This window comes from Aythya marila, assembly GCF_965140915.1.
Source record: "Aythya marila genome assembly, chromosome: 5".
NCBI lineage: Eukaryota > Metazoa > Chordata > Aves > Anseriformes > Anatidae > Aythya > Aythya marila.
This window is the reverse complement of record NC_139046.1, coordinates 295,578-439,756: the sequence shown is the minus strand read 5'-3', so window position 1 is coordinate 439,756 and position 144,179 is coordinate 295,578. Positions and strand designations below refer to the sequence as shown.

The following is a 144,179-nucleotide window of genomic DNA, read 5'->3' as shown; positions in this document are numbered from 1 at the left end:
TGGTATGTCTATGTCCCTTTTTGTGAGGTGACCATCCTCACCAAGTATTGGACCAGTGTTTGCTCTGCTCCCTTTCTCATTAGCATACTTAAAAAACCCTTTCTTATTGTCCCCCACACTTCTGGCCAGCCTCAACTCTAATTGAGCTTTGCTACCTGGATTCTCTCTCCACAAAGGTGAGCAGCATCCCTACAGTCCTCCCATGTCACGCAACCTTGCTTCCAGTGGCCATATGCTTTCTTTTCCACCTAAGCTCCTGAAGGAGTTCCACGCTCAGCCAGCCTGGCCTTCTGCACCTCCTGCTTGACTTTCGACACTTCAGAATCGCCTGTAATTTAGGAAGGTGTATTGTAATTAGCCATGTTAGAGTTCATGACAATCTGTGAAAGATGCCCATAATGCTGAAAAATGTCAGGAATCAATCACAGTCCCACGCTACCCATCCCACCCACAATTTGGAGTCTATAGCTGCAGCGTATTTCTCATGCTATGCTGACAACAGCCCATTTGAGAAGAAGAAGTAAAGAAGCCATCCCAGGAATCACTTTTACATCTGCCTTAAAGGCTTTTTCTACCTGGTGGTCTCCTATACAGTTACTAGCTCTCTGTGGTTGCACTTAATTTGTGTGACACTGAACTTGTACAAAGTCTGAGATAATTGCCTGACACTACATTATCAGGAAAGCTGTTGCGAGGTACAAATGTTCATGTTTCTGCCCTGGATCGGGTCTTCAGACTCTTTATATGGTAGTAGTGGCTTTCTCCCTCATCTTTTATTATTAGGATTCATGTTTAATACAGTAGTTGCAATAATTCACCAATAGCCTATTATTCTTACATACAGAAGTCTACAAATAAAATATAAATGTGCAGTTTTGGTATTATTATTTCCAGCTGAAAATATTTGTCATACCTTTTTAATGGATTATTCCACATTTTCTCCTGTTCTTCATAGTTATGTCATGTAATAACATATGCAGGTTTGCTTGTTTGCTTATAAATTTTGCCGCTATGTTTTAAATCAATGTTTCTCAGAAATGCTTTTTCATGCTTTATAACCTTATCGGTATAGTCTTATCTTTAAAGAAACTATGTCAGAGGGAAAACATGCAGTGATCATCACCTTTACAAGGAGATTAAAACCCCGCAGCTATTTTTTAACCTTTTCATTTTATATAGTACTCTTTTTCCCTGTAAATACTTAAGTATCTTAGTAATGGACCTTGCAATTTCTCATCTCTGGAGAAGAATTACTGAGCTACTTGGAGTCCTTGCAAAAGAAGATGGGATTTTACGCCTCTGGGATTGCGGGTATTTTTCCTTCATGTTACAAAGGGCAAGATGTGATGCTGCGCCACAGCAGCTGACATTCAAAGTTATGTGGGGGACACAGCACAGCTACATGTAAATGCATTTTATCAGCCAGTTTTTGTAGTCAATTATTCTAAACATCAAACCTAAGAAACCCACGGCTAAACTTATAAAAAACTCTTCCCATCAAAGGCAAAAGGAGAGGGAAAGCATAAGAATCACATCGGGAGTCGCTGTAACAGGCAGCATGACGTGCTCCCCAGGAAGCACTGTGACTCAGATGTCCCTGCAGCGTGCTCCTTGGTGGGACCAGGGCTGTGTCGGGGTGGTCATTTAACACCACCAGTGGTGGCCCAGCCCCATGCAGGGTCTGTGGAGGACCGAGAGGTGAGTGGCCTTCTGGCCAGCACCCAGCACTGCCGTACGGCAGGGACAGCTGCCTTCCTTACTATTTTGCCCTGACACGGGAGGCTGGGAATAGGTGCTATCTCCAGACCTGAATGGGGGATTCTTAACAGAAGGAAACTGACTGCATTTCCAAAGAGGTTTTTGTACATTTGACTTGCTAATGAATCATTATCTCGAGCAGTAACAGGCATAGTTGTTCGTTTCTGGTCATCATAACCTGTACGATGTGCTCTGTCAGTTAAGCTGACAGCTCTTTGCAGTGGTCTGCTTTCAGTCTGGACAATGCCTCCTGCCTTCCTGGAGCACCAAACAGATAAACTCTGCCAGCCCTGAATCTTCTGTCTTCAGAGTGGAAGGGGAAAATGTGCTTTTGGTCTCCGTCTCCACTTGCACAGCCCCTGGTCGGTAGTGATCATGCTGCCAGCAAGTGTGGTCAGCGTGTTATCTGTGCCCTCCTAAGCAAGGCTTTGTGTACTGTAGCCTTGGACCTGTGCTGATTTCCAGGTAGGAAGAAAGACAGCAGTTTAAAATTAAGCTGTCAATACTACTGAATGTTGGGTGATAACACCTACTATCAAATTCTAAGTATCCTGGACAAAAATCTTCAGGGATAGATAAAATTAGGGTGCATATTATGTGGATACATGCATTTCATGATTAATTACTTGTTTGGTATTACCTGTGGCCTTAGAGTGTTGAATCATAGAATATCCCAAGTTGGAAGGGACCCGTAAGAATCATCGAGTCCAACTCCTGGCACCACACAGGTCTACCCGAAAGAGTTGCCCAACTAAACATAGAATGTTCATACATGATTTTGAAAGAAATAATCTATTAGAATTTAACCTAAAGCCTAAAAGGGATATGACATGTTTAGTAACGGTATGATAATAAACCTCTGTTCTCTTTGGAGTAGATTTAATTCTGCAAGAAGTTGTACTGTAGGTATCTTCTGTTGTGGAGCTGGTGGTGTGTTTGGGGACACTTGGAGTCCTCAGACCACATCAGCTCAAGGCTCACCCAGTCAGACTTTAAAAGTCAAGACTGAAGCCTACAGTGAGAGAGCACAAAAATGTTAATTTGCGTGTTATAACCAAATCTCCAGGAAGATTTATTTTACTTTGGCACTCTCAACAGGCAGAGGCACATACACAATCAAACACCACACCTGTGAAGGAGCAGTCATGGTACCTAGAAGGCATGTTAGGGCAGTTGTCCCAGTGCTATGACACCTGCAAAATTTGCAGTCAATTTATACCACCTCATGCATTTAAAATGACACATCTCAAGCTCACTATTTTTACCCTTTTTTTTACTATTTTTACTCTTGAGGGGGTGCCACTTTTGCACACTCTTTACAAATCTGTTCATAACTATGCAAAATACAAGGTAATAGGTGAATATGACTACAGACTGTAGAAATTACATGTGCTGGTATAACTGCCAGCCATCTCCTTCTCTAATCCTTGTTGAGGTCTTTATTCAAAACGCTGCAGGACCTACTGAAGTCTGTCAGTTTTTTATAGCATCTCACTGCCTGCTTAGCAGTGGTAGGGATGGAGTTTTAACAGTGTCCCACAGTAAATTTGCTCCAGTCTGCAACTGCTGTGCAAGTCCCTGCATTATTGTTGGGTACTGAGAAAAGTCAAACACATCTTTCATTAGGACTGCTACAGAGTGCTCAGCAGGCTTGTGCAACAGCCTGAGTCATCACAGAGGATGATTTTAGAAATGCTAGTAACGCAATAGTGGGTTTTGCTGATTTTCTAACAGCATGCATACCTCATGCAGACATGCTCTTGGTGTGCTTGACTTCTCCAATCTGACAAGTCTACTTTATAAAATAAAAGCCATTAAAAAAATCCTATTGTAATGTTCAAATGATCACATACACTGGTGTCGTGGTTTAACCCGGCTGGCAGCTAAACACCACGCAGCCGTTCGCTCACCCTCCCCCCTCCCTCTCTGGGACGGGGGAGAGAAATGGAAAGTGAAGCCCGTGAGTTGAGATAAAGACAGTTTAATAAGACAGGAAAATAATAATAATAATAATAATAATGATGATACAATGGTGATAATACGAAAGTAATAATAGTATGTACAAACAAGTGATGCACAATGCAATTGCTCACCACCCGCTGACCGATGCCCAGCCTAACCCCGAGCAGTCCGGCCCCCTCCCCCCGGCTAGCCACCCCTATATATTGTTTAGCATGACGTCAGATGGTATGGAATACCCCTTTGGCTAGTTTGGGTCACCTGTCCTGGGTCTGTCCCCTCCCAGCTCTTACTGCACCCCCCAGCCTGCCCGTTGGCAGGACAGAGCAAAGGCTGAGATGTCCTTGGCTTAGTATAAGCACTGCTCTGCAACAATTAAAGCATCGGGGTGTTATCAGCACTCTTCTCATTCTAAGCCAAAACACAGCATTCCACCAGCTACTAGGAAGAAAATTAATTCTGTGCTAACTGAAACCAGGACATCTATCCACCCCTTATTCCATACCATTTATGTCATGCTCAGGTTACACTCTTTTCCATACATTCTAATTAGTCGCCTATAGTAATCATGGTAGTGATAATATACAGTATAATATACTATTTAACATGGTGCAATTCAGTTCATGGGCTATTCTCACCCAGTATTAAATCTCCTTGAGGTACACACCGGACCTCTCCGTTCTTTTGCATTACCCACCAAGTATATCCAGGTCCCTGAGCGAAAACAATTCCACGAATAGGTTTGCCTTTTCCTGAGGCAGGAGTAGCCCAGACTGTTTTACCCAGCATATTTTTTACATGCACTACAGGAACTTTATCCCCATCTACAGTACGTAACAGGTTTGATTGGGCAGGTCCAGCTCGGTTGGTAGATCCCCTAGTATTGACTAACCAGGTGGCCTTTGCCAAATGCGTATCCCAGTTTTTGAACGTCCCAGCGCCCATTGCTTTCAAGGTAGTCTTTAACAGGCCATTGTATCGTTCAACTTTCCCGGAGGCTGGTGCATGATAGGGGATGTGATACACCCATTCAATACCATGTTCTTTGGCCCAAGTGTCTATAAGGTTGTTTTGATGTTCTTCAGTAGCCCGATTCTTGGGCACATGAGCATCTACGTGGCGTACTTTCACAGCCAGGTTCTCTACCCGAGCAGCAATATCTTGCCACAATGCAGCAGCCCAGATAGGTTTGCCCCTACGCTGCCAGTTGTTTTGCTTCCATTGCTGTAACCATCCCCACAGGGCATTTGCTACCATCCATGAATCGGTGTAGAGATAGAGAACTGGCCATTTTTCTCGTTCAGCAATGTCTAAAGCCAGCTGAATGGCTTTCACTTCTGCAAACTGACTCGATTCACCTTCTCCCTCAGCAGCTTCTGCAACTCGTCGCGTAGGACTCCATACAGCAGCCTTCCATCTCCGATGCTTCCCCACAATACGACAGGACCCATCAGTGAACAGGGCATATTTCTTTTCATTCTCTGGCAACTGGTTGTACAGTGGGGCTTCTTCAGCACGACCCACCTCCTCCTCTGATGATATCCCAAAGTATTTGCCTTCTGGCCAGTCCATGATCACTTCCAATATTCCTGGGCGACTGGGGTTTCCTATTCGAGCCCGCTGAGTAATCAGTGCAACCCACTTGCTCCATGTAGCATCAGTTGCATGATGCGTAGAGGGGACCCTTCCCTTGAACATCCAGCCTAGTACCGGTAATCGGGGTGCTAGGAGGAGCTGCGCTTCAGTACCGACCACCTCCGAAGCAGATCGAACTCCTTCATATGCTGCCAATATCTCCTTTTCAGTTGGAGTATAGCGGGCCTCAGATCCTCTGTATCCCCGACTCCAAAACCCCAGAGGCCGACCTCGAGTTTCCCCAGGTTCTTTGACTTTATTTTGTTTTATGGCAAAACCGGCTTTCAGAAGGATTTGGACTATTTTCTTCCCTTTCTCGAAAACTTCCTCTGCTGTGTCACCCCACACAATAATGTCATCGATGTACTGCAGGTGTTCAGGAGCTTCCCCCTGCTCTAGTGCAGACTGGATCAGCCCATGGCAAATGGTAGGGCTGTGTTTCCACCCCTGGGGCAGCCTATTCCAGGTATATTGGACTCCCCTCCAAGTGAAGGCAAATTGTGGCCTGCACTCTGCTGCTAGAGGGATGGAGAAAAATGCATTAGCGATATCAATTGTGGCGTACCACTTGGCTGCCTTCGATTCAAGTTCATACTGAAGTTCCAGCATGTCCGGCACTGCAGCACTCAGTGGTGGCGTGACTTCGTTCAGGCCGCGATAGTCCACTGTTAGTCTCCACTCGCCATTAGACTTTCGCACTGGCCATATGGGACTATTGAAAGGTGAATGAGTCTTGCTGATCACTCCTTGGCTCTCCAATTGACGAATTAGCTTATGGATGGGAATCAGGGAGTCTCGGTTGGTGCGATATTGCCGCCGGTGCACAGTTGTGGTAGCAATTGGCACTTGCTGTTCTTCGACCCTCAGCAACCCCACAACAGAAGGGTCCTCTGAGAGACCAGGCAAGGTAGATAATTGTTTAATGCCCTCTGTCTCTAAGGCAGCAATACCAAAAGCCCACCGGAACCCTTTTGGGTCCTTGCAGTATCCTCTTCTAAGATAGTCTATGCCAAGGATACATGGAGCATCCGGACCAGTCACAATGCGGTGCTTTTCCCACTCATTCCCAGTCAGACTCACTTCAGCCTCCAACACAGTCAACTGCTGAGATCCCCCTGTCACTCCACAAATATAGATGGGCTCTGGTCCTTTATAGCTCGATGGCATTATAGTACATTGTGCACCGGTGTCTACTAAAGCCTTATACTTCTGTGCGCGTGATGTGCCAGGCCATCGAATCCACACAGTCCAATAAACTCGATTGTCCCTTTCCTCCCCCTGGCTGGAGGCAGGGCCCCCCTAATCCTGGTCAGAATCTTCCTCGTTTCTGTGTTTGAAGGACTGTCTGCTGGAAGTTGGAGCAGCAAACTTTTCGGAGAATCCCTTTTTCCTGATTGTTTTCTTTTGCAACTCACGTACCCGTGCCTCTAGGGTCGCGGTAGATTTTCCATCCCACTTTCTCATGTCCTCTCCATGGTCTCGTAAGTAAAACCACAGGGTGGCACGGGGTGAGTACCCACCATATCGTCTTCCTTGTGTGGGTGAACGCCTACCCCTGACAGCTGAGACACTGCTCCCTCTCTGGGACGGGGGAGAGAAATGGAAAGTGAAGCCCGTGAGTTGAGATAAAGACAGTTTAATAAGACAGGAAAATAATAATAATAATAATAATAATGATGATACAATGGTGATAATACGAAAGTAATAATAGTATGTACAAACAAGTGATGCACAATGCAATTGCTCACCACCCGCTGACCGATGCCCAGCCTAACCCCGAGCAGTCCGGCCCCCTCCCCCCGGCTAGCCACCCCTATATATTGTTTAGCATGACGTCAGATGGTATGGAATACCCCTTTGGCTAGTTTGGGTCACCTGTCCTGGGTCTGTCCCCTCCCAGCTCTTACTGCACCCCCCAGCCTGCCCGTTGGCAGGACAGAGCAAAGGCTGAGATGTCCTTGGCTTAGTATAAGCACTGCTCTGCAACAATTAAAGCATCGGGGTGTTATCAGCACTCTTCTCATTCTAAGCCAAAACACAGCATTCCACCAGCTACTAGGAAGAAAATTAATTCTGTGCTAACTGAAACCAGGACAACTGGAAGATTCAAAATCCTGTGTTGTGGGATCATACAATATTTTACCATTCATTCTGGGTTAAAACTGTTGTGAAAGCAGGTCTGATCCTACTACCAGTCAGCCAGCCTCTTCAGAGAATTAGAAAACCTCAAGAAGTCATGACAAGTGTCCAGAAGCCCAGGTAGGTGAAACCTTATTGTGATTTTCTTGGGCACAAAACATGCTATCGGCTTTCCAAGGAACAACTTTCACTTAGAAAGATTGATTATTTCTGGCCTGGATGTAGAGAAGAAAAAGGTAGTCTTTACAGCATTGCCTCTTGCAGGGATGAGTAGAACAGCAGAGGAGTTTGTTCATTGTTCAGGAGGGTTTGTTTGTTTGCTTATTTTTTGTTTTTCTGCATCTTTGTTATTGACCTCAGGCTGATCCACCTGGGCAGTCAGGAAGATGTCAATGGTTCTGCCCACATTTCTCTTCTCTATGGAAAAGTAGCAGAGGGAAGATCCGAGGGAAACCCTTTCTTTCCCATCTCTGACAATGGGAAGGACACTGTCTCCCTCTCCCAGATGAAAGGAGAGCCATAATTACTATGTGCTATGCTTAGAAATGAGGTGGTCCAGGAAAATGTCTCATTAAATACTTCTCATGTTTCAGATCCCTTTTTCTGCTCCCCAGCCTGTCCTTGTTCTTTGCTAGAGGATAATCAATACAATTCAAAATACATTCATTTCTGTTTGGAGTGGATACTTCCATATCAACCATCCCCCAAGTGACTGCATAAAAAGGAAGAATAGAATAAATATTTGTTTAGGAGAGAAAAGGCATGAAACAGGGTGAGAAGTCAAAGAGATGAAGGGGTCCAGGAAGCCTTCACATCAAGGGGAAAGGGAACTGCTGTCCATGCATGGACTCATACTGGAGGTGGAAAGAACCCACTGGAAGATGCCTAGTGCCTTGAAAATACCTCTGGCAAATTCTACACTGAGTGCAGTGCCAGAGGTACCCTGCAGGCTTGCTCTAGAGCTTGTAGCAGTGTAGCCCTGCAACATGGCGTTACCACGGCTAGTCACGGGCCATGAGCTCTGCACTGAATTTGCAAGGGCTCAGCTCTGATGCTTGTCCCAGAAGACTTCAAAGAATTTAATGCTACAGAAACTTCACTTTTATGATCACACACACACACACAAACACACGCAAATGTAAAAAGAGGCTTAGTTAAGTAGTAAGTGAGATTATGGAAAAGTATTAAGCATCAGTTGTTACAAAGACAGCAAAAGGAATATATGTTGGCAGATGTAGGTGCTATGCAGAAGAAGCCAGCATGAGTGATCTGCAAATGTGATCAGACCTGTGAGGCAGGCAAGGCATTTCTCTCTTATTTACAGGTGAATAAAAATAGGAGGCTCCAGCTTCACAGCCCAACATGATAATCTTCACACATTACTGCAAACTTACTGAGCCAAAATGCATCTACAGCAGTGCAAAAATAATAAAAACAAACAAACAAGAACACTCAAAAGTTGTGCAAGTCACAAGATTGTGCCAGGTAGTCACAGGGGACAAAAAAAAAAAAAAAAAAAAAAAAAAAAAAAAAAAAAAAAGCCTTGTATAGATGCTAATATACTTTTCTTGGAGGCTTTTGCTGGTATCAGGAAAAGCCACCTCCAGAAGGATACTGAGGAGCAGGAGAGAGCTGCACAGTGGGACAGGCACAAGCACAGGAGAGTGGGGAGGGGGATGAGGCTTCCCCCTCAGCCAGGCAGTGCCCAGTGTACAGCCTGCTAGAGAAGGGTGACCCAGGAAGGGTAAAAGACAGCTTCTCTGCAATTTTCTGAGATGGATAAGATAAAAAATTGGATTTATATGAACTCTGTTATGTGTTCTCCCAGAAATATGTGTGCAGGAGAAAAGCAGAAAGCAGTTCTGAGCAGAATGCCCCAGAAAGGCAGAACTGTCCCCTACCTCTTTTGTGGAGAGCTTTCACACACCAGGAAAGAGAGTGAGAGAATGCATGGACACTCAAGGCACAAAACTGATAAAATCTACCCAATCTACCCACAAAAGCAGTTTATACTCATTTAAAAAAAAAAAAAAAAAGATGCTGAATGATAGAAATATATTTATCTGTCTATAGTACTGAAAAGTCCATATGCATAAAGTGTGATTTCCTCAGTGGTATTTTGATGTGTGTAACCTTCCATTTCTGCATACCTCTTTGGTATTCGTTTTATAAATTGCCATAATAATACTGTAAGCAAACTATCAATATAGCGATTATTTTAGTTTAAAAAATTAATGAGGGCCTATCTGAATTTATTTTTACTTTGTCATTAATTCATGTTAACCTGAACTAGCAGTGTGTAGGTCAGTCTTGAGTAAGAGGAATATAGTGGGGATTTTTTCCAATGTTTGCTCTTACTGCTCTTCTATTTTTAAAGTTCATAATAAATACAAACAACCCACTAATGATAAATAAAAATATCACCTGAAATGTTTTATACTTTGTTTTTCATTATGAAAACCTAAAATATCCATGTAGTCTCCTGTCCTTAGGGTGTTTTTTTCTTTGTTACTTGCCTCTGAAACACGGAGGAAAAAGGCATTTTAAGCATCAAATCATCACGCTTATCTTCGCAGCAGGAAATGTGTGTGCTTGGAGACAGCTGAGGATTGCTATCGGATCTCTCTCTTTCAAACATGAGAATTTACTGCCAGCAAAATTACGATAGAGGCCTCACCACTGCATTCAGGCGTCGCTGGTGGAGATGCAGGCAGCCAGCACACACTAGGGGGGCGCATCTCAGGGCTGCTGGCCAGTGGGACAGGGATGAGGAGGAAGACTGAGGCAAGGCAGGGGCAGGAACAGGGGCACGAGGCTATGCTGGGACTGCTCGGGGTGCATTTTTCTGTGCAGCCTCCCCCGTGCTCCCTGCACACCCTTCGGGCATGGACAGCACCCTCCGGCCCCGCGCTGCCGTCCTCTGCGTGGCCAGGGTGCACAGCAGGACCGCGGGGCACGGCACAGGGACAACGCGGCATCTCTCGGCACACAGAAAGGGCTGGCTGACAGCAAGAGGGTGAAATACTGCAGGGTTATTCAAATAAGAAAATGTATTGCTCCCAAAAATGTGCCAGCACTTAGCAGGGTATTCAAAGCCCATTATTCTTCTGGATTTCGCATTAATCTAGGATAACTGGTCCCTAGCTGTGAGTTTGCAGGGGGTGTCCTTAGTTTTCGTTCAGGGAGGTGGAGAGGGGAGTAAGAACTTGCACACTTCTTGCAAGAAAATAGAAATCTCTGGAAACTGCCTGGTTTTTTTGCAGTAGCATTCACAGCATGGTGTACGTCTCGGATGCAATTAAAGCAAAAATTGGCACACATCTCCTGGGCTTTCTGTTGCACACCTTCCAAACAGGCATGTCTTGAGTACTCTCATTCCTGTTTTAAATATTCTCTTTCTCGTGGTTAGATGGAAATCATTACTAGTTTCAATGACGTCTTTCATTCCATGTAAAATTTACCCTTTTCTATCACACTCTGAAATTAGCAGTGAAAGGAAAATCCAGACTAGGGGTGATGAATGCTAAGGTAACAGCACCACAGGACTTTGCCCTCGCACAGCAGCATGTATTTCCTCCAGATCCTTCCAAAGCAGGTAAGAGTTGTAAATGGTGTTGACTTTTTTTTTTTTTTTTCATTGAAAGGGGCAACCACTGTATTTGTACTATTTTACCTTATGAATAGTTCAGCACAAAGGCTATTTACAGATACTTTTTTGGTATTTAAATCTCCATCAAAAAGCATTTCTTTAAAACATGTTGGAGAACTTCATTTGGGTTCCACTTTTATCTTTTCTGTTCTCCACAGGTTTTTTTTAACTCCTCTGGGTTTCAATTAGCAGCCATGGGAAACTCTGTGAGTCTCCTGCCTCCCTGTGTTGCATTAAAAAGTGACACAGTGTTGTGCAACCTTCAATCTCCCTTTTGAATAATTCATACAGCTCTGTAGGGTAGGCCAAGACTTCAAACGAATGTTATGGCCTGGTTTTCCTTAACCTAATGCTTCAGGTGGAAATTGGGAACAGGCATCTACATGCATTTAGTCAGAAAGGCCTGCAGGGACATGTTTGGGAGCAATATTTACCTGCAGATACATACAGACACTGCAATAAATACCTATTTTTGTCTTTATTTAGGTAAGAGTGTGCAGAGACATTCTTGTTGAAACATTTCAGTTCTTAAAGATATTTTCTGCTAAATCTTAGTGAGATTTATATAAAGAGAATGAATGTACCTGAAGGGCTCCTGCTGTTTGATACATGTGTAGCTAAAGCCAGAGACTCCCCCCTTCAGCCACTGAACTCACTAAGAGCAGGACTTCTAAGTGTGAACATGACTCTGAGCATGAAATCGTCTTCAGAGTATTTCCAGAAGCAGAGTTGGATGTATATATGCAGCTGGACTGCTAAACTGCACGTCATCAAACATTAAAGGTCACTTATAAATCCATATTTTTTGTTTGGCAATCAGCAATGTTTGTTGCACTGCAGATATACAACAGCTGTGTAAAGCTGCGGATGCTGCTCTGAGGAAACACAGGCACCAGTCTGGTTTTCTGTTTGGTGAATACGTCCAAAAAGATAATCACATGCACACTTCATTAAATCATAGATCCTATAGGTGGAAAAGACCTTTTTAATCTCCCTGGAACAAGCCTAATTAAGTTCAGTTTTCTATTAGATCAAGGAGATAGCTACAAGCAAAAGTGTGAAAAACAATTAACTCCTTAAAAGTTCAAATACATTCGATCGACAAAGGTAACGTTAAACAAATGTTAAGGATGCACGGCTAGGAGCTCTGAAGTCAAAATCATCAAATATTCAGGCAGCACAAACAACCCTGTGCCTGCTCCCTGTGAATTCCCGGATAGATTTCAAATGTTCCGTAGTCTCTCAATTAATGCTATAGATCGGGGGTGACGCTGCTTGAAGCACCTGCTGGCTCTCAGACTGCCTCACGCCCCCGCAGGCTGCAGGAGGGCTCTGCCCGCACCCTGTCCTGGAGACCCCACTGGGACCAGGGGCGTCAGGGGGCCGGGGGGTCTCGGTGGCACCGCTCCCCCAGGGCCTCTGTGGGGGCAGTGGGGGCAGGGGGGGCCCCGTGCACCAGTGCTGGACTCGCAGCACTGCCGGGTGGCAGAGGTGTTGAATCAGCCACAGATGGAAACCAGATTCAGAGAAAGCAGAGGTCTCCTGGAGGAGGTGGTCCCTGTGGTCTGTTCCAGGGCATCCCACTGGGTGGGTCCAGCAGTGACACGGGCGGCGCCGGCGGTGTCAGGAGCAGTCTGCCACCTGGGGCACGCCGAGGCCACCCACACACCCCTGACACGTTCCAGGCCCAGCAGCCTGGGGCAGCAGGGGCACTGGGTTTAAAAAGGAGACCTTCAAAGGATGCAGCTAGCACAGTTTCACAAGTGTGAAACAACTTCAGTGGAAAACATCGAACACTGCACAGAACGAGCATGGTTAATTGCTCACGCACCAGTGTGAGCTTGGGTAATGCATGATGGAAGCCAGCCTGCAAATGCCTGAGCAGAAATCCTGCTTTTGGTGGCACTGCTCTCTGGCATACACTGCCCAAAAGTTGGAGGTTACAGATGTTCTGGGTGTGGTAAACACAGACCTGCTGAGTGAGGCAATAGGAGTCTGTGAGAGGTACCTGGAGACATGCCATGATGAACCATCACAGACAGAATGCTGGAAGGTGCGTGAACTGATTCCTGCTGCAGACCACCAGAACATCCTTGTGATTTATAATAGGACAGAAGATGTTTTGCAAAGAGGAGCCCTGGTAGGAATGGTATATGCTGGAAGGGTTATTCTGCCACTACTGAATTATCGTCAGGGTTTGTGATCACCATATATGAAAAATTTCTAAAATCAAGATATACTGCACCCAACATGGAAAAAGTTACGTATAATGTAACATTTAGAGTTTTTCTTAGAGCTGGCTCACAATTTCTCTACAAATATTTGGCTCAAAGTGAGAAGAAAGGAAGTATACCAGTATTATAAAACAGAATAAGCAAGATGGCCTAGATAATTATAGACATGTCAGCCCAACATCAATGCTGTAAAAAATAACAGAACAGCTGTTATGGAAGTTAATCAAGAGAGAGCTAAAAGAATAAAATATAGTCAGTGCTGGTTTGCAAAACTAATTACTCTCCTTTTGGACAAGATTCCTGTTTTAAAGTCTCACGGGGTGCTCCAGGAAACATCAGCATCTCTCAGGGCCAGCATTCCCATGCCCCACAGACAGGCGAGTGACCAGGGCATCCTCACCTTACCATGATATTTTGAAACCTTTTAACCAGTTGCTTTTTAACCCACTGGGTTTGTGATGTGTTGACTTTTTTTTTAACCAAAAACACCGTGTGCGATGGTGTTGCCTGTCCTGCAGCACGGGGACAGAGTGCCCATTTGTTACCAGCAAGTGAATTAATTGGGGTCGGTGCTGCCTGGCTGTGAGCGTGCTCCCTGCATGATGATTTTGGGCTGATACCATGATGACTGGGGAAGATGTGTGTTACCGACAGGCTGAGTGGGGCCGGGAAATCAGGGTGCCTTGTCCAAATAATCATTCCAACATGTCCACGTGCAGCATCGTGTCTGAGGAGAAGAAACCTGTCTGCAGGACTGAGGGACCTGTGTTTGCAATTAGCAGGGTCAAAGGGGGTCGTGGGGCCTTGCAGGTAGCTGGTGGGATGGAGCTGTCAGGGCCCCCTGGGTGAGAGGCTCCCTGCCCCGAGCAGGGTCCCTGGTGCTGAGCAGGGAGCTTTCCCTGCCAGTGGGCTCAGCTGCAGGCGGGTTCTCTGCCGGCTGCTGCCAGTGCAGAGCCACCACCACCCGGCCCAGATGGGGTGCGAAAAACTGGGGGCAGGGAAACCAGAATGCTGAAAGTGCTAAAAACCAGCATCCGAGGTCCATCCTGGTGGCGGCAGAGGGGAGGGGAGATGTGCTGCTCTGGGCACACCTGCTGCAGGGCATAGGGCAAAGGGGATTTTCTGCTCAGCAGGGGGTCAGGGAGGCCACAGCTTGGTGCTGATGCAAGAACTGGACTAATTTACCATGGATCTGGGCATTTTTTAATTATTTGTTTTTCCTCAGTACTCTAAATCAAGCAGGAGTTAACCAAAGGAAGTCTTGAGGCGTCTGTAAGGCAGAAAGTAACACTGGTCCCTTCTGGCTTTATAATCTGCAAATCCACTAAGCTGTGGATAAAGCTCAGGCAATGAATCTGAACAGTTAACAGGTTAATTAGAGACCAGATTATTGTGCTTTAATTGAGAAAGAGGAAAAGGACAGTTATTAAGAGAATTAGACTTGACTTTGCGAGAAGCAGTGGAGATTTTCAGGACGAGACAACTGCTCTCCCCCGAGGGGGCTGTCGGGAGGCAGCTGCACGCAGGTGAGTGGGAGCAGACACACAAAGACATCCACTGGCAGCTTTCCACGTGAAATCCAGCTCCTGTTCATGGGAAATAAGAGAGAAATAAAATGAGAACAGGCTCTAATGAACTGAGGTAGACTACATAAGGTGGTCTTTACAAGACAGAAAGAAGCAGAGGAAAAAATATGGGTTGAACTGCCACTCTTTTAGGCTCGGTGACTCTCAGCCTTCCTCCAGAGCTGCTGGGAACACCAGTCACCAAAATGAGCACAAGTCCTGTGGCTGGTGAGCCCTGAGCAGTGTGCGAGGCCGGAGGGGTGACTGGCAGGGCTGGCACTGCCGACAGGCACCCCCTGGGGCCCAAGGGGTAAAATGAAGCTTTAAAGGAGAGGAGGGACCACTTTTTGTTTGTTTGTTTGTTTGTTTTTCTTCTTCCTTTGGAATACAAGTGCAAGGTCTGCAGTTTGACCTACAAGAGGGGACAGCAAACCTCTTCTATCCCCTCACCCCAGGAAGTAAAATGAACCTGGTGCTGGAGTTTTCTTCCCAGCTGTGCCAAGCAGAAATGCACTCTAAGTTAGGAGGAATGCCAGTGCAGCATAGTAAGCTTCTAGGGCATAAAATCTCCTTTTCCTGGTCTCCCACCATCTCCACAGCAGAAAATATTTTCCTAAATCTTGCAGAGCGAAGTTATACCCTTCATCCTGACCGTGGTCCCTGGTGCATGCACAGGATGGCATGGTCTCCAATTGCACTGCATTATGTTTTTCTGTAGGACGCTGTTCTTCTTTCAGCTCCCTCCAGCACAGCAATCCTCTGGAATTACATTGCAAGATCAGAGGTTTCCTGCTTGGATCTCTTTACTTAACAACAACCAAAAAAAAAAAAAAAAACTTGCACTGAATGACCTTGCAGCCTCACATCCCAGAGTGGAGAAGGACAAGCACTGCTCTGCTGTAATCTCATTACCAGCAGTTCTCCCGGTGACTTTCCTGGAAGAGTTTTATGCCACCATTAAACACACCAGCCCTCTGGGCAAGGAACTCATCAGGAAAATCAGGGTCACAGGCAAAACTGGGGGCACAGAGGTGCTGCTGTGTGTCCGTGCTGCCTGTGTCCGTCCCTGTGGGCAGCAGCAGCCCAGGGTGGCTGCACAGCACAGCCCTGAATCCTCAACACCCTGCCTGTCTCCACTGTCCAGGAGACATAAGCTTCTTTGCCAGGCAGGATTTATTTCTGGCAGGGTAATCAAAACACCTGTTAATCATGTCTAAGTACCACAGGTAAGAGCTGACCTGATAAATAGAAGGTATGCCTGATCTGGGGGGCTTGATTTTGGGTTACCTGATTTTCAAATGTGTTTGCTTTGCTTTTGGTGTTGATAATTGTTTTGCTTTTTTGTTTATTGTAATCTATCCTGATAAAATATATAAACCAATTCACGTCTGCAATACAAAGATGGAATAAAAAGAAAAGTTGGGAGGGCTGCCAGTGCTCCTCACAAACCTGAGACCTCCGACATGAGAGCCATCGTGCACGTTCAGCAGGCTGAAAGCTGGGTTAGCTGAACAAAAGGGAGAGGGTGCCTGGCAGAGGGCAGGTGAGGAGCCCCCCGGAGCAGGGCTGTTGGCAGTCTGCAGCAGGCACTGCTCTGTCCCCAGCCCACCTTGGCATCTGCCTGGCTCTGGCACCATGGCTAGCAGCAACAGCAGCTGTCTGACACTGCCCTAGCTCGGATCCCAGACTTTATGTATTTTGCACATTCTCAAATATGTTTAAAACCTAGCTTTCATGTGTAGACTGCAGGTAGTACATTCTGCCAGACAGATTTTCATTGCTCTCACAATAGCCATGTACTCAATCAAACACGCTTGTAAGTAGTATTTTACCGCTGCCCCTCTGCAGCTACATCGTCTGGGAGGAAGTACAGCATCGCTCAGAAGACGGACAGGACAGCTCACTACAGCATGCTTCTGGCAGAAAGTTAATTAATCCTGTTTTACACAGCTGTGCCAGCGAATCCTCAGTACAATAGTTGTAGTATTGTCATCGCCAGAGTTTCCTTTTGTTATAGCCCCAGAGTAATGAAAACATAATTACTCCACGTGCAGCAAATGTGGATCCCCTCGTAGCCTACCTGGAATGCCTTTCGTTTCCAGCTGTTCTCCTCGGGCTGTGGGAGCAGCTCATCACACGGGCTTTTCTACAGTGTTGTAGGATATTAGGGACAGGCTGAGGGGCGGTCAGGCTGCTTGTCTTTGCCATAGCTCAGTTATTGTCACTTTCTAAATTTCAAACTACCTTTCCTTTGCACTTGTGCTTCACTAAGACCTCTGAACCTGCAGCAAGGCTTCAAATCAACATTAGAAAGAGCAGGTCAGATTGCCACCTGTCTTTTCACCCTTGCTGTTACAGAAGGTGCAGCTGGCACCTTTGTCCTCTCCCTAGAAGTTATGGGAAGGATCCAGCTATGCCTTCCATGAAAGACAAATGACACCAACAACACAACACAGCTGCTTCTGGCTCAGTGGCACACATTTATGAGTCAGTGGAGGAAATCACACGGCTAATGCAGTAGGTGCAGGCAGCTCATGTACTTAAGTGAGCACTGACCAGGAGCACACCTTATACCACGCTATTCCGAGCTGATAGGTTTTGAAACTAAGCACCGTGCTTTTATTTTCATTTTCTTGTAAACAACATATTAGGATATTTATAAGGTAAAGAAGGGAAAAAAGCCCTTGCATCCAGTATTTGTTTTCAAGTATCAGACCAGATAGAGCTTCAGTTGCCGCGCAGCAGCTCCTTTTAGCACACTTCTGCCTAACACACCACTCACCTTGGCACTGTAGCTTTGGGGACTTGTAAGCTACTTTCCATCTAGCTCTGCCTGTCTCTGTGCTGTGTGTTGTGGTATTACATTGCTTTACCTCTTGTGTAGGTGAGTTATCTTAATCACAGAATCACAGAATGTCCCGAGTTGGAAGGGACCCACAAGGATCATCAAGACCACCTCCTGGCACCACACAGGTCCACCCAAAAGTTCAGACCATATGACATGTCTCTTTGACACAAGACAAGCGCTGCGAGTCTCCAGGCAGCACTGGTGGATAACTGCACGCCTCGGCAGCAGTATTGGCGGGACGGTGCCTGCGGCACACACAGCCCCCAGGTGCAGAGCCGCTGGCTGTGCCAGGCGTGCAGGCAACGCGCTGCCATGGGCTGTGCCTGACCCTCGGCACTGCCACCTGGCACTGCCACCGCCTGCACTGCCACCGGCTGTGCCCGACCCACTGTGCTGCCACTGCCTGCGCTGCAGCGGGCTGGGGGCATGGCCAGCCTCCCCACCGGTGCACGCACCCTGAGACATGTTTGCGGAGCTGGGCTTCGGGCAGGTACCGGTGATGCCCCTGACGTGCCCCTTAAAGGTCTGTGAGTCAGAAGAGACAGAGCACATTAAAGGGCATGGACAAATCATTTATTGCCATTTTCAGATAGAGATGAGCCTTGCAAAGAAATCCAGATGACATACACTCTAATCCAAGTGATATATGTGATTTAAAGTGTTGAAGAGCCTCAGGGAAAAAGGAAAAAAAAAATCAGAGTGAGCGAAAAAACAAACAGGAAAAGCTAAAGTAAACAAAGAGAAAAGGAACATTACATTTTCAATCTTGTAAAGCTCAAAACATTAGTAAATAGTTACTTAAGGCTATAAAGCAATAAAGATACACAAAAGGCACAGAAACATTCCTTATTTTATAACAAAATAATTAATATTATTATTCTGCCAGCCTCAGCTGAACTTTCAGAGATTTGGGCATCCGAACTCCTCAAGCTACAACACTGTTACAGAACAAACAGTGCTGCATCATTTGATAATGTTGTCGCTTCCTTTGTAAGCAATACATCAGCTTCTTGAATTTTCTCCCCATGTAATGAGACAAACTGTTATGACAGTGAGACATATGTGTCTTGCGTGGAAAAACTTTGAAAACCACCTGTTTTGGCTCCTTCACCATTAAATGGATTACGAAAGAATATATAATGCTTTCTCAAGACAAAATATCTCAGAAGGTGTCAGCAGTTTGGAAAGTTTAAATAAGCAAGATGTTATAATTTCAGTTCTACACAAGACAAAATGAGTGCCTTCAACTACAACAGTGATGAACAGAGAGCTGTCAGTTTGGGGAACGGTCGAGCACTGCTAAAAGGGACCAATTAGTTAACGACTGCAGGACAGAGCCCGGGCTGTGCCTGAGGAGGGACCTGGCTCCGTGCTCCTGCCCTGGCTGGAGCTCGGCCCCATGGGCAGCGAGGAGGCTGCAGGCTGTTCCCTCCTGCCTCTCCTCAGATGTGCCCACATGCTGCCTTGCTCGCACCAGTGCAGTTTCGGTGAATTCTGTTCTTCTTGCACTTCATTCGAGCTCCCAGATCTTTTTCTGAAGAACTGCTGCCAAGCCAGGCATTGGCCAACCTTACTTTTCATATTATTCTAATATTCTATTATTTTCGTATTATTCTAATGTTTTCATATTTTTCTAATTCATCTGGTGTAGGTCAGGTCAGAAAATTTTCTCCAGAGCCTCGGGCACCAAATCCAGAGCACCTGGCTGAGACAGGACGCAGCGTTTCTCCAAACAGCATGCGGCCATATGTTATAAAAAATGAGTGTTAACAATTCATATGTATCTCTGGGTAAGCAGCAGGTTAGAGGTGTTTGTAGTTTGTCCAGCTCTCTCCCAGCTCTGTACTTCCCGTGTGCCAGCTGTGTGCTCCGCATGCCCTGTGGTCGCTGTCGGGCGGCTGCAGTCCTCGCTGCGGCAGGCAGGGAGCAAGCCTCTGCTCAGTGCACATCCCCACACCTCCCTGCATTCTGCAGCTCCTCCTGTGCCCTGTGCTTTTAATTCTTAATTTGTCATGCGAGACACGAGCCGTTTCTTTTTCTTAATAAGAAATTACCTCTTTGCAGTTTCCTCAATAATTCACTAGAGTGAATTAAGGGCAGATCTGCTGTCCTCAGCCTGCAGACAAACATCCTGTCATGTACTTCAAGTCAGCATCACTGAATAAGGTGCATGTTGAATATCCACTGCCTGAAAAGACTTTCTCAAGCCCTTCTGGCCTGCAAAGGTATGGTAATCCTTGAAAAGTTGTACGAAGTTCTCTAAAACATGAGTTTTCTTCAATGGCCCTGAGCCAACTTGTACCTACTCTTTCTCTGAGAACCCAAGGCTCAGCAGGCAGAACAGGACAATGCCACAGTTATGTTTTTCTAGAAAAAGAGAAGAAAAGATGGATGAGGACTGTACTTAATCTCCCACGATTCCAGCTTTCTGATTGTCAAAACAAAGATAGGGTAAAAAAGGAAACAGTTTAAGGGCAAATGCCAAGTGAGTTACAAACCCACCACAGAGAGGCTCTTCAAAAGCAGTGCTACTATATATCTGGCATTTCACATCAAGAAATCTAGGTCATTTTTTGTCAGCTAAGGGTGTAGCCCTTCAAAGAACAACCTTTTCTTCTTGTAAGGGTTGCACAGTAATAGAGTTTTCTTTCAATTCAGTGCACAAAGATTAAGATTTTAGCTGTGAGAAAGTGAGAAATTAGTCCAATTTGCACAGTGATTAGTAGTTACAGGTGCCACAGGTGTTGCTTCCTGTATTCACTATGCCCCATTACCTCTGAGCATTTTCTTCCATGCAGCATTAATCTAACCTTGTTCATAATCTTGGGCAGTTTCAATATATCTCTGCTAGAGCTCACTAAAGTTTCCTGAATTCTGCTAGCATCAGAGGCGCTCACACTGGTTGTGCATGGTGTATCGTGTCACTGATTAGCCTCTAACCCACTCAGCTTATTTCTGTTGTCCTTAAAAGTAATTTCAGTAATTCCACATTTGACAGAAGACATCCCTGACATTTGATTGGACCACATAAGTGAGACAATAGTAGAATTATCTTGGTGATTAATATTTGATATAGCTCCAGGACCATGATGTCTGGACTCTTGTCCTTGCTGATTTATCCCACAAGAATATGAAGATAGCATGGGGGTAGCTGATGGAGACACTGGATTGCAACATGCCCTAAGCTTCACCACTAAGAGACAAGCAGAGCTGACAGCCCACGCAGGGCACATGAACTCCCTCTGAAGCCAAGGACCCCAGAGCATCTTTCCATAAATCCTGCTGAAACCTCCCCATAATGGAGGCCTTGCTTTATGGTCTCTCGCTGCCCTTCCTTTGTAGTCCTGCTGGTATCAGGTGCCCTGCTGCCACGGCAGTGAGATTCTCTCATAGATTTTTAGTGCTCTATCTTCATGCTTCTGGTTGACATGATTTCTGCCACAGCTAGGTTGGTGCGGTACCAATGGTCTCTTTGTGCTGATATTTGAGGCAAAATTCTTTTCAGAATAATCAAAGCTATTAATAGTGGTCTGTAACGCTCTAATTTGTGCACAAGCAAGGAACAGTCCTTGCCAAACACCCCGTTGTGTAACAGCAACCTTTTAAGCTTTGGTTTAGCGGTGAATAGGAAGGCTGCAAAATCCACCCTTGATACGGCAAGAAAACGTAGTATCTTTGATTATAGTCTCTAAGTTCATCACCAGTTGCTGAATGGAAGATGATAAATGAAGAATATTGCAAGGAAAAGCTTGTCTCTGTGATATTTTTAATTATGAAACATTTTGGCATTACCAGGCTATTGTAAGAAGATACATTTTCACAAATATTTCTGGGTAGTCAAATCTGTGATGAGAAGTCTGAAGACTTGCTCAGCTGATGGTTCTGAAATGATGGTTAAATTTCACTCTCATCATGTCCCTTGAGCATGGCCATAAAAATCAAACAGTCACAGTAAGACTCTTCCAGCAGCTCGAAGAGGTAACAGCCTACAGAAACTGCACTGCCCATATTTGCCATACCTGGTTTTAAAACAGGACATTGGCTACAGTATTAAGTTCCTAAGAAACCATCTCCTCATATCAACCACGATAACCAATTCTCTGCTTTTGCCACAAAGCAGTAAAGTATGATAAAAAAAAAAAAAAAAAAAAAAAAAAAAAGGTAATACTGTTGTCTGTCATCTTATCCTGTGAATCTTATTCAACAATCCACTCCAAAACATTCTTGACATCTTCCAATTTTGTCTGTGCAATAGGCTACACACAAAACCCGCAAACCCCATGCAAACCAATTTTGCCAGCTGACAAGTTTCTGCAAGATGTGGCGGAGTGATAACCAGTGGATCACAGGACAGAAGAAACGCACAACTTTCTGGTCCAGAAAGAATTTGGATATTACATAATGCAAAGTTCAAACTGCTCTTCTCCTTAGTACTCTTCCAGGTATTCAGGACTGTCTGGACCTAAGCAAAGGGAACTATTTAAAAATATTTTAAAGTTACTCCAGTGAGAACAGGGCTTTCCTTGGGCCTGCAATGAAGGAGTGTCCAAACCCAGTTGCCTCCCCCGACCAGAGGCTTATAGGGCGCACTCCTGCATCACTCATCTGTGCATGGGACCTCAGCAGCAAGGTCTGCCCCTTTGCCAGAGCTGCTTCACTGCTGGAGCACTTGAGTTGTCAAGAGAGGATGTAGGGCACATAGGACCTCTGAAAAGCAGCACATTAGCTGACAAAATCAAGCTACGTCTCCATGATGCTGGATCTATTCTCCTGCCCGTGGCTGTCAATAATTGCTGGTACAATTGATTCCGTCAGGGCACTCATGACAGATATAGATTGTTCTGCAGCTGCAGCAGATGCATGTGATCTAGCAGTTTTGATAGCAGACTGCCTTTCCCAAACCTGAACATAGATTATTTTTAAAAAGAGCATGCTCTTAAGAGCTGAACAGTCAGCTACAAGTGTAATCTGTGTGCTCTACTATTAGTGCTTACCCTTGAGTGCTGCAAGCAAACTCCAGGCAGGTAGCAAGATGTCCACATCGGGCTTAAAGGTAGGTTATTTCTTTTCTCTTTTTAATAAAGAGAGACATTATAATATTTACATATTCAGAGGGACATCGTCCTAGTCTGTTTTTCTGGGTTTCATGTAACAGAAATTCTGTACAAAGACATCTCCAGTTAGATAGGACCCAGAATCCAGGTTCCACCTTCCTCGTTCAGGCAAGGTCCATACAGGTCCCCAGTTCGCTGCAGGGGAAGCAGTGGTGGAACCCATCTGTGTACGCAAAAGGATTTTCAGGAAAATGTCATCCCCTTCTTTTTCCAGATCTGTGATGCCCATGGCTCTACAGCTTCTCCCCCTGCCCTGCCACGTTCTCACACAGGCACCAGTGACTGCATGCATGTGCAGGCCTTGGTGCTCCTCCAGCCAGCCGTGTCCCAGGCTGCAGACAGGTTCTGCCCCTGCTTTGCCATGTTCTCTCCCTAGGCAATCCTCTGCGGAGAGCAATGACAGACAGAGTGGGAACAACCCTGTTTCCTGCTCTGTCAGCAGTCAGAGCAATAGATGCCCCACAGCCCCACGATTCATAGGCATGAAGCACTTTGGGGTAGTTGACATTTGGGTTGTCTTCAAATTCTACAGATGGGAGCCAAGAGAAATGTCTGATCGGCATTCTCACACAGCACTGGTGCACGCCACCAGGTTACCAAGGAACACCACATGATTTCTTTGGTCTGCTTTGGCTTTCAGATCTTCCAGCTTTGGTTTGTGTTTGTTTTTCTTTTCTTTTCTTTTCTTTTCTTTTCTTTTCTTTTCTTTTCTTTTCTTTTCTTTTCTTTTCTTTTCTTTTCTTTTCTTTTCTTTTCTTTTCTTTTCTTTTCTTTTCTTTTCTTTTCTTTTCTTTTCTTTTCAAACATTAAAGGGATCACTTGAATACTGAAAGGAAATCCGAAACTCCATTTAAATGACCTTCAAGGAAATGTGATCTGCTACATCACATCTGCCTCAGCTTTTTACTGTAAGCTTGTGAACAGGCAGATGAAGCACAGAATTGTCACGCACTGATATCTGCATGTTGAATTATTCATCCTAATTGGTATCTAAAGATTTGCAATATTTGTGAATTTTATAAGAATATATTCTTTTTATTTTTTGTTTTGTTTCATGGAAGCAAACAGCATTGAAGTATTAGAAAAGGAAATAAGAAAAAGGATACGTTTTGCTTCTTGTTGTAAGGATATCCACCGGAGGCACACAAAGTTTTAATGTTAATGTCTGTGCATCACTACTCCCTGCATGCTAAAATAGGTTTGGAAATGCTTGAAAGGTTAAAGCTTTTGCAAATTATGAAACCAAACCATTTTGGAGCTATAAATCCTGCTCATCTGGGATAGTTGTTCTTGTGTAAAACCTCATGTTTTCTTGAGAGACTGAGCTGAATATTTATGCTTGGCACATCAAACACAAGGAAGGCACAGAGGTTCGCTTGTCTGCAGTGGATATTTAAGAGTATACTGTTGATAATTAAATATAGGAATTATAATTGTAATTACAATCAGTTTTTCACCTCCCAGCAGAGGACTGGTCCAAGTTCCCTGGTTGCCCTGCAGCAGGGTCCTCCTGTGCCACCACGGTGCTGCTCTCCCCACGTGGCTACAGAGCCAGAGCTGGTTGTGGTCAGCCAGCAGGGCCAGCTTTGCCAGGAAGGTGCGGGTCCAGGCGGCCTTTCCCGTGTTCGGGCGTGCAGAGGCAGAAGCGCTGGTGCTGCCGGAGGGCTGGTGCTCGGGGCTGGCCCCCTCTTGCTGTGCTTCTCCATGTGGCTCCAGCTTCAGCCCCCGCCGTCTGCCTCGCCATGCCTCAGCCCCTCAGCTGCCCCCGCAGCCCTGGAGGTGGCTGTGCTCGCACTGCCCCGTGGCACGGCAGCACCCAGCGGCTGGCGGCCTGCAGCCCCACGCCTGCAGCCGTGGCACATCACAGACAGGCCTCCAGCTCTGCTCTGACACACAGCACCGCCTGCCAGCCGCCTCGCCTCTCCGGCTTGCCTTGCCCAGGTTGTGCCAACACCTTAATGCTCACAAAAGTAGCTCTGCAGGAACCCGCTTCTTTCTCCACATACAGTTGTGTGTAGTTTTCATTTCTTCTTAAATAAACACATTCCCCACATATTGAAATTAAATCTAGAAAGGGGAAAAAAAAAATAGCTTAAAAAAAAAAAAAAAAAAAAAAGTAAACAGCCTCTCCACAAACACCTTCAAGAACCCACAACTATTTGTGGTCTCTGTGATTCTGGTAAGTCAGGGGGAGGTGTACAGATTTATCGATTTGGTTGTTGCAGGATGATTTGTAAACATGTTCCTGGCTCAGTGCAGGCTTTCCATGGCTCTCTTGGTCTTACCTTTACTTTCCAAAACAGAAACAAAATAATTCAAGCCTTTGTTTGGGAAGTTTAACCTCTCATGTTCCATTCTAGCCCTTCTGCTGTTCCTGGACTTTCTGACCCGCAGTTTTATGACACAACAGCCCGTTTCTCCCTGCTTTGCCTCTCACTTCCTGCCTCATCCACCTTAACTGAACACGAACAGAAGGCAGATACGTAAAAACAAATCAACAGTGAAAAAGTCACACCTACAACACACCTAAAAACTCCTCCTTTCAAAATTACATTCACCCACCTGCAGAATAAATTCTTCTATTGTCTTCTCAAAGCCCACAGTTCTCTTTCACCCATGAGGCACAATTCAGCAGCTGTTGGCAGCACATATTCCCGGCATCCTGGGAGGTAACACTGAACAGCGAGGGGGATTCAGGAGCCTGACACCACCAGACACAAAAGAACACTTAATTCACAAAGGAATATGAACTACTGCCACCGGTGATCAGCTGATGTTTTACCACACAGCGCCAGAAAGGAGCATGTTTGTTGCTGCTGCTGGGATGGGAACTGTCTGTGGCATCATGCAGGGGACGCTCCTTCATAGCAGACAGGGACACACTGATTCTCCTAAATGTACTAGGGCTACTTTCAAGTCATGGAAGTCCAGTCTTGCTAAACCAAGATGGAAAATGAGGTCTCACCCAAGTCTGAATAAGTTAAGTTCCTCCTTTCCATGTAAGATGAGCAGAGAAAAATTCCATCCAGAGAGGTTTGTCTGTGTGGGAAATCTGAGCACCTGAGCTGCCAGGGGACCCTGCTCGGCAGGCACTGTCAGGCTGCCTCCACTGCCCCGCACGGGTGAGCATCCCCGTGTCGCTACATACCGCTAGAGACCTGTGGTCAGGTTTTATACAAGTGACAGCTGGAATGAGACGGGCTAAATACAGAATTTTAGATCTTCTGAGAAGAAAAAATGGATTGAAAGGAATGGGTTTCCCCACAGCATGGGTACTCTTGTAAAGCCCATCTTTTTCCCACCTTATTTCATTTCATACTGTTTATAGCAGGTACCTTCTGCTATCACCTTGTCAAAGCATCATTTCTGTTTCCTTCTCATTGACACACAATAAACATGAAGGGTTGCAATTTTTAGCTTTTGTGTGCATTTATATGAGTATGTGATTCACTGTTCACTTATAAAAATTTTAGACCAAACGGAGATGCTGCTTTATGTGAATGATTTGTGTATTACAAAATGGGAGAAGCAGTCTCAAGCCATTACACCAATGGTATCTGCAAATCTGGGTCCTGAAGAAGCCGATTCTGCCATCACACACGGTTTTCACCAAGCAAATCCCTCTGGCTTCAGTAGTGCCACTTACAGGTAGTGCATTGCAAGACAGTGGGGACACTGTGTCCTTGTTCTCCAAGTGCAGTGTCCAAGGGCTTCTCAGCCAGCCCGTCCGGCACTTTTGAGCTTATCTTACACAGTTCAAGCAGCCAGAGGTCTGTCACGGGGGACATCAGGCAGGCTGGTACAATCACAGACCTGACATGGCTGGAAATGCAAGGAACAGGGACATGAACCCATAGTGCAAACATTTACATCGGGAGGGGGCCAGACCAGGCCTAAGCGAGCACAGCCTCGTAGCCCACTGCTGCCACACGTGCACACAAGCAAGAGCACCGATGTGCTGCCAGGGGTCGAGTACTACAGCAGGGGAGGCAGCCGCAGCAGGACCAGGGATGAATCACTGCCAGCCACCAGGATATCTCAAATGACATAAACATCTACACGTAGTCTGAAGAATTACAAGTTGAGTACCAGGCAGTTTCCAAACTGATGCCAGCAAGCTATAGATATGAACCAATTCAGTTTTATCTATTCTAAGCCAAAAAAAAAAAAAAAAAAAAAAAAAAAAAAAAAAAAGGCGCTGATTGCTCTGTCTGGAGATGTCAGCACAAAGCCCTCCCCAGGCAGAGGCAAGGGCAGGACAAGGCAGGGCAGTCCCAGCCCCAGCCCCAGCCCCCCGAGCAGCCTGGCACAAGCAAGGAGGCGCCGGCAGCAAGCCTGGAGGAGCACACTCAGGGTGACGGGTCACACCGGTGTGCTGTTGGGGAGTTTGGTTTCAAATCTTTGATGTTTCAGGAGACGACTTTGTGAAGCCTCCTAGTGAAAGCATCCTATGCCATCAAAAGCAGTGCTGGCTGCTGTCCTGTCCAGCCTCAGCCCTTCCACGCCGCACCCTAACGCAGCGAGGGCCAGGGCGGACAAACGGAGGTGGCGGGAGCTGTCCTTACCCTGCCGAAACACAAACGTGCCACCTGCATTTGGCAGCCAGGGTCACTTGTCCATGTCACCCACACCGCATGGCTCCATACACCACCAGCCCAGGATAACCCCTTGGAGAAGGAATAGTGAACGGAGCACAGAGGGGTGTGCAACAGACGACATGGTTCAGACCTGCTGTAGGGAAGATGCTTTGTATCTGTTCTCCATGATGCTTTTAAATGACACCCACAGTACTTGTTTCCAGCTGGATAAACACTGGCAGAAAAACCCTGAAATTTATTAAAAAAAAAAAAAAAAAAAAAAAGACTATATAATTTGGAATAGGTAAATTAATAGAAAAATGTAAACTATGTCTCTCACTGCTTTATAAATAAACATATGTATTCATGTCAGGGCCATCTTGGTTTCACCACTACATTTGCACAGGGGTACTTATAAGGCAAATAAATCAGTACCTTTGGTGAAGGAAATGAGGAGTATCTATGTATTTAAAAAAAAAAAAAATTAGATTAGATTTTCCTGGCATCCATAAATGTTTACTGGGAACATTTGAGGAATGAATTTACAAAAACCTATTTGTAGAAACCACACAGAAGTATGCAAAACAGCAAATGGAGCTTGAATATTCTTGAGGTTGAAGGCATCCTCAGGGCATCCCTGCCAGCATCCTTGGGGCATTCCAATGGAAAAAGATCTATTCTAGTCCTTGCACTATAGATTAAAAATGGTGAAAGTCACTGAAAATAGTATCTGAGGAAAAAAATAAAAAATAAAGAACCTGCTTAATAAAATTGCACCTCTCTGCCAAGGAACAGAAACACAATAATTTAACTTATAAAATCAATTATACCATGGAAATAGCAAAGCTCATGAACACAAACTTGTCAAAAAAAAAAAAAAAAAAAGTGTTTTCACATAGTATGTGAAGTAGCTGTAAAAGCAGATTGTGAGTTTTTAGAAACAAGTGGTTAGCATATGAAATCTCAGCCAGTAGTAAGCAACAGCCAAGAAGCAGTAGCATCATCACTACCATTCCTAATTTAGGAAAACATTCTTGAAGAAATTGCTTCAGCCAAATGTGTGTAACATTTGTCTCCAATTTAAATCTCACCTAAGCCAATATGTTACAGGCACACTGGGATGGAATTTGAGATCTTTGCTCTTACAACTACTGAGTTATCTTTGTCTAATCTCAGGGACCACAGTTTACAGCTATTTAATAGGATGGTGAGAAGCAGAGGATTCCTGTACCTTTGGGGACTCAGCTTGCTTTCCAGACCTTTCAGGGGCAGGGTGAAGGCTTCTGCCCCTAGGGCATCCTGCCAGTCCAGCAGTGTTTCTCTCTCAAAAGCTTCTGTGCCCCTTGTGTCCTCAAGTCTAATCCCACACGTGTTGCACTGTAGGAAATGGCTGCCTTAGCTCAGGATCTCAGATTACTAGGTCTGGCTTTCAGCTCCCGCTCTGGCTTTCAGAACATTCAGCAGCTTTCATATCTTCAGGACAAATTTAGTTTTTTCATGCTTTATTACGGAGATTATCACATTGTGGAACAATTAAAAATTAAACATCAGCAACATGGCAAACATGAAAATCCACTTTCTGTCCTAGGGACAGACGGCAGTTTTCCACCAGTCCAAAAGGTTTTGGCAACATCTTGCTCCCTCTTGGAAACACAGGCCCATGTCTGTGTCTCGGACAGCAGGTCTGTGGACTCCTTTCTGTCTGGATAATCCCATCTGCACATCCAGGCTGCAAGATGCTCCCTTCACCTCACTGACAAGAATCACAAGTCAGAAGCAACAGGAGCCTGGCGCTGAAAGATGCGTGGTTCTTCCCTCTGACTGTGCTGGCCGTGTTGCCAGCTTTGCCCTGGATGGTCTGCTTGCCAGCAGTTCTGTTATTCATTCCCCTGGCTCCGCTCCAGCAGAAGGAAGAGCAACGCGACGCTCCTTGAGCTGGCGCTCAGCAGAGGGCAAGCAATGGGTGCCAAGGACCCACATGCTGAAGTTTCTGGAGAGAACCCCTGGCTTTTGGGATTGCCGGTGTTTCCCTTGTGCCATGTGCCCACAGCCCTGTGCAGAGGAGCAGGGGACAAGCAGGAGCCAGCGCGCAGAGCCGAGGCACCGTTCCCCAGGCAGCTCCGTGCTGCTGGGGGTGCTGACAACAGGCAGCCCAGCCCTGCCCCGCTGTGCTGCTGGCACGCAGTTGCTGGAACCACCTGGGCCTTTGCTCCCAGCGGCCTGGTGCAGAGGTGGTGAGCTGGAAAGCCCTAAACACCATGTCAGGGCTAAAGGCAACACCTGCGCCTTCCCCACAGGCATCTCAGTCGTTGTGAGTGCCCGCACCCCACCTCTCCTCACCTCCCACTGCCACTGGAGTTCCTTTGGTCTACCTTCAGAAGTGGTATTTCAGCAAGGATTGAGAGACAAGCATTAATATGCTCATGTAGTTAAGGCAAACATTGCAAAAGCAGTGAAATCTTTATATGGCACAAAACTGCTAGTGACAATTCACGTAATCAGGCAACTGTGCATGAGAATCATGCACACATATGGAGACCGGGGAACTTAAAACCAGGAGATGCTTCACTCCAGGAAAAACATGGTTTCCTTACGTCAGTCTTTCATGTTTAGTTGTGCCTACCACTTTCGAGAAAAGTTTATTTAAAAATACAGTGTATCCACATACCCCAAAAGAACTTAAGAATCAGGGCAGGAAACAGGTTCTCAAGTGTTAATACATATGAAGCTCTGTGCGACATAAAGTTATTAATTTGTGCAATGACTGCATAATTAATGTTTGGTCTCATCTCACTCTCTTTTAAATGTATTCCCACATTGCATAGAAGTTGTTGGCTAATGAATTAAACAGTTTGATGTTGATGAATCACAATTTTGCCTATCAATATTAAAATATTGCCAGAGGTATGCTTTTCAGTTTGGGTCATGAAAGTTTAAACTGTAATACTGTCAAAAATGCAGACATTGTGTTTTGCCAGGCTTCAGTTCAAAAGCAGATGAGTCCAAGTTTTTTTTGTTTTCAGATCTGGGCTTTGGGATTTACTTTTGTTTTCTTTCTTCCACTGAAGCAATGACATGAACACAAGGTATCACGCAAAACTCTAGATTTATCTATAATAGCATCTGAAATGGAGAAATCCAGTTACATTGGAAATCTCAAGTCAAAACTAGTCTGTTCCAGTCCTTGGACTATGATTAATGTGGTAAGTGGTACCAGATGGTAAATGCTTTGAGAAGCCTCTGCACTCCAAAGAAGTGCTAATTACTTTCAAGGCTGCAGCAAGAGGATAAGAGAGGAAGAGTCGGCACCAGCCCAGCACTCACCCCGCTCAGGGCAGCAGTGGGGCTCTGCTGCCCAGACCTGCAGCAGCTCCCAGCCATCCTCACAGCTCCTAGCCATCCTCACAGCTCCCAGCCATCCTCACAGCTCCTAGCCATCCTCACTGGCCGTCCCCACGGCTCCCAGCCATCCTCAATGCCCATCCCCACGCTCCTGCTGCAGCTCACACACCTCGGGAGCCAACTCCTGTATCCTGAGGAGGTAACTGCTGGTCTAGAAGAGTCAATAAACTCTCATTGCTCTCCTGCATAATAGACAGGAAATGCAGACTGGCATGGGAATAGCCACGTGTTAGTCCACATTTTGGCATCATGATGCCCCTGGTAACTGGCCATCATGTGGTGCCCGTAGCTGAGTTCAGTGGCAGACAGCACGTCTCTCTCCACATCCATGGTTAATTCCTGGGCCAGGCGGGTGCTGTAATATCCTCCATGTGGAGTCATAGGCTTTGTGCACATCAGTTTCCATCAAAGGGGCTGTAAGAGGAGAAGACTATGGCTGCATAAAATGATCTAATAAGCAAAACATCTTGTCATGAGCCAAACACTTCAGAAGGAGAGAGTAGAATATGTTATACCCCTTTCCATAATTTGGGAGACCATTAGGTCATTTTCTGCGCCAGAAACCACCTGAACCCCACCAGGGCAGCCACCTGCATGTATAGTCACATCTTTTAAGCTTTGGAAGACCTAAACCAGGGATCAGAAATAAAGCAAATCCAACAGTGCAAGTGTGTTTTCCTGCACTCTGTGAGTTTGGGACGACCACAGCCTGCAGCTCCTCATCTGACCTACAGCTGCATACCCTGCAAAAGCTATTGTGGAGCTCTCAATGAAAGTATGTGAGCTTGTGCTGTGAGGAGGAAAATATAAGCAAGGAAAGAAGTCAAGTCCCTTCATCGTGACCTGCTGGAATGAGGAGCAGCAGAAGAGGCACACAGCTCCGGTTTGGGGGCCGGAGCCCGAACTCGTCTGTGCAGCAGGGTGAGACCAGCCTCAGGCTCCACACAGCGCCGCCCTCCTGCCTGGTCACACTGACACCCCAGCCACCTCAGCACCAGCTGTTTCTGTTCTTTATTAGCCAATAAATATAATTGATGCATACCTGCAAGTTACACATAAGCCTGCTTCCAAGTCTGAGCAGTAGAAGTGCCCAGATAAAGCTGCGTGAGGAGCAGGACTGTGGGAGGGAGCCTTCAGGGGGCTGGGGAGCAGCCGGGGGCTCAGGCTGCAGGATCAGAGCAGGGCTGGGCTGCAGCGCTCAGGGATATGAAATGGGCTGCAGCCTGTGGGGCTCCGGCACAGAGCCGTGCCCGGGGAAGGGGAAATGGCTGGAAACCGCTGGCTGCTGGGGACGGGCGGCTCCTCAGGGAGCTCAGCCCTCCTGGCTGCCAGCAGGCCGAGGGGTGCAGCTAGCTGACAACAGCACTGCTAGGAGAGGTGTTGGTTTTGCTTCGATTCACTGCTGCATCAGCAGCCACTGGTGGCACAGACCTTGCTGAGGTGGTCAAAATGCTGCAAGATCAGCTGTCCTAATGCCAGACACAGCCTCTTGTGGACTAATGCCTGCTTTCAAGGATTAAAGATGGAAAATAAATTAATAAATAAATAATAATTAAAAAAAAAAAAAAAAGATTATGTACACTAACAGGGTATCATCACTGCCTTTCTGAAGCAAACTTAGTATGTTAGAAGTAGACCACAACCACAAGGTAAGGAGCAGGTCTGTCTCCCAAAGCAACAAGGGACTGCTATTTCATTATGAATTTCCTCGAGGGGTGGAAAATTGTAACTGCATCATGTACCACAATAAACTGCCAGAAATAAGCATAAACTCTCTCTAAGGCTCAGCAGTCATCAATGTCCATGATCTTTGGCTGTTAATATTGTCATGACACGCAGCAGCAACGGCTGCTTTGTGAAGGGCAAGCCAAGGAGAACTTCAGGTCAGGAACATGACAGAGTCTGAGATTGAAGAGAAATTCAGATCTGTCAGGTTGGCAGCACGTAATTCACAGAGAACATGGAGGGCTCCTTGCAACTATTTAATTTAATAAACAATAAGCAAAGGCTTATTTAGATTACTTTACAAGTAGAAAGAATATGTTTTAAAAGTCAGTCTGATGAAAGGTCTGCTGCTTCTGTAATTTCAGTACTCAGAAGGTCACATTACAGGAAAGCCAGTGCTTCTACAGGCACCGACAGAGGTGAGTGTGAAAGTGAAGTAGCTGTTACTGTACACCTAGTCTCTGTGCTACAGAGAGCAATTGCACCACCAGCACCCTTTAAAAATGTGCATCCCCCTCCATCACACATTAGATAAAATTCAAGCAGTCCCCATCGATACCTTGGGGATTGCAGGACCAGCCCCAAATTTCTAACAGCAAAAGCCACATATGACAAAAAGTGTTGGCCTTTAAATTTCACAGGCATTTTTATCTTTTTCTGCAATGTAGTGAAAGACATTTTCTGTCTTCCTTGTCCTACATCACAGACAATGTTCAGCAGAGGTGAAGCCTTCCAGCACTGGCAGGGATGGGGATATCTGACCTGCTGTGATTCCCAGCCACCAACCCAGTCTTGCCTGAGACCCAGCCATTTTTTTCAAACTTCTACCAAGAAAAGAGAAAGAAATTACCTCTTCAGAGTGCAACAACAGTTCCTAAATACTGATCCATACAATGAAATGCTGAAAATCCTAAGAATCAAAGCCTGAAGGACACTTCAATACTGTGTTTGCATTTGCTTTACAGCCAGCTCCTACTGCTTGGTGAGATACTTTGCAGTAGGCACTACAGCAATCCCAAGCACTACAGGTGAAAACTGCCTGGAGAGCTTCCCTAAGGGACTGTCAGACTGAAAAACTGAGGACGAAACATAGAGTAGTGGTACAAACAGTGATGGTTTGCCCAAACCTCCAGCAAGGCTTCTGCTTCGTGCTGCTATCAGCCAGGCACATTCTGGCTTCTTCCAAGGGAAGGTCCACTTTGGAAAGTTGCATCTCCTGGACAAGGTGCTACACAGTAGGCAGAAACTGTGGTGGCCTAATTATTGTAGAGACGGCTGGTGGTAAAGAGCACCTTTGCCAAAAAAGCACATGCTGTTTCCTCTAACAGGGCGGGAACTTTACTGAACCTCCTGGTTTTGAGATTTCTGGCCTCAGCAGAGCAAAGACGCTAGACAGTGGGAGAGACAATGTGAGGAAAGGACTCTCAGCAGCATCTGTGTGATAAATCTGATTTCTTTCACTACACTGTTGCCAGCCACACAGTTCACAGCTGTGGTGCAGGACCTGGTGCCACCTGCATCACACTCCTGCCACCATCTTCCTGATGGCCACTGGAAATGGGCCAAGTCCTTCCCAAAGCCTGCCTGCGGTACCCCTGCCACCCCACAACCCCCACACCACTGCCAGCAGTGGGGAGCACAGGCCCGGCCGGTGCAGCACCGGGGCACAGCAGGCAGCGAACTGCCCCGGCTCTGCTCTGCACCCTGGGGCCGGCAGCACTGCGCCCGCAGAGCAGCCAGGGGCGAGTCCTGCCCTCCAGATCCTCTGGCAGGTTTCCTTTGCTAACCACTGATGATCTTGCAATTTGTTATCAACAACCTGCTGCTTCACCAGCATCACAGGGGGCTGTGCTGGCAGGGTGCTGTTAGGAATATCGAGTACCTCATTCCCTCTGCAAATCCAGCGCTGCAGCAGAAACTTCTCAGCAATAGGAGTTGCTGAGAAGTACATCTGTAAGTGTTTAACCAGGCTAACATCAGCAAACAGCTTTTAGGAGGATTAAGGATCTTTGAACTTACTCTATGGAGAATTTCAAGCCTTGGAAATTTACTCCTAAGGTTGTACTAATTCATACAAAACTTCATATAAATCTCACAGATAGATTTAGGAACGACAATTCAATTTTTAGTTATTTCATGGATTACCTTTTATAGAAAACAATAAAAACATATATGGAGGTTGCTAGATTCTTCAGCTACATTAAGGAAACAGTTGTACTGAATACTGGCTGTGCTTAGGAAAAGACCATTCCTACTCCAAAATACTCACCATCTAAGAACATCAGATAGAAAACAATACACCGAACCAGCTTATATTTAGCATATTAACTCGAAACATTGTGTATTAACTAATCCTTTAAAGTATCTGACCTTGTTCAACAGTAATTTATGAAATAATTTTAATAAATTAAAAGTTAATGCAAACTGTGACCATGCATAAGCATAAATAGAAGCAGTTTTGTAACGTGCTGTTACCAGACATCTCAGTAGGCAGCCATGAAGACAGGGAAACAGCTACATTGAGCTCAGATATTAAAGAGAAGGCCAAAGAATTGTGCGAAGAGGAAAACAGAATCTTAATTATGGCAAGAGTTTTGAAATTACTGGTGTGTGAGACCTCCCAAGGAAGAGGGATTAACTGCCAAGTACCCCCACTCGCCAACCAAGACGCCCGTTCTCCAAATACTGGGGACTCAGCTCTGCCGTCTCTTATTTGCTATTAGATATATTGAAGCTACAATTAATCCACCAGCCTAATTTATCATACAATAATCTTTGCCAGTCATGAATGAGTAATGAATGAACAGATTGCCCTATTGCACATTTCAGCTATCTTTTAGAGATTATCAATAATAATGTTATTAATCGCTAAATTCAAGGACACGAAGAAAGAATAAAAAGGCAAGATCCAGATTCCCCTACTGGTTTTTGTTTAGCTACAGCTCTAGACCACACTAAAATAAAGCCATCTCCAGTCTATACACAGAGTGGTCCCAGCTCACCAGGATCCTATGGAAAATAATCCCTGCTGGGGGAATGGAGACAAGTCCCTTTAGCCTCAGAGCTGCTTCCTCCATGGACCAACTCACCAGCTCTCAGGTGACCAGAGACACCCAGTTTTGGTGTAAAGACCTCAAGAGATAGAGAGCCTGCTATGGCCCAGAGAGAACTGCAGTCCTGGTTAATCACAGTCAGTCATAAAGACCTGTGTCTTATTTCTAGTCTGAGTTTGTCAGGTTTTAGCTTCCACTGATTGGCTTTTGCTAGACTTTATTTCTGCTAGATTAAAAGAGCTGTTAAAAGATGTTTTTAATTCTAGGTGCCAGCTCTGCAAACCTCTCCAAGGCTCTGACAGTTGAACCAAGTTTCTCCTGGGGGTGGGGGTAAGCATGAGCTCCAAATAATAGACTTCATATGTTAAAGTTAATCTTCAGTGACACCTGTGCAAGCAAAATGCCTTCAAAGGAATTGCTAAAATATAATTGACTGGCCAAGCAATTGGAAACAACTGCACTGAAGATGCAGGCAGAGGTGACTCCAGCTCACTATTCCCACTGCACCACATCTACAGCAGCAGCCGAGTCAAAACGTTACAGACTGGTTTTGTATCACTCGGACATCAGGGAAAGGCCTCCTTGAAAAGATCATGTCTTCTGAAAAGCATTCCTCCAACATGCCAACGTATCCAGCCCCCCAGCGGAGAGCTGATCCACAGCCACTGAGGACGAGGACGTGGCCGGGCCCCGCTCAGCTGCACCCCGCTGGTCCCCGGGGCGGAGGCGCGGCAGCAGCCGAGGGGATGGCACAGGGCAGGCCCCAGAGACCCCACAGCCGGCTTGGCCCTCGGCTGCCAGCAGATAAACCATGCTGATCATAGCATCACAGAAGCATTTAGGTTGGAAAAGACCCATCGGATCATCACGCCCAGCCATCACTAACACCACCATTAAGCCCTGTCCCCAGCCCTTCCTGGTGTGCCCATGCCGGGGGAGCAGTCAGGCCCTGTGCCCCCCACTCACCGTGCTCCCACCCCACCTGCAGCCACGTAAGCACCAAACAGAGCAAACCTCTTCCCTCTGACTCTGTGATTTCCAGGTACTCATGCAGAAACGTGCAGCGTAGCCAATTATTTTCTGCTTGTGCCACTGTGAAATGCTCTGTTCAACTGACAATTTGACCAGAAAAAACAAGCAAGGCGCGTCCTGCCCTCCCTGTGCCTTTGAGAGCAGGCTCACGCTACGCACCGAGCTCTCCCGCAGCAGGGAGAAGAGAGCCTTTGAACAGAGCAAAGTGCTACCCACACCTAGAAGAAATCTTAATTGGATATAAGAAAAGATTTTGTGTATTCCGTGTAGAGGAGACTAAGCCACTTAGAAAAGGATCAAACAAATCCTCTGAAGTGGGCCAGTATCATTTGATCAGCACTTGGTGTCTTCAGATCGAGAAGAGATTTTCTTCCTCTTTTTTTTTTTTTTTTTTTTCAGTTTGAGGAGATGCTGTGCTCAAACCACAGACGGTTGGAGCCTGTTGTGTCTGCCCACACAAGAGGAGCGTGTTACCCACTCTACAGCAGTCACCTGCCTGCTCCCCAGCCCAGGATGCGGGTGCAGCCCTGAGCCTCAGCAGGAGAAGCACTGCGTGTCTGGCCAGGCCGAGTTTATCAGCAGCCCTCGCTGCCAGGCCTTTGTATTCCAGTGCTATTTGCCAAGACTTTTGGTATGAGATGGGCTCCCTTGTGCTAAATGCAGCAGGCATATGAATACCCGTGTAAAGCATGGTCTGCCTGCAAAGTGTCTTGATTAAAAATTAAAAAAGAATAAAATTAAAAAGTGACAGTGGAGGTCTTTTACTGCTTCTGCTCATAAGTGGAAATAGGAAAGCCAAGGAAATTGAGTCTGTCCAATGAGTCAGGTGCTCTTCCTCTGCCTCAGATCACAACACCAGGTTTCCCCTGTACCCTGTTCTGCAGTCCCACAATCTCGCAGCACTTGTGGCAGTACAGCGAGGCCAGGGGCTCTGAGAAGGCTATAGGCAGCACACAGCCCTGCAGAGAGAGGGTGAACACCAAAATATATAGAGCTCTGGGCAATGCTCAGGAAGATACTAAAGTTTCCCTGTGAGTTATCTGCACCAGTACTTCAACAAAAATGTACTTGTTTTCTTGTTAAGAAGACTGATGAGAATAAAAGAATAAAGTAATTGGAGAAAAATATTTCTCCTTTTCTCTCTCCCAGCTGCACTTCTGTATCCATTCTTTTGGAACTGATCTTGTCTTCCACTCACCAGTACAGAAATGGTTTGAGACAAAACACATCTGCGCAGCCCCGTGGTCGGCTCCGCAGCACGTGCACTGCTCTGCAGGAGAGTGGCGCTTAGCGAGCGATGCCAGTGCAGTGCTGCTGGGAGCGGGGTGCTGGGCTTCCTGAGCGAGCATCCCTGTAGAAGCGACCTGCCACAGTCATTCCCTGTCAGCAGCACCTTCTCAGTCTTTGAAGCTTTTAAGGATGTGCAGTCCCTTTGGCTCTGCTCTATTTCAGCTGGCAGAGATTGCCAAGCCACATGGGACATTTTCCCCATGCAGAGCAAAGGAAAGAGCTTTGTTCTGCTCCACAGACACACGTGAGCCCGGGCATCAGCAGATGCTGCGGAGCTCAGGGATGGAGAAGTGCTGATAAGGGCGTGGGGGCGGTCTCTGGGGAGACCGGGTGTCACCACCACTGCCTGCAAGGCAGAGGGATGTCCTGTGAAGCTTCCTGTGGTGGGGACACTGCTGATAGCTGTGAGGGGCTCAACATTCCCAGGACAAGCCTGCAGCCAGACCCTGATTCGCTCTACGAGCCTCTCTCACAGGATGCTTTACTTGTTGAAGAATGACTCTGAGAGGTTTGGCCCTTCTTCGATGGGGTGAGCAGCCAGGTGGGTGCAGAGATGCCCTGCAGTGGGGTGAGGCACATGGGTGCATTGCTGCAGCACATCTCATTCCTGCAGCGTGAGAAGAGGTGCACAGTTCTGAAAAGAGATGCTTGTGCGGCCAGTGCAGTGAGAGCAGTCCTGAGGCAAAGACAAAGTCAGAGGGAAGAGAGCTGGTGATATCACTGCGAGTTATTCATGGAAGGGGTGGAGAGGGTGCAGCCAATCTCGCTAGCACCATTAGGGTAACAGGGACGAGCCCAGAGCTGGGGTAAATGTACTTTTTCAATGGAAAAGGGAAGCCCTATTAATGTTAGCAAGGAATACCAAGGGCCTCCAGAACAGAAAGAACAAGGCCAGGAAGAGGTTTCATTCCCTCTCTGTGCAATGCGCCATGCCAAGGCCCCAGTAAATCAGTTATTTGTAAGAAACACTCTGGTGTGGGTGTCTGTGCAGCACAGCTGTTACGCTGTAGCATTATGCTAATAGTTGTGTCTGGATGCTTTTCCAAGAAAGAAAGGAAGACACGTTTCTGTATATACACTTGAAATGCAAGCCACAGCTTCAGAGCAGCACTCTGGGGTCTCCTCTGCTGAAACGTTTATATGAAAAGCAATCCAACACCGGGCTTTCTCTGAAAGTGCATTCACTGAGGAGAGTGCCTCATTTACGAGTCAGCTGGAGACCAGGTTCCTGTGTACAGATACACTGAGCTCAGAGGCTGCTTCTTTGTAATGGCACTGCACCAGGCACAGGTGATTTTCTTTTCTTTCCTTCTTTTTGTACTGGACAATCTGTCTCTTCTTACTAATCTTAAAAACAAAAATTGAACAGAAATTGATCCTTCACTCACAGGAGTATTAAAGTCACACTTTTCCAAGCATTATTCTGGTATGAACCTGCCAAATGGCCTTAGCAGCACTGAATCATAGTGCCAATCTTGCCAAAAGTGGGCAGAAATCTTTTAAATTGCTGATTTATTATTGTTTCACCTGTGCTTTAGCTAATACACATCTGAAAATTAAGAAAGTTTCTTTTACATTATATCTGAAAATAAATCATTTTTGCTAGCTCTTTTCTCCATATGCCCAAAGACGCCTGCAGGGCAATGTCTGTTTCATGTATTTTAATTTTGCTGTGAATGTTATAAATATTACAAACTCCCCTTTAAAGAAATAAGATACTTCAGCACTGAATTTTCTTTCACCAGGAAGGTCACAGCACAGCACAGCCAGGGAATCGGCAGAAGGGTGCTCCGAGCAGCTACGTGCCAGCAGCACCCCCAGACACTGCTTCTCCTGTGCCTCAGTCATTTCTCTGCCTCAGCCTTCCCCAGTTCTGGTCAAGCTATGCTCAGAGGTACAAAGCCAAAGAAGCAATGTCAATTTGCACCAGAAATACATGCAGAATGCAGTCTCAGCACTTTCCCTTTAGAGGAACATTCAGCTTTTGCCCCCGGGCATTAGCAGGTTCACAGCAATATCAAGCAACGGGCTGCTGCTGGATCCCCTGGACAGACTGGAACATGGATCGAGCTGAGCAGGGGCTGATGTGTACAAAGGACAACTGCCAGGATCTTTTTTTTTTTTTTAATCATGTCAGCTTGTACAGCATCATTTCCAGATAATCATAACAAGTCCCAGCCATTGCCTATCAGTTCTCAATGCAATTAATGAGTCTCTCCCATGGCATTAGCAAATTAATAAGAACACATCAGCTGTCGGCTGAGCTGCAGTCGGTGGCAGGAGCCATGCTTGGGTACCTGCAGCTCACACTGCACAGCCTGCTCCTGGCCTGGCCCCGCCACAGGTCTGCTCCTTTCAGCTGCTCAGCACAGGGGCACCTCAAAGAGCTCACACCAAGCACCCTCCTGAGCTGGGAAAAGACTTGTTTATTCAATGAAACAGATAAATAAAACTAGTAAGGCTATAAAATAGCAGATGTATATGGATGTGCAACATTTCTCTCAAGGAATTAAGTAAATGTAAAATCACTGTGAGACTTCCCACGAAGAGCTAACTAAACTCGCTAAAGTATTTCTGGTCCTGACATCATCATACAGCTCGTGGAGCCTCAGTCAGCAAGGAGCAAACCTTGGAGCCTGTGGTGCCAGCTGCTGCCCACCACACCAGCAGCAGTAGCAGCACCGGGGTCACCCTGGACACTTGAGCTCTCCAAAGTCTACTCCTGCACCCCGGTTCCCCACCACACGGCTCCAGCCTAGAAGCCCCACGCCCTGCCACCTTTTGGCCCTACAGGGCCCTTGCTCTCCTCCGCAGCTTGTCCCCCCCCATCACAACACTCTGCCTCCAGCGAGGAGCCCAGCACCCGCACAGTGACAGGCCTGCCCACACCGCTGCAGCTCCAGGCAGCTTCCCTGTGCCAACAGCAATGAGACACTGGCACAAAATGTACAGAAGCCATGTCAGCAGCTGAATGAGAAGCAGATAAGTTCTTTTTTAGCCTTTAAACCACACAAAAGGATTTTGAATAAATTTATACAAATGCAACTTCAGGTTCAATTTCTGCAAAGCATGTGTCCCGCTGTATGTCTGCGTAGCAACGTCTGAAGATGAACAAGGGTTTGCTATGAGCACAGAGACCAGGGAGTCCCTCTGCAGCTAAGAGCAGTTCTGGCAGCACAGGATAAATCTGGAGTAGCATGTAAGATTTGGGATCTACCATCTGAGAGCAGCTATTTGTGAGAAACCAGTGCTTTGCCAGAGCAGGAATGCAGATTTGGCTGGGTGACCACATGACTCCAGGTGCTGCAGCCAGAGCATGAGGGCACTGTGGGGGTGCTAGGGGCCAGGGTTCTGGCAAGCTGAGCAGGATGCAATGGGGAGTCACCTCCTGGCACGCTGCAGTGCCCAAGCAATGAGAAAGGGGAGCAATGGGACTCGCCACGTGCAGGCTGGCATCTTGCCACTTGTCTACCCACTTCCCTCACTCATGCTGGAGGCAGCACCAGCCTCCGTGTGCACAGCAGCAGACTGAGCAGGTGCATGAGGACAGCAGGACATTGTGCACCAAGCCCATGGGCTGAGCCCTTCTCTGCATGTGTGTGGGGGCAGGAAGGAGCCAGGACAGGCACAGAAGCTCTCGTCACCTCCACTGGCAGCTGGGGAACCCTCTGCAGCCTGGCCCTGCGCTTCTTCAGCAGGGGAGTCAGTAAGTGAAGTGCTGGGTCAGAAGCAATTATTCCCAGACTGATCCCATCCCATCTTCTTGGAGGTTTTATGCCCACTGCTATGGCTGCTGGGAAGTGTAACGTGGACGTGAGTTTTGCCCCCATTTAAATGTATTAGCTCTCCTTCTTGGAACCAGAACCCTGTTGTTCCTCAGATCCCACCGTGTTTGACTCACCGTGCTGTCTCTTCTGCTCTTGACAGATACAAACTGTGCAGATCCATATGTCAAGCAGTTTGATGCAGTCTGATCACAGGTTTTACATCAATATGAGTGGAAAGTTGTAAAGGATTTGCAAAACATCAGTTCTGAGACTGCGTCTGTTCCTTGTATGTACTTTACATCTGTTTTACTATCAAAAAGTCTTAAAAAAAAAACCCACAGAACAAAAGAAAACCTCAAATGAAAAGACAATTTTTCTAAACTTGTAGTTTTTACAGAAGTTAACATAAATCAAATTATGAGAATGATCCTTCATATCCTTAACATTTTCTATATTTAAAATTCTTTTTTTTCGCTGAAATGCCAACAAGGGGGAGAGGGGGTGGAAATTCAGTGAACAAGTATGCCCCCAGAAGAAAGTACAGCTGTCACACTGAGCTCTGTAAGTCTCATTTTCTATGTTTAGGTATTCCACGTGTGTATAATCATGTAAACATGATTGCTTTCATATGACTGCAAAATAAGCCTGGTGAATGGATTGCAAATATGAAGCAAACCTACTATGGATTGAACATAATTGCCAATGGAAATGATACATTCTTCTCCCTTATCAGAGTACTGTGGCAGCACAGCTCTGCAGCTGTCTCATTGTGCCTTGTCCCTGCATGACTGTCTCATCCTGCCACTGTTTAACTTCCTGAGCTCAAAACATTAATCCAGCAATTAGGAAATAAGGAGTTACTTTTCTACCAAGAGAAGTGCTGAAGACAAGCCCCACTCCAGGCAGATGACACAGTAATGATACCTATTGCCTTACATTAGAAGAAACAAAGGAGGAATGCCAAGATATTAAACACAGGACTTTGCAATAAGAAATTCTGGCAGATTATCTCCACTGAACAGTCATTTTCCATGTCTAAAAATCTCAGTCATTTCAAATGACAGCTGAGAGTTTTCTCTATGATGAATTCAAGGACAATTAGTTGGAATCATCCAATGAAACCTAAGATACCTCAGAGGAAGTGTTATGACTTGCCATAAAAATATATACACTTCATTTGTTATACTCAAAATCTTGTTACAGGCAAACAGGAGCGCACATCCAAGGTGCCAAGAATTTATTGCTGGTCTAATTAATGTTTTACCAGCCTAATCGAAATATGAGAACCAGTTATTATTAGTCCAGCTACAACAGCACTAACACCTACATTCCAAATTATCTCATTATTATTTTTTTAAATCATTAAAAATACAGCTACATTCTTGGTAGGTGAGCTCCCCAGCGCCTGGCTGTGCCCCTGCCCTAGCCCACAGGACCCAGGGCTGCTGGCACCCCTGGGCAGCCACTTCCCATTGCCACTCATTGCAGGGTCATAGATGCTGACCCTACCTGGCAGAGCTCCTTGATAGCACTGGCAAGTAATTAACAAAAAGCAAGTTAAGCTAAAGCCAAAGCAAATTCAGGCAGTGGCCACCTAACCATCAGACAGTCGCTGTCCCACTGAAAACAAGCTCATTGTCTTGCACCATGGAAAGCCCATGCAAGGCTGGGACCACACCGACTTGTCAGTATGGAGCCTGCAGCTCTAATTTTAGATTTGCTATTGCTAGAGTAATGAGAGATTGGTTACTTATTTTTATGAAGAAAAATGTCAGGAAAAGCCATTAAAAAATACTGAGAAAATATACCTGGGGCAGAAAGAGGCGACCAGAGAGGCAGGAGGGTACTCAGGACCCAGAGCATGCACCTCCTCTCCAACACGGTTTTGCTGGAATCAGATGCATGATCCACACAGGACCAGCTGTGTGCAGCCAGTGGTAGAGGACAGATGCTTTCCATCCCTCCGGTCAGTCTGTTCCATAGGAATAACCATGCCAGATATAATTGGCCCTGTGTCTCCGGGCATGAGCCCTGGTCCCAGGAGGGTGCACGCAGGAGCTGCCAGGCTGCTGCTCTCCCCAGCCTCAGCTCAGCACTGAGCACTTGTCCCTTGTCCTCCATCACTGCCCAGAAATGAGCAAACACCCAGTGCAAACAGGCACAGGGCTTGGGAAGGGACAGATAAAGGCTGGCATGGTAACTTGTGGGCATTAGCCAGCACACTGCCTGCTGGGATTTAGTCACCATTAGTGGCATGCGGTGTTTAAAATAACCAGCCAGGTTCTCATAAAGGCTCTCACATTGCCACTTCAGACTGCAATGTTTTATCTTGTGCATACAGCTAATTGCTGGACCAATTAAGATTTTTCTTTGATTTAATAATCTTCTCATCACAATATACTCAGAATCTTGGCCCAACTGTCTTGGCAGCAGCATTTCAAAGAACACACCGTGTGCACACCAGCTTGTCATACCCAAAGCAAAGCCTTGGAGCAGGGGCTCAGAGGAAAGCCCCCCTGCCAGCTGCACACCCAGCCTGGAGCTGCCCACAAGCTCAGACTGAGCGTATAAATGTAAGCTTTTATCCTTTAAGAAATTTGTGTGGTAGTGTTGGTAGAAAACCAACTGGATGTAAATTTTGTATTCAGTGTTTTTTCTTCTCCAAAATAACTCCAAAGGGATAACTAAGTTACTTCCCATTCCAGCTTGGAGTTGTGGCTCTCTCAGATGTCACACAGATACATTTGCCTACTTGTGTTTTTTTCACCCCCCCAAAGGTCAGGCAACATTTATGTTCAAAGGTTGCTCCTGGGCAGTAAAGGGACACAGCATTCTTAGTTTTTACACCAAAGTACCCGCTCGCTTGGCTGTAAGCAGGCTGGTCCCTGCCGCAGACAGGCCGGATGGGGGATGTGGTGGTGCCTGCAGCAGGTCGGGCACACGGCGGTCACAGAGTGAGCCCTGGCTGAGCACGGTGCAGGCCGGGTGTCTCACACAACCCGGCAGGCATAGCTGCCTCTCTTCCAGCCCCTGTTGTTCAGCTCCAACAATCTGAGCCCCACTGCCTCTTCCTGGCCCCAGCCCACCGTGGGCCCCTGCTCTCCTTGTCACACACCACAAACGCCCATGGCATGCTCATCTGCACCACCAGCTCCCAGCCAGAGGCCTGCAGGGGCTGCACAAAGTACAGAGGACAAATTTAACACCCACAGGGTTTTGTCTCTCCCATCCATTACCATTTTTGCCAAGCTCAAGTCTCCTACCAGAGGCTGTGCTGGGGGAAATCTCACTTTAGCTTAGTCAAAACACTGAAGTCAGAAGCCTGCACATGAAAAAGCACTGCAGTGGTGATTTATTTGCTTAACACATATTGATGGGAAACATGTATTTGCAATGACTTTGGTATCAGCGAGAGCAACAGGGTGAAACCTCAGAGAACTGAACTCAAGGCTCCAGCCAACAAAGGGAGTGGAAAGAAGCAGATTCTTTTAAAACAAAATACAAATGAGCCAGTTACCCTGCTTTTGAAATAACTTGTATCATTGTCAAGGGAAGGCTCCAAGGACCTTTGCTAAAATACATGAACTGCTTCTCATGTAAATCTCCATTTTTTCACTGCCTCATTGATTCTGAAAAGGGTTCAAAGATGGATAATGTGAAGACCCGTTTAAAGCAGAGGAAGATACACCAAATAAGAAAAACTAAATGATCTGGGGGGGGGGAAGGGAGGAGATGAGGAGGGGGATTGAAAGAGAGAGCTGCTAAAGATGGCCATTTATATTTTTTTTTCCACATCAAATAGTTATATTCACCGTACAGATAATCTGGAAGAGCAGAAACACCAGGTCCTCCCGCTTACTCTATTATTTCTTAAATACAGTTATTGCTTCAAACAGGTTCACAGTTGGGGAGAAGGAAGAAAGGCTTGATATGAATAGCAGCAGGATGAGCAGTAGCCTATTTAATGGCAATTATCAGTAAAAAAGGACCAAGCGAGAAACCCTGTCTTGGTCTGCAGGCTGTCCCCAAAGGCTCACTCTGAAGCCTGTAGGCGGTGGGCAGCAGGTTAGTCAGCAGGGGCTCCTGCTGTGGTGGTGATCCTGCACATTAACCCTCCTCCATCTGATGCATGGGAGCACTGTAAGTCTCAGAGGCACCTCACTGGGGCCAGGCTCAGCACGTGCTGCAAGGCAGTCACCTGGCACGGCTGGCCCTCACCATCACCCACTGAGGTGAGATGCTTTGTTTTTTTGGGTAGGGCTTCAGCAGGACGACAGGAGCAGCACTGAGGTTGCCCTCTCACCACATCAGGTGGCTCACTTGTCTTAACCAAAGCATTGAGCTACGCAGCAGTGTGCAAATATTCCCCAACCATCAGGGGAGGACAGAACCACACATTTCATGTAAAAGCTCTACTACCAGAGGGCTGCCAATTCTCCAACTCCACCACCCAGCCCCCTTGAAGCATTAGTCCCTGTCTGAAACCTGACATGCATTTGCCTGGACCAAGGATGGAAAGAACTTGGCTTTTCTACCATGCAGGGATGGAAGCTACCAGAAAGACAGAAAACCTTGTTCCAGCCCTAGCTCCACATTAAAAATCCCAACATACAATCCGCTACACATCTCCCATCAGCTCCGCTCGGTTCTCCCAGTGACATCGATTTTACTTTTCTGAAGGCACCACAGAGTGCTGGGCCCTGCTCTGCCCCAGGTGGGGGCTTTCACGAAGTCCCACCCAAGCTGCCCAGCTCCTGCTGCGAGCACCGCGCAGACACAGACCCACTGCGGGGCCAGGTGCCCAGGCAGATGGATGGCACCGAGCCCAGGCGCTGCCAGAGCTCAGGGTGCTTCCCAGGGGCTGCAGAGACAGGGAGCCTCCGGGGATCGCTCCTGGCCAGCAGGCAGAGAGCTCAATAAAACAGACACCCCAGTAACGCCGTGGAGAGGTGTGTGGAAGGAAGACACCCCGACAGAGCTCCTGCCCGGCACTCACTGCCCTGCACACACTGCGCAGCGCTCTGCATTGCTGTGAACTGCAACAAGCACTGTGACAGCCACCAGCATGGTTTCATGCTACAAACACACTTTATCTAAAGCAGAAGGAAAGTGAAGAATTGTAAATGGCTTTTGATAAGATCCCCACAAGAGCCTATTAAGGATGCTTAATTTTGCTCCTCAGTCATTATTGACATAAGAGCCAAATAGAAAGAATGATTAAGATGACAGCAAATATTTCCCAAGTGGAACAGACATCCTGAACAGCAGCTGAGGAACAAAGCACAGCAAATGAACACTGGTTCATAGGCTCCTGCACAAAGTGCAAGTGCGACACGAAGCTCCCGTGTGTGCACAGCTTGGTGCCACTCTGCCACGCCAAAACCAACTCCTCAGTGTGACTGGATGACCCCATAGACCCAACAACCTTTAAACTGGAACAACCACACAGATCAGAACCAGCCAGGTTACGATTTCTCTCCCAGGAAGTTTACCAGTGGAACATTAACGGCACTCATCATCAGCAATGGTTCAGTTATGTTTAAAAAGGGGGCCCCACACCTCACACCCTGTTTTTGTAAAACTGTTTCCTTATGTCACTGTCAGCATCTTCCGATCAATCCCAAAGTGACATACTGTGGTTGGAACTGAGAAACGTAACAGGAAAGTCTTTCACCAAAGGTAACATGTGCTCTGTACATGTTCAGTAACGGGATTATTTGGCAGTGGGGTTTCTTGTTTTACTAGTCTGTAAATGCCTACTTGTATAAATTTGCCTTCTAAAGAAAACCACCAATTGTCTCAGTGGCTGAGCTCCTCTTTTCCATACTTACCTCAGAAGGGATTGCTGGTGTGACTCAAGACACCTCTAGGGAACTTTGTAGGTGGCGCAGCGGGATGAGAGACTTCATCCACTGACTCACTTCTCGCTCTGCATGCTGTGCAGAAAAGCTGCTTAATAGCAGCAAAGACGAGAGCAACAGGTTCATGTAGAAAGAGCAGGAGAGTCCCTTGGTTCGTTCTGTTTCCTTCCAGAATTAGATTTCCATTTAGAAGTACTCTTCTCACCACGGAAGGACAGACTATCAGGAGACTGCCCCAGAGGCAGCCGCTGAATCCTCAGCCCCGCTGGACCAGCAGCCCCCCAGAGAAGCTGCCCGTGCCCTCCCAGCTCAGGCAGTTCCCAGCTCTGCTCCAGACACTGTACACTCTGCACACCCACTGTTTGTTTCCCTATCCATCTGTAGTGGGTTTACGTGGCAAGGTTTTGGTAGCAGGGAGCCATAGGGGTGGTTTCTGTGAGAAAGATCTAGAAGCTGCCCCATGTTTGGGAAGGGCCCCATTGTTTTCCAGATCCGAGCCAATAAGCGATGTTGTTTTGCGCCTCTGTGAGAGCATATTTAAGACAGGGAAAAAACGCTGCGCCACAGCAGCCGGGAGAGTCAAGGGAGTGGGAGAACAGCCTTGCACCAAGGTCAGTGTAGAAGGAGGGGGAGAGGTGCTCCAGGCGCCGGAGCAGAAGTCCCCTGCGGCCTGTGGTGAGGCCCATGGTGAAGCAGGATGTCCCCCTGCAGCCCATGGAGTACCACGGTGGAGCAGGGTTCCACGCTGCAGCCCGTGGAGGAGACCACGGTGGAGCAGGTGGCCCTGCACCGACGGAGGCTGCCGCCTGTGGAAGACCCCTGCCGGAGCAGATTCCAGGCCGGACCTGTAGCCCGTGGAGAGGAGCCCACGCAGGAGCAGGTGATCTGGCAGGAGCTGCTGCCCGTAGGGGAGCCAGGTTGGAGCAGTTTTCTCCTGAGGGATGGACCCCGTGGTACAGACCCATATCTGGAGCAGTTCTGGAAGAGCTGCTGCCTGTGGGAAGCCCACGCCGGATCAGTTCATCAAGGACTGCATCCCGTGGGTGGGACCCCACAGCACAGGGGACGAGAGTGACCGAGAAGGAGCGGCAGAGAAGAAGTGCTGTAGACTGACCATAACCCCCATTCCCCGTTCCCCTGCGCCGCTCGGGGGGAGGAGGTGGAAAAGGGTGGATGGGGGGGGAAGGTGCTTTTGGTTTTTTTTTCCTTTGTTTTCTCACTTCTCTCGCTTGTTAGTAATAGGCAATAAATCTTACTATCTCCTTATGCTGAGTCTGTTTTGCCCGTTACAATAATTATTGCGTGATTTTCTCGTCCTTATCTCAATCCTTGAGCCCTTTTCACATAGTTTCTCCCCATTCCTCTTTGAGGAGGGGGAGTGAGAGAGCGGCTGTGGTGGAGCTCGGCTGCCCACTCGAGCGGAACCACGACACCATCATAGACACAAGGCAGACATTTCCTGTCCTTTCTGATTCTCAGTGTTTTGTTTGTTGTTGTTTTTTTGTTTGTTTGTTTTTTAAAAGGGCATTACCATACGTCAAAGCCCTGTGTCCCAAGGTGTCACTTCTGGGTGATGTGTAACCCAAGCATCAAATCCCTCGCTCTGTCCTGAGACACCCCACCCTCTGCAGCCTGCTGACCACCCCACACCTGCCCCATGCCTCTCCCAGGGCAGGCACAGCAGCCAGAGCAGCAGCCCAAGAAGGCTCTTAAGCCCTCGGGGGGGGGCGGGGGGGGAAGAAACCCATGCACACGCTGTGAGCCTGAAGGGCCGGTGGGCTGTGCCCTCACCCTGCTGCATACAGGGACCCAGCAACAGACCTGCATCTCCTCATCATCCCCAGCAGCACACAGACCCCACTCTTTGCTCAGGTGTCGTTAGCTCTGCAGCCCTGTTTGTCCAGATCAGAGACACTCCATCTAGGAATCAGGCAAAGCTTTCACAAACAGCTCCTAGAAATCCATCATCCCTTCTTTTCTCTATCATAACCCCGGCACACACTCCAGGGCTTTTTGTACAGTTTAGCTGATGTCAGTTCTGTGTTGGGGAGGTCACCCTCTTTAGGAAGGGATGCAGAACTGTCTGATTACTGCCAGCCCTGTCCATGACCGCTCACCCCACCGCAGGGCATGAGACCTGGATATTGACCTCTGCACAACGCAGGGGCAGCAGCTGAGCATCCAGCAAGCAGCCGGATCCTGCCAGACAAGGGCAGGGCTTCCCTCCACGGAGCCTTGCCCCGGAGGCGAAGGGCTGTGTTGTGCCAGCCGCTGTCGGTGCTCCAGGAAAGCAGCAGCAAAGCCCCCACATTCCTCCAGCACAAAAATATCTCCGCGTGGGCTGAGCCGTGTGAACGCTCCCATCCTAACCAGCATCTGCGCCGTCACGAAAGGCAAATGAGATGTAAAAATAGCGCTCTGCTCTTGCTGCTGCTCCACGGCCGGGCAGGAGGGCTGTGTGCAGGTGCCGGGCTGTGGCACGGCCAGGGGAAGGTGGCCCCGCACCCGGCCCCATCCTGCTGCCGCCGTGCCTGAGCTGCACCAGGCACTGGTGTTCTCAGACAGGACTGTAGACAGAATACGGGGGCATGGGGAGCTGTGTTCCAAAAGGCTTCAGATCTGGCATGTCATTGCTGCTCATAGGCTGAGTGCTGAGCCTGCAGAGAACACCTTTGTGCTACTGCAGCGAGACCTATGGTCAGAGAGAGCAAGGAACAGATAAAGGCAAACCCTTTACCCAAGCACGCATGCAACCTCCTCTTCTGCAAGTCTGCCTCCCATACCACTCTATTTTGACCAGCCCAGCATAAGGACATCACCCAAATACATCAAGAGCCATTCCTTTCGCCAGTACACTGCTGGCATGGCCCAGGCCCCACAGGGCAGTACCAGTGCGGCCCCGAGGGCCTCCTGCAGCTCCCAGCCCTGAGGCTGCTTCTCCCCAGGGGGTCGGGAGCTGGGTGGGCAGCCAGAGGCCCTCCTGCGCCTCCAGGCTCCCCAACTCCTCACAACATTTGCTGTAGCATAGAGCCGGCACTGGGAACACTGAACAGGCAAGGGCCCCCAGAAAGCCCTTCATGACACTTGTAGGTGAGATGCTGCATGAGTCCCATCCTGGGAGAGGCACAGGAGCAAGCATCTGCCCCAGTACTGAGCTCACACTTCCACCCCGAAGCACCAAGAACTGCTGGCAATATTTGTCCTGCACCATGCAAACGTTAAACAGACAGCATTTCGTACACTCCATCTGCCACTATGCAACATCAGCTTCTGCTGCTGTTTACTTAGAGAGGTGAAGGTAGAACATTTAGCAGCTGGATGGGTTTTGTGACACAAAAATGTAGAAAGAGCAAAGCAGAACAAGGCGTGACTCACCCAACACAAGCGACAAGATGTGCCGGCTGTGCCAGGACCAGCAGCAGTCAGAAGGGACAATCCTGCCTCAGCCCTCCCCCACACTCAGAAGGTCAAGATTTTGCTTCTGTGTGGGCAGAAGAAAGGAAATCTGAGTCAGTATGTCTGCATAAAGCCCAGTCTGCTGCTGCAGCTCTGGAGAGGAGATGTCCATGTGTGTGCTCACTCTTGCCGTTTCTTTCAGCTTGATGCCTGGACCAAGGTAGCCTGGCCAAGCAGTGTGGTTTACAGTTTCCAGAGCACACAGCACAGAGGTACGTGCACCATCACATTTCCCAAACCACAGAGAACTAGAGTCAGAAGAGCCCAGGTTGGAAGAGACCCCCAAGGACCATGGAGTCCAGCTCCAGGTTCCACATGGGACCACTCAGGGACCCCTGCGAGCATTGCCCAGGCGCTTCCTGAGCTGCACCCAGCAGGCGTGGTGCCACAACCCATGTGGACCCAAAGAAGCTCAGCAGCTCTCAGGCTCCCCCCAGCTCAGCTCCTGCACACCCTGTACCCAGGCAGGATGAGGAACCCAGCGGCCCACGGGATGCACCCAGTCCCGTTCGACAGCTGGAGGGGAAAGGCCCAGCACGACAGAGCACCCACGTGTGACAGGGGGCAAAGGCTAAGGGAGGAAAACTGACAGAAGAATGGGGCTCAACCCTACCTAGCTCCCCCAGCTGCCAGCAGCCCAGGGCCTTGCCGCAGCGAGGAGCATGCCAACAGCCGCGTTCAGCGGCCGTGCTCTGGGTGGGGGGGCCGCCAGCCCGTGCCCAGCCAGCACACTGGTCCCACGGGAACACCGATGCGAGTTCAGAGCTAGATGAACCGCATTGCCAGTGCTCCCTGCTTCTGTGTCACGGCCCTCATACACCTGTGCTATTGACCAGTTTAAATGCCAGTAGCTTGCACCAATGTTTTTTCCAGTAATTAGTTCATAAGCTGAAAAAGATGTGCTTGTCTGGGAGGCCAAGCTAAAGACCTTTTTTTTTTTTTTTGTAATATACTTATTTGTATTCTAGACCTTAGCAAGATATAAGCATGTTTATTTTGATTTTAAAAGGTCTATGATTGATAGTCTAGATTAACCCAGATTCTAGATTTCTGATAATTTTAAATTGTAATGCCAGGCACCAGAGCCGTGACTTGTCCAGGGTGATTTGTATTGAACCTTCATAGCACCACAATAGGGAACTATTCTCTTCTATGTGATTGTTTCTGAATGTTTTCATCTACCAAGTTCTCCCTTCAGTATCAAAAATACAGAACTTGTGTTCTAACGCATTTGGGGATGAAGTTTGCAAGGTACAACTATGGAGCCAAACTGCACCAAAAAACAATAACCCATTACTGCAAGAGAAGACCTTCAGCTCCTCACCTGCACCACATTTTTAGATCTACATTTCAAATGCTTGACTGGTAAGCACTAGAATGGGACTGATGACCTGCCATTACCTGCAGCAGCAGGAGCACAGCCTCTGCCACCAGCAGCAAGCAGCAGAGAACCACGAGGTCTCTTCAGAGACACTGCCTGTCCCACTGCCCCCCTCCTCTGCATGTCTCCAGCCAGCCTTTGCCATAGAGATAGCATGCACAGTGCTGGTATCAGTTGTGCTGCGCTCCAGTCACAGGCACGTCCTCGGCCACAGCCCCACATAGCACTGTGCTGATGCTGCACATGCCCAGCAGATCCAGGCGCTTTGTGCAGCACTAGTGAACAGTAACAGCTTTCCCCTTGGAGCCTCTTCAGCACCCCATCACACAATCAATTCTTGGCACCATAAACAGAAGTCACAGCCTTTGCAGCAGGCAGCATCAGCTGAGAGGCCAGTGCTGTACCCACACACTTTGTTGGTGCAGCACTGTCCGCACCTCCTCTAACTGCTGCACTGAGCCTGTCATTGATTTGATGAATTCCTTTCTTACATCTAAAGCACTCGATGTGTTGTTCTTCCAGTGCCACCTGACAATGTTTGTTCCTAACTGCTGACACACTGCGGGAGGGGACCAGGAGAACTCACCCAATGCCACAGGCAGCTAGGACACACAGGCACGCATCCACTCTCCTCTGCAGAGCCAGAGCATCACAGACCCTTGTCCCTTGGGTGAGGCTCTGCACACTTAATAATGCTGCCTCTATCTCCAACAAAGAAACAGAATCAGTTTTAGCTCTTCTATATTGCAGGGATTTTTTTTAGGATCAGTTTATTGCAATGTGTCAGAAGTGCTGGGTGCAATTTGTACCCTGCTGTATCACTTTGAAGTATAACCTGCATCTTCACATACGAACTAGACTAGTTATTTGTTCATTTAATGTTATGAAGTAATAGGGAAAGAAAGGATACATGTGCACTCCATCTTTCTATTACATCAGCAAAATATACTAATATATTTCAACCCCATTTAAAATGCATCAAAATTCAACAGTTACACACCATATTATCCAGCACAAATAACAGGAACTACAACACTGCATATTCTAAAATAGCAGTCCTCACAGTTGTGCTTTATAGCACAGTTATTCACCAGAGGACTCTGTAATTGTGGTATGTCAAATATATTCACTATTTAATGACTGCAAAAGTTTCACAGCATGCAGCTGGCAAGATACTGTGGAGCATACTGTATTGAACTGCTGTGAGAGGGCTCTGTCAGGTCAGTCTGAACCCCAGATTAGATCTTATAAAAGTAAGAACTGTTCTGAGAAAGCTACCACCTTTTTTTTTTTTTTCATCCTTTAAGAATGTTTCTTTTTTTAAAGTAATCACAAAATCAACATTCTTTGGAGTGCTTGCATTCCACTAATACAGTTGGCTTCAGCCTGGATAATGCTAGCTGCTCACGTTCGATTATAAAGCGTCTCTGGTTTCAGTAAACTGCACAACAAATAATATTCCTGCAGGAAGAGAAGCCTTCCTTTCCCTTTCCCTCTGCCTGGGCTGCGAGTGGCGCAGGTTTCATCAGGACGCACATGGGCTGTGCGTGCAGAGCACTGCACACCTGGGCACGCCATGCAGCCACCCCACCCCGGGGAGCAGCACCCCTCCTGGAAGGAACCTAGAAGTGTGATTGCACTTCTGATTAGATGCAGCCAACATTCAGCAGACGTGAGAGGAATTCTGTCCCCCCTAGGCTAGAGCTAACAAATAGATCTGCCAGCCTGGAACCCTTTTCCCTGCTGCACCATCCCAGCGCACTGCCATTCCCCACCCACACAGAGGTGGAAAAGCAGGATGAGATCAGAGGGTGAAAACCAACAAGAACACAGGAAATAAATCCCTCACTCTCTCTCTGTTACAGCCAAGAACACTGCAAACAGAGGTTGACTGGCCAGGGAATGCAGAAGGCTTCAGGAGTCCCTTCTAGAACTGAATGCTAATTGGAAGCAAAAAAAAAAAAAAAAAAAAAAAAAAAAGCAGCCTTAGACCAACCCATCAAGCAGGGAAACTGAGCCCAACTAACCTGAGGATAAAATCCTGGAAGGCTGAGCTGTTCTTGTACAACAGCTTCCAGTTCTGTGAAACATCTGAAGCAGCCACATACGCGCACAAAGAAGCCTTGATGCCAGCACACAAAGCCACATTGCAATGGGTCTTTAGCTTCCCACAATCCATTAACCCCCCACAAACCCAGCAGTGCTGTACAACCGGGATTCAAGGGAGTCCTACCACCAACAGCCATACTTATGGGGAGCACAGAAGAGATAAAAAGCTTTGAGGGAACCACCCAGAGCACTGACCTGTGCTGGCTTTCCTGCCTGTCCTTGCAGCACAGCACCACTGGCAGCTACTCTCAGGCTGAGGCTTCTTCCCTGCCCCTAGCACCCCACCTCCCCCCCGCTTCCCATATCTCTCCAAACCTCCAGGCAGGGGCTGGGGGAGCACAGTCCCTCCCACAGTAAGGGAAGGGCAAGTCTGGGACCTCCGGAAGCAACTGAGCAGCTACAAGTCGGCAGGGCCCAATGCCATGCATCCCAGGGTCCCAAGGGAATTGGCTGATGGAGCTGCCAAGCCTCTCTCCATCCTATTTGAAAAGTCCTGGCAGTCAGGTGAAGTCCCCGGTGGCTGAAAAAAGGGAAACATCACTCCTATCTTTAGAAGGGGTAGAAAGGAGGACCCAGGAGCTACAGACCAGTGAGCCTCACCTCTGTGCCTGGGAGGGTCATGGAACAGATCCTCCTGGAAGCAATGTCAAGGCACATGCAGGACAAGGAGGTGATCCGAGACAGCCAGCACGGCTTCACCAAGGGCAAATCGTGCCTGAGCAACCTGGTGGCCTTCTGTGATGGGGTGACTGCATCAGTTGACAAGGGAAGACCAACAGATGTCATCTACCTGGACTTCCGTAAGGCCTTTGACGTGGTCCTTCACGACATCCTGATCTCCAAATTGGAGAGAGGTGAATTCAAAGGGTGAACCATTCAATGGATAAGGATCAGCTTGAAGCTTGCACCCAGAGAGTGGTGGTCAATGGCTCCATGTCCAGGTAGAGGCTGGTGACGAGTGGTGTCCCTCAGGAGCCTGTCTTAGGACCAGTGCTTTTCAGTATCTTCATCAAATATAGATGATGGGATCCCACCTCCACAAACACACTCCAGCACAACACCCTTGCCCACCTTCCCAACCCCAGCAGGGCTGGCATTATACCAGCTGACAGGCTGGTCCACAGGCTGGGAGATCAGACAGCTGGTTCCTTTTATCCTTATTTCTCCAGCTGCAACAGGTACTGCTCATTGGCTGGTGCTGGGCTTCATCCCCCTAAGCCCATCACACCTGAGCCTGCAGTGAAAATGTGTCTGTAATGTCTGCTCACTGGGGCTGTAGGCCTCTTCCCTCTGGGGTGACAGGGCAGGGCACGCTGCAGGCACTGTGTGCGCTGCGTGTGCTGTGTGCTGTGCTGCCATGCCAGGGCTTGGCTTCACCCGCTCGCAGTGCCCTTGCACCTGCTGCCCAAGGAACACGGGGGTTTGGCCATAGCCTGACTCCCATGACCAGCGACCTTCAGACAGCTCGCAGAGACAGAAGAATGCACTGGTGTTACCTGGCAGTCGCAATCACCTTGATTCACCTCCTCTCATGGTGAGCTGCGGGCGCAGGCTGCAGAATGGTCACACAAAAGCTGCAAAGCGGTGTCATGGCCACACACAATGACAAGCCAATGTGAGAAAACTCTTAGTGGTATGCTTGCCCACTCAAGAAAACTGCAAAACTGCCAGCTGAAAATTTGAAATACATTGTGTGGACAGAGGTGACTGAAAGGAGACCCGGGATAAGAATGGGCTGATACACTAACAAATACATTTTCCACGGGACAAAACAGGTCACATTTTGAAAATGCTTTTCCTTTGAAGAACATGATTCCCAGTGATCATTCAGACACAAGGCAGTGCCGCAGACTGACATAACAGCACTGCATATCTCTGCTTAGTGCCTCTACGAGTGCCCTGCTTTGTCCGTGTCCTTCTGGGGTTGCCCTCACATTGCACCTGCTGTGTCCCCACAGCGTTTGGAAAAAACAGGAAGGGGACCTTGCTGCGTCCCCCGAGGGGCAGAAACTGCTGTTCCCAAAGGGCAGCTCAGTCCCTTCGTTTGCAGGTATCTGTGTAACTTCCTGTGTACATCCTGGGAGGTAAATACTGATGTGAAGTGAACAGAGAACAAAAGGAACAGCAGAACTGCTACTTGTAGTCCAGGCCACCCCGTGGCCCTGCGCTGACTCCCAGACACAGCCACCAGGTGGGACAGGGCCCCGGGGTCCTTCCCCAGCCCCTGCTCTGCATGAGGCTGGCGCTGGGCTCAGGCCAGGCTGCTCAGGGTGTTACTCCATCAGCTCCCCAAAACCTCCAGGATGGAGATCCCCCAGCCCCTCCGGGCCCCACACCATGGCCTGGGACAGAGGGGAAGGTTTCTCCCCATGTCCAGCCCCTCACACTCCAGCTTCATTGTGTGCCCCCCTGTAAGCATCTGCCCAGACAGTGCGGGACCACGCGATGCCTGCCTCTCCCATGCCTTTCCCCCAGATCCCAGGGACAAGGTGCTAACAAACAAGAAGCTGTTTGTCTCACACACACTCAGGAAAGATACGGTGCCAGCAGTGAATTACCCACTGCAATCACATTTGTCCTCCAAGACAGTGGCAGGAGGAGATTGGTCCAGGCACAGACTAAATTCAATGTGTTTTAAAATTCAGTTGGATTTTAGGACTTTAAAGGTCAGACAATTTTTTAGGGATGAATACTCCTAAATAATGAAGACGAATATTAGACTACTTAGAAAAGAATGGCTGTTTAAGAGCTGTATAATTACTGTCATTTAGAAGCATGAGCATAGATACAGCAGTGGATATTATAATGTGAAATAATTCCAAAGGCCTATGTTATTTCTGATATAACTGGAAAAAGGGGTTGCGAGGTCATTAGTCTACAGTGAAATGTCTGCATCAAGGCGGGTGACAGCAGTGTGTTGACTTCCTCCTTGTCTCACACATTTTTGACTGTCTTACAGCCTCCTTGGAAGCCTATTTGACATTCATTATCCACTGGCTTGTGTTAAAGCTGAACCGGTCCACCTCAAACGTCGTATGTATAAGACGGTTTATAGAAAAAAAATCCCAGATAGCAATTGGTAACTTAAAAGGTGGCCCATGGCTCAAGGATTAAGGGTTTCTCTGCTGGCCCCAGAGCTGCCAGGGCAGGAGCTGGGGGGCACACCACCTTCCGACACACATACAGCCGAGAGCATGCACCCTGTGCCCCATAACGTGTGTGCAGCTGCATCCCCGGGGGCTACTTGCAGCTTCCTTGTGCTGGTGGAAGGCTGGTGCCACCTCTCTCAAAGTGGTGGCAGTGGTGGTGGCAGTGTGACTATACACATTTTTGGCCAGTGTGCAAAATCACTACATTCATTGTGCTTCAGAACAGCAAAACGAACACAGGTATGACTCCTGATACAGATATGCTGGTAGGAAAATACCTAGGGTAGAAAAAAGTTATCTGTGTTATGAAGCAATATTAGCAAAAAAGAACTGGTGCAAGTTGTCAGCAAATAAAAATGTCTGATAAATGTCTTGGAAAGATCCCTCAGGAGGATTTGCAGAGAGGAGAGGTCTAACTAGGCTTTGGGCAGGGCCTGATTCATTTATTGGCAAGATTATGTGAGGCTGTACTCTGCAATGGGAAAGGACTGGACTGCACGTGTGCAGACAGCATTCCCAGTCCTCCTGATCCCGAAAGCTGGACTGTTTCTATGTTTACTTTCCACTGCTTTAATTTCCAGTAGGCTTTTTTTTTATTATAGATAAATTTCTGATCTGTCACTGTCCATCTTGTGGAGCTGGTGTCCCCCCATGGGAAGATGACGTATCCTGCACAGGACCGCCTGCAGCAGTCTGGCACACGCAGACCCCATCCAACGAGGTGGGAGTGGGCTGGGGGCTGGCAGCAGATGCCTGGTGTCTGTCTGTGGCCCGTGGACAGCGCGTCCTCTCCTGGGGCCTTACGGTGAGACCCCGGGGTAAGGAGTGCCAGGAGCTCTGGCAACAGCAGCTGGAGCACATCACCACCACGTCTTCTCTCCCGCTGGCTTTTGTTCGTGGGTTTTCTACACCACCACTGGAGAGCAGCCCTGGGGTGACGGCAGTCAGCAGTGCTTGGCAGGAACAGGAACTCAGCCCAGGGCCCCTGGCAGGGGGCTGCAGGGCGGGGGACAGCACGGAAGGCAGCGGAGGAACAGAGCGGGGACACCTGCTTGTCCCCACACACCGGGAGGGACTGGGGCCGCAGACAGCTTGTGGAGGTGCACAAGGAGCAAACTGCAGAGGTCACAAAACAAACTCTCCAAATCAGTGAGGGAGGAAAATATTTACTAATATCAAAGTAACCAGTACTTAGCTGTTTCTTTGGCTGTTTTCCACACACCAGGCAAACGGCATACATCCACCATCCACCGGCACTGGACATGTGAACAAACTGGGCAGTTATTTCAGATTTCTGTGGAAGTGACCCTGAAATCCCAGAGCTGGAGTAGCAATCAGAAGGCTGGCTTGCAGCACACGTATCCTGCATGGTGCGTGTCCACCTCCCCCGATGGAAACATCCCAGAGGAGTGGAGTCCTTGCTGAGCTGGGGCCAGGCCATCCTGTGCTGGATGGACAACCTGGAAGGGCTGCCTGAAGTGCCTCCGTGGCCTAGTGAAGCTTTCAGGAGACTTAAAAGCAAACAAACAAACAAAGACCAAGCATGTTGTTTGAAGTGCCTGTTAAACTCAGTCTTGTTTAATACTGTGTCCTTGACACCCATGGCTAGTGTCTGGGTGCATGCCTCCTCAGACATGTATGCCTGGTACGGAGATTTGTGAAGATGACTCTCTCATTAAAGCAAGAGGACAAGCAGGCTTAGAGAGAACAGGCTTTTAGTGCTGGGGTCACTGCTCTGCTGGGATAGCCTGGGACCTTGCTTACTGACGGCTGAAAGATGCTACAGGAACAGGTCTCCTTGCGGTCCTCCTCGTGCAGTGAGGTCAGGGCGATGCTCCAAGAATACTTTGCAGCCAGGATACAGCCTCCCTCCCTCTCTAAAGCATGGGGAAAGGGCACTCCAGCAATTCCCACTCCTGCAACGGCAAGAGAAGGCATTCCCAGGTACAACAGCCACAGTTCCAGCTTCCCTGCTGGGCAGCAGTGCATTCATCAGTAACTCCGTAGTGCTTCATCACAGCTGAGCAGGACAAGAGCTGTCCCGGTGTCCCTTGGTTGCAGTAAGCACACGACAAGGCAATTCTCTCCTGCCAGCAGCAGAGAGAACAGAAAGGCCTGTGCTAATTTGGGATTACAGCTTGGGGCGTTAGTGAGTGATGTTTGCATCAGATATGGAAGATGGAAATGTAAATCCCCACTGCAGATCTAGTCAAATCTGGGCTTTCTGCTTCCCAGGAACCAATCCTCTATGGGCTGCTCGAGGGTTTCATTTTTCTCTGAAAACAAGTTTTTTCTTCATTTATTTTTCTCCCACTGGAAAAACCAAACAAAACAAAACAAAAAGGACACAACTGAAACAGAACAAGATCATGGTAAGTCTGCATACTTCTGTGGGAACAAAGTTTAATCAGAAATTTCCCAAGTAGCTGTCCTTGGTGCAGCACAGGACCGCAAGAGCAACAGCAGCCCACAGGCTGCACAGCCCGGCTGCCTCTTGCTGGGACACCCGGAGCACAGGGTGTGCATGGAGGTGCTGCTGGTCACAGTGTGCGCGGAGGTGCCGCTGGTCACACTGCCAGCACCTGGGCTGCCCGCAGCCTCCACCACTGGTGCGCCCTGGGGGTCTGTGTACTTGTCTGTCTTTCTCTCCACCGGTTCCCACTGCCTCCTTGTCACCTACAGACATGTTGTCCGGAGCTTTCTCAACCTGTTAAGAAAAGCACTTCCCAGTGTTAATCCATTCACCTACTGCGGTGAGCAGCAGCGGTAGCTGTGAGCTGCTGCCCACTGAGCGCTGCCCGGCCCCAGGCTGGTGGAGCCTGGCTGAGGGCTGCTGCCCGCTGAGGTGGCGACGCTGGCACATGCAGGTGTCAGGAAATGCTGCTAGTGGGCCAGCGTTATCTCTAGCTTCATCAGCAGAGATGATTGGCACGATTCTTCAGTAAGTATCCAAATTCTATTTTTCTTTAACAAGTCATTTTTGCTTGTTGATTTTCCTCTAATCTCTTAATGTATGGATGAAATGCTATTAAACTATCCAAGCTAAAGCAATCCCCTACTGCTAGCCCACCAACAGGGCTATTAAAGACAGCGTGCAGGTGGCAAGCTCTGCTCTTCAGATATTGCAGGGTTTTTTTTTTGCAAAATCTGATTCACATCTTCTGCAAATCTGACCACGGTGAAATCTGGATTTCTAACTAACATTGAGCTGACAGGTGGAACTTACCTTGACAATTAATTAAAAGGACATAAAAAGTAATCAGCAAGGGAAAAACAGCTCTGCTATGTGCGTGAAAGCTTGAAATTGGAGCCATTGACTGAAGGTAATAACATGGTATTAATGTGAAATGAAATCCTGAGAGCCGATACGGTCTTTGCAGGAAGAATTTGGAGCTTGTTGGTTTAATAAGGTTTCAGCAGCTGCACAGCCTAATGCAGAATGTCAAAAGGAAGAAACAACCTCTCATTTCTTCTTATAGCCCCATCTCTGAATCATGGTTTCACGCTACTTGGCTGTTTCACAGACTTCCTCCGAGAAAGGCCAGTCATCCTCCGTCTTCACCAGGGGTCAGCGGGGTCTGCAGTCAGAGCTGTGGTGATTTCATGGACTGATTCCACCAAACATATTTTTTTTTAAAGTAATTTATTTTGGGCTCATCCTTTTCCAGAATTCAAACCCCAATTACACTATGCAGTAAGGAAAGGGAAGAGCAATATGTGCTGTTATAATCCAAGTAGAATCCAGTCTATGTGCAGTGCCAGAAAGATCCCAGGTCATGCTTCATGAAAGAGCATCGAGTCCAATTCCTGATCAAAATTGATGGGTTTTCCTCTTTAAATGTCTATCCAGCATTCTAGTGCACCGGACAAAGCGCTGACCATTCATCCCTAGGGTCTGCGGGGCTGGACCAGCCCCATGCCTCCTGCACACACTCAGCCCAGGTGAGCCCATGCCCCTGCTGCTCGCCCCGTGCAGCTCCACAGCCCAGCTCTGTGCTTTCTGTGCTTTGGCCACCTCCAGGCAGCCTCAGTGGGTGCCCAGCAGCTGCTGATGCTCCTGGGTCAGCTCACACTTGAGATGACAACCATTGAGATGTGGTTGTCCCTGCTGGTGCCGCAGACCCCAGGTGAGCCCCTCAGACAGGCATCTGGGCTGGTGTCCCATCTGCACAGGACATCAGCAGCCGCCCCTGGGAGCGGTCCCTGCCACAGAGCCCTGGGAGCCGTGGGGATGGGACAGGGCCGTGGTGCTTGGGCAGCACCAGCACCTGCCCTCCACACAGCCAGCCCCACCGGCAATGCTTACACTGGCTGTTTTTTAGGAGGTGTGCTGGATTCACTGTGTTTCCTGCTAAAGATATTATCTCTGGAAGCCATATGGAATTCTTAATGACTAAGAAAAAAAATAAAACCCTTCATCTTGTTTGAAAAGCAAGCCATGATGGAAAGTCTCGGTGTCATGCTGGACCAGAGTGTGCCGAAGGCGCTGGCGCAGCCACAGGCAGCTGCAGCCCCCACAGCCCCCAGCTGCAGCCCCTGCAGCTCCCGGCTGCCCCAGGCCCCAGCCCCCCGAGGGCTGCCCTGACTCAGGACTGGCAGCGCGCCCGGGGCTGGTGCTGCAGGAGCACAGGGAGCCTGAACACAGCCGCACCCCCAGGGTCCTGTCTGGAGGAGAGAGACGCGGGTGCAAAGGCAGGGTTTTGGTGGTGCCCAGGGGCAGGAGGGGCTCCCCTCCCCGCTCCCAGCCATGGGGTGGGCGAGATCCAGGCGGCTCTTCCCGAGGGGACCAGGGGCAAGGCACAGTCAGTGTCCTGCCCGCACCACAGCACCAGCAGCACCGTGGCACCAGTCCCACACCGCGCTCGGGGCCGTGGTCACGGGGCAGCAGCGCCCACACACAGGAGGTGTCACAGCCCCGGGCACTGCCCTCCGAATCAACCCACATGCCAGCTCCATCGTAGTAAAACATTTATTCGTTAAGGTGATATAAGCTACCATGTTTACAGTTTGTGAACTCACCACTGGCAACGTTTAACATGACCGGTACTGCAGCTGTTGCCACCAAATTTTTCATCATTAGTTTTATAAAAACCTCAGACACCAGAAAAAAAGGAATTTAGACTTAATGTGGCAGATGGGAGATGGGGAATCTGTGAACTGGGGAAGGAAGTTTATCCGACACAGCCAACCTCCACAGCCTCTTGGCTTTGGCCGTGGCTTCAAGTAAGAGTTTTGATGGGAGTGAGCACGGTTCAACACATCAATCTTCACTGCGATGGAATCGTATTGTTTTCTGCCGAGTAAAAACGTCGGTGGCAACGTTCTCAGGGAGCGGAGGAGGGCAGGTGTCCTTCGAGTCAGCTTCTGTGCAAAGAGACAGAACAGAGACAGTGAGGGGACAAAGCGCAGGGTCGGGCCTTTCACTCAGCTGCAGCAGGATTGCTGGCTGGCCCCTTGCTGCAAAAGGCAAATGAACAAACAAACAATGCCCACATAAAGCAACGACCAGGTAAAGATCATTGTTCCAGAATCAGAGGATTTTCCATTTTCTAGATCGGCTTTTGCCTTCTCCAAGGTGAAGCCCTTTTCTACGGCAAGGATTTCAGCGCCTAGTATAGTTTCAGAAGTGTGCACAGAAGTGAAAACACCAAAAGAAAGCAGTGGATGGGCACGTGTCCAGCACTGGCCCTTGCAAGGTTTACATGCAAGTGAAAAAGTCACTCTGTGGAAAACGTGCAGGTTTGTAAGTGCTGTCCCTGAGCAACCGCACCATGCGCCGCAGGGAGCAGGGCGAGCAGGCGGCACAGGGCACCCCTGCTCCTCAGGGAGCCACTGCCGCGCGGGGCAGGGCTGCAGCCTCGCTGCCTGCCGGCCCGCAGCCTCACTTACCTTTGGGAACACCAGGCTGCAGTACCCTCCAGCCAGCCGGGTGCCCTGCTTTCAGCTCACCCTTGGCTTGCTGTGGGTCACAGCTCTCCCAGCTGCGTGAAGCCAAGCGCCGGGGCCTGGGGGGCTCCCTGCCCACCGACCCCGTAGGAAGGTTGTGCTGCCCACCACCACCCCACCCAAAGGAGAACAAGGGAGTAGAGCGAAGGTGCCAGAACCCTTCATCTTCCTTCTCATTGTCCTCTCCAAATGAAATTTGCTATGCAGAAGAGACGGCATGACTTGCACACAAAATCCCCATTGATGCTGGGAGACCAAAGCTGCTCCGCAGTGGCCCTGTGGCTCCTCCCAGCCACAGAAATGCTGCACCTTGCGGGCTCACCCGGTGTCTCACAGGGCTCCAGCACCAGCAGAAGTCACCCTTAAAAGGCAGCTTCAACATGACAGAGGAAATGGGCCCCCATGGCACAGCCCCGGCCAGCTAGGCAGCTGTGCTGAGCCAGCCTCGAAAGCAGCTGCAGGGCAAAGCCAGGAGTTTAATGAACGAGTGCCCATGAGGCTCCGCATCAGGCTGGGACATGCTGTGACTATTCCCACACTAAAAGCTGCCCCTGGTAGCCCCCACGGGCTCGGGCAGCCCCACCAGCATGCTGCACGTGCAGGAGGGCAGCAGCTCCCAGTGCACTTGCGGTGCTGGGGACCCGCTGCTCTAGCTACAGACGGGGGGAAAAAAGCAGGGAAATGCATCCCCTCCTCTGCTCTCCTGTTTCCAGCATGTGGCCGCCCTCCTGAGGGGCAAGGGGTAGCCCCTCCAGAGGTGCCCCCCAGCACTGATCAGGCTTCCCCTGGGGGACACGCATTGTGGCATCAAGGTAGGCACATGGATTTGCTCCCATTTTCCCAATTGATAACAATTGTTATCAATTGTTATTAATTTCTATCAATTGGGAGGTTGATATCAATTTAATAACAACTTCAAATGGCCTGAGGGGGACACGGCTTGTTCCAGCACAACAAGAGCAGCACAGCTCATCCTGCTTACTTCCACAGAGACAAAGTTTGAAACTCATGGTCTCTCTGCAGCCAAGCAATTTGCCATGTTTGCTTTTTTTTTTTTTTAGTTTCTTTCCTTGCAAGCTAAGCTTCCTTCTTGCTAAAGCAGCAGCCTTCACGCCTGGCTCTGTGAATAAATCAATTGTATTAAAAGCTTACTATCAGCAAGATCAGTAGGATTTGCCTTTTCTTGGTCTTGTATTACTGATGCCAGGCTGTACATGCTTTAACCCATTCAATTTTGGCCCCACTAACCTGCACACTTTTGCTTCACAGACACCTGCGTTTCTGTGAAAGCAAGGCCACAGCCTTCAAAGAGTGACTCAGAACACGGCACATTTGTTCTTTTTACTTTATGATGTTGACTCCATCTAACATCAAAGCACATGTGCCTAATGCAGCCACCTCCCCGCAGCCCTCGTGGGACAGTCGGTGCTGCCGTCCCCTCTCTGATCCGGTGCCCCAGGGACATGGCAGCGCTGGGGCAGGCACAGCGGTGAGCACCACGGCCTTGCAGGGGGTGCAGGCTCAGCGGGGTGCTGCAGGCAGGCTGCCTACCGGGGGCACCGGGAGCACCGCCCCAACGGGGGCCTGGGCACCCCAGGGTGGGAGAGGTAGCACAGCCACTGCCATGGGGCAGTGCTTTCCTTGCACAACACTGTTAGGCTGTAGCTGTTAACGTTAACTCTATAAAGGGAAAGTTTTCCCGTGTGCAGTAAGAGCATTTTCCTTTAACATGATGGTACGCAGCCGGCGCACCACACCTGTGACAAAAGCGCACACTTGCACGTCTGCACAGACGAGAGGAGACGCTGCCACAGCCCGCAGCTGCAGAGGCAATCAGCGTTTTGGTGTCATGGTCAGTGCTGAGCTAGAAGACGTGCAGAAGGACATTTGCAAAAGCAAAGTACTGGAGACATGTTTTCAGGAAGCAGGACCCTATTGATTTTGCTGTGTTTTTGTTTTTTGTTTTTTTTTTTAACCAGAACTTTGACCTACCTTAAAATTACTTACTAAGTTACCATGGGAAAGGCATTGTGCTGTTCTGTTACTGTTGTTATTGTTGCTTTAAGAGAGCAAGAGAACATCACTTGTTACAAGCAGCACCTTAAAAGAACAGGACAGTAAATTTTCTGGAGATATTGCGAGGTTGACAAATGTTGCCACTCTGCAAGCAGTACTTCTGAGGTTCCAGTTTCTCCCAATTAACAAGAAGAGAAGCAACGGTAAGTGATAACAACCGTGACCATTACTTTTGCTTGTTGGATCAATCACTGGGGACAGAACCCACTGCCTCTCCCTGCACAGTGCCTGCTGTGGCTCTGGGTGCTGGTTTTACAGACGACGCAGGAAGAGCTACGCTGTGCTTTTTGAAGGACACGTGGGCAGTGGGCATAGGGACAGCAGGCTGCAGCAGGACCCACGGACAGCCGGCCCTGCGGGACTGCCACCCACCACAGCTTGGCATCGAGCGGCTGGCTCGTGCTGCTCTGCAGGCGCGCAGCTGGCTCGCGTTACTCAGGACCGCAACATGCGAGCACGAGGCAGCAACCAGCAGACCTCCAGGAACATGCAACCAGCTCTGCTCCGCAGGGAGCACAGCTCCAGCCTCCAGCAGCTCTGCTGGGTGCAGCACCAGCCGCGGGAGTCCCGCTGGGACAGGTGCTGGCGCCACGCTGCACACCAGGCACGGCCGCGAGGACGCCGGCAGAGCAGCACTGCGGGAACGGGCCCTGCCACCGCCTCCCGCCGTCCCTGCCAGGATCTGCCCAGCCACAGGACGTGTCCCTGCAGCCACGTGGCGGCCGCCAGCACCGGTGGCACAGGGCAGGGTGGCAGCCTGCGGCACAGGGCAGCCGCAGCCCTCCGCAGGCATCGCCCACCGGGCCACACGCACCTCCACGCCCCCGGCCCCTGCCGGACCTCTGCCTGGCACCCGGCTGGCAGCCGCATCCTCCCCATTCACCTTGTTATCTACCGCAGGGCTGCACGGCTGCCTGGGAGGAGGCTTCAAGCAAACCAGGACACGTTGCCAGAAATAAAGCCACATTTGCACCCAGAGCTGAGCAGTACCATATATTCACTGTCAAGAACATGTCCAAAACATAAGCAGAAAGCAGCACAGAAAGAAAAGCTAACACAACAAACTTTTTATCCAACAAAACCCTGCTTCTCCATCCAAACATTATTTGTACCAGACCTCCTTAACAGAACAACCATGCTCTGGAAAAGGGATTACGAGTGCATTTCGAAAGATGTAAAAGGAAGCACGTGCCAGAAATTTTAGTAGGAGTAAAACCTATTTTCAAGAGGCATCATTAAAAGGCAGCCGACCTGCAGGCCGGGTGATACCTGGAGCAGCACGGTTCTGCCTGCTGGCTGCGGTGCCGCACACCCCTTGCACAGCCCCGGGCCAGAGGCGCTCAGCCAGGAGCAGGGCCCGGCACAGCAGACCCCTGCGAGTCTCAGCAGCACCCCGCCAGCACCCGAGCTCCCAGGGCCTGCCAGTGTGAGCACCAAGCACCCACAGCGGGGTACTCCTGGCTTGGATTCATTAAACGCACACTTTTGTTTCCGAAGAACTAGAAAATTTTCCAGCACGTCATTGAACAAACATACATAAATGTTATTCTTCTGATCAAGCAATATCTCAGCACTTTTTCTGCCTCTAACTGTTGGCAGCCTCTGGTTGTGCAGAACAGAAAGGACAGAATTTCCTCCTCCACACGGCTTTCTGTGGAATCAAGCCCAAATAAAGTGAAACGTCCTGCTGTACATTTACTGCAGTGGCAGTGGCTCAGTGCATACCAATGGATACTTGTCTGATGAAGAGAGAAAGCTGCATGAGAAGAAACCTCAGCTTTCCAGGTCTAACTGTTCCTGCAATATTAGCACAGAATTAAATCAAACATGGTGACATATGGTCCTTCTAAGCTGCTTATACAAATGCACTGTGGACAGAATACTCAGCTTCAGTGTTTAGAAAATCGATTCCTTAGAGTAAAAAATCAAAAATATAAAAATAAAGCCCCCTAAGCCCCCAGAAGCTATTAATATTTTAGCACCTTCACAAAACATTAGACACACGTCCAATTTTAGACAACATATAAAGCATTTTCATTTGATGTTTTTAAAACGCACAATTAAAACAAGTACCTCAGCAGAAAACCTTTAGAGCTGTCTCCTTACCCAAGCACAAAGGGAAGGTACTACCTGCAGAGATTCTGCTCCTCAATGGGGCACGTAAGTACTCATTTTTTCCATACTTGACAATGCCTTCATTTTCAAACTACCATCACTTTGACAAATATATCACTATCTCTGGTGGTGCACTATTTTACTAGCTAATTTATGTGCATACATCCCCTCTAGAAGAATGTGATCTTCCAGAGAAATTTGGAGGGATGTTTTTAGCTTTTCCAGCAGGAAACGGGTATTCTAATTTTGAGGCTTCGTTTCCTTTCTGGTCTCTGCACTTCCAAAGAAGAAAAAGGGCTTTCTAAAAAAGAAACAGCCTCTTCTTTTCCTGTGCTTTACACCACCCCCACCCAGGATCCACGCTTCCCAGACAGACAGCCAAGGCAGGGAGCGGCACACTGCAGACAAGACCCTCCAAAGGTTTTGCATGCCCCGGGGCAGAGCTGGAGCACCTCGGTGGCAGGGTCCCAGAGGACTGCGAGGAGAAGCCCCCTTCCACGACAGCCCTGGGGCCGACCTGCTGCATGGATGTGCTGGCTTAGAGCCAGGACATCTTCAAGCATCTGCTTGGGTTGTATTTCCTTCAAGCACAAGCACAGGGGGTATAAAATTTAACTATTGTATCGCTTTAATGGTCACAAAGCCTATATTAAAACCAGTGTTTAGCATCTGAGAATCCACTGGAATTGCTCAGTTAAGCTGTCTTTGATTTAAACACAATGACCTTACAAGTTTAATTAATAGTAATTGTAAATTTTTCTTTAGAATGAGCAGAGCAGCAGCACATTTGTCATCCTCACAACGTGGGTGTTTCAACTGTTACCACTTATTGCCATATGCTTGTCTTTACATCGTGGCCTGATGCAAACTGTAGCACTTAGAGGAAATAGCCCTCCAAAGGCCCAGACAGACCAGATTGTCATCACCACCCCTGCCCTCATCACCCCCTGCCATCCCGAGCTGCCAGTGCTCTCCTTGGAGCTCAACAAATTCAGGTCCCATGCAGCAAACCAAGCTTCGCACGAGCTGGGAGCAATCGGCCAGGTATTGGCCCCAGACACTGCGCTGAAAGGCGGCAGTTTTCCTGGCTTTGGCACCGATACCCCGGCTCTGGACAGAGGGGGACCCTTGCCCCAGTGCTCCCCTGTCCCACTCCTCCTCCTCCTCCTCCTCCTCCTCCTCCTCCTCCTCCTTCTCCTTGTCTGCGCCGGGCAGGGCTGAGGGCGGGCAGATACCGTGAGGCCGGCTGGGTGTACCGAGTGAGTATTTTATTTTACACAAGATAACAACACAATGTTGTTGTTTCTGTACAGCATCTGCCTAAAAACAAAGGCAACACCATTGTCACGGAAAAGAAATATACAGTCTGACCATTTTAAAAAATATTTTACTGATTGATCCAGAAGTGGTTATTTGTTAGCTTGGAGGAAATTTCATTTCCTTTATAAAAGGCTTTTTCTGTGAAAACTCTCTCTTTTGTTTTCTGCTACTGCAGAACCAGGAAGCCAGTCCTAGAGTAGGGAAGGCACTGGTGCTGTATCATGCTTTTTTCACCCCTTAATTTTTTTCTTTTTATTTTTTTTTTAATCTCTCAATGTTGCCTTCAGTTTTGATAATAAATGAAACAAAATGGAAACTAAATAAAACCCTGTGTGCACTGGGTGGCTTATAGAGAACCCCGCAAGAACAAGCCATTAATCAGCGAGACAACAGTGGACTTCCAAATCCCATTCCCTAGGAGATGGAGTTTCACACAACGTTTGGTGCTTTGTTTTTCACTGAAATAAAAATTAAATTAAAAAATAAAAATTAAAACAAAAGGCAGGTCACACAGTGCTTTCCAATATCCACTCAGAACTCGAGAAAGTTGCTTTTCCACTCTCCCCGTCAGAGCGGCCTGCCTGGGTCAGCATCCCGTTCACGGAGAGGCTGCGCCTGGAGCACAGTCCGCCCGCGCCCGGGGCGTCCAGGTGGCAGCGGCACTGCAGCAGCTCCCCGCCCAGCGACAGCCTGCGCTTGGCTCTGGACGTGGCGGCTGGCAAAGTGAGAAACTTACTTGGCTTTGATTGTGCTCTTTTGTACGTGGGGGCCCCTTTGTCAGAGTCGGGGGGACGGCTAGCTAGCTGCAGAGCAGTGGAGTTATTTCTGTTAGTGTTTTGGGACTCGATATTCGTGACAGCTTCACTCTGCGGCTCGCTGCCTGGCTTTGGCCCCGGCTTCCGCTTCTGCTTCTGGGGGGCAGAAGCGCTGGAAGTCCACGCGTGAGGCAAAGCGGAGGTAGTGGTGGCGGCGTCCTGGCCAGAGCCGGCCTCCGGTGAGGGAGCGGTGCCGTCACTGGCAGCCTTGCAGCACTGGACACCCTCCTCGTGCCCGACAGCCTGCTTGGACACGGACTGGGACAGCACCCCGCCGCAGCCCTGCATCTGAGCCCCGTTCGTCTGCGAGTACACGTTGCTGACCTTGGTGGCCTTCTGCTGCCCGTTGTTGTTGCACACCTTGTAGCGGATCATGAGGATGATGATGAACACGAGCACCGAGGCCACGATGATCCCACCAATGATGATAATCATGGTCCCACCCAGGAACTGGGACTGCATGAAATGGCAGCGCACATAATCCTGCTCGGTGGTGAACTGCGTGCACCCCACGACGCGGGTGGCAGTCAGCGAGGTGATCCCATCATCGTAGATGGCCAAGACGCACAGGTCGTACACAGTCCCCGCAGCCAAATTGTTGACCAGGAAGGTTTTGCTCGTGGGAGGTATCATTCTGGGGGACAAGGAGATTGGCGTCAACAGACCCAGAAGACCCAGAGCCACCTCCCACCCCAGCTACCGGAGCCCCCAGCCATGCCGACCCCACCAGGGCCTCAGTCCTCCCGTCCTGCCCATCCAGCCTCCCCAAGCTGCCTTGGCTCTGGTGCGGCAGCAGGCACTGCCACACTCCCCCTGCACAGCTCTGCTCGGCCAAGCCTGTCTTGAGAAAGACCATAGTGAAAACATAGATGAAATTAAGAAAAATACAGTTTTGAAAGGTGTGAGTGTTACAGCCGAGACTCAGAACAAATCCACCCAGGGTGCACAGCACATCCCTGCACTGCTCCTGCACAGGCACTGCCACAGCAGCCTGGGCGCGCTCACAGGGACACATTCACGGGCAGTGTTTTCCCTGTGTTTTCATAAAACTGAGAGAGTTAACATCCACTTAGCTCATCTAACTTCACAATCCTTTTGCTAATCAGATTACTTTAGAGGATTAGAGGTCCGTTTGGATTACCAAAAATAAGAGCACTCAGAGCAATTGCCCTATCTGCGAGCTGAGCACCACATTACTGCTCCAGCAGGCTCGCACCGCCGGCCGCTGGAGGAGCGGAGAGCACCCAGCCAGGAGGGGCCCTGGGCATGGGCTGGGCTGGCTCTGCCTTACCTGTAAACCAGGGAGTCATCGTAAGTACCATTGTACTGGATCTGGAACATGCGTATTCCAGGTATGTTTCTTTGAAAATTGAATTTCAGCAGAGCAGTAGATGATGTTGCTTCAGCGACGACCACCTTCTTGTCTTGGCTGACTTTAGTATCCCCATTGCTGCTGCTCGCATTAGAGCCTGACTTGGTGGACGTAGAGATATCCGAGGAGCCAGGGTCAGGCTCGTGGATGTGGTTAGTACTGTTCAGCAGGTGAGGGAGTTTAATTATGTGCAGGTCCACTGTCTGTGTGGCTTCCCCAGCTGGGTTGGAAGCAATGCAGGTGAAAGAGCCCGTGTCCTTCACCGTCGTTATGAGGATGTCGAGCGTCCCGTTGTCGTACACCACAGACCTCGTTGCATTAGAAATAAGTTTGCCCTCAGGTGAAATCCAATGAATTGCTGGTTCTGGATCCCCCCGGGCCTTGCACCTCAGCGCTGCCCTTTGGCCCTCCAGCACCCTCAGCTCGTGGGTGTGCCTGGTAATGAGAGGAGGCTCGCACAGGAACTCCTCCTCAGGGATTGACCAGAAGTACCGGCCAGACAAGAGCTGGGGCGAAGCACATGTCTCCAGGTCGTCTTCCCTGGAAAGGCGCCTCAGCCACAGAAGCTCACAGTTGCAATGCAAAGGGTTTCCACCAAAGCTTAACGCAAAAGTAGAGGGGCTGATAATTCCTGAGGTTGCCAATACCTGAGCTCGCTGGAAGAGAGGATCAGGCGGTAGCTTCTGCAGTTTGTTAGACGTGACATCTAACCTGGTCATCTTGTGGAGGTGGGAGAAGGTCCCTTTAGGAATATGGTCAATCATATTGTGGTCTAGACTGAGAGTATGCAAACTAACCATCTTCTCCACAGCATCCCAGGGGATGGTTTCCAGATTGTTGTACGACAAATCCAATTCCTCAAGAGCTAAAACATCATCAAAAGCTGTGGAAGAAATCAGAGTCAGCTGGTTGTTGTTAAGTATCAAGTGATGAAGATTGGAGAGTCCACTGAACATGTCATTGGTGATCTTAGTCAATCGGTTGCTGTTCAAATGCAAAGCCCGCAAATTGCGCAAGTCAGCAAATGCATGAGGTGTGATAAAACTTATTGTATTCCTGGACAACGTCAGGTCCACAAGGCTGGTCATATTGGCAAAGTCTTTCCTTTTAATATTTGTAACAAAGTTGTCTGCCAGCCTTAATTCCACGGTCCTCCTGTCAATGTTTGGTGGAACAAATAAGAGCCCTTTCTTGGCACAAAGGGTCGCAAGGTTCGGAGACAAAATCTGACAGACACAGCGCTTTGGGCAGATCTGAGCTCTCACTGCTACGCCAATGAACAGCAGAAACAAAAGCAGTTTTTCCATTGTAGATTAGGTTCACGAGCCTGTAAAGAAGAAAAAATGGCTGTTAATGCTGGCAAGATTAGCAAGTAAGATCATAAAAAAAAAAAAGACAAACCATTTATGGTTAAATCATGAAACTGAGGTTCATATAACAGTCTTTCTTTCTCATCTTAGTACCAGATGTCTTATAATTGTCCATATCCTGACATAGGAGCTTCTACAATACCTTCCAGAAGAACAACTGAGATTTTTATATGTATGGATACAGACATATATATACGGACATGTACACATTTATATGCAAATGACAAAGCGGTTCGGAAGCAGTTGGTGGCACCACATGTTGCAGCAGTGGTGCCTTTTGAGCCCCTCCTGCTAGAGCTCATCCACAGACTTGCAAAGCAGTCACTGAACTTTCAGAGATGCTCTTGACCTCATGATCTAGAGCCACTTTGTGATAATGCCATTTGCATATTGGAAAGAAGGGATGTTTCATGTGTGCTTTACATGCTAAGCTAAAATTCTCTGTGGCCTCTAAATCATTCAGTAGGTTTGTAACCATTTCTACTAAACATTTAAACTCTTAATGCTATTTTCAGAATAAACCCAGAAGGAGCTAATTTTGTGTCATTCAAAAAAAAAAAAAACAAACAAAAATGTGAATAAAGCAAGCAAACAAAGAAAAAAAAGGCAGGAAAAAAAAAAAAAAACACAATAGCAATCTTAATAAAAGTGGAACATGGACTAATTTTAGAGTATTGCTGCTTTCCCTGATGCCACAGCAGTGCTACACTCTTATCCCAGAAACCCTGACAGTTCAATTAGCCTTATCTTTTACATTGCTAGATCCAGTATCCTCACAGAGTATGAAAACAAGGAAGATAACAACCGTGCCCACACCAATTAAATGAAATCGTCTATCAGTGACTCTGCTAAAAACTTCACAAGTGCTATGCCACCAGTTTCTGAACACCCCTTTGTCACAGCACATTCACTGCAGTACCCACTGGTGGATGGAGACAGTGGTGTGCCAGGTATGCCTCCCTGCCAAAGGGGGGAGTGTGGGCAGAAACACAGCCCTGCTGAGCAATACGTATGAGTTTGAGGAGAAAAACTGCTCAGCTTTAAGCAACTGTCTTCAGGAGGAGGACTCCACAATGGAAATGAAGCAGTCAGCTTCCTCTGGGATTGCTAAAACACTTCACATACAGACTAGATTATTCAGACACATCATCATCCTAGAAGTGTACTAACAAAAATAATGTAAAATAAAGTTTCAAAGCTAACCATATGCAGGGCTCTTGAATCTTCACAGATATTTAAAGGTATTTAATATTACAACAATAATTAAATCTCCTGTTGTCTAGTCTATCTATATCCATGCTGCCATGCAAACCTAAGCTGCAGCAAGGGTAAGTCAAAATACAAGTCCCTAAAACCTGCCTTTCAACACTATTTTTTTTTCTCTTTTGCTAATATTTCTCATGACTACTGACTATAACCAGTAAGTCCTCATTAAGGAAAATAACATCAAATGAAAAAAGAAGTCTTTAACTGTCGTATTTATGTTCAAAAATGGATATGCCACTGAAGGCAGGGCCTATTGCTATGGCAGTGTTGGGAACCATCCCAGACCCCTGGTGAAATCCCCAAACATATGGCCTCCTGATGAGTGAAGCTGCTCGTGCTCAGCGTGCTGCCAGCTCCAGGCAGCCGGTACTCGCTCCCAGCGCTCCCCATGGCCCCACCGGCACCCCGGGCCTTCCTCCCACGGGGCCTGGCAGGGGGTGGCTCCGAGCAGGGGAGCCCAGCTCCTGGCACCTGCCAGCATGTCCGCTGTGCTGCCACGCACCAGCAAGGCTTGCTGAAGAGAACTGCTATTTATCTGACAACTGGAAAAGGATATAAAAACAAATTTACTTTTTACAGCCAGCTGAGAGTGCAATTTGCTCGCTATACAATCCAACGTGGCACCAATTTATATGGGACTCCTCCAGTGGAAACTGGCCGTTCTTGGGCTATAAATGCACCAATTAAATTTGTTTCCCCTTTCCGTTAACCTCACGGGAGGCAGCCTGCTCTTGTCAGAAACTGTAAAACTTTAGAACGAAACCTTTTGCACTCTGTTGGGGATAATTTTTTGCATTAATTGTAGCAGAAAGCAAACCTCCTGAGCAGTGTTTAAATATATTTTGTGGGTTAAATTTTGTACCTCTTGTGTCAGCATTGTACATCGGGGTTGTTCTGCAGATGCAAACAGAACTAAAGGACAGTTCTGACACCGGCCGTGGGCTAAGGAAGTTCTGCAGAAATAACCCACCTTGTACAACACCCCAAGCCCGCTGGGACCCCCCCCCCAGAGCCACCTCCCTGAGCAACCACTGCAGTTGCCCACCTGTTCCAGGCAGGATTTTCTCTTTTAGCCTGGATCTGGCGCACACAGATTCAAAATGAACTTTGCAGCTTACCATGGCCTGACTGCTGAGATCCCCAAACAATCCTGGCTTGGGAACACCATACTCATTTAGATTTGCTAATACAATAGAGCTAATTTAGATTTGTAGCTGTGATTAAAGTAAGGCGCTCAGCGTTTCTCAGATTCAGCCAAGTTCATTTTCAGAGCTATGCAGGATTAAAACAAAGTCAGCAAGGTGCATTTCAGTAAAGCAGAGGGTAAAGCTTCAGATGACAAGTTTGGAAAGACTGTTACAAACAAAACGGCGACATAAGCAAATGCAAACTTAAAGCCTACCCGCAGTGCCCCTGTTCCTGACGCTGCGCAGCCCCCAGCAGAGCTGCTGCCGCAGGCCAGCCCCGCAGGTACCCTGTTCGCCCTCCATAACTGCCGGGTCACTCGCCTCCTGTGCCAGACGGGACCTCACCCTTGGTCTAACCATTTCCACCTCCTGCAACTGCCTTCACGGGCAACTTATCTGAGAGCAAGCACAGCTTCAAGCAGCCTCCCAGTTCCCAGCCTTCTTCTGACCAGCTGAGCCAGTGAAACACACTGTGCCAGCAGCCCTACATCACTCTCAGTGCACATGGCAATGCAAATGAAGTGCTGCCTCAGTTTGACTGGAGTGGAAGCAAGCACAGATCCCTCCTACAGCCGGCTTTTCACCTGAGACCTGCACTGTGTCCAGGAGTCACCACACCGGCACTGCCCATGGCCAGGCCCCGGGGCTGCCGCTGCTGCCCCTTGTGCTGACGGAGCCACAAGGCTGGCGCTCTCCTGCCCCGTCAAGGGGTTATTGCCAACACACCAACACCAACCACGTCTTCACCAGGCACCCCATGCCATCCCGTCCTGCCAGGGCACCGACACATAGCCTGTCCCTGGGCTGGACCTCAGCTAAGCCTCACAAACTCTGTGTGCTGCCCAGGCCATTAATGCACACCAAAAATTGCCATGCCCTTACTTAACAACCTACTGTTGCAGCAAGGCCAAAGACCAGCCCCACTCCGCCAGGCTGTGGAGCTGGCGCAGGGACTGGGGGCAGCTGCTGGGGCAGGGGCGAGCGTTTGCCCGGCTGCTCGGTGCGCGATGGCATGGGAGGCTCAGCAGGGCCACAGCCATGGGCGGCTCGGGACGGGGGACGAGCTGCTGACAGCCCTGACAGGTGGGTGACTGAGGCTTCAGCTTCTGGCGATCTGCAAGGAGCGTCTGTGCTGAGTGTGGGACAAACACAAAGGGAGAACATGGAGCTGGCGCCCCACGGATGGGCGGTGGGTGACTGCTGCTGGAGAAGGGATGACAAGAAAATGTCAAGGGCCAGGAGCAAGCTTCAAGAGCTCCAAGACTCCTCCTTCAGAGCCCACTGCCAGGGCCGCCTGCCCTCTCCAGCACCCTCAGCCACCTCCAGCTGCCCGTCCTGCACAGCCAGCACAGCGACACAGCCATGGCTGACCCCAGGCGAGGCAGGTCCTGGGCAGCAATGCCCTGGGGAGTAGAAGCTGTGCACGTGCTTGCAAGTGTCCCACCACACTGAGCTGGGTGAGTAAGCCCTTTCTGCAGGCCCTCTGGACATCCACTGGCCAAAAGCAGGTCAGTGGCATAAGGATCTCAGCTCCTTTGGTCTAAACAACACTTTTGCTTTGAGTCTGCAGCTGCTCCCCTAAACAGTAACGGGGTGGGTGGGGGGCTCATGGAAGCCCCAGCTTGTGGGACATACACAGGGGAAGGGAGCCCCAGCCCATGGCAGGGCACCCTGAGGCCACCCCTTTGCTGAGCACAAAGACCCCCTGACCGCAGGAAGCACCGTGTGGGCACAGTCGTGCCATGAGGGCAACGCGTGGCACTGCCAGCCAAACGCTGCTCCCATAGCGTGGAGCGCTTGTCCGGGCAGAGGTGCTGTGTGAGCCATGTCCATCCCCTCCCAGCACACACAGCCTAGAGCCTTCCTCAGCAGCATCCTATGCAGCAGCCCCCTTGGGGAGTTCCTCACCTCGAAGCTGCAGCTAAGACCAGTTTCCTAGCAGATGAAGCTCAAGAGAGGCGAGCACAATGTTCTCAAACAAGGCGGAAAAGTGCAACCCATCTGTGACAAACTTCTCTTCACAGGGCTGCATGGTCAGACGCGTGCTGCTGCCGCGGAGCGAGGCATCCCCTCTGTGGAAAGGGCTCCTCACCCTGAGGGCGGCTGCGTCTGGCAGCAGGGCTGGCAGAGAGCAGGCTGGGATCAGGAATCCCACTCATCCCCATCCACCAGCACAGGCACAGCGTGCTGAACAACTTGCAGCAGGGCAAAGCAGGCGTCAGCAGCTCCCACGTGCAAAACCTCCCTGTGGAGTGGGACACGGGGTAGCGAGGCTGCAGGCAGCCCAGCACAGACTGCAAATGCTGCCCTTGGCTGCCACTTGGGGAGGGGAACACCTGACCACAGAAAAGCACTCGTGATTACTTCTTACTTCATGTGCCCCCAGGCAGGGGCATGGGGTGGGGACAAGGCCAGAGCCCCCAGGTAGCGTCTGTCCCATCCCATCCCATCCCATCCCATCCCATCCCATCCCATCCCATCCCATCCCATCCCATCCCATCCTATCGTGTCCCATCCCATCCCATCCCGTCCCGTCCCGTCCCGTCCCGTCCAGTCCCATCACGTCCCATCCCGTCCAGTCCCATCACGTCCCGTCCAGTCCTATCCTGTCCCATCCCATGCTGCAGGAGCTCAGCGGAGCACAGCCAGGCCTGGTGTGGAGCACTCCATGCCCCACACTGCCCTCAAAGCTTGGGTCTGCTCTCCTCCCACAGTCCTGGTAGAAAAGCTCACGCCCCAGAAACGGAGCCGAGCCAGCACCCGCATGGCGGTTCTGAAATCCGATCAGGTCTATTGGCTCTCTTGTGCTGCAGTGCGAGAAACTGCTGTCAGCAAGTGCTGGGGCAGAAAGGAGGAGAGCAGAGAAAAGTGGGTGCATGGCTCTTCTCTGATCGTGGGCAAGCCCCACAAGGGGGTCTGTCTCCACACTGAGATGTCCTAATGAAAACTGTAGGTGCTGTGGGGTCCTTGCTTCTGCCCAGTGCCGAGCTAGTCTTGTCAAATTGTTCCTTATCATTCGCAAGGGTTTTTTTTAGAAGTGTCATGTAAGTTGCAATATAAATGCGAGCAAAGCTTAAAATAAAGCTATGTGTTTGTACAAGTGCTCACAAGTGCTCTAAAATCTGTGTGTCATACAACGATGTACTGACATTTGCAGCTGAAGAATAGCACAGGATATTACAATTAATAGAAACTGCACTTGGCTTTGAATTGCCGGGCCCGTGCTGCAGCCTGCACAGCTCCTCAATACAGGGAGGGCACCTGGTCCTGCTCAGGCTCACAAAAGTCCAGACATGTTTCACCACCTTGCTGAAAGCCTCACGGAGATGCTCTGCATCGCACACTGTGCCATGCCAGTGACCAAGGATGAGATATTTGGGGAGACGGCCGAACCCACAGGATGTGGGGGCACAGGAGAGCCACCCGCAGAAGACACCTCTCCGGCAGGCCCAGCACGGCTCCCAGCTGGCCAGCACCCCGCCTGGCCCAGCTGGGGGGCTGCCCGTGCCCCCTGCCCCCCAGCATGCCTCGCCCCTCGCACCAACAGCAGCACGGCACAGCTCATGGCTCCTCATCAGCTCTGCAAAGCACTGCCTGATTCTCATGGCTTGCTTAAAAACATAAAAAAGAAGAAAAAAAAAAACTAATGGACCAGAAAGTATGCACCTTGAATGTATGCACTGCTTTAATTTGCTGCAAAAAGGCAGGGACACCCCAGCTCCTCGTGTGATGCTGGGGATTCAAGTAAAAAAAAGGCTCTCAAGGTTTAGATTAGTTTCATTTAGTAGATCCTTCACTTTGAGTTATTCAACATCTGCAAAAAGTAACCATGAATTGCATGGCTCCGTGGCTCACTGCCATGCCGGCTCTAGAACCGTGTCTCCCCAGAGCAACATCGCCGCCCTCCCGGTGCACAGCTCCTCTCGGGACTCGCCCCAGCTCAGGCAGGTGCCGGCTGAGACACCACCAGCCTCCCGGCTCCATGCAAACAGCTAATGAATTTGAAATTTCTGCCTGGAGTTGATCCAGGGGACACGGGAATGAAATGGCAGGCACATCAGACTGAAATCGCTTCCTGTTCCTGATGTACGGCTTGCTGACTTTTTTCCCCCGTCTTCACTGGAGTAATACACTTCAGCAGATTTCATGTAGCATCTGCTGGTGTGTCCAGTGCTACAAGTTTCATTTTCATATTGTGAGCTACGTAACAAAGGGAAGCAGCGGGATGCTGTAATTAATTAGCGAATGATTTCCACTGCATCTGAGTCTGTTGGATTGTAGGTGCTGCACACAGCGAGCACATGGGAAAACTGAACACGGCACACCGCTGGCTAGTCAGAGCCAGCTCTAACATGGTGCCTGACTCAGACATAATCTGTCATCGCTAAGGTCATGACAGAAGCTATTGACTGCACATCCTATCCCTCCAGGCCTCAGGAGAAGATTTTCAAGGTCTTTGCAAATGTAATTTTGTGGTGGGGAAAAGAAGTCCAGAAGCTGGTCATATTCACCTGCTAGAGATGAAGGATGAGGAAATAGCTGGCAACAGTCTTGAAAGGCATCTGGAAGCCATGCTAAAACGGGCGCATATAAATAGAGATGCTGTGAGATGTGGCTTATGATCTGCTAAAACTACTTAAGCGGAGAACGCGGAGCTTCAACTTCACAAAGGTCAATGGTTTGTAAACATGCCTGAGTGTCCTCCCGAATCAGAAACAAAGCGCACCTAAGAAAGCAGAAGCACTCGGTTCAAAACACAATTTCCCAGGGGCCGCACAGCACAGACAGGACCCGTGTACCCCAGCAGCGCCCAGCGCTCACAGCCCCACGGCCCTGGTGCAGCAACGGGCACCAGGGAGCAGCGGCCGGGGGTCCCCCTGCCCTCCCGAGTTTTGCAAGGAAGAAGGAGGGGCTGCTTTGGGGTTTGGACACCTGCAGTGCTTGCTGGAGGATTTAACAGGTTAATCACCACGGGGAGGCACATTGCCAGGGAAATGCTGTAGCCAGTGCTGTGTTAAATGGCTTCCAACACTGCAACAAACGCAGCTGCAACCCTCAGCTTTCTGAACATTAAATTCTGCCTGCTCCACAGCCTCCCTTTTGTGTGCCTGATGCTACTGCAGAGGTGGTCAGGGGCACCCCAGCAAACGGTCTCCCTGTAACTGGTGCAGTATAGCCCATCGCTGGAGGCAGACTGGCTAATGAGCTGTTTCAGCGTAGCTATTCTCGTTTTCCTCCAGCCTTCCGCCGCAAGCAATACACACTTGAGGTAATGCATTCTGGGAGACAATTTTTCTCCCCGTAATGAGGTCTAAACCAGCAAGATTAAAGTGAAAAATAACATTTATTTTAATTAAAAAGATTTCTAAAGAAAGCAGAACCAGTACTAGTAAGACCTAGACCGCACTGCTCACCGGGCTGATATCTGCAAGCAAAGCTGTTGCTGTTTCCATCCCCAGTGTGCAAGGCACAGCACTGAGCATGAAAGGTGAGCCCGTCCCTGCACCAAGCTGGCCGGGACCTGAGCGTGTCGCCAGCAGCCCTGAGCACAGCAAACTCCTGAGCACAGCGAACCCCTGGGCCGCAGGGCTGGGAGCAAGGCAGAGGCAGGCCCTGTGCCCATCTGGGCACAGGATCCCCGGATCTCCAGAAGACAAAAAGGTGACATAGGAAAGGCTCAGAGAAGGGCTTATGTCTGGCACAGAGAACGATCTCTGTATGAGAAAAGTTCAAACACATGGGAAGGTTTTGTGAAGAGTTGGCGGAAAAGGCAGCAGCACTGGAGAGTAACTGCTGCTTGCTCCGCAGGACCGGGTGGCACTGGTGCACAGAGGAGCAGCACTTCAAGTCCTTCCTCTGCTGCTGCTGTGCCTCACAGGATCCCGACCCGCACCCCACTCACCTGGGCTTTCTGTGAGCATCTGCCCACAGCCCGTGGCAGAGCTGGGACTATGGGACAGACCTCTGAGCTGAAACAAAGCGCCTCCCCAGTTCTGTCTGAGGCAGAAAATCCCATTTTTCACCAAAAAGTAGTAAGACCTCCATGCTGCAGTGTGGGCAGAAAAACTACATCCTAGAGCCTCAGGAGTCAGAGGCCATTTCAGCCAGCCAGCAGTAACAGCAGCGAGGGAAGGGCAGAAGAGGAAGCCGGGGCGAGGGGCAGCGCAGGGCAGGCAGGCTCAGGGCCCGGCGATGCTGCCAGGCTGGGGCCTCGCACAGATGCTGCGGCAGCTCTGGGCACTCGGCCTGGCTCCCCACCACCCAGGGCAGCGCAGGCACTCTTCAGGAGGGGCATTTCAGTTCCTCTGGCCCACTCTCACGTGGTCAGCAAGGCAGGAAGGAGAGGAGCACACATCCCCTGGGAGCTGGTACCACGCACCAGTAGCGCAGGGCACTGATGACACAGAGCAGCATGATACCACTACGTGCAGCATAGCCAAAAACAAAACCGTGAAACAGGGACCATTACCAAACAGGTAAAGCTTTGATTCACAAATATGGCACTTTTCATCCTCAGCGCACAGTAAGCCTTTCCCCAGAACAAGTGACTACACAGACTATCACAGTCCTTTACTGAAGCGCCTACCAGTTTCCTAGATGCTTTGTTACTAAAGCCCAGATCTTATGCATATTTGCTCATGGATGATGGAAGACAGGTAGAGCCAACTCTACTGGCCAGCTGTGGTGGGGTACAGCTGGTGACACAGCACTGCAGTGCCAAGGCAGGCACTGCTCTCCCTGGCCCCACCACCCCAGGGTCACGGCACGGTGCGGGGGCTCGTGTCCTGCTGCCACTGCCATCCCCACAGCAGGGGAGCGCCAGACGTGCCCAGTGCCTCCCCGTTCCCTCCCAGAACACCGTCCCAGTTGCTGCAGTCAAAGAGGGGCTGTCACCTGGACAGTACTAAAAAGTTGTTAAATCCATTATTAATGTTCATTCTACACATTTCTCAGTTGTCACTCGGCTACGGAGAGAGTCAAGCAGTAAGAAACAGTTACATTCCAACAGAGAACTGAGGTGTTGCAGCAGTTTGGCTTTTTATTCCCCACAGTTCATCTGTTTCATGAGCAACTCTATTTCCTTAAATTGTTTGTAATCTTCAAGACAATTTGCAAGTTGTTACTTGCACTTATTTTGTCTGTTTATTTTATTATAACCCGTAAGATTGGAGTGCTTTGATATAATACTTTGTTTCAAAATCTCATCAGTGTAAAATTGGCAGAGGATGCATCAAGGGCACCAATGCAACTGCAAATTCTCGCCGCCTCAGTGTAGGTGCCCCGGGCCGTGACTCCCTGTGCGTGCAGCTCCCCAGGGGCACCTCCTGATCCAGGCCTCTCTGCAGCACACCTGAGGCACAGCAGCCCCTTTCAGCAGAGCAGGGCAAGCTGGTACTGTGCCATCTTTTCTCCAGGACACAAGCTCCTGATGCCCTCTGCCCAGGCTGGAGCGAGGGCATGGGCACACAGCCCCGGCACAGCTCCCACAGAGCGCAGCCCCTGAGCGCTCCCCGGCCCGCAGACCCCCCGGCAGCACTGGGCGCCGTGCGCAGCTGGCAGCGTGTGTCCAGGGGGCAACTGCTGCTGGACGAGGCCAGGCTGCTCCTCTCCTGAGCAGCCCGGGGAGGCTCGGCCGGCCACGGCAGCAATGCTGCTCTCAAGCCTCCCACAGCATTTCCAGAGATGCTGCTCACAGCACGTGCCATGCAGGCCAACAGAGAGGAGACAGCAGATGAATTACTGCCGCTGCAACGAGGCGTTCCTCGTGCCGATGCATCAGCAGATTGCTCTGGCTCCTCCAGCTGCCTCAGCTGAAAAGCAGACCTGGCCTTGGAGCAGCAACAGGACTGGGCTGGGGGAGGGAAAGGTGGGGGGAGAGGGGCTTCCAGCCTTGGTCCGCACTGCTGGAGCGCAGCTGCTGCAGAGCCATCTGATGAGCACCCGGACTGCTAGCAGGGAATGGGATTTGCTGCGTGGAGTGAGATCAACGGGACATCACACCTTGTGCCTCGCTGCTGGGAGGGGCTGACGCTCGCTAACTTCCAGGAAGGCAGCCCCAAACAAACACTAGGATCGTGTAGACGCCCACCCTCACCGGGACGGAACCACGCTTTCTGCATGCTCTTAAATTAGCCCTGCATCCCCTGCTGCGTGGGACGTGATTACCTCAGCCTGCAGTTCCACTGATCATTTCAAAATTACTCATCCCGCCTTAATTCCCAGCCTCTCGTTGGTCGCTGACCTCAGAGGATCTTTGTGTATATTGTATCACAGTTCTGGGCAAAAAATACCTCCCCTGCGTCATCACAGTCGCTCAAGCTTACTCAGGAAATAACGGGAAATGATGCAAAGGAAAATTGGTCATTTGAGGGCAGGCCCCTACAGAGAGCTACAGAACCGCTGGGCTGGGCCAGCACCTCCAGGGAGCGCCTTGTGCAGCCCCCAGCAGGGTCCAGCAGGGCCACCTGCAGCACCCTGCCCAGGCACATGTCCTCCAGACCGCACGTCCCCCCCAGGGCACACGCACCTCGAGCTGAGGAACGCAACGCCACCGCCTCCCCACACCCACCAAGCTCCAGCAGCAGCCCCCCGTTCACATCCCCAAGCAATGTCCAGCTATGTGATCTGTAGGGTGACTGTCCCTTATTTACTACTACAGCACTTTGATTTAGGATTATTTCAAAGTGGAGCAGACAACACCCCAAAATACCAAGCCCTCAAAAGGGAAAAATAATATTCCCTGTACCGATGTAAACAAAGTGTGGTTCTCTGCTTATGGACAAAGGATTTCCAGCAGTAACCTAGAAAAATGGACACTTCAGGCAGCCTCCTCACTTCTGCTGACACAGTTCTTTCCTGAAGAGCTTATGGGAGCTCTGCATTTCTACACAGACGCAGCAGCACCTGTGCCAGCGGATGGATTGCAGTGACAAGGTGGAACCCCAGCTCCATGGCACTGTGGGACCAGCCCCAGCACGACACAGCTGTGGTCACAGTGGCACCGGCATAGACCCCAAGCCCTCTGCCATGCAGGCGAGGACAGGAGGAGCACAGCTGAAGCAAGTCGCAGAGACTTCCAGGAATTTGTCTCGTTTTCCCTTTCTGTTCTGCCCTCCACTACTTGGTCTCTCTCTCTCACGTTTCCCAGCAAAACGATCTGAAAATGCCAAAGAACGGTGCTGTTGCCACCAGCTGCTGCCCAGCGCACTGATGGCAGCGTGTGACAGGCGCTGCCGTGGTGGTTCCTCTGCACCAGGAGGCCACCTGAGACGGGAAGCGCACCGCACGCACACCGCACACCTGCACAGCTGCTGCACCGCTGCTGCCACCGCATCCCTGAGAGCACGGCCAAGCACACAGCTCTGCTCCACCACTGCGATTATGGGCTAAAACTAATGCGTCTGAAATTCAATAAATTAAATGCTGAGCAACTCATACAGGAAAGAAAATTCAGGCACGCAAAGCTGAAGCGAAGGCAGCTCATTAGGCATTTGTAGCACAGAGAAGGGGCAGAGAGTGATACATGGCGTGACTCAACACGGCGGTGTAGGAACAAGGCTGCAGCTATGGCATTTATTAATAGCTCTGCCGTAAGAAAACCCAGCGAGGCGACCGCCCTCAGCCTCCTGACCACGCTGGGCTCTGGGAGGCGCTTCTCACGGGCCCTGGGACCAGCCTGAGGAGATGGGTACAGACAAACCAGTACAGACAAACAAGGGCTGCTTCTGAAAGAGACACCGGCGAACATCTCAGGGATGGCTGCGGGAGAACCAGGCACGGGGCTGGACGGGGGGGTGCCCCGCAGAGCCCCCCAGCCCAGCCGGGCGCACAGCGGCACGGGCAGCAGCTGCCTGCCCAGGACAGCGCCTGGCCCTGCTCGCCCGTGCCCCACAGCACCCTCACCCTGCTCTCTGGGTGCCCACCGGAGGGGCAGCGCCTGGCGGCACGGGCAGCCCAGCCAGCGTGCCCCTCTGTGGGCTCCCTGCAGACACGGCAGCACCTGGGTCCTGCCTGCAGCTGTGGGGGATGCTGACCACCCTCAGCGAAGCCTCGGCAGGGCCTTCACACTGCAGCTCCTCAGGGCGGTGCAGGGCTGCCTGGGCGCATGCTGTGTCAAGCCACTGCTGCTGGGTTTGAATACTTGCTTTGCATCCCAGCACTTCACTGCAAGATGCCATGGTCCCCAACATCTGCACCCCCTGACGTTCCGTCACAGCACACAATCTCCTGTTCGGCCCCAGTTTGGTACAGGTCAGTAACCACCACGATATTCTGCTGTGCTGCAACAGACTGCTGTGAAAACATCCAGCCAAGCGTGCCTGTGCCCTTCCTACATCTGCATCCCTCTGAATGCTCAGCTTCTGGTTTTAGGTACTCAGCCTGCAGAGGAAATGGCCTCTTGGCTTCATTTTTACTGATAAAAAGTAAAGGGCGTATTTGCACTCCCATCTTGTCCATTGTACAAGCCAACGAGCTGTTTGTGGCAGTGTTATTACCTTGACTTCAAGGCACAGCTGAGAGCCTGCTTTGGCTTTTTTCTTTGTATACCCTCCTTGTCCTTGAAATAGAAAGTCTCCGTAACACATCTTGGTCCAGCAGCAGTGTTTCCAGTGAAGCACTGACTTTCTGAGGCAAATCTAAACAAGTGTACATTAATAGTTATGTGTAGGCAACAGATTATTTTTTTTTTACCACCTGAATTGTCTATCACTACTGCACTAGTTTTTCTTTTTGCACTTGTTGAAAGAAGTGCACACAGCCAGAGCATCCTGCTCGGTGTTCTAAGTGCCAGAGGTCTGCAAACACAGCGGGCACAGAGTGCTCATCTTCTCCACATCTACAAAATAGCTATTACAAATTCTTTTCCTTTCCTTCAGCCAGCAATAAGTATTCATGCAGCCATACACAATGAAGGAAGTAGAGCATAATTTCCTTTATGACTGGTGTGTTAGTACACCGTGCTCAGAGGGAGTTCCCGTCCTTCCAGTGGAGAAGTGCAAGGATGTGTTTTGCTCTTCATCAGCCCTCGTTTGTATGAAAACTCCCTGGGCACCCAGATGAGGCTGTAACCCCACTTCTCCCCTGCAACTTCTGCCTTTGCAAAGCCGATGGTTTCAGGCAAGTGAGAGCGCAGCAGAGCCAGAGGGTCGGGCTGGTGGGGGGCAGCTGCCCTGGCTGAGCAAGGGGCAGGGCCCGGCCGCGGGGACACCACGAGGCAAGTGCTTTGCTGGTTTTTGAAGTGAGAAACACCAAGCTATTACATTTTTCATCTGCTGGGGTATCGCCATACTAAATACTACAAAAATATGCTAAATGCTGACTGTAATATCAGCATTAATTGTGCAGCTTGAAAATGTGAGCAAGCCTAAGTGAATAAAGTGAATAATTGTTTAAACAAAACAGCTTTTATCTTATCAAAACATTGTTATTGAATTGGAGTATCACGGCATTTTCAAAACTAAGTGTTTTTGCAACATCAAAACACAACAGAAATGTGAAGGGATTTGCTTTGACACTTCTCTGTCACAAAGTTTGCCAAAATCGGTGCTTTCCCACACAGCGTTTCAAAAGCAATGCTGCCGCGCTCTCCCATGGAAAACCCTTCCATGCATTTCCTTCAGCCAGCACCGCCTGCTACCTGCGCGAACGCCCTGCCGCAGGTCCCGCCGGCGCTGCCACGGCTCTCACCCCAGTGCACAGGGACAGAGCCAGGACCCCCTGTCCGGCACCCCCTGAGGCCACACCAGTAGCAGCTGTGCCATGCTGTGCCATGTCATGCCATGCCACGCCATGCCGTGCCAGGGCCATGCGGGGCTGGGCAGTGCCCAGCGCCCACCACCCAGCACCCAGCCTGCCCCCAGGACCCACCTCGGCCTTGGGCAGCAGCTAGTGGCAGGGTGCGGGAGGAGCATGGCATCGCTCAAGTTGCTGCAAAAGGACGCAGGGAGCCAAGAAACCCATCCCAACACAGAGCGTTTCTGAATGGCAGGAGGCCAAGAAGAAGGAAAGCTGTCACAGCCTAGGGGTTTTGGCCGAGCAGCCGCCACTTCCCCAGTACTGTGTGCATCTTGCAGGGACACGGCTCCTCCGCAGGCTGCCTTGGCACTGTGAGCGGCTCGAGGTCGGCATTGCCACGGTTTGGCAGGGCACAGACTTGCCTGGCGCCAGCAAGCAGCAGAAATCCTGGGACTATCCAGAACATGCACTTTCAGCTTCACTTTTTTTTCATACTTCTACTTTAAAGGAGTTCCTAGTCTTGGAAAACGCAGGTTTGAAAACTCAGCATGAAGTGGCCATTTCAGAAATGTCCACCCAAATGCCAAAGCCTTGGCTTCAGGGCAAGGTTAGGGACTGGGGGCACTGATGCCAGGACTTGCCATGACCGGGCATGCAGGACGAGTGCCAGCGCTGCACACCAAGCTCCTGCATCCTGCCCCCCTCTGCAGCCCACAACCCCTCCAGGCGTGGAACAGCAGCCAGCGCCCGCTGGGCTACCCCAGCAGCCTCACCTCTCACAAGCAGCTGCCTCTACTCACAGTCTGCCCCTGCCCTGCCGTCCCCAGGCCCCACTGGCTGCCCCTGGACTCCAGCCCGGCCGGTGGGGACCCGGCCCCTGCCCAGCCCCAGCCAGAGCCACTCGGCTGCTGCCCAAGGAGCCCGTCCTGCTGAGGGACCGGGATGGATGGTGCTCACCAGTAATCAACCATTAAATACTTTGCTTTTATCTGGATAGTGTACTTGTGGCCACAGGATTTATTCACCGCTCACTGTTCAAACCTTGCTCTGGAGAGAGTTATTATCTCCTGCGTTGGCTCTCCTGTTGTTGATTTCCAACAACACCCATCTCCTCAGCTCCCTGAGGGAAGCCAACGCCGTCCCTGTTTCACACGCAGGGCCCTGACTCCCCAAACACGGTCCTGAACCCCGGGGGAGATCCCCGCAGGCGCTCGCTGCCCTCCCTGTCCTCGCTGCCCCGAGGGGCCACGCACACCGAGGTGGGGCAGGGCCTGGCAGCACCCAGCACCCAGCACCCCCGGCACCGCGCCGGGAGCGGTCACAGCAGGCACCGCGCTGGTGGCGCTCCTCCGGGGCATGGCGCAAGCTCTTCTCCTGGCAAAGTCACACCGGGAATTTTTAATTTGTGTCAAGCAAGGAAAATAGCAAAGCTCTCACCCACAAAAGTCATCGGTTTGTTTCCTACTTAAAAATAAATTAAAGTCATCTCAGAAACTGCTGAAATACATCGTATCAAATAAAAAAGACATTAGCTGTAGGTAAGCAATCGATTGCAATTGCTTCAGCCCAAACACAGCCCAAACACTTAAGGTGTAACATTATTATAAACTAATGAAAATAAGCGTAAGATTTGGAAATATCTGACAACCCTACTAATAAGCAGTCATGAGGCTTTTCTGTAACACGGGGCATGCCTGAAATGAAAATGTTAGAACTGTTCTTGAGAGAGCAAAGTCATTTGTCAACACTGCAGATTTGTTTTGCTGGAATTTTAATTTCAGATTGCAAATTTCCAAAGAAAATTTAACTGAAAAACCCTCAAAATAAGTTATGTTGATTTTTTTTTTTTTTTTTTAAGAAGCCTTTTAAGCTTAAGGTGCGCCCAGTGCATGACCTTGGGCATTTCAGGGCCGATGGCACAGGCAGCTCTGGAGCATCCTCACCCACAGGTGCTCCCCAGGCCCCAGCGCGCCAACCCCAGCCCAAACCCAAGCTCAGCTACCAGCCCGCAGCCCCATGGTGAGCGTGGCTTCTCCCCCGTCATTGCAGCTGGACAGGCGTTTTCTACCTCAATGGCTTTGACAGCAAACATCTATCCCCAAATCCAATTTTCCCATGAGGAAAATCTCATTATTTCTATCAAAGAAAACGATTTGCCATTCAGGAAAACAAAACGAGACATTTGGTTTCAGCTTGTTCTGACACTAATCAGTGTTTCATGGTGAACTCCCCTGCATGTTTCGCCTGACTGCGGCCCAGGCGCTGCGGCTGCAGCCCCAGCCCCTCACCGGGGCGGGCAGCATCTGGGGCACAACGCCAGAGCCGCGCTCCTGTCCTGGGGCCCTGTGACTCCTGGCACGTCTGCTCCTGCGAGCACCTCGGCACTGTCCTGCAGGTGCCTGGCACAGGGAAGGCTGCTCCGCTCCACCAACGTCCCCCCATGACCCTGGAGCGGGAGCGACTGCAGAAACACAGACCCGTGCGTGGGACAAGGCCTCACAGACAGAAAGCCACAGCCCTGCGCACTTGTGGAGCGCTCTGTGCCACGGCGGTCAGACAGTGCCTCCGTCACAGCCTTCACCTTCCTGCCCCACCTGCGTCCCTTTCCCCTGGTGGGGAAACTCCTGACAACACATGAGCACACACACACAGATCTGATCAGACCTCTTCCAAACGGCTAGAAAAGCAAATTTATTCAGGTACCTGCAGTTACCCGGGGTAGCAGAAGGGATATCCCATAAAGGAGGACACCGGAATGTCCTTGCTTCCCTCCGCACAGGGCTGAACTAGAGGCTTGGTAGGAAAATCATCCGGAAGAATTGTTCTGTCCATAGCCTGCCACAAGGCTGGCTCCACCACACAGAGCGACCTGAAATACACTGCACCAAATCCTGGCACTTGTCGCTGCCAGCAGGTGCGTGAACAAGACAGCAGAAGCACCAAAGCCGGCCTGATGCCTGCAGAGGCTCCGAGCAGGACTGACACAGGTGGCCAGGCACAGCGCAGCACTACACGTACACCTATAGTGTAAGCATCCTGCAGCTGCGCTGCAAGACACAGCAACTGGTGCTCAAAACAAAACCAAAGCAGGAAAAAGAGGACTAGACACCAAAATGCTGCATCAGACTTTGCTTGGCTGGCTGAGCACTCCAGCTACAGGGCCACTGGCTGTCCAGTGGGGATCCTCTCCTGGAAAAAGCACAAAAAACATCTCCAGCAAATTCTGGATTCACCTTGGAGTCACTAGTTCACTCCTGGAAACTGCAAAAAGCATATGGGAAGCATTTCCTGCCTGACTCTTATGCAGGGCTGGGCCTCGTGAGGGCTTCTGGAGGACAGAAAGCTCAGATGTGTCATAGCCAAAGGTACCCACGTGCCAAGGAACCACTCAGGGACCCCTGTCTGAAACGGGGCATCTGCATGAACTTCTCTGCCGGCCCCTGCACACAGGTCAACACGACACCAACAAACCTCCTGCTCCGCTTCCACAGTGAAGTTCCACATAGACACAGTGCCCTTCCCTTAAATTCAGGGGGTTCATCTTTAACAAAAAGGCTTCATTTTCAGAAAGTTCTGCATGTTCTCAAATGTAAATGCAGCATTTCATGTACAACAAGTACGAGCCTCATCTTTGCCTTGGGATCTAGCCCTTTATCCTCCCTCCGAGGATTACTCCAGAGCTCATACTCAGTTCCTGACCCACTTCTGGCACCCGCCGTGACAGCTCAGCCCCGTCACCGCACCTCTCCCCAGGGACGTGGCCACCTGGGGCACCACAGACCTGTGAGCAGAGGCAGACACAGGGCCGCCTGGCAGCCGAGAGCACAAAGCAGCTCCCTGAGCCCTGCCATGGAGCCAGCGGTAGGTCCCTCACACACTGCTGTGCTCTCCTGCAGCAGCCTGAGCCAGCCGGCTCCATGCGGCAGCAGATGTCCCGTGGGACCCAGGGACTGTGCAGCCCCGGGCAGGTGGCAGGGCCCTGGGGGACCCCCGTCCCTGTGCCCCAGAGGGCTTCTTTCCCTGCAGCTACTCGGGTGCTTTTATAATTAACTGGCAAGGAAGATTTGCGAGCACAGAAACATGAGTGGACGGGCTCTGATGTGAAACCTGGAAAGCAGGAATCTGAGGGTGATGTGGGGAGGGGGAAGGACTGGCCATGGGCAGGCTGCCCTCCTTGCAGCAGGGGCAAGTCCCACATGAAACTGCACTGCGGAGCAGCTCTGGGCCAGCCAGGAGGTGCAGCAGGACCCCTCAAGGCATCTCTGGACAAACCCTGTCTTAAACACTGTGCTTTAGTGGGCCTCAGTGCTTGAGGGCATAGCTACACTCAGTGAGGCCAACTTCACTCATTGCACAGGTCAGGGAACTTTGCCCACTGAACCAAAACCTGCATCAAACCCCGGATTTCTGCCCGATCTGGTGTGCAGCTCCACATCCAGGGTAAGCGTGCTCTAAAGGACAACAGACAATTCACTGCCCAAGTGGGCATGCAGCTGCCTGCCTTCAGTGCCCCACAGTCTGCTCTCTGCGAGACGCCTGGAGAGGGGTATGCTGAGAGGCAAGGGAAGAGCGCGCCTCGCTGAGCCACACAGGGTGGCAGGCGGACACCAGGGGAGCCCCGCGACAGTGCTATCCAAACACTGTCTCTGCAATGGAAAATGGACACATGGAAACAGAGACTGTCCTGCCATTCCCATGCGGAACAAGTGTAGCGGGTTTATGTGGCAAGGTTTTGGTAGCAGGGGGCCATGGGGGTGGTTTCTGTGAGAAGGATCTAGAAGCTGCCCCATGTTTGGGAAGGGCCCCATTGTTTTCCAGAGCTGAGCCAATAAGCGATGTTGTTTTGCGCCTCTGTGAGAGCATATTTAAGACAGGGAAAAAAACACTGCGCCACACAGCAGCTGGGAGAGTGAGAGCAGTGAGGAACGGCCTTGCAGGTGCCAAGGTCAGTGTAGAAGGAGGGGGAGAGGTGCTCCAGGCGCCAGAGCAGAAGTCCCCTGCGGCCTGTGGTGAGGCCCATGGTGAAGCAGGCTGTCCCCCTGCAGCCCATGGAGTACCACGGTGGAGCAGGGTTCCACGCTGCAGCCCGTGGAGGAGACCACGGTGGAGCAGGTGGCCCTGCACCGACGGAGGCTGCCGCCTGTGGAAGACCCCTGCCGGAGCAGATTCCGGGCCGGACCTGTAGCCCGTGGAGAGGAGCCCACGCAGGAGCAGGTGACCCGGCAGGAGCTGCTGCCCGTACGGGAGCCAGGTTGGAGCAGTTTGCTCCTGAGGGATGGACCCCGTGGTACGGACCCATATCTGGAGCAGTTCTGGAAGAGCTGCTGCCTGTGGGAAGCCCACGCCGGATCAGTTCATCAAGGACTGCATCCCGCGGGTGGGACCCCACAGCACAGGGGACGAGAGTGACCAAGAAGGAGCGGCAGAGAAGAAGCGCTGTAGACTGACCATAACCCCCATTCCCCCGTTCCCCTGCGCCGCTCGGGGGGAGGAGGTAGAAGAGGGTGGATGGGGGGGAAGGTGCTTTTGGTTTCTTTCCTTTGTTTCTCACTTCTCTAGCTTGTTAGTAATGAGCAATAAATCTTACAATCTCCCTATGCCGAGTCTGTTTTGCCCGTTACAATAATTACTGTGTGATTTTTTTCATCCTTTTCTCAACCTTTGATCCCTTTTCACATATTTTCTCCCCATTCCTCTTTGAGGAGGGGGAGTGAGAGAGCAGCTGTGGTGGAGCTCGGCTGCCCACTCAAGCAGAACCACGACAAGGGAAATGATCTCTCCACTGTCCCAGGCTTCAAATACCCAAGCTCCACCACAAACCCAAGCTCCACTGCACACCCAGCCAAGCTCCACCATGCACCTGAGCTTCATCATGTTCATGATCTCCACCATGAGCCAAGCTCCAGCACACACCCAGGCTCCATCACACACCCAAGCTCCATCGCCCACCCAACCTCTATGACCCACCCGCAGCCCCAGTGGCCCTCACAGGGGAGCGTGGCACCATGACCACAGCTGAGCTGGAGGCAGAGGTGCCCCGGGCTGTGCAGGTGAGACATGTGCAGCAGCAGGAAGGATCCAGCCCCTGCCCTGGCCCCAGTGCTCCGGCTGAGCTGGGGTCAAGCTCAGCAGCACGCTTGTCCCTGGCTCGGGGTGCCCACAATCACACCCAGTGCCAGGGTGTTGTCCAAGCTGGGTGGGACAGAGCAGGAGAAGAGAGAACCAGGACCTGGAGCACATCCTGCCAAAGCTGGCCAGGAGCCCATGTCCCTGCGCACTGTCACTGTCACAGCCGTGGGACCTGCCTCACCATTCCATTGCCCCAACAACACCAGCTGGGCGAGGAAGCCCAGGACACACAGGAGCAGAGCCGCAGGTGGCGCAGGCTGGTGGTGAAGCCAAGGCATCCCTGCTGCCCAGGGCCAGCGCAGGGGAACGGCACAGCTCACGCTCCCTGTCCGCCAGCACCGTCACCCTCTGCACCAGCACCGTGCCCGAGCACCTCACCTGCCGCCAGACCCGCCTGCAGCTTGGGCAGGGTGCGTGGGCAGCAGGAGAAACAGCACCGCCAAGGAGGGGGGTCATTAGCTCAGCATATCGAAGTAAAACGGGGGTTAATCGTAATTAGTTTTCCAAGCCTAAGCAGTCCATAGGTTTTATTAAGTGCTGTAAAAATAACTCAGTTCTTTCACTGCCTCACTTACACATAATCTACAAAATTAAATGAAAAATAAACTAACAATGATTTACTCCAGATGGACATTTATTATCTTGGTATTAATATTTCGCAATCATTGCAGGACTAACTGAGGCCAATTCTTTTCTTAGTCACTGTACTTATACGTAAACACGGAGTAAACTAAATGAGCCAAAAACAGATGAGCATTTATTAGGGTTTCCTCTACACTTGCCTCTACATTACTTAGGGATGTGAGCCATAAAGCATAAGCTGGATTTTAAGTTCTAAAGTTTAATTTGACATCAGCTAATACCAGTTGCAAACTGTAGATCTCTCTCCTGAAATAATACCTATTTAGTATCTAGGTCTAGCCTGTTAACCGGTAAATCAAAATGGATATGGTCAAATTAGCTGCCGAAATGATATAAGATGTACTACGTCTACAGCAGTCTCAAAACTTCAAAGACAAAACCAAGGAATCTCAAGGAGATAAAACATTTTTATCACAATAAAGAATGATGTGCTTAGGCAGAATACGTGTAATAAAAGGACAACAAGAGCTGAAATGGAAATTTGTTTTGCAGAAGCCAAGAATAGTAAATGATTTATATGCACTTATTTTAATTTATTTTCAGGCTGAGCACAATTTATCTAAAGTCATCAAAAATTAATAGGCCGTACAGAAAGGAGTTGTAATAAATTCAAACTTAGGGGCATACAGCAAGTGTATCTCTTCTCAATTGCTATTAGCACTTAACTATCTAATTAATCCACCACGTTATCTTGCCTGGAAGTCCAAGCAGTCCCCTTCCCAGGAACCACGGGCTCACAGCCGCCGCTCCCGGCAGAGCCGCGGTGCAGAGGAGCAGTGGGGTGCTCAGAGCACCCCCAGCCTGCTGCCGGGCAGGGGCGTGGGACGGGCCCAGTGAGAGCCTCACACTGCTCCCACCTCCATCCCTCTCTGGCTCTGAAGTAACTCCACGTCTTACCGTCTGGGAGGTAAAATCAATTCAAATGTAGTTCAAAGCTGAGACTGCCTTAGGGCTTAGATCAATTCCAAGGGAATGTTTCAGAGCACTAACGATGTGACCTGCTCTGGCTGCTGGGATCCATCTGCAGCCTAACAGCGAGTGCCAAACCCCCGTCTCAAATGCCCCATGTTAAATGTCCAGAGCTTTAAGGTGACAAAACCAATTTTCCCCAACTTGTTTTAAACCACGGTTCATAAAGAGAATTACAAACCAGGCCAGCAGTGAGCAAAAACCCGTCACAGTGCTCCTGAGCATCCCCTGCACGGCACCTCCACCACAGCAGCACGGGGTGCCTGGGGGCACTGCTCCCAGCCCCAAACCACGGCCTCGGGTACAGTGGGGCACCACTGCCCGACCCACCCAGCGCGTCCTCGGGCACAGAGTTTGACCGCCTTACACCCCTGGTCCCTCTCTGCGGGACAGGATGCACCGGGTGCTGCCAAGGGTCAGACCTGGAGGAGATGAAGCCCAGGAAGCCCAAGAGATGAAGCCCTGGCCACAGACGGCCAGAGCCCAGATCTCCCCAGGTCACACGGAGCGTCACAGGAGCCCAGCGCGGAGCTGGACCCAGGAGCACGCCCGGCTGCGGCACTGCTGGCGAGAGGAGCATGAGCACTGTCCAGCCGCAGCATTAAGTGGATTTAGATCCAAAAGAAATCAACAGGCATACTAAAAGGAGTGTTTTCCTTTGCCTACCAAGGACGACAGTTTCAGTGAAATACTGGGACCTATATTTTTGAAAACTTGATACATCTGTCAGGTTTGGGCAATTTTGCCTAAAAGACAAACTTTCAATGTGCCATAAGGGAGAAACTATTTTTTGCAGTCTTCCCTTTGGCTCAAAATCTGCTGCTGGGATTTTTTTTCAGGAGGCAGTGCTCTGTGTGCTTGACAAACCTGATGGCATTAAAATACATATTTATCGTTTCCTGATATAGGGAAAAACAACAGAAGAAAGTAATGATGAGCTGCATGAGATATTAGCAGAGCTCTAGAAGCAGGACAGATAAGCAAATTTAGGACCGGTGACAGCTTTAGGGGAAAGGCAGGAACAGAGGGCTGGCCCACGTGGAGCCCGTTGGGGCTGCCCCCCCCGTGCTGTCAGCCAAGGGCAGGTGAGGGGGAGCAAGCACAGGGGCACACCGCTGGGTGCTGCAGGCAGCAGCCCCGTCCTGGGGCACCGGGAGAAATGCTCCTGTAGGAGATATGGCAAATAACTCAGCCCACCGGAGACACAAGCAAAGGATCCCACCCTCTCCGGGAGAGTGAAGAACAAATTTGTAGAGGACACAGCAGAAGATAACACCCTGCAGAAAGTCATTAAGCCTATCTCTGTAGTGTAATCAGGAAACTACAGACCAAGCCCGTTCTATCAGTTCATATCAGTTCTTTCCATAATTGATGGCATATTATTTAGAGGCAACAGAATAATGATGCCAAAGGGCTTAAAAACCTGGCATGCCTCAGAGAATACATGAGGTCACTGGGTGTAGGAGAATTTATACGGAAAGCTGTGCGAGAGGGGATGCAGATAGAAAAACCTGTAGAAGCCTGTGAAACTTAAAAATTTCCTCTCAGACAAAAAAGGCCCAAAAACAGAGCTCAGCACAGGTGAGAAGAGGTCCCTGGATGTACTTTGGGACACAGAGGAGTTATGCTGGTCGGTGCCCTGTGCCCGCAGTACCACGCAGCAGGTCCCCCACCACAGGCGGGTCACTGTGGGAGCTGTCTGCGGCTCTGAGGGACAACACAGGAGAGTGTTCGGTGATCACGGACTGCAGCACCCATCTTACAGACTAAGCATCAGTTAGGCACCTGTCAGTCAGCTAAATGGGAAACTGTTTAAACCAGAGCTATGGTGGCTAAGAACTCGCTGTAAAACACTGGGAGGTTTGGAGTCACTGACCCAGAGCCTCGGCTGGGTCCTGTTCCACCCAACGGGATTTTCTGGAACTGATGGGTGAAAATGTCCTTCCTACATTTGTATTAAAAAAAAAATCCAGTAATATCTAATTGTATTTTAATAAAGGAAGAAGAAACAACAGGCCAGATAAAGCTCTGCAGGGCCAGGCCAGGCAGCAGGAGCAAGGGAAGCTGCCTGCGCAGAGGGGAAACACCTCGGATAGCTCCACAGGCGGGCTGCAGGGACAGGGAGCTCTTGGGAAAGGGAGCAACAGGGCACGGGAGTCCCACGGCCACCCCCAGACCAGCAGGTGTGGGCAGGACGGGCAGGGCGATGCTGGAGGTGCCCAGCACACGGCTGGCACCTGCCCAAGGACAGCCCTGGTCTGGGCTCTCCAGGAAAAGGGAGGACGGGAGATCACAGCCGCTGGGCACCGTGTGGTGGAGGGGGCTGGGCAAACTGGTGCGGGTACGGGTACTGGAACAGGAGGGGAGCACGGGAGGGATCAGGCCAGTGGGAGCCGACAGCACAGTTCCCCCTGGAGCCAATCATACTTAATTTTTCTATCAGTTTTCATTAGCCCCTTCCCATTCCTCAGGATTGTCCATGGTGTTCCAGGATGTGATAAAAATAAACCTTTGCTGTCTCAGGGAGCTCCTCGGCCAATTATTTTAATACTCTTGGGTACCTGTTATCCAGCTCTGCCACTTTTAAAACACCTTACTTAAACTGTCACTTTTTAACCTTTTCTTAGTTCCGGCAGAGGTAAAAAAACATCTCACTGTCACTGTGAGTTTGCATTTTTTTGCTTCTGTGGAAATGGCAAACAGAAATAATTACTGAAAAGTCCTTTCTTTTCTGCACAGCCATTGACAATATTTCTGTCTTTGCCTAGAGTTAGGTCATTCCTATGACAGGCTTTTACTGGTTTCTAAATGTAATTCTCCTTCTGCACCCAGTACCTGACCCAGGGGTATTGAACATTTTAGTTAAAGGACTTTGACTGACCTCCGAAGGCATGTCGATATTCAGGCACAAAAAAGAGCCTTAGCACACAGAAATTTTTCTGGGGAGTAGGACCAAGAAGCAAAGACATGGTCTCACAGAAATGTAGCTCAGGAAATGGCAGCAAGACAGGCAGTCCCAGGAGCAGTTGTACAGATTCGCCCCAAAGGATGCCCGCGTGCCCAGGGCAGGAGGAAGCCCGGCTGCTCCAGACACAGCTCTACGTAAGTACGTGACAAAGTAAGAGCATCATTATTTAATGTGTTAATTGGTGTTTCTCCATGCCACATTGCTTCACATTATAAACACCGATGTGTAGACTAGTCAGGGTAGTGTGTACAGAAGTGTTTACTGGTCATTAAGCACCGAACTTTGGCTAATAAATAAATCCTACTACTTAAATCCGGGCTACTTCTTTTAATAACCCCCAACTCTGAACTTAAAAGAAACTGGATTATGGATTAATAACATCACAGAAACACAGACAAGCTGCACAGTGATTATTTTTATGACCTTACCTCATCTCTGAGTTAGAGTTTTGAACAGTTTCTGAATCAATCTAATTATCATGGATCATTTTAATTAATCTGGGGAACGGCTTACAGAACAGTGCCTTTTTCCAAAAGAGAGATAAAACTTCTTATAGGATGATTAAAAAAAAAAAAAAAGGCAAACAAAGCAGATTTCCTTTCAGCTGGACAAGATCAAAAATATTTTACACAGATTTCTGGAGAAACAAAAAGAAATCCTTAGCATGCTTTCAAAGTTTCTATCCCAGAGGAATTGTTCTAAAAAGTCTTCTCCCTCCTTTTCTGCATCTTAGGGTATAAAGAAGATACCATCAAATCTGCAGCATGAGATCAAGTAAGTTTGCAGGTTTTATAGCTATCTCTTCTGTGCCAGATAATTTAATGGGTCTCTTGGTCCTAATGTTCTTAACTCAGCAATGTGTCTGAGCATTTTAGATAAGAGACACACTTAAGGCTTTGGCAAAGAAGTTTAGATTTTAATTGCTGCTTCAAAAATTGATCAACTGTGCTTCTGTTGCAAGATTTCTGTTGGCCTCATGAAATGAACACTTGATAGACACCTACAACCCCACCAAAATCAAACCCATCAGTACACCAGTTGAGGCTAATCCTGGCTAGAGTCATCAGAAATACCTAGCGTTGTTGGCATCTGTAAGCATTATATCTGCACCACATTTCTGTTGCACTCAGCTGTAGATCAGCCGTCCTAGAGCCTGCGAGGCTTCAGTAGAGCAGCCACAGCTTTCACCACTGAGCCGCACATCCTGCAAAGTTTCCCCATGCCACTGCCACTTTTGATCTTTGCTTAGAGGAGACAGATTTCAGGAGATCTGGAAGCCCATTCATCACATCTTCCTGCCTGCCCCTGCAGCTCCCAGACTGTATCTTCATGGCTTGTAGGAGCAGCACGGCGGGCTCCAGACTGAAGGCAAAGGGCAAACTCCCTTGCTGCATCAGGTGTAAGCAAAATTAGCCAGAACTGCACAGCAACCTGCCATTTGCCAGCACAGAAGGGCAAAATCTTTTGTTGGTTTGCAAGAGGGAATTCAACACCTGCTGCAAGCCCACGGCCGCTGCCCGCTCTTCCAGCAACCCTCCCAGCAGCACGCCCGGGTCTGGGCAGCAGCGCGCAGGGCTTGCCCTGGGGACAGCAGCTCAGGGCCAGTCCTGCACCAACGCCACCCTCGCCCCCCGCACTCAGCCCATGGGCTCGCTGTGCAGCACGGTGAGCGGGGCCAGGACCTGCAGCCCTCGCGCCCTGGCAGGGGGCGGCCCTGCAGCGAGGAGGCTCCGTCGGAGCTCCACATGCAGCCCCTTGCAGCTCTGCAGCTGCAGGGGGCAAGAGCAACAGGAAGCCTTAACTTCAGTGCCTGCATCACTCAGCTGCTGGTGGCCATAGCATGATGGCTGTCTGTAGTACCTCCTACCTATGTAAGCCTTCCCAATTCTCTGATATTTTCAAAGTAAAAATGAGAATCAAGTCCATACAGCTCTCGTGCACCTCTGTTACACACGTTCCTTGCAATGCTGTCCTATCAGCTGACAACAGAAGTCCCGGCTGTATAGGATGCCTGTGCCTTCCAGTGACCAGGCCAGTGATTTTAACCTGGAGTTCGGGCTATATATTAAACGTAATAATTTTCCATCGAATACATTTAGGTATAATTCTCTCCTATCTTAACTAGCATCAGGAAAATTACACAGTTTCCATTTCACAAAAGGAGAAAGAACAGCATTATGCAGGAAAATGCTTGTAGAAACAGGAAGCCTCAAACTTTTACCGAAGGTAAATGAGCATGACTTTACTGAAGCTAATTGAGTTATCCCTAAATTATGCACTGAAATCAAAGGAGGTACTTTGTTCTCCCTAGAATGTTCTCTTTAGAAACGTACTGCATTTTCTCATTTTTAGGCTTCCAGGCATAGGAATGCATTTTCCCGTGATGTGGTGCATGTCAGATCCTACTCATCAATCCAAGCAAGCTTGACAGAAAGAACCTGAATGAGAAGAAGGAATGGGGAGGACGCGCAGGAGAGCCCATCGCCTCCCAAGCAGGCAGGGAGCAGCCCTGGGCATGTCACTGGCACACTCCTGGCATCTCCCTGGCACAGGGAGCAGCACACGGCCATGAATCGCCCTTATTGGAGAGCTCCCGCACCCAAGTCCTACTGCTTAGGTGCCACTTGGATCTACATGAGAAAGTGAGAGATGAGGAGTGAAATCCAAGCTGGGCTGCTCCCCGCGCAGCACCCACAGCACCCTCTCCAGAAGCTGAGCAGAAGCTGAGAAGAGCCGCCCTGCTGCACCCATCACCGCGGGTCTGTGGTGGGGGTGAGCACAGCGCACACCTGCACGAGCCTTTTTGAGCCTTGGCACCTGCAGGGGATCAAGAGGAGGCAGTTGGTGCCTGGAGATGAGGCAGATTTTTCATCTGCGTTTGCTCTAGCAAAAAAAGACAACAGTGTGCCCCCATCTGCAAACCAGCACAGCCCACACAGAGATGACCAAGACAGCAGTTGAACAAGAAGGGATTTTGGTAGGGATTTTTAAACTTTTGTTTCACTCTGAACAAGATTACCTCTTTTGTCTTCAAAATTACCATAGGAGAACCTGAATGCCTCTAACTGCCTGGAGGCCAACAGCACCAGCAGCTTCCTCGGCACCAAGGGCAGCACCGAACGCAATGCAGCAGCTGGGCCCTGGCAGCCGTGGGGTGCCAGGCCCCGAGGCTTTGCGTGGCAGCTTGACACAGCACTGCACACCTGCAGCTTCCAGGCACTCCAGGTCCACCTGAAACCAACAACCCCAGGGCAGGTTATTCAGAAATTTGTCCTAAACATACGAAAAGGCCATCGAACTTGAAACAGTCTGAGCACAGCATTTTGCAGAAAATTTCCGAGGTATTTCCTGACACACAGACCGCAGAGCACCCTGGCAGCAGAGCTCACCTAGTTAAACCTTAGCTCTCGCAGCCCCAGCCCCGAAGGCAACCTCACACGGCCCCTTCCCCACGGCAGGGGAAGCTGCTGGGCCAGGGCCCCCAGGCAGTGCAGCCCCATGCAGGGGCAGGCGGGGGCACAGCTCGCGCCCGCACCCACCTGAGTGGGACACCCCAAAGGCTGCTCCGCCTGTGGCAGCGCGAGGGGCCCAGCTGCACCCCACGACTGCCACACACAGGTCCCTGAGACACAGGGTTCAGGGCTCGCCCCCCAGCCTCGCCTGGCCCGGGTCTGTAACGCACATGCAATTGCAAGGTGTGAGTTACCACGGAGAGACCAGGGCACAGCCCACAGACTACGCGCAGGCACCGTGCCCTCCCCGGGGACAGGCAGCCCCTGCCCGGCTTCCTCAGGAAAGCCTGGAGCTGGCTCCCATGCGGCCGTGAGCAAGGCTGAACAGCTGCCACAGGCAGGGAGCCACCGAGGGCCAGGAGAGCATCAGTCACAGTGGAGACCTTGGAGAACCCAGAGACATCAAACTACCTGAAATAAACCACCCAGGAGAGGTGAGGTCTCGCATCCTCTGTAACATGGTGACAGTGACTGTCTGCCACAGAGAGCACAGTGGCACAGACCCAGGACTGCACATTTTGGAACAGTGTGAATGCACCACTTGCCGTGGCTACTGTGAATGTACTGCAATCTTTTGCCAACATTACAACTGCTGTTTCTGATTGCTGTTTTGTTCCTGAAGTTTTACTCTACTAAGGAAAGCAACAGAAAAGCAAAAGCATTATCGTTGGTCTGTCCTTATCACTCCCACTGCACTGAAGCCTCTGAGATATGCAAATAATTTCTCATACGTTGAATTTTATGCTGTAAAGAACTGAAGCTAATTGTCTTTCTTGCAATAAAAGAGCCTTTTCCTGAAAATAAAATTTTATTTTAAAGAATCCAAAACTTTCTTCTTCCGGCTTTGCTATCAAAGTTCTTCCATTCCAATCCGTTTGTTTGTTTGTTTGTTTGTTTGTTTTTGTTTTTGTTTTTTTTTCCTGGTCCTTTTGTTTAATTCTACAATTAAAAACAAGAGAGGGGAAAGACAGAGAAAAACAAAATATTTCAGTTTTACAGTGTTGAGACAGATTGGCACAGCCACACTGTGGGTTGCACTTTTAATGCTCACAGGGCTGAAAATTGTTTTCAAGTTAGTTTGGCACTCAGAAGCTCAAGTACCACTAATTTTGTGAGTGCATCGATGCTTCACCTCTCAGAAACAAGACTCTTAAGTCTTTCAAGACATATACGTCTTCTAAAAATTACAGTTATGCTTTCTAGTCAAGGTTGCACATTTTGCTCATCAGAGAGAAGTTTTTGTAGTAATCAATGCAGCAGCATTTGTTCCACGTTTACCCCTCAGGTGCTGCAGTAAGGGAGGAAAGCTAGCTCCTTCACTGGCTGGGATGAGCCCTTCAGTCTGTGCCTCGACCCTGGCTGCCACAGACCTTGAAACACCGCAAGTCACTGAGATGCTTCAGAGTTCAGTTCCTAATTAAAAATCACTCTTCTGCCAATTTTATTTATCTGGCTGTAAGCTCTGCAGAGCAGCACTTCTGTGAGCAGCACGTGCCATAGTGAGACTCCAGTGTGAGCGAGTGCTGTTCTGCTGTTGTATCTCAACACAGATATGGTAATCAAAGTCCCAAAATCACTGATACAGCCAAACCAAAGTTCAGGGTCACAATCCTCCTGGAGAGGTCCATCTTCAGAGAGCGTCTGTCCCCAGGCTGCTGCTCCTCTCCGCGCCTCCCTCTTCACTGCACTAACCGTGGGAAATGGAGTCTCCAAGCACAGAAACCACCGAGTGTTTCTTCTTGTCATACGATAAAGCTCCAAGCACCCCTGGCTGGCCAGCAAGCAGAGGGAACCCTCTATGCCCCTGCCCCTGGCACAGGCGGCAGCCCCTGGCATGGTGCTTGTGGGGAGCTGGGACACCTGGGCCCAGGATGGGGCATCCCCTCAGCAGAGGAGCGGGGCCATGGGGCTGGGGAGAAGATTCCTGGTGGAGCAGGGCTGGCGAGGCAGCAGGACACGGGACAGTCTGCAGGGGCTTGGAAGCAGCAGCCTCAAGCAGGGCAGGGCCGTGTAGCAGCAGGGGTGGCGGAGGAGGATGGCGGGTGCAGCACGGCTCACTCCAGCCCAGGCCGTGTCCTCTCAGCACAGCACGCGGTGCCCAGGCCGCACAGCACCAGCGCCACAGGGCAGCACGGCCTGCGCTCCCCGCGGCCCCGCAGCCCGGCCCTTCTCCCCCGGGGCCTCAGCCCCATCCGTCCCCGCAGCCCCAGTCGAAACCCAGCACCTCCCCAGCACCTCTGGCAGCCACCGCTGGTTACAGCCTTCCAGAAGCGACCTTGCAGAGTTGCCATGCTGCTCCCCTGGCAGAGGGGACTCCTCAGTCAGGGATGTCTGTCTGGACAGAACTGACTCCTGGGCTGTTTTTTTTTAGTCACCGAAAAACCTTCTGGGGACATGTAAATGCCCGGCAGCAGACCAGCCTCTCATGAGTCACTGAGAGCAACCGCACTGCTCCCAGGACCAGTCAGAGGCAACAGCGAGAGCCCGGCTGGCTCCCAGGGTGACACCCAGACACCCCGGTGGCAGGTGTGCTGTGTCCCCACTGCCACCAGGACCTGCTCGGCTTTGACAGTGAAGGGCAAGGAGCAACAGTGGGCGGCAGCAGCCCAGCATCACCTCTTTCCGAACAGCCACAACCAGAGGAAGCACCTGGAGACACCGGTGACAGCTCTGGCACTGCCCAAACCACACCGGCACTGCTCGGAGAACAGCAGCCACAAACAGGAGCACTGCCCAGGGAAAAACAAAGCCTTTCATTCTCAGGAGTGATGCCCTTAATGCAAGAAATTACTCTCTTTCAACCTGAAGGAGAGGTAGGAAACAAATCCCTGGGATCCTGTGCTCCAGACATCTGCCTCTGTGCCCTGGCCACTGCCTGCAGAGGCTGCCAGGCTGCAGCAGAGGCTCTCTGAACCAGACTTCAGTTGGGTGTCCACAGCAGACCTCCTGAGCATGCCATAACTTGCTGCATCCTAACCACGGCAGAGCAGTGGCTAGGGAAGCATGGAAATATACTGCAGAAAATGTGAATTAGTACACCCGGCACAAGCACAGCCTTTTCTGACACACTCTGACGTCTAAAGATGACATATGGGAAATGAGTTTCTAATAATTTTCGTGCAGCAGAGCCACGACACAAGACAGCTCACACCACTAGAAAGGAATAGGGCAACACTTCGCTTTGTTCCAACCATTTAAATTAGAGGAATGTGCTACTTTGCTATTTGCAATCAGTTAAACTCTCATTTACATATGCATAGAGCAAAACAAACAAACAAATCCCAAAAGCACTGAGCAATATCTCCTAGTGATACCACGTCAGCCTTTTACACAACCTCTGAATGAGATCTGACTGTCCTTACTGTGTCTTTTTGGTGTAAAGAGCTGTCTTTATGTGCAATTTCCTTTCAACATATTGACACTCTCAGCACTTGCACCCACCATGGCACAGCTGGAAATATATTGGAAAAGACCTTTTGCAAAGCAAAGCGATTACATTTTGAAGCTGATGTCCCTCAGTAGCTGAATCTAATGAAATAACAGAGAGGCCCATGCTCACAGCAGAAGGATTCTGCCATCGCCTCTGTCCTCGGTGATAACAGGCAGAACACGTTGATATAATGTGAAAAATTGACACTGCATGGGACGTAAGCATCATCACTTCAGCAAAACCACTGAGGAGTCACGGCCTGACAAAGCAGGCACATCCTGGGAGAAGGATGCCCACCGCTGCCTGCCACATGGCCCAGGTGAGGACGCAGGAGCACGTCTCCCGGCTGGCAGCACCGCAGGGCACCCTTGACCTGAGCTCAGCCTCAGCTTCCACCTCCCCGCAATTTCAGCCTAGCAAATTTCAGGAGACCTGGCAGCATGCACAGAGGGTTGCACAAGGGCCCCTCCTGCCCTCTCATCCCCAACTAGAACCCACAAGATGTCCAGGCTGCCCTTGGAAAATGCTGCTCAGCCCTGCCCTGACACAGGCTGGGAGCATGGGTATTTCACTCTTTCCTGCTCCTCGTCTGGGAGGCAAGCCTAGCCCAGCAGGCTCACAGACCACTGCCAAACAGCTGTTGCCATTTGATGGGATGCAGTGGCAAGGCGCACACAGATGGTCTCAGCCCACCTCCCCAGCACTGCTGCACAGCAGCCAGCCCCCCGCCACCCAGCTGGGCTCCCGCTCACCCGCTCCTCTCCCAGAGCCCAGCCAGGTCAGCCCTTGGAGAGGGGAGCACCACATGCTGCAGCCAAGCCCCAAGGGCTGGGCAGCGTAGTCCTATGGGGGCAGTCACAGGGCCGCCGTCCGGGCGTCCTGCCCGGCCGATGGGACTGCCCTGCCCTGGGGAGCGTGACAGCCCAGGGGTCCCCGGGAGCAGTGGGCGCAGGGCAGGGGTGCGCAGCTCTCACCCAGGATGGGCAGCCCCAGGCACAGGAGCTCGCTGGTGGCAGGGCGAGCCGGAGCTGGGGTCAGCTCAGTCACACGTGGACAACCCAAAATGTGGGCATACAGAAGATCCCAGCCCCTAGGGCAAGGCTCAGGGCAGGGACACAGGGACACAGGGACACAGGGACAGGGACAGGGACAGAACACTCAGACGGCTGCACACAGGGAGCTCCACAGTCCGGAGCAGCTGGATCTGCTGCTCTGACACTGCAGAGATGAAGCCATCGTTGCAAGGATGACAAAGTCAACTTTAAATCAAGTTGGTTATGTAGGCAGGTTGCCGGTTCCATCCCTGTCCTCATTTGCCGAGGAACTGACTTTCCTTCTATTGTTTTCTTCCCCTTCATTAATTTGTAAAAGGTATCCTCCTTCCCTTCAGCCCCTCCAACTACCATTAACTCATTCATACGCCATTATCTTTTCTGTGCAAGTGCTGGCTGGTAATTGGGAGCACTGCAGAGACTATTGTTCCAGGATGCCCAGAGGTGTTGTATTTGCAATTAATTTCCTGATGAAGCAGCATCCATGCATCAACACAGACTGACATTTAGAAGCATTTAGATACCATCTTACTGCAATGATTGTACCATATTAGTGTACAAAGCAGTTTATGGGAATGAATGTCATGTCAAAGTTACAGCCTTAACTAACTGCATGTTTTAAAGAGAAGCAGCAGGGTACAGGTAAATAGAAAATCAGACATTGCATCACACAGTGATGGGAAAAGAAATAATGGCAGGACGGCTTGGGATCACCAGCATGTGAAAAATGACCCTAAGCATCAGGGAATTGCTGCTAAACTGTGATTGACCACGGAGACCCCAAGCTTCCACTTCTGCCCTCCAAGCAAATGGGCTCAAATCTTACAATTTTGGGAAGGATTTGAAGAAGCTGCTTGAGCTTCTGGGAGAGAAGCAGCACACAGAGAGGTTCAAGTTCTGTTCACACATTTCAGGTTCTGTAGCTGAAGGCGTAAGCCGTGGGGAACTGAGGTGTGCAGGGTGCTGTGCGGCTGCATGCTCTGGGCACACACCAGCAGCCAGGGCACCCATGGCCAGGGGGCCTCAGCTGGGGCAGCCCCCCGAGGGGATAGAACCAGCCCCCCCTCCCCCCACGCACGGCTCCTGTCACCTCTTGCGGTGGACAATGGCATTGTAAGGACACTGCCTGTGCAGATGGAGAAGTTGGGAAACCCATACCTTAACCCTTTGTCTTTGAAGCCCTGTTGCTACGGTTACTGTATAAGGGCCTTGCAGCAGCTGGAAAATCAGCATTCCCCCTTCACCCAAAAAAGTACACGCTTTCTTCCAGTGGTGGGTCTTTCTGTAAGGAGAGCCACGATTTTACAATGTAATATAGCACAAACTGGACAGAAACCCGCACCGCTCCCAGCCACGCAGCAATCACCACGTGGGGCCGAGGCCGCGCTGTCCCCATCGATGGCAGGCGGGTGCCTCTGGCTTTTCTCACCTTAGTGGGGGAATAGCTTACGGCCCAGGCCTCATTTATTTTACCATATGTGCCTAGTTTGCTGCAAAGGCAGCTGCCCAGCCTACTAGCAGGTTGGGGCTTTCCTCCTGGCAAACAGTAACTGGCAGCCAAGCAAACTCCCTGCAAAGTGCAACTGAGAAAGTAAGTGCTGCAAAATACGGGCATGGCTTACAAATCGTTCCTTGGTCCTCAGATTATTCTCTTGTGCTGTCTGGTGCTTATATTGTGCCAGCACTGCAAGGCTACATGAGCTGATTTTATGTCTGTATTTGCACATACGTATAGATAATATAGGTATCTTCTCACTGTATTTGCATTCAACATATAACACGGTAGGCATTGCCTCATCTTTGCTGCAAATTCCTCATAATTTTGTCATGGGATTGCATGGAAAACCAGAGCATGATTTTGACCAGCATCGTTGTTTTGGATAGTAAAACCCACTGGTTGTTCTGGAAATCTCTGGCAGTCCAGAAACACCTTTTGCACCCACCTGGTCCCAGCTGCACGCTCGAGTTGGGCTGGCCATGTTGCATGGCATGCTTCTCCCTGGGAGCAAATTGCCTTTCACAGTTTGGTCAAACTGTGCTTTCTGAGCCATGCTGAACATTAAATACCCAGCCAAGCTTGAAAACATTTCATAAACGAACACTAGTAAAAACCTTAACAAATTCTGCTGTTTTAATGACTGCTCAGGAGTAACACACACTAGCTAGTCAGAGTCATGCAGGTGCAGAGGCTGAGTGCTGCATGCTGGAAGCTGGGGCGAGTCAGGTCCTGCTGCCCCCGGCAGCCCCGGAGGGACATGCCTCTTGTTCTTCGGCCGGCAAAGGCATGAGGGCAGATGCAGCTGTGCAAGGCCTGGGTTTCCCTTCCAGCAGGCGGCACCAGAACAGGCAGCACGGCTCATGTTGAGAACAACCTTGGTCGTGGTAGGTATCAGGGCTGCCTCCGCACCTTACCTTACCCAGGATGGCACCAAGTGAGCATGGCTCAAGGGATGAGGAAATGGCCACATAGGGTTGGACTGAAGCTTTGCCTGTGCTCCCCTCCTGCTACGAGTAGTGGTGATCAGAGGCAGCTCTTAGGGAGACCGGGCATCCTGCAGTGACTCTCCCCTGACTTTCTACCACCAGCTCTCTGCAAGGCAGGAGGAGCAACCAGAGGCGCAGCCATCTCAGCGTTTTAGCTTGTAGCTACTCTCTCCAGCTTTTGCCATTTTGGTTTAGAGGCCAGAAGGGAGCTTGTCGCTGAGCTAGAAAGCAGAGCTCAAGACTCTGACCTGGCTGGCATCCACATCTTGACATCAGCAGGTCAGCCTGTCACTAATTGAATTATACCTGCATTACTTAATGAACAAAGAATACTCTCCACATTATTACAATGTAATCCTTTAATTGGTTTATGAGCACAAAGTCCCACAGGGAGTGTCACAAATCCATCAGGATGCCCTGAGCACTGCATTTCTGAGCTGGCAAGATAAGAAGTGTCACACGCTGCCGTCCAGCCCTGGGCCGAGCCTGCACGGAGCCAAGCCAGCGCCCCGCAGCCGCGTGCTGCAGAGCTGCGCTGCCGGCAGCAGCGAGCCAGGCTCCATGCCAGCCCCATCCCAGGGGACACCCCACACTGGGGAGCCCCGCTCGGGGCTGCTCCCAGGGAAACGCAGCAGGACAGGACAGCACGCTCTGCCCGCGCTCCGTGTGCTCCTGCCTCTGACCCCCGTCTGGTCCATGATGCCTTACCAAAGCCAGATCTGTGCCACATCCCAGACACACGTGGTGTGGACATCAGCCCCTTACCACCCATCATGTCACCCTGGAAATGCTCTCCTGCTGCCCCCACCACTTGCTAAAATAGACACAAACCAAGGCTGTGTAAGTGAAACCTAGCATGCTTAGACAGGGCACACGGAGACTCCCCTAAAAGCAATAGGATGTCCTGCTTCATGACGCCCTGCACACACAAATCTAAGTTAAGAATCCAGCCTACAGCGTAAAATATCTGCTTTCGCATCTTAATACTACTTAATACTGCTTTTGCATCTTAATACTCAGCATTATTTGCAATCTCTGCACTGCTGGTCAGAACGTAAACTGAAGAGGGACACGGCACAATGCAGCGGGACAATGAGCAAGCCGTTGTCCCTGCCATGCTGCATGGACGCAGTCAGTGCACCACCAGATGAATGGGTATTCTGCAGAGATGTTTTGGTTTAGATTTTCTGTGTCCAGCAGTAAAGGAGAAACACATTGCACCCTCAGAGTATGATTCTTCTGATTTATGTGGTAATTGTAATGCTTGTGCCCTTCACTCTCCTCTTTTATCCTTCACCTCTCTCCACATTCCAAATATAAATCAAAGAAGCATTACTGACCATCAGGGAACCACTCGGGTATCTGGTTTCATGTATGGCCTGAATTTCAGATGGCAACTCTGCATTCTGAGAGCAAAATTCTGCCAGCCGGAATTTTACTCCTAATTATTGCTATTTATTTATTATTATTTTAACTTTCCAGATGCAATTCAAATACAGTCACGCAGTCTGTACACAGGCCTCTCTAATGCTTCTTGGTAGAAATTAAGCTCATTCAGTTGAGCTGTTTGTATCCTCCAGTGGAAGTGTGGAAGACAATAACACAACGTCTGCAAACAGTGAGGGGCTGTGATACTCAAACAGAGCTAACGCTGATCGCTGATCGCGTTAAGCGGCATTTACCTGAGCAGTTTACCTGTTACTCGTTTTTACATATTCCACAACGCTGCACTAGGAACATTCATTTATAAACTATATTCCTAATTTGTTCCCTTAGAAATCCATACAGTTGTCATGTGTAACTAGCAGTCAGCTGTAACTATCCTTCTTTACCTACTACATCTTTTTCCATGGTATTTATCATGTTTTCCTTCTATGGGAAGGGAAGGACATGAGGATTGCTTCAATACACAGAAGGTGTTTGTTTGCAGACTGCCTCTGAAATAAAACAAGTTGGAAACAGAGTGTCTGACCCAGGGCAGTAATGGGCAATAATGAATACAACAGAAATGTGAGCCCTGAGGGAAGTAACCTCCCATTTCAACAACCGCATCAAAATGTCTATAGGTCAGGCTGTTTGAACACAAAAAGCAAACTGGAGTGTGCTCTCCTTGTTTACTTACAGCAGAGCAAACAAAGCCCCTGTCCAGGACCACGGTGAGGGACGAACGTCCTGCAACTCAACTCGCCCAGCTGCCCACGAGCCCACACGCCACGCGGGGCGACGGGGGCCGGTGCTGTGACCCAGGGGATGCCCTGAGACCCTGCATCCTCAGCGTGGCCAGGGCCGGGTCCTGGATCTGACTTCCACAGGAGAGGGGCCAGTGCCCCAGGAAGAGGCCAGGCCAGCAGCCAGCTCTGCCGCCTTCTTCTCTTGCGCCCACGGCACTGGGAGCAAAGCGAGCACAGCCCCAGTGCAGGGCAGAGCCGGGCCGGTGCCCCCAGCCCCAGCCACACCAGCTGCACCATCATGCCTGGGAGCAGCGCACGGCACGCCACGAGGCAGCCCGGCACACTGCCCTTGCTCTTATTCCCCATCACACCGGGGAGTAGGTCATCACTCAACCCTAATGACCAGTGCTCATTTAATAAGACCACCGTATGTCATGTGAAGAAACAAAAACCTCCTCCTAAGGTGGCAGCCCCTCCAGAGATGTGTTTTTCTGTAAATCTGCCACCCCACACAGAGAACTTCATGGCACTGCGATTTATGACTTTCTACTAAATTTTTAAAAGCCAATGTTTCACAACATGCACAACTCTTGTACTGTTTCTCAAGTAGAGCAAGTTCAGGAAACCCCTCTTCATGTCTCTGGGCAGGTGCCAGCTCTGCGCCGCACCCAGCGGAGGAGCAGGTCCCAACAGCACGCTCCTGTGCATGTGGAACTGCATGTCCAGCAGTGTCCAGCAGTGTCCAGCAGTCCATAAGGCACGACCTTATATCACTGAAGTAACACGGCTAATAACAGCCAGTAGGGCCCTGAGCCAGGCAAGCCCTCAGGCATGCACTTCCTCTAGCCCTGTGCACAGTCCTATGGACTCTAAAAGGATTACTGCAACTAAACCTAGGTAAGTATGTTAAGCGCTAGGCTGGATGAAGGACTACACTGCCAGTGTGCCAGGCCTCTATGAAGGATGCCATGAGACAAGAAATCATGCTCAGCTTTTAGGCCAGCAAAACTCCGATTTGGTTCCATTTTTATGGAGCTGAAATATGAGAAGTACTGACTGGAGTGCTAAAGTTTTCTGATAAAACGTAAAAAAATTAAAATAAAATAAAATAAAATAAAATAAAATAAAATAAAATAAAATAAAATAAAATAAAATAAAATAAAATAAAATAAAATAAAATAAAATAAAATAAAATAAAATAAAATAAAATAAAATAAAATAAAATAAAATAAAATAGAACAGAAACTGCATTATACTACTAGAACAAGACAAAAGCATTGCTATGAATCTTTTAATTGCAAAAGCAGTTGTGGGGGCTGGGCTGAAGAGCCATTTACGATGAGCCATTTATGGCTGCTCACTGCAGGAAGGGGCAGCAGCAGGAGCACGGCACCTACCTGTCACCGCACACATACACTGTTAGGCGTACACCTATTTTTAACAAACCATGAGCTGAAATATCTTAGTTCTATCTGGAACATGAACAAACCTCCTTTTCTTGGACAGCTGAAGACATGCAGCAGAGGACTAACCATATCCCCATGGGTTTTCCACTAGCCCACAACGGGAGGGCCTCTCGCTGCTTGCAGACACGGGGATGCAGAGATGGGGAGGTGCATGTGAGGCAACTGTTGTGATCATCTGCAGTGAGAACTGGGGCTCTGTGCAAGGGAACAAGGAACAACTAGAAAGAAAACTGCACCCGCAGAACTGGTCCCCAAGTGCATCCCTTGCCACAGTCTGAGTGACAGGGACCAAACATGCTTTGGAGTGGCCCAGTCCATCACCGCTACAGCCAGGGCACCAAACACTGAGCAGCCCAAAGAGGGGCATCCATGTGGGTGCACTGCTCGCAGAGTCTGGGCAGAGCCCCTGCAGTGAAATGTCACCTGGCACACTGGTCGTCCCCACACACACTCCACAATCCTTGTCTCCAGCACAGCACAGGTCTTTCAGGCTGTGAGTCTGCTGCCTTCCCAAAGTTTCTCCCACAGAGTCACAGAATGGTTTGGGTTGGAAGGGACCTTAAAGATCATAAGGTTCCCATCCCCCTGCCATGGACAGAGACACCTTCCACTAGACCAGGCTGCTCCATCACACCTGGCCTTAAACACTGCCAGAGATGGGGCATCCACAGCATCTCTGGGCAGACTATTCCAGTGCCTCACTACCCTCACAAAAATAAAGCTCTTCCTAATACTTAATCTAAATCTACCCTTTTTAAGTTTAAAGCCATTAGTATCAGCCTTGTTCTATCACTACACCCCCTGACAAAGAGTCCTTCCCCAGCTTTCCTGTAGCCCCCTTTAGGAACTGGAAGGCTGCTGGAAGGCCTTCCCAGGGCCCTCTCTTCTCCGGGCTGAACACCCTAACTCTCTCAGCTTCTTGTGCAACAGGAGAGCTCCAGTCCTCTGATCATACTTGTGGCCTCCTCTGGACCCACTCTAACAGGGTATGCACAGAGCTGATACACAGAGAGAAGCCATGGAGTTGCATCGTGGCACTGGGTTGTGCAACAAAGCCTCTTTAGGAACCAAAGCCATAACCTAAGGGGCCCAAATGCTGCAGACTCACAAGCTGCACTGTGAGGAAAGTCCTCATGGACCAACCCACACCACCTCCCCAGCCCTGCCACAGACTATCCAAGAAGATTCCTGAACACAGCCTGCCGGGACACCCTGCAGTTGCATATGGGCAAACACCACCACAGCCTGAACTGAGGCTTGTACTTGTCTCATCTGGTTTCCTCACAACCTGGCAGAGGCAGACACACAGCCCTGTGTCGGTGCGGAAGGGTCCTAAGGGTCCTCTCGTGGCACTTGAGACCAACGCAAGTGGCAGCGCCTGCTCAGTGGCGCCAGTGCTCAGTGGAGCAGTGAGGAGCCCCAGCATGGCCGGGCTCAAAGGCAGCTCGGCGCAGTGCAGCTGGGTTGTGGCCCCGAGCAGGGGCTCTCGTGTGAAATGCCATGTCCTCAGCACAGCCACTAAGTCACAGCTGGCAAGGCAACACGTCCTGCTCGCCTTACTCAGACGCCATCCCACGAAGCCTGGAAGGGGGCTTTACATCAAGTATTTTAAGAGTGTGTTGGTGAAAACAAAAATAATGCAGCTTTCCAGAGCACAGGCAATGCTGCCAACTGTATGTGTTTTCCTTTGCTGGGATAGACTGCATGAAATGGGTAAATTCTTAACTCTGGCTAAAACCTAGAAGAAATTCAAACCACGTCTCATCCACATGGAGCATAAAGTCTCTGAATTACTGTTCAGTACTGTTAGAGAAATCCCATGCCCAAATCCTAGGACCAGAAACATTCCCACCAGTGTGCTGAAAACACATTTGGGGGTTTCCTGTCTGTCGGACTTTTTCTACTACACTGCTTCTGCCTTTTGCTCACTGCTGTATTACAGCTGGTGGTCAGTCTTCGTGCTATGGTAGGTAAAGAGCTGTCACACCTCCCTGTTGCGGGCTCCTTGCCAAGCTCAGGCCTCTGGTCTCTCCGTCCCCCTTGGCCAGGCACAGAGACTACGCAAAACAAAGAATTACAATGACTTACCAAGGGAATATCAGATATCTGGCAACATAACAATGTTGAGGCAATGGAAACAGTTTTATGCCTCTAATCCAAAAAGCAATCCAACATGATCTTGACAGAGGAGCCTGAACAAAAACTTCAAAGGACAAAAAAGCCATTCAACTTTAAAGCAAAGTTACCTAATCACGTGTTTTCACGGAAATGTTTTGCTAAGAGTTCCTGGTGAGAAACTTCATCTGGAAGAGCAACCTCAAAAGCAAGGCATTAGGCAAAGGTTTCGCAGCATTGGGAACCAGCTTCAGGCACTCAGAGTCACTCTGGCCACATGCTACGCAATTAAGGAGGCCTTCACTGAGGGTTCCCATTAGCCATTTGACAAATCACCCTTTGCATTATTCAGCCAGCTCAGGACAAATATTATCTGCAGAGTGATTTAATCCCCAGGCAGGTGGAAGCTGCCACACCAGCTAGGCCACCAACCCCAAGGCCAGGGCCAGCAGGCAGCCACCCCCCAGGGCCTGTGTGGACGGAGCCCCCAGGCCCAGCGCTGCCACCACCCTCCGGACCAGGCACCACCTGGGCACGTGCTTGGCCAGGGACCTGCCCCCAGGTCCTCCTCCCTTCAGACACCAGACACCACTACACACCTTTCTAAATTACAGGGTGATTTGTCAGCTAACATAGCTGCTACTGAAATCCATGTCCCCCGGTCCTTGGCCGGGCAGTGGCCTCCAGGGCCAGGCTCCTGGCACCACAACCTTTGACCACATCACAGACCTCTGGCTAACAGAGTCTGGACCTAGGATTCACCACCTCCAAGGGTGGAAAGGCACTGCAACACGCTGCCCGGAGAATCTATGGATGCCCCATTCAAGAGGGTGGTCAAGGCCAGGCTGGGGCTTGGGCAACCTGATCTAGTGGAAAGTGTCCCTGCCTGTGGCAGGGGTTGGGGGTAGAACGACATGCTCTTTCAGGTCCCTTCCAACACAAACCATTGTATGATTCTGTGATTCAAGGGGCTGAAGAGGGCACAGTGCCTGTCCTTGGACATCAGGGCATGAAACACCAGTCTGAAGACTTCTGAGAACCCTGCTTTTACATTCTTTGTGCCCTGTCTCCATGCCCTAAGAATACCAGTTCCTCTCACTTCCTCTACGGGCTGTATCAGTTCTCCAATAACCATCAGCAAGAGCTGCCACAGAAAAGAAAATTACTGTTATTACTGTTTCATGATGGGCTGCAGGCCAGACAGACAGCCACATAATCACCACAACCCAATGAGGGATGCTGTTTGTTATCTGGGAATACATCGAAGGTCTCCATCCCTCTTCAGGAGCCCCACAAAACCCTCACTACTGCAGGAGAAATGCACACATAAATATGGACTCATCATTGCATTCGCTTTTGCAGCAGGGTTCTGTTGGAATATTTATGATAGCCTGGAATTAGGGCATCAGCTTTTACCCCCGGGTCTGTAACACCATTTCCAAAACACGACCCGGACAGCAATTATTATTACTCTCCACCTCAGCACTCGGTGACACAGCTTCCCAGACCAGCTCCTCCACCAGCAATTATTCCCTGGTGCACAGCACAGCTGGGTGGAGGGCCGGCCACGGGCTCCCCGCTCACCCAGGGCCCTGCTCTCCATCGGGAGCTGCTCGGTCAGTTAACCCGGGGAGGAGAGTCCTGCTCCCATCCTCCCATCGCTGTGACCCCCCCTGCTGCCAAGGGCAGGCAGGTGCCACCCTGGGTGCTGCTGTGGAGGAGGGGAGGCCCCAGCACCAAAGCACCGGCTGGCTCCCTGGGCCCAATACACACTCGCAGCAAATGAGAAGGTGCTTCTTCAGTATTTTGTTTCCAGAACAATGTCTCAAACTTCAGCATACCAGAGATATACTTGACTAATTGGAAGCAAATATTTCCTTTTCATTGCAAAGTACACATTCGATATATATTTATAGAAGAAGTGGTTCACTTTTAAGCAACAAAACCCTGTACTGGTTTGAATTTGGCCTTAGAGGCTTGAGCATGTCTCCAGTAGTGCTTCTGTTCAACTACATTGTTTTCTGCTATCCATCTGCACTGACAACATGCTTTTACTTCCAAAGCATTTTAGGTAACTACTTCAAGAATAATTTTTATTTAAAACACATGCAGAGACATATCTCTTAGCACGAAACTCATCAAATAGTGTCAGCAAGCACATTTTAATAGCATAATATTGAAAAGTAATTTTACTACTAGCAAGAAAAGTCTGAAGACTGCAGAGGATATATTTAGATGCGTATAAATAGACAACACTCAGCAATGTCTGGTCAAAGGAGTACAAATCTTCCCTAATGCATGGAATATGCCTGGCCCAAAACGCTTCAACAGCACTTAGACAAGCCTTTTCTGTTTGGCTCAAATTCTGCCAGGCCTGTTAATAGCAGAGCTATTAGCATGATTTTCTGGACTGGTTGCTTGCTCAGAGAACATTCAAAGATTGTTCTATAAAACTGAACCTGTTACCACATCTGAAAGCATAGGAAATATTGATCAGCAATGGAAAGCCATTAGCTCTCCAGCATCTGACATATCCCCATACACCCCAGCAGGCGAACAAGCTCTCCAGGCACCTTCAGGTGCTTCATCTTCCCATTGTGCTTCCAGCTTGCAGGCACCCTTGCTTGCCAAGACCGTACCTAGGGGCACACCAGGCTCTCCATGAACTCTGTGTGAAACTATGCACACTAAGCCACCTGCAGTGGCAGCAGCTCACAGGAGATCTGACCAGGGAAGACCCATTTCCTTCTTGCCACACTGTTCTGCTACATTTCTTCTTGGGTTCCGATCCGTTTTGCGCCACACACTGAGTCAGCCCCATTTTTGGGCCGGGGAGACAATCCCTGATCCTTCTTCCCCTGCGTTATGACCAAAGTCTATCTCCACTCATCTCTGTGTAGCCAAATGGAAGCCTTTCTAAATGACAAGAGTTACATGAAAAATTCAAGAATCACCCCTAGGAAACCATCCTGAATAACACTGCACCACAGAGTCCAGCCTTCTTCTTGATCATAAACGGAAGATAAGATCATCCAGCCCTCCGGCACTCACTGAAATAGCACAGTTTGGAGTCCATTCCTGTACCTGTATGGGTTTTAGTAAACCATCAAAGTGGTAAACTACCTCAAACTCATGCTAGATGTCTGAAATATCCAGGATATATTTCCACTGACTGCATTGCCATGATAGAACTAGTAACTGCTCTTTCAGAAAGAAGCTATTATGTCAAGGGAAGCTTCTTAGTAAGGTTTGTGACTTGAGGCCTAGCTGGCAAGCTTGGGTATGCATTTTGATAGTCTTATGCATTTAAATGCATTTATTATGCATTTAAACAAATGCACAATCCCTTGAATACAGTATGTATTTAGAAATGTACATCAGAAAGGTGTTTGGGCACTGACAGCACTCAGTTTCTTGTATGGTTCTTCTTAGAAAATTGAACCTGACACCCAGATCAGCAGAGTCCTTGTTTTGGAGCACACCAACTCCAGTCCACCAGGACAGACCTCCAGCAGCACTGCAGAGTCCATAGGCTCATACACAGCTCACAGCTTTGGGGGAATGTCTCTAAGCTAATGGGGATCCCAGCCAGTGGCCATGAGGCACCATAAGGCATGTGCAGCCCTGAAAGCACAGGTGGACACCATGCTCCTGGAAACATCTGAAGACACGATTTGTGCTGTCAGAACCAGCTGAGACCCTCCTGTAGAGCAGCAGCAGGCCCTCAGAAACACATCTGTAACCAAAAAGGCTAAAATGACCCAGGGTGGATCCATCCCATCTCACAAGTTTGTTGTCTGGCCACATTAGCTTGAACACATCTGGACATGCAGCACTCAGCCAAGAACAATCAAGGAATGAACTGACACAACGTTACTTTGGGGACATGTGAAATGCAAGCATGGATGAGAAAGATGTCAGAACAGCAAGATGACCAAGGCATGGGTATCCAGGCTCCAGGACAGTCAGCTGGAGGCTGTGAAGGCCGTAGTGTGGACGTAGCTAGAGACACCCAACTTTCCCACGCTCGGTTTGGGGGACTGGTCAGGTTACGTTTGCACCTGCAACTGAGACCAGCAAGTCCTGCTCCAGACACTCCATGCAATGACAAGCAGTGCCTGTCCCAGAGACCTGACAGACCAAGCTAGACAAGACAAAGGTTCGGAAGAGGAAACACTGCTGTCTTGCACCACAGAAGGCAATGAGAGAGGGCAGTGCTCACGTTAACTCTCATGGCAGACCTCAGTGGGTGCAGATCCTGTGCCTCCAAGCCAGTGCTGGCAAGCAGCAAAGGAAGGGGCTTTCAAAAGCACTTCCAGCCCAGCCACGCCAGTGCTCCCCTGGGTGCGGCAGCCCCAGAGCCAGCCTGACTGTGCAGGCTCCCCCTCGGGCCCCTCCTCGGCTGCGGCTGCTCCCTGGAATCAGGTTTGTTTGCTCCTGACATCAACATGGCTGCAAGGTTTCCGCTGGCTCCTCTACAACTGTTGTGCCGTCTCCCCAAACGGGAACCTTCCAGCAGCAAAAAAGGTTTCTCCCGTCCTACATTTGCTTTCCCGCAGACTAGAAGCGTACACTACAGACAGACAGAGGGGAGGGGAAGGGACAGCAGCACACACATAGCCCGGGATCCCGGGGACAGCCTTCCAGCACCGAGGACAGAGGCGTGCGCCCGGGCGAGGGCAGCGGGACGGGGCGGCTGCCGGCAGCCTGCGGCCGCGGGGACAGGCGAGGTGCCGGAGAGCCGGGGCCCCCCCCGTCCAGCCGCCTTCCCTCCGGAGGAGCTCCACACCCCCGCGGCCGCAGGAGCCGACGGGGCGGCGGCGCAGCCCCCGCGTGAGCGCCCGGGGGCTCCGAGCGTGGCCGCAGCCCCGCGGCGCCTCCGCCGGGCAGGGGCAGCCCCGCGCGGGCGGACACGGCGCGGCAGCGGAGAGCCCGGCCCGGCACGGCCCGGCACGGCCCGGTAGAGCCCGGTAGAGCCCGGTACAGCCCGGTACAGCCCGGCACAGCCCGGCACAGCCCGGCACGGCACGGCGGTGCCGGCGCTCCCCAGGCGGCGGCAGCACCGCGCCGCGGCGCGGAGGGGGCGGCGGCCGCCGCGGCATTCGCGGCCCCGCAGCACCCCCAGCCGCGGGCGGCCGCCGGCGCCGTCCCGCGGGCAGCGGCGGGAGCGCGGCGCGGCCCGGCCCGGTTCGGCTCGGCCCGGCCCGGCCCGGCCCGGCCGGTCCGCGGGGCGCCCGCCACGCCCGCCCCGCGGCCGCCGCCGCCCTCCCGGGAGGGGCGTCCCGGGCGCCGCCGCCAGCCCCGTCCCGGCGCCGCCCGCCGCGCCGCGGGGCCAGCCCTGCCCTGCCCTGCCCTGCCCTGCCCTGCCCGGCCGGCCCGGGACCCGCCGCGGCCGCCCCCCCGCGCCCGTTCCCGCGCGGACGAGGACCGGCGGCTGCAATGCAGATGGGGCCGGGCTCGGCCGCCCGCCCCGCGATTACCTGGTGCCTCCCGGGGAAAGACGGCGTCCGGAGCGCTCCCCCTGCAGCGGCGGCCGCGGCCAGGCTCCGGCGGGGCTTCGTGGCGTCGCGGCAGGCAGGCCGGCCGCCTCTCTGCCCTGTGCCGGCGCTCAGCAGCCGCATCCTAGAGCGGCTCCGCGGCGGCGGCTGCCGGCGGCCGGGGCGGGCAGGGCAGCCCGCGCGGACGGCCCCATGGAGCGCGGCGGCTCAGCGCGGCGCGGCCGGCGGCAGCGCACATGCACACGCGCGCAGCCCGCGCCGGGCGGGCGGGAGGCGGGGGTTCGGCGCGGGGCACGCGGCGGCGCAGCTCGCCGAGCCCGCTCGCATCGCCCCGCCGCGGGCGGCCCGCTCGGCTCCGCGCCGCTCCGCGCCCGCCGGCCGGCCGGTGACCTTGCCGTGTACCTGCGCCAGGTTAATCCTCGCCGAGCGCTCTCGCTCCGCGCCCCGCTGCGTAATCCTGCGCGCCGGGGCGCCGCCGCTGGACGCACGGACGGGCGGGCGGACGGGAGGGGGGTGCGGGCGCGGGGCGCGGCGGCGGCGGCGGCGGCCCCGGCGCCTCCCGGGGGCAGCTACGGCGCAGCGGGCGCGCGGCGCGCAGGGGCGGCCGGCGGCAGGGCCATGCGGCTCCGCGCCGCTCCGCGCCGGGCGCGCTCAGGCGGAGCAGCCGCGGCGCCGGGCGTTGCGGCGGGGCAGGGCGGGGAGCTCGGCGCCCGCGGCTCGCCCCTCCGCCGCGGCTGCTGCGCCCATCCTCCGCGCCGCCGGCGGCCGCCCGGCCCCGGCCCCAGCCCCAGCCCCGGCCCCGGGCAGCCGCGCCGCTCGCTGCAGCATGGAGGCAGCCGCCGCCTCCCCCGCGCCGCGCCGCCGCGCCGGGGCGGGCTGCAGGAGCCGGGCGCCTCCCCGCCCCGCCGCACGCACGGCTGAGCCGCAGCCGCCGGCCGCCGCCGCGCAGACGTGCCGCCGGGCGGGGGAGCGCGGGGCGCCGGCACCGCACCCGGACCGGCTCCGGCGCCGCGCCCGGCTCCCGGCACCGGCACGGCACCCGGCACGGGACCCGGCACCGGCACGGCACCCGGCACCCTTCCGCCTGCCCGCGGTCCCGGGGCGCCGAGCTCGGCCGTGCCCACGGGCGCTGCCGCCCCCCGCCCCGGCGCGGCGCAGGGCGCGGGCTGCGGAGCGGGCGGCGGCGGCGGGGGCTGTGCGGTGCCGGGCGGCGGCCGCCGCTGCAGCGCGCGGGGAGCGAGGAAAGGAGAGAGAGGAGAGGACAGGACAGGACAGGACAGGACAGGACTGCTGCGACCCGTCGTGAGTGCTGGGGTTTCGACCTGGCCGCGCGTCCGGCAGAAGCAACCCGCGGAATCAGGAGGAAGGAGCGGCGGCGAGGCGGCGGCGAGGCTGAGCGCTGACCTGCATGGTGAGCGGGCCCTGACCGCAGCCGGGCCCGCGGAGCCGTCCTGCGAGCGCCTGGTCCGAGGGCACGGCCCTGGCACCTGACGTGGAGGGGATGATCCTGGCAGGAAAAGGAGAGGCTGGGTTATCTCTGGGGTCAATAAATTCGGGAGCTTTTAGGGACTTAGAGGTTGTCGTCTGGCTCCAGAGATCTCTAACGGAGAGAAGAGTGCATCTCATGCTACGAAACGCTGGTACCTTTGCTCGGTTCTCTTTTGTGAGAAAATTTCAGTGGTGTTACAGGACTGTCAGCGGAACGGTGTGACAAGTACTGCCGGGAAAGCCTTGAAGACGAGCTAACGAACCTCATCCACCTGCCAGTGACTGTGGTTGGGAGGAAGGTGCACGCCCCGCGCCCCCCGCAATGGGCCATCTCCTTGGTTGCCCTCCGCAGGGATAGCCCACGTCTGCCTGCTCTTCTGAGGTGCCCAGGCCTGCCTGGCTGCCCTGGCAGAGGCGCTCAGGGTGCTGCTGTCTGCAGCTGGACCAGCACACAGGGCAGTTGCTGCTGCAGGGTGCAGGGGAGGACTCAACAACCGCACCGTGCGCGCAGCGGCAGCGGACGCAGTGCTGCTGGGATACCCTGGCATTTTGCTGCGGGTGCACGTGGGGGAAGCTCCACCCCAGAAAAGGAGAGATGTGGTGCCAGTTTTCACACCTCTCTGCTGACACTGTTCGTGCACCGGGATCCAATGTGTGGTGTCAGTGTGGGTGAGAAAAGGGAATGCAGCAGTGCTCCTAGGCTCGGGTCTGTCCGTGCAACCCAAGAAAACTGCTCGGTTTGCAACCTCTGAGGGGGAAGAGGAGTTTGTTTTTGTGGTCTTCACAGCAGCTTGTGACTGTGGTCCAGAGGGGAGTGCCCCTCCCAGAGCAGCAGCCGTCCTCTGCTCTTCCAGCAGCCTGTGAAGCTGCCCAGGGCCTGGCAGCCAGGCTGGGTACTCGTGGCAGCTCTCATAAGTCAGTGTTTATCTCCAAGTCCCAGCTGCTGTTTCATGGATCTGGTTCAGGTTGTTACAGGGGCAGAGAGGCTAAAATGCTGGAGGGAGGGAATGACTAACTCTTCTTCTCCCCTAAGGGAAAGGTCAAGGCAGAAAGCTGAATTTGCTGAGGTTGGCTCATGAAGATACTCTCCCAAACATCCACTTCTATCACTGTTGGCCTTTGGAGCTGGAGACAGTGTGTTCAGCTTTCCTCAGTCTTGAGTCCAGCCCTGCTCAGCTTTAACAGTGTGCTCTCCTCTGGAGAGAGCAGAGACAAGAAGCTGCTCTGTGGTATAACGTTTGCAGTCTTGGCTGAGTTCTACCACATTAGACAGTCTTCTCGGGCTTGCTGTGCACAGCGTTTGCTGCTCTGGCAGTCCTCTGCTGCCCCAGGAATAGGACAGCTGGCACGGTGGTGATGCCAGCTGTGCGGCTGGCATTGACAAAGGAAGCAATGTTTGGATATGGCTTCCCTGGCGACAGCGAAATGAAAAAGCTCTGCTAGCGGAAGCTTGCTCTCAGAGTCAGGCTTATACTGGAGGCTCCGTTGGTTTGCTACCATCCAACACAAACACACCAGGAGGACTGGTCCAGAACCACTGTCTGAACTGGTAGTGTGACAGCACAGCCCAGAAACTGCCTTCTTGCAGACAGCTACAATAACGCCCCACACCCTCTGGCCTCAGGGGACTGTGCAAGGGCTGCTGCAGCTTCGATGCCAGCCTGAGGTCCATGGCAGACATGGGGTTGAAGTGGCACCACTGCCTCCTTAACGTACCTGGTGGAAAACGCTCCTCCGTGGAGTGTCTGGGAGTGTGGAGAGCCGGGGGTATGCTGGGGGGTGCTCACTCCCTGCTGTTTGAGAGGAACACAGTTCGTCTGGTCACTGTACATGCCAACAGCGATGCTCCAAGAGACGCAGCATGTCTCTTCCAGTCACCTTCCACAGCCCTCGGCCTTGTCTCCAGGTTGCCTTGCAGGTGCGCTCCCCTGGTAACAGCTCCTGGGGTCTTGGTTAAAGCAGGGCAGCCCCTAAGGCATGGGGATGCTCTTGGCTGTGATTGCTAGCAGAAAGAAAGGTGCTCCAGCTGCAGATCAGGAGAGTCCCTTCCTGGGAGCACCATGTTGGTGACAAGCCCGGACTCAGCTCTGAAGGACCAGTGGCTGTAGGGGGACTGGGCTCTACCTGCGCTGCCCAGCGGGCGGTGCCACTCAGTGAGCGGTCAGGCTCTGCCTGGATGTCCCTGTCCTGGAGGCACGTGCCTACCGCCAAGTGTAGCTCCATTGCCTGTTAGAGCAAAACCTCAGCTGCTTTCAAGCAGGAGCAGTCACCAGCGCATTCTGTTCCACGTCAGAGCAAGGCAAAGTGAACCCTGGGGCCAGCGTTGCTGCCTGCTGTCCTGCCGGTGCAGCTCCCACCCCAGGGCTCTTCCCCTCCCTCTGGTCCCCCCTGCACTGGGGTCCCTCGCTGGGGTGCCCGGGGTCGGGCAGGGGGGGCTGCGCCTGCACACTCCCTGCAGCACTCAGGGCGGGCTGCATGGGGAGAGACCTCGGTGGCCCAGGAAGGGGCCAGTCCGTGCCTGAGGAGCCCCTGCACGCCTGGCAGTGTGCCCCCAAGGTGGCCTGGGCGCGTGTCACCCACAGGGCTGGGGGCGCGCAGGGCTGCTCACCTGAGCTCTGGTGTAGCTCTGGTCCCCCCGGCCTCGGGGAGCCCTCACTGCTCCAGAGCTCAGGCACCATGTGCCTCGCCCGTTCCTCTTCCCCACAAACCTTCGGGGTGAGCTTTGTCTTACTCCAGCCTCCAAGAGTAGTATTACTGCCCTTTTTTCTGAAAGAGTCAATAACTCCTTAACCTCTTTCCTCCCCACTGTCTTGTTCTTATTTTATCACCTTGGTCTTTTGGGGCTGAACTAAAAAGAGATCTTTTTGAGGCAAGTGGTTTATACCAGATAATACATAGAGCTGCTCTGATGAGCTTTCTAGCCCTAAAACAGCTCACAGAGCAGGGACGTAAGGGCTGGGCACAGTGCCAGCAGCCTGCAGCTGGCTGGTTGGGGTGCTGTGCCCACCTCACTGCCAAGCTGGCTCCCACGCCTCGCAGACCCAGCTGCCTGCCCTCCGCGGCAGCTCGCAGCAGTAGCTTGTCCCTCATCAGTTCAGACCTCCTCCCTGGCCCCACGCCATAAACCCACGTGCTCCTTAAAGATGCAGCTGAAGCAGGTACCATCTGCAAGAATTGCTGCCAAACAGCTGGGCAAGCAAAACTGAACACTATTCTTGGGGTAAAAAAGGAGAAATACTTCTTTTCTAAGGTGGTGGTGGTTGTGTGCAAGTCTGGAGGAGTGACAAATTAGGCATACATCATTCTGCATTGACCAAAATGCTCTGTGTTGGGGGAAGAAAAAAAAAAAAAAAAAACGAAAAAAACTTTTTCATTAGGCACCTCTGATTGTTCATATAGTGTGCTGTGTGTACACCCTAAAGGAGATCAGCAGCAGTGCAGTACAGCAGTAACAGCAGCAGATTGGTGACTGCATGTTTTAGCATCCCTGCTAAAACTTTAAGGCAAGAGGGAGTAAATGTTACTTTTTATGATAGGCTGTTGTGCCTCATCAGAAAGTATGTGGAAACTGCAGTGTTTACTCATCTTTACAAGAAGAAAATTCACTGCTTTAATCACTGAAATGTCAAGTGCAGCATTGCGTGGAGTGGATTTTCCCCTCCTCCAGAGCACTTGGGAAATGGGAAATGCTGCTGGCACAGGGCTTAGCGTGAGCTTCTCCCTCCAGAAGAAGCAATGAAGTATGTTGAGTTGCCCAACTATTTGTTTCACAAGATTTGATTTTTTTTTCCCATTTTAAGTTCTTTAGTCTGTAAGATGGGGGAGCTGTTGCATTGTACAAAAAAATTGCACAGACAGTTCCTCCTAGTTACTAGTGTTGTGTCATCTCTTAAGCAGCCTGCAGCAGGAGTTCAGTAGAAGCCAGGACAGCTGTGCAAGCCTGCAGCAGGCACAGAGGCTTGCTGGAGTAAGGGCTTATCCAATTATTGCATTCATCAGCCAATGAGGCACTGAGAGAGCTGTGCATGAACCTGACCCAGGCAAATTGTTGGTTGAGCCTCTTCCTTATAATTAGTTCTAAGTTTTTTCAGGGTAGACTGGCTTTGTGTTTATGCCCAGTGTACTTTTGTTAGTGGTAAAGCATCAGCACAGATGATGCTTTACCACCAAAAGATTGATTTATTGCTCTCTGGTGTGCTTCCCTATCTGGTGACAACTGGCACAGACAGTGAATCCGTCCCTGCATCTGAAAGCGCCATGGAGAGGAGGGAGATTGTGGGTCTGGGCTGGTCCTCAGGCAGACTTGGTTCATCAGTTGAAACGAAATCGAGTAAAGGAGATGCTTAATAACTGAAACCTACTTTTGTCAGGTTTTTTATCTTCTTTTGAAAATCTTTTTAATTGCACTGTTTGTTTGATCTTTTAACATATCTTCTTTTTGAGAAGGAAGTAAAATAAAGCACTGTATGTAGTTTGGATTGTTTTTTAAATCTCATACAAGATTGTATGAAGATTTCTACAAATTGGTACCTGTCTGTCAAAAAAGTGTTTAATATCCTTCAGTATTTTTAATTCTTTACATATAAACTGGAGTACTAACACAGATTAAAACTGGACATCCAGTAGTGATCTAGCACACTAAGTAATTTTGTTTTATTATGTGTGAATAATAATCCATAATGAATCCATTTTTTAACTCCGTTTTGTAAGAGATGCTGGTCCGGTGTAACACAAGCACCTCTCCCTGTACTGCAGTCCCTCGAGGTGGGGGGCAGGCACCATGGTGGTGGCTGTCACTCACAGCACAGAGGCACAAACGCCCCAGCCGCCAGCCCAAGCTGGGTGTTGGGCAGAAAGGCACCAAGCACAACAGGGAGCTGCCGCTGCGGCAGGAGGGCAGCACTGCTGTGCTGGGGCTGGGGCAGAGGTGAATGTAAAACAAGGGGGCTGCTGACAACCCCAGCAATGCTGTCTTTCCAGCTGTAAAAGGACATACAGGTGTTACTGAGGCAGACACTGCCTTCAGTCTGTGACGCCTGGTTCTTGGTGCAGGAGTGTTTTTTACTGTTGCTTTTCAGCTAACAGCAGGAGGTGGGAGCCAAAAAATACCAATGGCCAGGGAAAGGACCCAATGCTGCCATGCAATGCTGCTGCGTGATGAACTGGTATTGAGAAAAAAAAAAAAAAAAAAAAAAAAAAAAAAAAAAAAAAAAGCCCTAGACTCCTTCCTCTGAGGGAGTTTAACCTGCTGGATCTAAGGGCAGAGATCACCCATCACTGCACAAGGATCCCTGCTGGCACACTGCACAGCACCCACATCCCCCTCAGCGCCAGACCTCATGTTGCTGCCCAAACTGCGCCTGCCACAAGGGACCCTGCCATTTCTCTCAGCCGCGACAGGCCCACAGGGACAGGGATGATGATGGAGAAATGCAGAACACAACTCAAGGAGCCATCATCAGAGCTGGCAATCTTTTGACCCTGTACATGTGAGTGTGCTTCTGCTGCATTTAGGCAGGCAGAAGTGCTGGGTGATGTGTGCATGGGACAGGCTGCACCTGGCCATAGTGCAGGTACCTTTGTCCTGCATCATCAGGGCTCAACACCCACCTCTTTGCTTATTTAACAAAACAGAGTGGCTGAGTTAAGGATGCACCCTATTGCCTGTCACCTTCTCCCTTCTGGTAGCATTTAGGTGTGCCCTTAACATTTAAAAAATGTCATTCCTTAATACTTGCATTCTCTTTGGTTTGTTGTTTGCTTAGTTGTTTTGTTTGTTTGTTTGTTTGTTTGTTTTTAATTCTTTCCTGTTCACATTCTTTCTTCTGTGATTTATATTTTCCTTGTTGAGGTGATATCTCAGCAGAAAATAGCAAAATCAGTATCACCAGCCTTCATGCAAAGTCCCTTAGCATGCTTGCTGCTTCTGAAACAGCCATGTGGAGAGCTTGTTTCCATAATGAACTGAAAAATTGTTTGCTCTTCTCCCAGTTGCTGATTTAAGTGTTTTTCTTAAGCCAAGTCTTGCATGGAAAAGGGTATCCAATAATTCAAGCTGTTTGCACTGTCTTCCTTCCACATGTCCCGTCTCTTCTCTTGCATCCAAGCAACAAGCTGAAGGCACATGTTCAGATGACTGTGATGGGAGCATGAAGAATACTAGAAATCTCATTTATGCACACAAGCTTAATAAATCAATAAACACATTACAGTATACAATCTTTAATTTATAGTCTTTACAGTCACAGTTTAAAGCCTACAGAAAGTCACTACTGGTGTAACCACATTTAAATGAAAAAGCTAGACGAAATTTGAGTCAATTGTCACTCTAAAATTTTCCTCTTGAATGCAGGCAAGATCCAGATTTTTCTGATGATTTGGTCACCAAAGAAAGAATGCAATATTCCACTGGACTAGGAAAAGAAAGCAGGCTGAGTGACTGTTAGGAGTAAACATCCTAAACAAGCAGAACTGAAAAAATAATAAGGTAACTAATATTTTGGGGAAGTTGCTAATTGGAAAAAAAATACAGACACACATGCAAAAAGAGTCTACTAATAACTGTTCAAAAGAGAGTGAGCTGAAATCTGGCATGGATCCCCACAGCTTCTGAGCTTGTTCAATTAAAATCAACACTGAATGGTTTTTCTTTCACTTCCATTACTCAAGCTGCATTCTTCAAAGGGATAGCAAATGAGTGATATGCATATGAAAGAACCATGGAGTATGAAATTACAAAATGATACAGGGTTTGGATATTTGCACTTTGAGATATTAAATCTTCTGAAGGAAAATATTTGAGCAAATTCTGAATAAAGAACCCTACAGAGGAGGAAGGAAGAACTGTGAGATAAATCTAATAAGGAAGAGACTATGCAATTGCCAAGCACTATTGAATTACTTACTTTAGCCATGACACAGTATTTCAAGTGGAGAATTTACTCCTGTCTAGTCAGGCACATTGTAAAGGCCATTTGGGCCTGTTTTCTATTCATGTCTGCAGTGGGGCAATCTGTGGGGTGCACTCATGTCCTTCTCATGCAATTTTTCCTGCCACCACAGTGCCACCAAGGCGTGGTTTGGGGACCACAGTGTCTGTGTCTGGTTGTGCTGGGCTGCACTGCACGTTCAGGATCATTCCCTCCTTCCTACACCTCTCTTCCCCACCACTCCCTCTGCTGCCTGCTCTCCTTGGGCTGCCAGCATGAAGCACACCAGACCGCATGCAGCCGTGTTGGTCCCATTCTTGCACAATCCACCCATGTGCAAACGGGGGGGTGGAGGACTAGTGCTACCTGCTGCAAAGATGTGCCCGCTTTGGTCTCAGTCTGCGTGCTGGTTTAACACTGATGGGCACCTCAGCTCCACTATGCCACTCTGTCACTCCCTCTCCTCAAAAGAACAGGGGGGGAAAATACGATGAAAAAGGGCCCACGGGTTGAGATAAGGACAGGGAGATCACTCAACAATTACTATAATGGGCAAAAGAGAGATAAATGTAATTTATTGCCTACCACATACAGACTAGAGCAGTGAAAACTACAAGTAAAAATGCCTTCCCCCCAACCACCCTCTTCCACTTCCTCTCCCCGAGCAGCGCAGGGGAATGGGGACTGGGGGCTGTGGTCACTCCCTGAGGCTTCGTCTCAGCCGCCCCTCCCAGACCCTCTGTGTCCCTGCTCTCCGTGGGGTCCCTCCCATGGATGCCGTCCTTCCCCAGCTGAGCCTGGGGGGGCAGCCCACAGGCTGCAGCTCTTCAGGAACTGCTCCCACACGGCTCTGTCCCATGGGGTCCATCCCCCAGGAGCAAACTGCTCCAGCACGGGTCCCCACGGGCAGCAGCTCCCCCCAGCCCCCTGCTCCTGCGTGGGCTCCTCTCCACGGGCTGCAGCTCCGGCCCGGGGCCTGCTCCTGTGGGGGCTCTCCATGGGCCGCAGCCTCCTCCAGGCCACATCCCCCTGCTCCACCGGGGGCTCCTCCACCCATGGGGGGGCTGCAGTGTGGAGATCTGCTCCGTGTGGGACCCATGGGTGCAGGGGGACAGCCTGCTCCACCAGGGGTCTCTCCACAGGCCGCAGGGGAACTGCTGCTGTGAGCCTGGAGCACCTCCTGCCTCCTGCTGCACTCACCTTGTGGTCTATGGGATCGTTTCTCTGCATTTTCTTGCTCCTTTCTCACAGCCGTTGTGCAGCAGTTCTGTTATGTTGGTTTTTCTTTTTTCCTTTCTAAACCACCTCACAGAGGCACAACCAGTGGTGCTCATGGCTTGGCTCTGGACAGTGGTAGGCTCTTTTTGGAGATGGCTGGAGCGGGCTCATCCCTAATGTGGGCAGCTTATGGGCTCTGCTCACAGAGACTCTCTCTGCAGCCCTGTGCTACCAAAACCTTGCCGTGTAAACCTAATGCAGTCTGCCAGCCTACTTTATTTTGAATACTATGTACAGATCAGAAGGCATTAAAAGTCATCTGATTGGCACAGAATTATCTTGTGCTTTCAGGAACATGCTGCATGCAAAGCACTTGGAAAGTTGCTTTAGAAAAGCCCTGGCCCTGACAGTCTCTCTAATCGCGTAAGACTTCCATGCTGTGGTTAAAAATCTCAGAATGTCATGAATTGACGGTAATTAGTGATAATTGTTTCACATGCAGGCAGTAAATCTGACTAATAACTCCCTTTACAAGAGTCAGGGAGATCGGGGACACCCGGGTCAGAAGCCGTCACTGCTAATTACCGGCTCGCTCCTCCTGTTGCTAGCACAGGCTTCTCTGCGGAGTCTGCTGCTGGTGACTGTGCAGGGAGAGGGCTCAGCCCTGCAAGACGCTGAGCTACCCTGGCACCACGCTGGGGCATGCAGCAGCCGGGTTGGCACTGCAGCCCAGGTCCCTTTCAGAGGCCACAAACAGATATTTTTTTTTTAATATAAAAGAAAAGAAAAGAAAAGAAAAGAAAAGAAAAGAAAAGAAAAGAAAAAGAAAAAAGGGGGAGGGGGGGGCAGGCATGTAATCCCTGTCTGAACTGCTACAGGGCACAAGCCAAGAGCCAAAAGGCTTTGTGCTGCTGATTGAAGTTCTTCTAGAGATGAATCCAGGCTGGGATGAAAAAAGCTTCATGAGGCAAAACCCAAACAGCCCCTTGGGTAAGTTGCTCCAGCGACTTACTATCCTTATTGTTATAAACATGCATCTTAAATTTACTTTTAAATTTTACTCTTTAGTTTCCAAATGTGGGAGTATATGTGTGTGTGTGTGTATAATTTATTTGATTTATTATTTTGAGGCCTCGCCCCTAAAAATAAAGGTTTCTCAGCACTGGGTAATATATGGTAGTATGGTGAAAGGCCATGGGATATTAGGAAGGGGTGAGGAGATATTAAGAATTATATTGTCATCTCCAGAGGAGAGAGGAGAAAAAAAAAATAAAAAAGAACACTCTCCTCTTAGGAAGCACCTCTGCAAGGCCACACATCTGCAGGCTCTTGAAATTCACAAAGGTGAAGTGAGAGTGTTACTGCTGATACTGCCACAGCAGCTGGAGAAAATATGACTGCAAGGAAGGGACTGCTAATCTGAAAGGGTCAAGAAACCCTGCTAAATCAGAGGCAGCCATTTACCAGGCTGCATTCCCGCCTCCCCTGCCAGCCCAGCCCACCCTGCTGGAGTTACACCTTGGCCATCCCTGGGTGCAGGGAAAGGGATCTCCCTGCTGTCAGACCCTGCTCTCAGGTGCCTCATTCCCCTGAGGTGCGTGGGGTCCCACTGCCCAGGGCCCAGATTGCTGTGTCCCCTGCCCAGAGGTGTGCTTGGGAAACGCTGCCCTAGCTCAGGGAGAAGTTGGAGTTTGCCTTACTGTGATGAAGGGACCTGATGGGGGACAGCAGTGATGGCGAGCACCCAGCCTCACAGGAACCCCCGCCCTTACTGCCCAGCATGTGCACCCGCCAGCTGGAAGCTGCTGGTGGAGATTGCCCCCTGCCCCGGCTCGCAAACCCCTGTTCTGCCAGCCCTGCAAAGCTGCCTGCCTCACACAGCACTGTCCTCGAGGACAGCAGGCATGAAACCACATTTCCCTGTGAATATCAAGCACTTAGATGCTCCTACTGGTATTAAAAAATGTATATGTTTTATAGAATCAAAAGACAAGATTACAAAGATACAGTGCCCTGAAGTCAATGAGCTTCTGAAGTCAGTGAGCAATATGAATATGCAAAACAAATATGCATTCAGTACATATAGGAACATGAAATTGTACAGGAAGTGGGAACAGTATCTACAGAAAATGTCCTTTACACGGCAATGACCAAGCACTTCAGGTAGCTGTGTGAAACAGCAGTCATTCATACGCACTGAGTGAAAGGCAGTTCTAGAAACCTCCCCCTCTGTGCTGGAGATAATACCCTTCAGAAATGCTTTTCCCATTACAGACACCATGCTACCAAAGTCACATCTGCACATCCCTGCCTCTCCACTCTCAGAGATCTGTGCGTGTTGCTACAGCGCAGCATGAATTCTACATTGCCAGTGGCAGACACAGTAATGAAAAGCATCTTCCTTTTGCAGCAGCTTCAGCGCCCTCGCAGCAGCCTTCTCAATGAGCCCATGCAGGAGCCTTTGCTTAGCGCTGACCTGGAAATCTACCTATCTGCCTCCTGGTAGGAGGGAGCTCAGGGCTGCTGAAGGCTGTTATGTGTACACTCAGCATAAAAACCTCTGCTCACCTTAACGCCTTGCTACCCTTCCACAGCCCCGCGCTAGCCGCCACACTGGGAGCAGATCGACCGTTTCCCCCAGCAAAAGCCTGCTTGGGAGCCTGCCAGAGGGGCACTCGGGGTTCTCCCCATGTCAGAGTGGCAGATTTCTGTTTGTGCTGCAGGACGCAGCAGTGCCAGGAACCCACACATCAGGGCGGCTGGAGACATTGTGTGCAAATTCCTGTGCATCAGACAGGGCTGGCAGGGAGACGGAAAGTACAAATCAGGAGCTGCATTTGCACTAAGGCTCACGTATGCTTGTGCTGCTGTTCCTTAGCTGGAGAGGACTCTGTTTTCCACGTTAGGGCCTCTCTTTCTGGTGACTATTGCCTACTGCCTGCTGTTCTCCCCAGACAGCTCAGCCCAGACCGAGTGTGGAAGTCCTCAGGGCCCTCTCCAAGGAGCTCTTCTGTCAGCCCTTCCCCAGCACAGCGCACCTCACCCAGCCAGGGCAATCACATTTACCTCCTCCCAGCTAAATTGAAATATGTTTGTCCTCATGTACTCCATGCAGATTGGGTCCATACATTATTAGGTTCAGGATAAACCTGTCTAGAGAGTCAGTCATTAAGAAAATGTTGCTGGCTGGGCAATTCTGCTGCAATTGGCTTCCCTTAAGCCCAGTCTTTTTTTGATAATAGATACATCCACTTATCTTCAGCTGTTATTTCTTCTCAGTTTCTATTGCAGCTTTGCACACAACTAAGGACTAACTTAAAGATGCCTGTTTTGCTCTCTCACTTCAGCCCCTACTTTCTTAAAATGTAGGCCCTAGTGCATTTTTTCCATCTGATGATACCATCCACAATCTGATTGTTCCTAAAAACCTTGGTTTTGGTCTATCACAACAGTACCATGGGGAGGATAGCTGGCTTTTGTGGGTAAGAAGCTCAGTGGTCTCAGCTGCTCCTCAATCCATCAGCTACCTCTATTCCATAAACTTGCTTCCTTTCACCAGCATCTTTCAGTGCCTCTGTTCACCACCACAGGCCTTACCAAAGACATAAGCATAAAGTGAACACGTCTGTTCTTCTGCCTTTCACAGCTTTATTTTAATCTTGGCCCCAGCCAAAATGCAGAGGAGCCATCTTTCTCTCATGTTGCTGAACATAATGGTTCAGCGTGGTACTCTACATGCTGTGTCAAAGCCTATCCTTACTTTTCTTCTGGAAATTTTACTTTCTCTAGGATTCTCACTGTCTCCAAGATGCACTTTCCTTTGCTGTATAATCTTTTTTTTTTTTTCTTTTTTTTTTTTTTTTCCCAACTCTTTGCAAGTTCTCTCACTCCTTATGTTCTCTTTAAAATTGTTCATCCACTTGGGACACCTTCACTCAAATTTTCCCTTTCATGAAGGAACATAAATAAAGCACTGCACAGCTATATTTCAGAAAGGCATTTTTTGATATCTGAGTGGGATTTTTTTTTTTATACACAATAAAGAAATAGGTACTATTGTCTCCATTTGACTTGTTCTCTCATAACTCCCCTCTCAAACTACATAGCAAAAGGATGTGCTGCCAGAAAAGCTTTTTACCTTCTGGAAAAGTGCAGATACTCATGAATAAGATGTTCTCAATCAGTGCATCCAAAAATCTGCTCTCTATATGACCACAGAAGAACCACCTTCCTTTTTGAGACTTTGAGCTTATTGAACTACTGGCCTGGTCCAGGATGGGGTTGTATTGCTGGTCACACCTGGGAGAGCTGCATTTTACTTCAAGGAGAGCACTGACTCTGAAACACCAACAATGAACAAATTTACTTTCTCAAAAACAAACCAACAAAAGAGAGAGAGAGAGAGAGAGAGAGAGAGAGAAATCATCTTCAATCTTGCTTATCTGACTGGAAAAACATTTCTATAGATTTCATTAACTCTACCTGATTTTAGATTATTTTTTTAAACAAACTTACCATTGCAATTTAGTAAGCCCATGTACTTTTCCAGTAGAAAGGCAGAAGAGATTTTTGTCAATCCTAGTTTTATCTCCAAACATGAGAAAAACCAAAATGTGCAAGAGAGCTCACATGCAAAACAACAAGTCTAATTTCTGCTGTTTTTCCATATTTAACATAGTTTAACGGAAAATGTGTAAAACTACCCTGCTGGCCAGATACGAATCTGCTGCAGCGGGCGCGCAGGAAGGCAGGCATCCCTGGAGCCCATATGCTCGTGGGAGAGCAGTGCCAGCCACGCGCCGGGGGCTGCTGCCAGGGGCAGGCTCTCCCGTGTGATAAATAAAACCCATGAGCTACCCTTGGATTGGCTTTTAAGTTAAACTCCCACTGGGGTGCCAAAGAGTGGCAAAGAACGAGCACCTTCTTGTATCTCCTTCAGCCTGTTCTGCAGAAGAAATATGAACACAGCCAGAAGTGGAAGCAGGGTGAGGAAGAGGTGGGTGAGCCAGACTTCCTCTTTCAGTGGTGGATCTGCTTTGCTTGGCTTATAACCTCATCTGCAAATGCTCTGTCAGGATGCTGAGGCACTTATTTTATCAGCCCTGGACTTATTTCAAGCTTGCTTTCTGTCAAAAGCCAGTAACTAGATGTAATTCTTTAAATCATTAAAGTGTTTGTATAGTTAGCAATTACCAAATTCTACATCACAATTCTACAATTAGCAACTCCACATTGTTAATAATGAATTTAAGACTTGTGTGATAACTCTCAAGTGCTTTGATTCCTCCTGGAAGGATTATGCTTGCATTATGAACATGAGTCTATACACTAGCCAGCCATCACTAACCTGGTCCAAGTCTGAAAAGTGTTGGCATTTCCACAGTAAAGCTCAAGAGCCAGTGTCTTTTTTTGGAATAAGGAAGCTGCAGGTCAATCCTGTAGCTGTGAGGGCAAGGACTCACAGGGAAGGTGCCATGAGGCACCGGTCCTTGAGTACATCCAGCAAGACAGAAGTAGTCCTGCCAGTGGAAGGGTTTGGGAAGGTGGTTGAAAACAATCTCTGAGTTTTCTTCCCTTCCTCTCTTCCAGACAGCCCCAAGTGAAATTGCAATGGACGTGCCTCCTCCCTCGTCCCTCTAGCATCCATTCCCAGACAGTCCATGTTGCTCACAGAGCTCAGTGCCCACTCTGGCACTGCATGTCCCAAGAGGGCTGTGTGTGACACAAAGGTGCCGAGGACTCCCAGAGTCATTCTCTGGCTTTGTTTTTCCAGACAAATTCTGAAAATTCTTCAAGAATGAAAAAAATGCATGGAAGAATCCTGTGCAAACAAACAAGGCAGCATTCTTGAGATGAATGGGACTCAAAGTACTATTGCAACCTGGCTTTCTATTTTTCTTAAACAACAGCTTGTAACAACTAGATTTCCTGTTAGCTCTGCGGAATAGACTTTGTGGTTATTTGTGGTTTATTTAAATAACCCACTAGCATTGCTAGAGTTCTTTGATGTTGAAAAGGTTGACATTGAATAAAACTTAGTTTACATTTAAACTAACTCCCTTGTGCTCTCTCTCTCAAAAAAAAAAAAAAGCCAACAACAACAAATCAAAGAAATCCAGCCAATGAGTCCTGCTTCTTCTCTCTTCTCTCCTCTTTGCTTTCTCCTCATCATACCACATACAAAATGGCAATTTCTTCCCTAAAAAAATGCTTTTTGCCACTGCTCTGTACTATTTGCGAAGGCTGGAGATCTCATTGCCTTCAGGAGGTTTTCCAGGCCAGCTAGGTTCAGTATCCACTGAAATGAAGGTAGAAAAAGGATCTAACCCAAAAGCTGGATGAACCATGAGATGCAAAAGCATAGCAAGCAGTTTTTGTGGTTGGTTGGCTGCCCATTCCAAACCGTCTGCCAGGAAAAGGAGACGATGGCTGCGAATATGTGTGCAGCCCTTGACAGGGCACTGCCGCTCCTGCAGGCCCCACCACGCCGGCACTGCCTGCCCTGCCTCTGGCCTGGTGGAGCTGGGGCAGCCGTGTCTGCATTGACCAGGGCTGCGTCTGCTCTGCTCCACTTCTTCTTGTCCTTGCATGGGCTGCAGCCTCCAGGAGCTACTCCAGGCTGGAGCAGTGTGGACCACCAACACATAGACGTTGTGTGGGGAGATGGGGAGTCACGCAGGAGCAGAGGCGGAGACGTGGAGACGCAGACGTGAGGCAGGGCAGCGCAGGGGCGGCGAGCAGTGGGCGTGGGAGACCCATGGCTGTGCACAACTCACCACCAGCGGTTACAGAAATGCACGGCTGGTGTTTCAACAAGGGGACAAGGAATAGCACCTAACACATGCAGAGGCACCACATGGCATGTGTCCAGGTGTAACCTGGAGCTGCAGGGCAATGGAGAAGGAGAACATGTCAAGGTATCGGCTATACCTACAACAATACCCCGATCTCCCACACCTGCCCACAGCAGTGTGAGGATGGACAAGCGCTGGGGACACCAAGAGCCCTGGCCATGGGGGAGAACAGCCCCTCCTTTAGCCTTGCTGACAGCCTGAGAGGAGGGAAGGAACAGCCGAGCTGTGAGCCTGGCGGTGCTGGAAGGTTTGGGATGATACATCCTCTGGAGAGCGTGTCATGTGTCCTGTGTGAGCTCATGAACTAGACATTGCTGTTGTGGATGCTACAGGTTCACTTGAACTGAGGAATGATTGGGTATGTTTATAATGAAATTAAAAAAATAAAAATCCTGTATTTTTAAATACAAAACTATTTGAGCCACAAATTCTGGGAAATTGGAAGAATGTTCTGGGGTTATATGTTTTACTATAATCTCTTTTCCAGTTACTTGCTGTCAGCCAATGTGCAAGTCTGTCATCTTTACTTTTAGGTCTTTCTCATTCCTACATTATCCAAATTTTCTATTAATTTTGGTGCATTTTTGTCGTGGTTCTGCTTGAGTGGGCAGCCGAGCTCCACCACAGCCGCTCTCTCACTCCCCGTCCTCAAAGAGGAATGGGGAGAAAATACGATGAAAAGGGCTCAAAGGTTGAGATAAGGACGAAAAAATCACGCAGTAATTATTGTAACGGGCAAAACAGACTCGGCATAGGGAGATAGTAAGATTTATTGCTCATTACTAACAAGCTAGAGAAGTGAGAAACAAAGGAAAGAAACCAAAAGCACCTTCCCCCCCATCCACCCTCTTCTACCTCCTCCCCCCGAGCGGCGCAGGGGAACGGGGGAATGGGGGTTATGGTCAGCCTACAGCGCTTCTTCTCTGCCGCTCCTTCTCGGTCACTCTCGTCCCCTGTGCTGTGGGGTCCCACCCGCGGGATGCAGTCCTTGATGAACTGATCCGGCGTGGGCTTCCCACAGGCAGCAGCTCTTCCAGAACTGCTCCAGATATGGGTCCGTACCACGGGGTCCATCCCTCAGGAGCAAACTGCTCCAACCTGGCTCCCCTACGGGCAGCAGCTCCTGCCAGGTCACCTGCTCCTGCGTGGGCTCCTCTCCACGGGCTACAGGTCCGGCCCGGAATCTGCTCCGGCAGGGGTCTTCCACAGGCGGCAGCCTCCGTCGGTGCAGGGCCACCTGCTCCACCGTGGTCTCCTCCACGGGCTGCAGCGTGGAACCCTGCTCCACCGTGGTACTCCATGGGCTGCAGGGGGACATCCTGCTTCACCATGGGCCTCACCACAGGCCGCAGGGGACTTCTGCTCCGGCGCCTAGAGCACCTCTCCCCCTGCTTCTTCACTGACCTTGGCACCTGCAAGGCCGTTCCTCACTCCTCTCACTCTCCCAGCTGCTGTGTGGCGCAGCGTTTTTTTCCCTGTCTTAAATATGCTCTCACAGAGGCGCAAAACAACATCGTTTATTGGCTCAGCTCTGGAAAACAATGGGGCCCTTCCCAAACATGGGGCAGCTTCTAGATCCTTCTCACAGAAACCACCCCTATGGCCCCCTGCTACCAAAACCTTGCCACGTAAACCCACTACAATTTTATGTGTTTACTAACCAAACTGTCATTATTTTCAGGCTTCAGGATTTGACCTGCAAAGTTAGAATGTATTTTCTAAACCTATGTCCTGTTATTGCCAGCTTTAGGTTTTAGCTCCTTTCACGGTATTGCACAGTGATTTGCATAGATTTTTAGGATTTGGGGGTTTGGAGGTACATTGCTTTCTGAGTCTGCTCATGCTGGATAAATAGTTACATGGACTTTGAGTTGGAAGTGGAGGTTGTTTGCATCTTCTGCTGTATCTCTCAAAGTGGAAAATGTGATTTTCCTTCCAATTTGCAGAAATAACATACTTAGAGCTAATCTAAATACATAAGTTAGGTGAAGTCTATGTAGAGAGATTATATCTTTTAATAGAACCACTGATACAGTAGGCACAGTTTCAGATCCAAAGAGCTTTTGTTCCTGAAATATTGCCTTTTTTTTTTTTTTTTTTTTTTTCCAGCTACATCAGGTAGTAAAATAAAAGATCCTGTCTGCTATAAATCTGCCTTGCTTATATCCTTACAGCGTCATGGCTACAGCAGCCCTAGTGCTGTACTGTCTGACAAGCGATGTCATTTCTGTCCTCTGAGGAAAAACATGGCAGGAGTGGAATCCCAATTAATGGTTTTAAAAATAGCCTTGCAAACCTACTTCTTATGCAAATGTTAATTTGGTAAAAGATCCCCTATAAGACAGAAATGTTTGCATTCACTTGCTTTTGATTTACATAACAATATGTTCAGGAAGAAGCCCCTTTTACATTTGGTACTGCACTGAGCTGCTGGTAATGCATGTAAGCCTTAAACATATTAAGGATTACTCTGGCCAACTATGTGCTTCAAGCTCTTTTTAATTGCAAGCAAGTATAAAAAGTTAAAATGCCATAAATATAAAGCATTTCAGCAATTTTCTTAACAGTTACTCGAGCAAAGTTTTGTTTTTCTCTAACACAGGATACGCCTAACACAAAACCAGCTCACTGCAGTGCCCACATAACCTTGCAGCAAGCCAGAGCGATGCCGTGCCCCAGGCCACCTTGGCGCCCCTCAGCAGCCTCCTAGACCAGGTCTTGCTTCACTGAAAGAGTGCCAGGCGCTTCCAAGGGCCAAGGCCACAGGGGGCTGGGTCAAGCCATGCCCGGACACTGGGTGAACTTCTGCACCCAGTCAGCTTCATGACATTGAGCAGAACTGCCCAGGAACACTTGCACAGCAAGGCACAGTTGTCATGCAAGCAGCAGCTGGCAGAGGCTGCAGTGCAGGTGTGGGGACACGGGTGGGCAGGGAGGCCGGGGGGACACGGCAGGTCTGTGCCCAGCCAGCAGCTCTGCAGGGAATGCACACAGGGAGCACAGAGCTGGAGTGGCTGCCGTGACCCCAGTGGTGCCCCTGGTGCTGCTGCCCTCACCGCGAGGAGCAGCCACGGCCCTGCACAAGCAGGAGTGAGCCATGTGCAGCCCTCAGGCGGAGCCTCACAACCCAGAAACCAACATTCATCATCACAGGGGTGTTATCCCAAGCTTTTAATTGCTGAAATAATTAATGTAATACAAAACACACTAAATAATATATCAAACAAGATCTGATACATTGCACACATCAGAGAAACTTACTTACTGAGGACTTGTCCTCTATATTTTTCTAAGCTTCACAAACCAGTTTATGAGCCACAATGTTGTTTTGCCCATTCAGGTGTCCCCTTCGTGATTTATTCTTTTTTTTTTTTTTCCTATTTTTTTATGTATTTATTCAATCTGTACTGCATAGTAGTGATTATTTATCTCTGGACCACATGACAGTGAACCCTGCTTGGCTGGCATTCAGCAGTCTGGAGGTACCTCATTCATCTTTTGTTTGCCTTGAACATAAGTCATAAGAAAACCCTGGCCCCTTGGAAATATATCCTATTTTTCTGCAAGTTAAATATATAATTCTGCAAAACAAATACACAAATAAAGCATAAATGTATATTTTGATATTTCTATGAAGTTTTGATTAAATAAAAATCAAGCACTTGGGAATATATTTCACTTTTTTGGAAACTGTTTTCATTTCCAATCCCTCTTCACCTGCAATTTCAGGTCTCCCTTCCCTGCTTTTCCCAGTTCATTTCCAATTTCCCTTACTGGAAAAAAAGAAAAAAAGAAAAAAAAAGAATGGAGGGAATGGAGGGAGTAGAACATGAAATAAAAATACTGAAATTCTGAGCTTTGTGCTTTCTTTCAATAAAAGTGAAAAGTCATTGAGGTACATTTGTAGGACAGAATTTAGGGACTAACCAAAAGACAGGAGCAGCCTCTGTTTTACTGTAGAAGTTCTTTGAATAAAACTGAAAAGAGATGTTTCCTTTCCTTATGCTGCAATGCAATATGTGCATGGCCCCAAACTGTCAGATGGGAATTAGCATCTGTTAGTTCTCATTTTAAGAGTACTTTCTTACAGCTATCATGAAGACAGGATAGGTAGACAACTGATCAGCCAGAAATTACTGGTAACCCGTGCTCCATTAGTATTACAAGAAGCATTATAGTTTTGAGTCCTGTCAAAATTAAGACACAATCTGAACTGAGAAATTGTCTTTCATTACTGAAACAGAAAGACAGACTGTCCCTTGGAATGGGAATAAGATCTTTAAGGGTAGATCATTTTATTAGGAACAAAGATTTTACCTAAACTGATAAATATTAATGAATCACCAGGATTAAGTGACTGTTCACCCAAGACTTCTGTGGGATTAAAATATGATATTGCCCAAGTACAAACTGCAGTACGTAGCTTGCTGTATGAGTCGCCACTAGTGCCAGGCTCCTCTCACTAGGGCTCCAGGGGTCACACAAGACGCGAAAGATCAGACATGAGCACAGACTGGGAGAAGAACTCACTGGGAAGAGCCCTGCAGAGAAGGACTTGGGAGGTTTGGTGGACAAAAAGCTCGACACAAGCCAGCAGTGTGTGCCTGCAGCCCAGAGACCAACTGTGTCTGGGCTGCACCAACAGAGGGGTGGGCAGCAGGTGAGGGAGAGGATTGTGCCCCTCTGCTCTGCCCTCGTGAGCCCCACCTGGAGCCCTGCACCAAGGAGGATGTGGGGCTGTTAGAGCAGGTGCAGAGGAGGGCCATAAAAGTAATCAAGGGGCTGGAGCACCTCTGCTGTAAAGAAAGGCTGAGAGAGCTGGGGCTGTTCAGTCTGGAGAAGGGAAGGTTCCAGGTGACCTCATTGTGGCTTTTCAGTACTTAAAGGGGACTTATAAAACAGATGGAGAGTGACTCTTGGCTCAATCTGATAATGACAGGGCAAGGGGGAATGGTTTTAAACTAAAAGAGAGGAGATTTGGATTAGAGATTAGGAGGAAATTCTTCCCTCAGAGGGTGGTGAATCACTGGAACAGGTTGCCCAGAGAAGCTGTGGATGCCCCATCCCTGGAGGCGTTCAAGACCAGGTTAGATGAGGCCCTGGGCAACCTGGTCTAGTGGGTGGCATTCCTGCCTATGGCAGGGGGTTGGAACTGGGTGGTCTTTAATGTCCCTTCCAACCCAAGTTGTTCTATGATTCTATGATTTTTATCATGGGCACACCTTATGCAAAAGTAACACCAAGACATTATTGTGAGCATCGCTGAAATCTTAATAGTCAAATCACTACCAATCCAGAGCTAATAGCTACAGCAAAAGCAGTTACAGTTGCTGTACTCCAGCCAAGGGAGCTGCAGGTGGGTGATGCTGAGCTCAGGCAGTGCCAGTGTGACAAGCTCCAGTGCTGGGCCTGGAAAACTCAGTGCAGAGCGCATAGACTGTGACTGGCAATGACAACACCACTTCACAGGGTGACACAGCTGCATTTCCCATCTTTTGATAGCCTGCAGATTGCAGCTGTCACTCAAAAGCACTGTAAGAATGTGTAAATCCCTTTTGAGTACAGCCTCCCCACCAGGGCCACACGAAGGAGCATCCTAGGGGCACTTGCCCCTCCCTGCTCTGTCTTGCTTCGTGATGCCCTGTGCAGCTCCAGGGGAGCTCTGCAGCTCACTGTGGGATGGACAGCCAATCCTGGTTTGTGAAGTGCCTCACGTAATTCCTAACAGAAAACACAAATCTACTCTAATTGCTAAATTAGTTCTATAATGTGTAAAGACAAGTTCAGAAGTCTTGCAGCTGATAAAAATGATCCACTGGGCCACTCACTTGTTCCATCCCCATGAGCCCCATGTGCCTACAGCCCCCTGCGTCGGGGGGCAGAACCCCACTGCTGGCAGCTCCCTGCTTGCAGAACAAGGACCTGCAGAACAGTGTGAAGCAACAAGCTCAGCGCCAGCTGCAGGTCCATATGTGGAAAACTTATTAAGAATCATAGGATTACGATATGTAAATAAAGCTAACATATGCACAAACTATGCTACTTCAACATTAATTGTTGCCATCATATGAATCATGCTTTGCTCCTCTGGAGATTGTATCCACCTGTGGAGTGTTCATGAAAGGTGATAATTAACCTCAGTCTTTATGTATTACATTTAACTAACTTTACACAGTCCTGATTTTTGTGATGCATTTCTTCACAGAAGTGTTATTCATTCACCAGTGTGGCCCCCTTCCCCACATCCCTTCCCCACACCCGCCCTGCTCTGTTGCTGCCCCAGGGAGACCCTGGCTGCCCTCACTCTGTCCTCTCCCGTCCCGTCACCTGCTGACAAGGCTCTGACTGCAGGAATCAAGCCCTTAATTGCTCCGGGTCCCGGTGCAGCAGGGTGCCATTACACCCCCACTGTCACAGGGTTGCCCACCTGTGCACCAGGGCTGCTCCCACCCCCAGGTGCAGCAGCTGCTTGGCCAGGGTTGGCTTCTGCTTCTGCTCTTAGCTCTTTGTTTCTCTGTGGTTTAGGTCTGATTTCTTCCCTCTCATCCATTCATCATGAACTATGCTGCTTGTTCTTGTGGACGTTTTAAGGCTTTGGGGAGGAAGAACATAAAGGTGGTGTTTTTCTTTAATTCCACACATTTGCACTCAGCTGCTGCGCACCCTCTCAACAGCCACAGGGGCTGCTCGGTGCTGCACACCAATGGCCCCTGCTCTGCTGCCTGTTGGGAAGGGTTGTCGTGTGTGCTCTGGGGTCAGTGGCAAGCTTTCACGAAATCTTAATGTGGTGTTTCCTTTAGCTTTGTTTTTGTTTTCATATGGTGATTCTATGTTTGTTTCTTTTCATTCATTGGTTTTGTTTTTTGTTTTCTTTATGAAGTGAGCCTGTCCTGTCTTTTTACAACATCAAAAACAAACAAACAAACAAACAAAAAAACACCTCTGTAAACAGAATGCAGGACAGAAGCAATGAGACTTTTCCCAGAGGTCTTGCACAAGATCTGCCACAGAGGCAGCTCTCTGCAGCTTCCACTCCCCCCGAACTGCTGGGCTCACCGGTCTGGGCTTAGGGGCTCCTCCCCAAAGGTCCCTCAGTGGCTTGCTACAGGAGAGGCAGGGGTGGAGGCTAGGGCCTGGAGTCCCCTTGTCCCCGTGTCCTCATGCCTGGCCAGGATACAGCTGCAGGAGGGGCTGTGTTCGTGTCCCTGTCCCACCCCCCTGCTCCCAGACAGGGCTCCCAGGGCCCCCAGTGCTTGGGCATCCTCATACTTACCCCTGTGGGGGGACACAAAGTCTGGAGATGGTTCAGACCTATTCAGAACAGCTTCCCTTGCTACTAGGCTTCTCTTGGTCCTCAGTTTTGTGAGATCCTTCTTCATGTCTTTCTAGTCAGCTTTAAACAAATGGGATATAAATTAAGTGACTAAGTTCAATCAGTTGGAACAAAAGGCAGAGTGCTAAAAGCAACTGTTCACTGTGCATAACTAGAAATCATTTATTTTTTCTTATGAACAAAGGGAAATGTAATCACTGTGAATACCTGCCATAAGTTCAATTCTTGGAGATAGCTACAAGTGTCTAAAAGGATGCTAAGAGCCTCCTTGAGATAGTGCTGCCTGGTTTGACTTCCTTCCTGCTTGCTGCCCTCTGTAGCCCCCACTGGGCTTCCTGCAGTCGTGGTCCCACCTCACAGAGAAGGATGCCTGGGAGCTGGAAAATATACAGAGGACAACAGTAATGGCTTTCATTTAAGAAGTAACCAAACATAATGAATCTCTTCAGCCCAAGGAAGGTATGTATACATGGCTGGAATGATAATACTCAGTAAAGGGGGAAAGAAGATAGAGAATTAATTTTCACTGTTTCTCACATGAACAAAGGAGCACAGCAAAAATGATCACATAGTAAGTTTAAAGCATAGACACACACACCAAAAAAAAAAAAAAAAAGTGTTACTCCTTGAAGTGTCTTTGTTCCTTGTCCAATTGTTAGAGAAGTGTATGTATGCAGCAAATACAGATACCTCTTCTATTTTTTTTTTTCTTTTATGGAATACTATTGTATGGATTTAATTTTGACCACTTTTCTGTCTTGTCTCTCTCAAGTATGTCCTCTGCCAGGCTGACAGATAAATGTAACGGTTTACAGGAAAATCGGGCAGTGCTGATACAGTTTCCAGCTTAGGTCACCTCAGTACATCCAATTATATGCTCAGAATCGCCACAGCTATCCCACGGGTTAGAGCAAAGAGAAGTAGCGACTTGGGATAAACCTCGGGTCATCCGCTTTAGCTACACAGTTAATGGGAATTGTTTCTGGAGATGCTTAGCTTTCACTCAGTGCTGGAT

The 144,179-nt window shown here is 50.1% G+C and overlaps 1 protein-coding gene across 1 annotated transcript; it reads right to left on the bottom strand.

Moving 5' to 3' along the window:
* Positions 1–69,501: 69,501 nt before the first annotated feature.
* On the bottom strand, positions 69,502–119,522 carry LRFN5 (leucine rich repeat and fibronectin type III domain containing 5). The gene is made up of 3 exons (XM_082762451.1): positions 119,325–119,522; positions 71,267–72,674; positions 69,502–70,609 (listed from the first exon to the last, which is right to left on the bottom strand). Exons 2-3 carry the CDS (start codon positions 72,652–72,654, stop codon positions 69,667–69,669), a joined length of 2,331 nt encoding a protein of 776 aa, XP_082618577.1. The 5' UTR covers positions 72,655–72,674; positions 119,325–119,522; the 3' UTR covers positions 69,502–69,666.
* Between the last annotated feature and the right edge of the window lie 24,657 nt (positions 119,523–144,179).

Bases quoted from the DNA above. Each gene is read 5' to 3' on its own strand.
- LRFN5 (XM_082762451.1), bottom strand. From the start codon at position 72,654: ATGGAAAAACTGCTTTTGTTTCTGCTGTTCATTGGCGTAGCAGTGAGA. The intron at 70,610-71,266 runs GTAAGGCAGAGC...CTTGTCCCCCAG, and splicing joins GATGACTCCCTGGTTTACAG to AATGATACCTCCCACGAGCA.